This window comes from Mytilus trossulus, chromosome 1, assembly GCF_036588685.1.
Source record: "Mytilus trossulus isolate FHL-02 chromosome 1, PNRI_Mtr1.1.1.hap1, whole genome shotgun sequence".
NCBI lineage: Eukaryota > Metazoa > Mollusca > Bivalvia > Mytilida > Mytilidae > Mytilus > Mytilus trossulus.
This window is the reverse complement of record NC_086373.1, coordinates 108557023-108678918: the sequence shown is the minus strand read 5'-3', so window position 1 is coordinate 108678918 and position 121896 is coordinate 108557023. Positions and strand designations below refer to the sequence as shown.

Genomic DNA, 121896 nt, shown 5'->3' with positions numbered 1-121896 from the left:
GAATATCGGACCGTCGGACTATCGGACTGTCGGACTACTGGACTGTCGGAATTTAGGGTTGTCGGATTATAGCTACGCAAAATGCACAAGGAAATCAACTAACTACCTAACGAACAATATATCTAACTAACGAACCAACACAAACTAACTAGAGAAATAACACTAACTAACTAACCAACCAATCATCTAACAAACTAACAAACTAACAAACAAACAAACAATGACTATGCGGTATGGGCTTTGCTCATTGTTGAAGGCCGCACGAATGTTTGTGTCATTTTATTCTCTTGTGGATAGTTGTCTCATTGGCAATAATACCATTTCTTCTTTTTTGTAAACAAACAAAAAGTGAAACAAACAAAAAAAAACTAACTAACTAACTAACTAACCAACTAACCAACTAACCAACTTGACCAACCTGATTAACCTGACCAACTAACCAACCAGTCACTCATTATACCAACTAACCAACCTGACTTACCTGACCAACTAACCAACCAGTCACTCATTATACCAACTAACCAACCTGACCAACTAACCAACCAGTCACTCATTATATAAGTATATTACTGTAAGTAAGATTAAATATTGATGATTAAATGATAGCCATGATAGAGCCAAAATAATTCATTTGAAAAAGACCGCGTGAAAACTTTTTATATACCGTACTGGTTTCCGATGTTAATTATACCAGCTAAGTATCCCAAAATTGATGACGTATTTCACAGTGTGATGAATAATGGCCTCGACGGGACAGCGAGCATTCGCTCAAAAATTAAATAAGTAAGTTAAATAGATGCCCCTTCCTAAAATGGTTCCTGAACATTTTTGTTTTAATTGAAGTTAACAAAAAAATGATTACCGTGTTTACTGGATGATAATACACTACAATTTGTTACAAAATGAAGGATGCTGAAGTTGGAGTGTCAGTGTATTACAAAAGACAAGTGACCGACAAGAAGAGAAATCCAACTGCAATTCTGTTTTTTTCCAATAAAACTTGTAGAATTTTTATGCATAGATTATAAACTTAGCTATTTCCTAATTACTAACTTTCTAACAAACTAAAAATATGCACAATGCTATATGTCTATGTAAAAAATGAGTATCCAGTCATTCCATCCCTAAACCAATCCGGCCCCAAGTTGATCTGGCCAAAAGTCGGTCTGTCCTAAGTCAATCCGACCCAAGTCGATCCGGCCCAAAGTCGTTCAGGCCCCATAATAAAATATGATTAAGGTATATTGACTTTGGAAGATTTTGCTTTTAATTTTGCTTCAAGACTCAAGTACAGTTGAGACGCCTCTCTTCACTATGGAAGCAACTTCAAGACGATAACTACCATCACCACCTCCTTTTTCCTTCATGCCATCGGACACATGTACGACATTCCTGTTCCAGACCAAGAACCATACTTTTTTTTCAGATTTATGATTTAATGATGAAAACAAAGAATCCTCTTTTATAGAAAGGATTCAACAAATCAAACAACATTTCTTAATTTGAGAAGTTTTTAAAAGAACTTAAAACAAAATCAAAGTTTGTATGTCTCAGCTTGGGGATAGGCTTGTACAAATAAGATACTGAGGATGAAATAAAATTGAGAATGGAAATGGGGAATGTGTCAAAGAGACAACAACCCGACCAAATAAAAAAACAACAGCAGAAGGTCACCAACAGGTCTTCAATGTAGCGAGAAATTCCCGCACCCGGAGGCGTCCTTCCGGTTTTATTTTAAAGATCACAGTCAATTGAAAGAAAATACTTATTACTGCGGATTAATGTTGATGTCTGTTGATTGCACTAAATTCTAATATTCATCATTATTAAAATCATACCCAATAATCTTAAAAACTTGTAATGAAGTATTATAATCAACCTAGTTGTTTTATACTCATTTAAAGAAAATATTTATTAAAGGCAATTTTTTTTATGGTATGCCTTTTACATTATTCATGCTATAATAAAATTCATAAACATATAATATCTTTATTTTTAATCCTTATAATAATATTTTTATCGGCGCCAGATCGATGTGGGCCTGATGGACGTTGGGTCATATGGACATGAAAGCGTAAAAATGTTATATCATTTATCAATTTTGTTTCTAAAATTGTTTAATTTTTACTGTATATATATGTCTCCATAAAGCAATGCACAGTATAACTGACATAAACTCCGAAGTGTTGAAGGAGGCCACTACAAATTAGGAGTCAGAAGTAGAAGTAGCTTACTAACTAGTACTTTATTACTATTTTAAGAATGCAGTCATATCAAATATGGTCATTTTCATATTGCAATTTCCAACCTGGTTTGAATGGGGGAATTCTGTATTCTGTAGCTATAGGTGTGGCTGTTGACACTGGAATGACTGGACTGTCTATCTTGCATAAATTAAATTCTTGTGTATACAATTTTTCGAAGTTAAACATGTTAAAGTCTGCATACAGCTTCAAAGAAAATTTATAATTCATTGAACCTGTACCCATTATTTGGGGAGGCACTTCCTATGTACAAGGTGATAAGACGTGTCCCTGGAATAGGTCACCTTTTCAAGCTTGAAAATATATGAATAGGTGACAGGTCAGATAAACTACTGTATCCACAATATATGATTATCATTAGGTCAATAAATTTTCCATTACTTCTTTGTCAATCATCTTCTTAGTGTCCTGGCCGATTTTATCAACCAATTTATTCTCTTTTTGGCACTTTGGTATTCAACTCTTACATTACAGACCATCACACATTACATGAAACTTAAACATTATCAATTTGTTGAGACCCACTAGAACCATGAAAAGGTTTATTAGTAAATGGTAATTTTCCATGATAAGATGCCTATTTCAGATGCTATAAGTAGTAGGTCAACCGTTATTTTGTGTAATGAATGACTTTTAGTGTACATATCTGTCTGATGGTTCATATGACTGTAACTTAATTATCAAAGGTTACAAGTCCAAAGTAATAGAAAACAAGGCAAGAATAATGATACTTGTCATTTATTGTTTATAAAACTATATTAAATATGTTGTATTCTAACCTGCTGAATTTCTTGCCTTACACATGAAGATATATTCCATGAAGATAAGTTAATGAATCTTTAAATATTGTTTCAGGCAAGGTGCTGCCGAGGTTAGAAAGGCAGTATCATCAACAGTGTATGCTCCATCAGATCTTGCTAGAAGTGTCAGCGGGTTAAATCTTACTGTAAGTAAAACTAAACATTGTGTTTTGATACAGAAGGATAACTTTTGCAGTTAATTGATTCAGAGAAAACCTATTAAAACTATTACATTGAAAATGATTTTCAGTGTTCGTCATGAACTTTTTTTATAAGGCCTTTTAAAGCAAGTCTTCAAAATATGGTTTACATGAAAAGATAATAGACATGATGAAATTAATATATTCAGTAAATTGTGTGTGACTAGCTGTCTTAAAGTGTTTTCCCTGTGTTACTAGATTGCTGTCTCATTGATATTTATCAAATTAATCTCCTTTTGTTTCTTCTAAAAGTTCTAAAGTTAAAGACAAATTTGAAAGTCTCTGATACATAATGGAAAAGAAAAGGGAATAATATACATATTAGACCGTTTTCCAAATTGAATGGTTTTACACTAGTAATTTTTGGAGCCCTTTATAGCTTGCTCTTTGGTGTGAGCCATGGCTCTTTTTGAAGACCGTACTTTGACCTATAATGGTTTACTTTTACAAATTGTGATTTTGATGGAGAGTTGGTACTCATACCGCATCTTCTTGTATCTATATGTATGTTACAGGTATCCCTCAATGATGTGGTAGACGCATCTCCTTATATCTATATATATATGTTACAGGTACCCCTCAATGATGGGGAGAGTTGGCACTCATACCGCATCATATTGTATCTATATATACATTGTATGTTACAGGTACCCCTCAATGGGCACTCATGCCGCATCTTCTTGAATCTATATATATGTTACAGGTACCCCTCAATGATGTGGTAGACGCATCTTCTTATATCTATATATATATGTTACAGGTACCCCTCAATGATGGGGAGAGTTGGCACTCATACCGCATCTTCTTGTATCTATATATATGTTACAGGTGCCCCTCAATGATGTGGTAGACCCACCAGAATATGAAGAGTTTGTTCTACAGAACCAATGTACAGTAGAAAGAGATCCACATAGAGATCTTATATTATACCCTGATAATGATGACGTTGATGTCCATTTCTTGCCTAAAAGATGCAGGACTGTCAGTCATATTGTTCCAGAGATTGGGTAAGACTTTTGTTTTATTATTACAAATATGTGAACTGATCAGTAAGTAGCTATCAAAAGAAGTTAGCATTGATGATCTCCACTATAACGTGAAAATTATTAGGTATGGTTCTATGTGTTAAATGGCAGACCAGGTTTTTGCAACTCCCAGTTTTGTAATCCTAAGTTCAATAAGATCAATGAATCACTCACAGGGGTCGAATTTAAGCTTTTTTATGTACTGGTCAGTGGGACCAGTGGACTAAAAATCTACTGGTCCGGCTCCAAATTTGCTGGTCCTGCAAAAAATGACGTGCATTTGACAACATTATCAACAGAAACACCTACTATCCCAGGTATTTGATGTCGTAGGTAAATTGTTTTGTAAACAAACCGCAAAGTAATCAGTGATTTTTATCGGCAAATTTCAACTGGTCAGCCGGCCCACCAGCTGACAAAATCTACTGGTCTGACGCAAATTCTACTGGACCAGTGCTAATTTTAACCCCTGATCACTCAACATACCTGATTACTGCTATTGGCCTTAAAATCTACCTTAAAACCAAGAATTACTGTTGCATCTGAAGCTTTAAACGCAACCCTATTTAAAATATATTTTAATGTTTCAAATCTCAAATCTACTCCACATCATGAATAACTAAATGTTATCTTTTTATACAGAGCTGAGACGGATACACATGTATTTGACTTTGTGAGGAGATACACTGCTGATTATACTGTAGTCTCTAGAAGGTATGAATATAGTACATAAATCTACACAGAGAAAGCTATACGACAGTATAAGTTTTTAGGTATGTGTTTATGAGGCAGCAAACCCAAGTCACAGTAAAACAAAACAAAAATCATCTAAGATTAAGGCTAGAGGTACCAAAATTGTAAAGGTCTTAACCTCTAATGATATCCAGAGATACCAATATCTTAAAGGTTTAAATCTCTCTATAGGTACAAGAATTGATATGATTTAAGGATGTACTTAGGTGAGGTTTTGGAATTTGTGTCAAATATTCGGACTCCTTGGTTTTTTTCCATACAATACAATGTAAAATATTTTGCCCCATAACACCCATTTATTTTTTCACATAAGACTTAATAGCTTATGAAAGGTCATTTACCAAAATTTTAGAAGATTCTTAATTTTATTTCTTTGGTTTTGAGACCTAATAATACCAATGCAAATATAAGGTAAAAGTCAGAGTCAGCCTTTTCCCGCCATATTTTAAATCTCAAATATCTCAAAAAGGAGTTCCATGACCTATCAATATTTTTAAATTATTTTTATCCTTAGTTGATGCTCTACCAACTTAAAATATCAATTTTAACTTCTTAATTTATTAATTTTTACCTAACCTCACCTAAGTACATCCTTAAATCTATATAGGTACCAAAGGTACAGAAAGTAAGAATTGTATTGATTGAATCCTCTATATAGGTACCAAAGGTACAGAAAGTAAGAATTGTATTGATTGAATCCTCTATATAGGTACCAGAGGTACAGAAAGTAAGAATTGTATTGATTTAATCCTCTATATAGGTACCAAAGGTACAGAAAGTAAGAATTGTATTGATTTAATCCTCTATATAGGTACCAGAGGTACAGAAAGTAAGAATTGTATTGATTTAATCCTCTATATAGGTACCAGAGGTACAGAAAGTGAGAATTGTATTGATTTAATCCTCTATATAGGTACCAGAGGTACAGAAAGTAAGAATTGTATTGATTTAAATCTATATAGGTACCAAAGGTACAGAAAGTAAGAATTGTATTGATTTAAATCTATATAGGTACCAGAGGTACAGTTCCAGTGTGTGTAGTAAGGAGAAGTTAACAGATAGAGATGGGTTGGATCAACAGCAATATGAAGTGGATGTGGAAGATTCTATGCCACAACCAGAAAAAGTAGGACATAGATTAACTTAAAGTATTTTAAAGTTAAAGTACTAAGATTATTTGTTTCTCTCTTATTTCTTGATTTCTATTGGAAAAATCATTGTTATTATTTGAGAAGAAAGTGAAAATGTATTTCATGTCTTTTAACAAAATGTTTGTTAAGCACAACACTGATTTGAAAAATACAAAATGCTGTAAATTCATATTAGGATCATCTTCATTGCCAATCAAAAAGTTCTTCAATATCTTCATGGCAGATTTCATACGCTGGACTATGGCTGATAATTAACTTTCCAAACTGAAAGTTTGACAATTATGACCTTGATAAACAATAAACCTAGAATCAAGAAGCATATCAAATATAAGTAAGGATGTAGGGCTATGTTTACTTGTTATTTTCCATGCATTCCTGTTTGTTAATTAAAATTCTTTATAACAGCTTTATAATTATTTGGTGTATTCAAATTTTATTTCAGAGTCGATTAATACAATCTTGTTTGCACGTATGTTAACTTTTTCTTTCATCACAGTTTTTCCCTTGCACTTTTGCTGTTATTTAATTTCTAAGGAGAGTTATCATGGTTTAGGTCACCTTGGAAATGGCAATAATTCAATAGCAGTATATTTCAAAACATTTGGGTATAATTAAGGATTTTGTTTTAAATGGAAGTCTTTGCACACTTGATTTAACATAAGCTTTTCAAGTATTTAAACATTTTTTATTAATTTTTTTGTTAAATTTGAAGGATCATATGACTAACTTAGATCATTGCCAGTTCTGTTCATATAAGATATTATGGAAAGTTAGAAACCTTGAACAGCAAAAATAATTAGTGAAACAAGGTCTTCAAAATGGACAAAACTCATTGGATGACTCCTAAAAGAATGTCTATTATCTCCCAAACTGGGAAGAAAGTTTATGCAGCAAAATTTTAGCAGGTGAGCAAATCAGGCCCTAAGGAGCCTTTTGTTTTGTAGAGTTATTCTTTATAATTAAAAAAGAATTTATATATTTTAGGATGTGAGTTCCAAAAGACAATCAATCCACATGAATGACACCCCACGTGGAAGTTGGGCCAGTAGTATATTTGATCTGAAACAATCCCAAGCTGATGTATTACTACCTAACCTGTTTGAACAGATGTCCTATGAACAAGTAGACAAACAGAACGAGGATCAACGACAACAACACAGATTAGATTCATTGTTCAGCATGTATGAAATACCAGACGAGGTAAAACACTAGAATCAATCATCAAAGAAGAATTTTTTATTTTGTTTACACATTGTTTTGGGTCACAAAATCAGGGGGGGGGGGGGGGGGGGGGGATTTATGATGAAATTTTAATACAATAAATGGGTGATAATTTTATTTTGTTTAGGTTTCTGTCTCTTAAAGAGGTCTGAAACTGACATCTAGTTAGATTGCATGGGTTCTATTTACTTCCTGTTTTCACTTTCCACGATTTGCAAAAGGACATTCTGTGAATTGGCGTGTACATGATTTAATTGAGAATAAGTGTTGGAAAATGTTTCAGTAAAAGTTGGGAACCTACCTGAATAGGCTTAAGAATAATTTTTGGTAATTTATTTTTTTAATTACCTGAAATTATTTAAATAACCTATAGTAGCATTTAAGCTGTTCTAATTTCAGGAGGAAAAGATAGAAAGACGACCCCCAGCTGTGGTTCCACAAGAACATTTTGGTCACAGGATATTAGTCAAATGTCTGAATCTGAGGTAGTTTGTGCAGGACTCATTTCATTTCTCATACAATTCCACTTAACTTGAAATCCTAGAGAATGGTTCTCAGATTAAACAAACATATATTTCACTTATTAGTAGTATATTAAATGAAGAAGAAAAATACTATAGAGCTCTTCCAGAAATATCTACTATTCAGTATATTTTGAATACATGTATTATTGATGCTAGTTTTGAACAATAGACAAAAATTTGAGATTAATTATTATAATTACAGGGAATTCTTCATGCAAATGACGCAAAATTATGTGCAAATTTTTACTTTTGCAAAAGCTGTCCCATCACAAAAATCTTTGAATTTATTTTGGCAGGATATTCTAATTAACACACCATTTTCACATATGATTATTATCTAAAACTCTTTAATTCTTCAGAAAAAGTTTTTCTATTTCAGATTAGAGTTGGAATTTGAACCAATATTTGCCTGTATGGCTTTATATGATTCTAAAGAAAAAAAGAAGGTTAGTTCAATATATGATAAAACATACCTATATAGAATAACATGTCTATATTTGCTATTATATCTTCAAATTTATTACTGCAATTTCAATTTTATTGTAACTGTGTAAAAAATCTTGAATAAAATAAATACAATGTTAAACCGTTCTGTTGATTTCATGCATAATTAGAGACCATCAATCTTGAATTTGATGCCCATAAAATTATGTGCATATTCAATCAATTGAGGGTTAAGAATCTTGTTACGTCAAATATAATTATTTTCTCTGATTAACATACGTTTGTCCTGATATGTATGTAACTGTTGCCACTAGACACCATCATCATATTTTTCTTTTTAAAGGCAAAATATTGAAATTTTCTGTTGCAAAAATGATTTTTACCAGAAATTGTCATCTGGTATATTTGAAAAAAAATATTTGAAAATAAATGAATAATAACATTATTTTTTTAGCTTTCATTTTGAATGCTACATAATAATTTGATACATATGTCAGAATTCATGAAAAAGTGGCGGTTCTCAGGATTTTACCACCAAAATTTTGCATAGGACTGACACAATTTTAGTATTTTTGAATAGAATTAATAGTGAGGACCAGTAGATTTTCTTCAAGGACCACCAGGAAAAAAAAGATTTTGCAAACTCTGATATGTGATTTCAAACCAGTAATAAAGAATGTTTTTATTTTAGATATCAGAAAACTTTTACTTTGACATGAACTCAGACAATCTAAAGAATATGATATCAATGCATGTTCCCAAGCAGGACGTGTCCACCTTGAGTAGGAGTTGTGTGTTAAGTCTTACATATCCTTCACCAGATGTGTTCCTTGTCATTAGGGTAAGTTTTGTAATTTTCATGAAAACCAATATCAGACAGCTGACCTAAACATAATGGTGATCAATTGGAGCCAAAAACAAGATTAGGGTTACAAGCCATAAATATTTGTGCTAATCAATACTTATTATACGTCTGCAAAATTATTATTTTTGATTTTGTATAATGTTATGATGTTGGTGTCTGTGTCCATGTGTTTTTTTCGTCGTCCGAAGACACATTTGGTTTCCAGACACTAGCTCTCATTTAAGTGAATGGATCTCTATGAAATTTTACCAGAAGATTCAACACCACAAAATGAAAGTTGGGATTGATTTTGAGGGTAATGGTACCAACTGTTTAGAAATAAGGGACCAAAAACAAGCATTTTTGTAGTTTCCAAACAATAACTTGTGCATAAATGTGTGGATCTCTCTGACATTGTACCACAAGGTTCCATATCACAAAGGGAAGGCTGGGATTAAGTTTGGGGTTATTACTCTAAGGATGGGGGGTTAAAAAGTTGGGAAGACCCCTGCATACTTTTTTTCTTCCAAATTTTTGAAAATGTGTCGCTTGCACCAATCATTCAGTTGTCGACCTCTGCAGTCGTATCAGGCTGCTCTCATCTAAGCATTTTATTGTTTTATTTTGTATACTATGATTAAAACTCCTAATTAAGAGTTATTGTAAGAATGAGGAAGGTTATACAATTGTTTAAAAAACGGTATTACATGTACAGTTCCACCAAGGTTTCAGAATTATTTTGTACTCCCATTATGTAACAAAAGAAAATGTTTTAGTGCTATACATATTTGAAAAGATTTTCTGTGATATTTCAGCTTGAGAAAGTGTTACAGCAAGGAGACATTGGGGAATGTGCTGATCCATATCTGAAGGAAGATAAGGTTTGCTTTATTTTTGGTAGATTTAAAATAAAATATGGATATTGTATAATTTCCATAAGCAACTATAGGTCACAGTAGGAAATACAACTATAAGTAAAAGTCATATGTTATTGTCAGCTATAATTAGTCCAGGCATGACAAAATTCTAAACCTTCATACAAGAAAACATTTCAGACTGCCAAAATCCAATAAACATGTCCATTAAAAAAAAGGTACGAAAGGGCAGTCAAAAGAGGATAGAAAGTACTGGGACTGAAAGAAAAAAAGAAATGGGACAACAGTCTGCAAGACACTACAAAGATAACTATGTGTCATTACTTTGCACAAATATTTTTTGGTGATTGAATTTACTATGAACTATATATTTTAAATGTGGCAATATTTGCTTACACGTTGTTGATTAATAGGAATTATTTTACAAATTTCTATGTTAAGACAAAAGAAGAGAAACACAGAGGGAATGCCACCCAGTTTTGTGATAGACTTGGAAGATATAGGATGCCCTTCGCCTGGACAGCTATATATCTGATGAACATTGTAACTGGAGCTAGCAGTATGGAGAGAGAGGCATCAGTTGATAAATTTCAAGATCAAGATCTTTCCAGAACATCTAGCCTGGGTAATTATTTAAAAGATTTCCTTTAACCTCATACCTCTCTGAGACATGTTATATGACAGTCCTTCAGCCAACCATTGTTTTTATTTGTTAAAATTTAGATTACACATGTTGATTTTTTATTGAGAATAACCTATTTACACATGTTATTAATCAAATGAAAAGAAACTATTTACACTTGTCTTTTTTTATCCAAAGCTTGATAAGGATTCAGATCTTGTTTGCAGTCAAAAGTTTACATATTATTTTGCTATGGACTTTGAAATAAAGATTTTCATATACCCTTGCAGATAGAAATTTACATAAATTGTATGTTATGCATTTTTTAGTAGGGATCTTTGTTTAACCTTTTCAGACAGAAGAAGTAGTTCCAGTTTACCTGGTCAGTATGACAGTTTCAGGAAACGTAACCGTGAAGACAGTATTTCAAGAAGAGGCTCATTTGATAGAGGACGTACAGGGTATGAGAGACGAGGTGGCTCACCAGATGATTATGGCTCAAGTTTAGATAATTTCAAACCAGTAACATTAACTGTCTCTAGTTTCTTTAAACAGGTATGGGTTATATTAGTTTGTTAATCATAATAGTTTTTTTAACATAAAGATTTATTTACATGAGTTACAATGTAATGATTTATTTACCTATTTACATGAGTTACAATGTAATGATTTATTTACCTGAGTTACATACAATGTAACGATTTATTTACAATGTAATAATTTATTTACATGAGTTACAATGTAATAATTTATTTACATGAGTTACAATGTAATAATTTATTTACATGAGTTACAATGTAATAATTTATTTACATGAGTTACAATGTAATGATTTATTATGAAGACCACTTTGTTTTATTGTTAGTTTGTTGATATCAATAGATATTGAATTGTTTTGACCATTCCTAATTTAAAAGTTATCAGAGGATGATTTGAAACATCACTAAGACCCCATTCACACTAGGACATTTTTATCTATTTAATCTAGACCGGTTCACTTTAGATCGGTTTAAGGGCTAATGTGAACGCATTGAATCGATCTTCAATCGGTCTAAACTAAAATACCAAAAGAGGTAGTTTAGTTTGAATTGATCTAAAGTAAACCGATCTTACTTTTAATGTGAACGCATAGATCGGTTTAAACTAGTACGATTGAATCGAAAATAACATATGCGCATGTATAGTGGCAAAACTATCTCAGAGGTTAGTTGTTTAACCCATATTTCTCTGTTAAAAGACCTTTAAAACAAACTATAAACATGTTGTCTTCGTCATAGCATAGATTTGCGAAATCTGTGTCTTTTTTTTTATTATGTTGATTTTTTTTCATTGCAGGAACCCTAGTATTTCAGGCGTCGTGTTGTAACTTCGTTGCTACAGTTATTTTTTTTCAAAATTAAAGAAAACTGCAATAACACCAGTATCAAAGTTTTAACTTGTGATTCAAGAGAAACAATAAGTTTATCCATTTTTCTTTTCCAAGTGTGTGTATCAATGTATCAACACATAAATTTGATAAATCAGTTCTATTTATACACATTGTTTACAGTTTTACGGGCAAAAAGGTTAGACCGATTGCGTTTTTAATTGTAGTGTTAACGCAGTGGTTCAGATTAGACCGATAGAGATCGATATGATTAAAGATAATGTGAACGCTTACTGGTTTTATTTAGATCGATTCAAATTTGATCGATAAAACAAAAATGCTAGTGTGAACAGGGTCTAAATTAAACCTTATGCTCATTGATAAAACTTTTAACATTTAGACATTCCTTCACTTGGAGTTAGTGTGGTATAGAGACAATTTTATCTATCCGAAAGGTTAGAAATAAATTGAATGGTAGTTTATTATATGATTTCAGGAAGGGGATAAATTGAGTGATGAAGATCTGTACAAGTTTTTAGCTGATCTCAAGCGTCCATCAAGTGTACTTAAACGAGTCAAATGTCTACCTGGTAAGATAGGGATAAATTGACATTTTCATATTGATTTAGTGAGATCTGAATCTGTGTTTTATTTTGTTAGTGGAAGAAGACGTCAAGTCTTCTGAAGACTTAAGGGGCCGACCCTTGGCATTGAGTCTCTGTATTCCGCATTCATTTCGTGTATTATAATTTCAAAACAACTTAGATTCCTTACACCGATTTTTACACATGATTAGGCATCTGAATCATTTAATTTGTAAATCATGATTGTAAAACAATCACTATCGTAAATATGAATCTTTTATTTATGTAAATTATTAGATTTCATCTCATCCACATGAACGTTATTTGTTTACTTGTAACAGGATGTTTTAACTGTAGATATTTGTGTTACGCATGCGTGAATTTGGTATTGGGACAACTCGCCCTTGAAGTTACGAATTTGAAATCCTGCAGACAAGAAGATTTTGTTTTTATATAAATAAAAAGGATATATAAAGTGTTGTCTTTATTCATGGTTTTCCTTTGTCATGTGAATTAGATGCCCTTCGTTACATACATCCCGTTTTCAGGGGTCTCCTCCCGTCCTCCCGTTTAGGAGAAAAAACTCCCGTGTATGAAATATTTCATGAATGAAAATTTTCAGACGCCATATTTGATCATTTCTTACTACTGTACGGGTGTAATTGACACCTGTGTTAAATTTTACCTGAACATCAAAGAAGATGTATAAGTATATGGCTTCACTTGACAGCTTGGGTGTCAAACATACTGGTAATCAACGATGTTTTAATACCTCCGGCTAACTGCCGTTGTGTTAATCAAAACCATGTGTATTGGGAATATTGAAATACTTTTTTGTTACTTCCCTTTGTTTTAGCCTGTTTTCAGTTATTTTGCTTTTAAAAGTGTAAATTGTAAAAAGACTATAAATGATTAATATTTTAATCAAATAATCATAAAATGATGTTGATTAAATGAATTTAAATGATTTTGGACAAATAAAAAAATTAAAATTTATAAATTATTTTAGCAATCTAGACCTCCTTTCAAGGATTACATTGAAGTTTATATGATAAATTTGTTTCTTATTGATTAGAAGTTAACATACAATATGTACAACTAGACTAATAAAAGGTCTAGTAGTCAGATTTATAGATTAATACCTAGTAAAATCTTGAAATTTATATTTGTAAATGATAGTATATAATAGATTTTATTGTGTAAGCTAAGAAATAGCAAGATATTTTACATTGTATTTAAGTCTTTTTAAGCTTTCTACAAATATGACTTTCATAATGCTTAAAATCCATGCAGTACTAGTGTTAGTGTGTGTTATTTTTTAAATTAATTTACGATGTTGCAAATATACATGTGGAGCTTATTTCTTTCTTATTTGTCTAAACATTTACAAATGATAAGGAGATGGAGACATGAACAAAAATATATACAGATTTATAAATATAATGATTTATTTGTAAGCAGTGAACAATCATTTGTCAAAAACAAAACAAAACAAGAAACAGATTCTTCTTATTATTTTATTTTATTCAAATAGAGAGTCAATAAGGGAACTATAAACATTACAACTTGATGGAAATTTGAAGAAAAAACACAATTTCTACATCATTTGGTCACATTTACGACAAAATTTATGTCGATAAAAAACATGATGTTTTGACCATTCAGTACTTAATAGATGCATAGTTCTTGGGGAAAAGTTTCATCAAATAATATGAGTATATATGACTTTTTTGTGCTCATTTTTTACAGTGGGTTGTGATGATCTTCCAGTTAGGTTACCCTCATTTGGAGTGTTGTTCCCAACCTGTTAAAGGTCCATCTTTGTGCATTATTCAAAATTGGAAATTTCAACAAGCATCTAATATTCTTAATCTGGAAAATAAACCCTGGTCTCCTAGCTTCATGTATATTTTTTCTACCGATTTAATATATAAGTAGAATCATGCAAACAGACTTAAGGAAAAGTCATGTAAGTTCATCATACAAATATGACACTTTTTCTAGACAATCCAGATCTTGCAAAATACGTCGCTAAAAATGGTAACCTTTAAAAACCCATATGGGAACTTTCAAAAGTTGGCGGGTATGTAACAAGTCTTACTATTTTTATGCTCCATTTATGGGCAATATGTTTTCTAATCTGTCCATCCATCCTGCTTCTGGTTATAAAGTTTATGGTCGAGATAGTTTTTGATGAAGTTGAAATCCAATCAACTTGAAACTTAGTACACATGTGTTCCTCTTGATATGATCTTCTTAATTTTACTGCCAAATTAAAGATTTTACCTAATTTTCATAGTCAACTGAACATAGAAAATGATTGTACGGATGGGAAATCCATGTACTTATGACCTTTTCTTGTTTGAAGAAAAAAATACATTTTAACAATAATGGAACAAAGCAGCCTGGGTAAGTGGGCCTGCTTTTATGGTAATTCAAGTTACTTTTTATTCACCTTCTTCCACTTCAGAGCTATCAGCTCTTTGATTATTTTTTTCACCCTATCACATATCTCAAAGGTACTGTATCTGCTTGGAGTCTCCCTAAAATGATTTGAACTTAAAAATTGTAATAGATTAATTGATATACAAGTTTTGATAGTCAAAACAGTCACTTTTAAAAAAAGTTCTTGCTTCATAACAGTACACCTCATCTATGAATTAACCATAAACTAATGCATTGATATTTATTTTTATATGGACCATTGTTATATTTATGACAGGTACTCTGAAGTTGGACATCTCTCCTTGTCCAGAGGAACCAAGGTATTCCTTGACCCCTGAACTATGGAAGGTTGAACCATACCCTGATGACAAGAGTCGACCAATCAAAGAAATCCTTGAGTTCCCATCACATGAAGTTTATGCCCCATTCACAATTTACAGGTACAGCATTGTATATACTAATTTGTCAGTGACTTTAATATGAATTGCAATGATATGAGCATGTGGTAAAATAAAGAAAAATATTGATGTTTTGATATTCTATTCTCATATAAAAATAAAATTATAAATTTGTGATTTATGATAAAAGAAATTACAAGAGAAATATGTTATCCTGTTCTACATTCAGGTGTATTATTTCTATTTAAGGAATATGTTGTATGTCTATCCAAAAAGTCTCAATTTTGCTAATCGTCAAGGTTCTGCTAGAAATTTAGCAGTAAAAGTTCAGTTTATGGCAGGTGAAGAAGAAAACTGTGCTTTACCGGTGAGTATACATGTATATGAAGTTATCTCATAAAGACTGTTAATTGAGAATTATTTTTGGAAATTTATTGATGAAGTATTTGATTGAGAATTAGTTAATAGTAAAAAAAAGTGTAATGTCAAAAATATGAATGTATAGAAATTTGATAAAAAGATTTAGATATTTATATTTATTTGACTGATTGTAGGTAATCTTTGGTAAATCAGGAGGACCAGAGTTTGTAAGAGAGGCGTATACACCTGTAACTTATCATAACAAGTTAGTATTTCATAACCTGCACATATTGTATTTTGCTGTCCATAACCTTTTTATCATGCTATGCTTTTTTGGTCACTTTCTGATTATTGTTAGCCAATATTTCCCCTTATCTTACTTTACTGTCATTGTTTTATTGTCATCACACCTAATATCATGTTACAGTTGACTGTATTTAAGAATCGCTGATTTTTATGTTATGTTTTTTTGTCTTTATTGTTACCTGTAACATTTGCTGATAATAATCATTATATAAAGAGGAAGTGAATAAAGGAAGTCTATGTCAGGCAGATATAACTTAGTGCTTACTGATTGATCCTGAGTACATTGGTGTGTTGAGGTTTATTAAGTTTTGTATTCACAATTCATTTAGGTAATTTGAAATCTATTTAGTTCTTTTATATACATTACAGGACTCCATGTTTCTATGATGAAGTCAAAATCAAACTACCAGCCAAGCTGACAGAAGCCCACCATTTATTATTCACATTTTATCATATTAGTTGTCAGAGTAAGAAAGGTGAAGTGGGACCAGTAGAACTTCCTGTTGGGTATACAGTAAGTAATCAGTGATATGATCTTAAACATTATACAATCCTTTAGAATAAGAAAAAGAATTTTGGGCAGTAAAATTTATGACAGGGATATAGACTGTTCCACTTGACATAAATAGGGAATATCTTTCATATATTTCAAAATCTATATTCTAAATAATCATGTCCAAATATACTGGCTCGAGTTTGGGAAAATATCTTTTAATTATCCTCATGGAACAAAGGCGATTTACTGTCCGTGTCATCTTAAATGTCAAAAAGACCATGATCGAAATGTTCTGCTTTCTGTATTCTAAATATATTTGTTTACAGTGTTCGTTAAAATGTATTTGATGGAAATAACTAACTTTTATCAATTGCTTTGTCTTTACAGTGGTTACCATTGTGTAGAAATAGCAAACTTTTGACAGGAGAATTCAATCTTCATGTGTCTATAGACAGACTACCAGCTCATTACCACAACTTGTACCCAGATGTAAGTTTATATTCATGTTTTCTATACTTCACAACTGAACTATATATGAAGACGGTAATCCTTGAACAGGACCTCATAAAACTAAGAAGATGTGGTATGATTGCCAATGAAACAAATATCCACAAGAGACTAAATAACATAGAAGCAATGAGTAAAACCCATACTGCATAGCAAGCTATGAAAGGCCATGACAAGAAAGCCAATTACCTGATTTATGTACCAAAAAAAACACAAATATGATAAATGATATATTACAGGTTCCTGACTTGGGACTGGGAAATACAGAATATGGCAGGTGAAACATTGTTTGGTTTTCCAAGCATTTAATGTTTTTTGCCTTTTAAATGTTAGTTACAAAAACATCATATAAACATAATTGAATAATCTTATTTATAATTCATCCATTGTGTTTACAGCCACATTTGCCCTCAATGAAGTGGGTTGATAACCACAAAGGAGTATTTAACATAGCTATCCAGGCTGTATCATCAATTCATACACAGGTACTTATATAAATAATTATTTGACAAATTGTTAGTCCATTTATTTTTAACTGAACATAATCTGTCATATAGCAATTTTTTTGATAAATCCCAGTTGGCCTTTTTTTATTTATTTTTACAGTTTTTCATGTAGATCAAAAAGATATTTTCCTTTTCCATCGAATTAACAGACAATATGAAGATGAATTTTGTCACCTGGGTTAAGTAACGATATATTAGAGTATTTAACGACACGTTAAATTTAACCCTTACGTTAAGTTAACGACAAGTTGAACAACCGGGCCCAGCCTTGCATCATGTGAAGATAGCATCATTATTTTATGTTGGTAATGCCATAAACACTACTTGATTTGAGTTATTTGAAGAAACACATTTGGATCACACCTATATTTCTTGCTTGGTCATCAAATTTTTAGGGGATGGCACAACTGCTTATGAACATGAAAACGATTTTTCTCATCAACTTTCTTTTATTATTTAAGAACTATGAATAATTGAATCATTAATGAACGTTTTAGGATGACAATTTGGAGAAGTTCCTCAATTTGTCCAGACATGCACAAGAACAGAAACTACCAATGATGAAAACTGAACTACAATTTGAAAATGATCTGAAAATGAGCCTTATAGAGCTTCAGAAAGTCAGAGGAGAAAATCTTATACAATTTCTACCACTGGTATTGGACAAATTGATTCTGTTGAATGTCCGTCCACCTGTCTTGGGTGGTCAGTCAGGTAACTAAAGAAATATACAAAATCCTTTAAATAGTCTTTGGTGGAATATGAGTTTCTGTAATGTGTCAAGCAAATGATTTGACACTTAAATTTTTTTCCAAAAATAGTGGTAACCGTTATTATTTAAGACCTCTGACAAATCATGATGAGGATATTTTGACGAATCACTGTAAAATTTTAACCAATTTAACGCTAGCCAAAAATGACCATCTGATAGTAAAGGGCATTACCATCGTTATAAGTAGTACACCTTTTGATTCATTATTGCAATGCATTAAATGTTTGTATTTTTTTAACAAAAAAAATGAATTTATGGACAATGTTTTGAAGAAAGTTTTAATCATTAAAAATGATTTTATTTTACAGTAAATATAGGCCAGCCAGCCTTTGAGTCCATGGCCAATGTAGTAAAGAAAGTACATGAGCTTCTTGAGGATAGGAATGATCACAATGGAAGAAATGCTCTGTTAGCTTCTTATATCCATTACACATGTTCTTTGCCTCATCCAGGTCTCGTTCATCAATGTAAGTCATTACAATAGAGAACTTCTTTCACATCAGAAATTGGTAAAAAAAAAATAATTATTAAAACATAGAGTATTAAAATTTAATTGAATAAAAGAGGTGAAAATACATTAATTTGGTTAAATTTTAGATGGAACATTTTACCATATGTTAACATGAAGTTGTTGGTATCCAATGACACATCAATTGAACATCTAACCAAAAAAAGACTTTTATGTATTTCATTATAGTAGGATAATTAATTTTTGTGGAAAAAATTATGACCTTCACAAGAAGGTCATATTTTATATTTGGTTATTTTATTTTGGAGATTTAGTATGCATTTGTAATTTAAAATGACCATGTTTTCAGTTGATCTAAAACAGTGTTGTCAATCTTTACAACCAATAGTTTTATGAGTGATGGCTTGTGAATCGTTCTTAAGAAAACAAAAATGAAGCACAAAAAGAGAAATCAGTATTATTTTTTTATTTATTTCGGGTAGAATTTAAGATTTTTATGTAGACTGCTTTATTTGTTGACAGCAATGCAATGTAAGTTGACCCTAGTTCAAACCTATATGTATACCTACACATGTGCATGTACGACAGGGGGGATTTCTTACTCAATATATTAAACTTATTTTATAACTTTTTTGTTAAAACTACATTCTCAAATAAACAATGAAAAAAGAAGCTTAAATGAAAACATTTTAGTGACTTTCACATGATAGTTTCTCTTTAATTTAAATTTTAAATTTTATCAAAATGACAAGAAGAACAGAAGAACACATGATAAATCCATTTTGTGGGTTGCATATTGACATCATAGGAATGTTTTTTTTAGTTATTACACTACCTAAGTCATACACATTTCACATGAATTTTTTTGGAGATAAACAATTGAGTCATAGTGATGTTTCCTCAATATCAAAACATATTTAGATTAGCTGCTTAGATGTCCGCTATACGAAATTATTTAACAAAATATATGCATGAAATGTTTATGTCTAAATTGGCAAGGTATTGGCTTCTTAAAAATGCTGGCTTTGTGTAGTACCATTCATTAGGTGTATGCAGGGATTATCAGGTAGAGCAGCTAAAATTAAGAAATCCAACAAAGAACAATATAGTGTACCACAAGTAAACATTCCAGGTGCGTGAATTTCTCGCTACATTGAAGACCTGTTGGTGACCTTCTGCTGTTGTTTTTTTTATTTGGTCAGGTTGTTGTCTCTTTGACACATTCCCCATTTCCATTCTCAATTTTATTTGAAAACTATCTTACGGCAAGAGTTCAAAGGTCATGTGGCCACACTTAATATCACCAAGTCTAGAATGATTGTGAGACATTTAAAGATCTGACTTAAACAAACAAAAATCACACAAAGAAATAGAAACTGTTCTAGAAATTGGTGAAAGTTGCTTGGTTTGGGAATGTCTACTGAATATTTGAAAGTAATATTTTACTCAATTTTATTTTTTCTCCATTCCTAATTTGTCAAACAGCCAATAGGCCTCTGCCTACATGAATAAGGATTAATAAAAACACATTCATCTATGAAAGGTTAAACAGTGTAGTAATTTCTCTGTCAATAATACCATACATTGCCTTTATCTTCATTCAAGCTTCACAAAATCCTATAAAGATTATGCTATTTAGAGAACATGCTAGATAATGTTAGTGCACATAAAAGGAAATTAATAATTCTGTACAAGGAAGAATATTAGTCGGAGAAAGCTTATAATTTATTCATTTCTAGTGTTTTGTTTATTATATCTAATTCGAATTTAAGAAAGTTGAAAAGAGGGGATTTATACATGAAAGATGTATTATATACAAGTACTGTGCATTTCTATACAATTTGAACATGGTGATAGATGACAATTTACTAGTACCAGCAGAATAATTGGACTGATACCTTCCTAAAAAATTGCCTTTGCCCCTTTAATTTATTCCTCTGCATTTAAATCTGTCAAGCTTTCCTTTTATTACATATTTCCTATCAACAATTGTACATACATGTAATTGGCATTTTTTTTCTCACAGTTGATATAAATAACTTCATTTGTTTTCAATGATGTCTCTTTATTCTTATTATTTCTGCATATTGATCAAAGCACACCTTATGATTACTTTAATTTATTAACCAAGCTTGATCTTTCTACTTTCTGTTTCTGGAAGCTTGATTTTAATAATTTTTGTTTAAATGTACATGTTTGTTATGTGTGGTCAGTATCAGGGTTCTAAAATGATACCACTACATGTTTTCAATGTTTGATAGACTGACGACATATATTTTTTAGTGTAAACTTAACAGAAATATATTTTTCAGCTTCATCTATAAATTTTGCCAGTCTAGCCAATGCTTCTGGTTATAATACCCTGGGAAGACCTTCATCTTTACCTCTTAGTCGACAGAACTACCAAAGATCTACCAGTAACCCTGACTTAGCGGGCAGTACTCCAACGTCACCTGATGCTGAAGTGGGCAATTTCTTGGGTAAGTTTATACATCTAGAAGACTTCTAATAACCCTGACCTGGCAGGCAGTACTCCTACATCGCCTGATGCTGAAGTGGGCAATTTCTTGGGTAAGTTTATACATCTAGAGGACTTCTAATAACCCTGACCTGGCAGGCAGTACTCCTACATCGCCTGATGCTGAAGTGGGCAATTTCTTGGGTAAGTTTATACATCTAGACGACTTCTAATAACCCTGACCTGGCAGGCAGTACTCCTACATCGCCTGATGCTGAAGTGGGCAATTTCTTGGGTAAGTTTATACATCTAGAGGACTTCTAATAACCCTGACCTGGCAGGCAGTACTCCTACATCGCCTGATGCTGAAGTGGGCAATTTCTTGGGTAAGTTTATACATCTAGACGACTTCTAATAACCCTGACCTGGCAGGCAGTACTCCAACTTCACCTGATGCTGAAGTGGGCAATTTCTTGGGTAAGTTTATACATCTAGACGACTTCTAATAACCCTGACCTGGCAGGCAGTACTCCTACATCGCCTGATGCTGAAGTGGGCAATTTCTTGGGTAAGTTTATACATCTAGAGGACTTCTAATAACCCTGACCTGGCAGGCAGTACTCCTACATCGCCTGATGCTGAAGTGGGCAATTTCTTGGGTAAGTTTATACATCTAGAGGACTTCTAATAACCCTGACCTGGCAGGCAGTACTCCAACGTCACCTGATGCTGAAGTGGGCAATTTCTTGGGTAAGTTTATACATCTAGACGACTTCTAATAACCCTGACCTGGCAGGCAGTACTCCTACATCGCCTGATGCTGAAGTGGGCAATTTCTTGGGTAAGTTTATACATCTAGAGGACTTCTAATAACCCTGACCTGGCAGGCAGTACTCCTACATCGCCTGATGCTGAAGTGGGCAATTTCTTGGGTAAGTTTATACATCTAGAGGACTTCTAATAACCCTGACTTAGCTTGCAGTACTCCAACGTCACCTGATGCTGAAGTGGGCAATTTCTTGGGTAAGTATAAATAACCAAAGATTTACCAGTATTCCCTTTACATAGCAGGCAGTTCTGTTATAACTTGTGATGCTGAAGTAGGCAAGTTTCAGTATAAAAAAACATGCCTGATAGATAAATATTAATGGAAACTTAAATGATGATGTTTTCATTATCTTTTGGATTGAAATGTTTCACCATCATAAGTGTATTAAAGGATTTACTGTTATACAGAATTTTTATTTTCAATATATTTATATTTTAGGTCGTTATATGGACAGAGGAGGAAGCATGCGTGGAGAAGAGTTAGCTCAGCAAATGTTTGGAGCCAGAACTGCTGCCAAAAAGGTAGGAAAATGCATAAGTTAAGGTCTTTTTTTGTCATTTAATTGAATTAGTATTTTTATGCCCCTGTCTCAGTGGAAGGGGCATTCAGTGTTACTCTTGTCCATTTGTGTTTGTTTGTAAGTCTAGAAATTGGTTTCTGTTTTCTAACTTTAGTTTACCTCAACCAAATATAATACAACTTATACACAATGTTTTTACTACAAAACTCACATCACGATAGAATTTGGTTGGCGTCACTTTTACCATTCTTGTGTATGCCTCTTTATAAGTTATATGCAAGTAGGGACATCGTCACATTCTCCATCTATATTTAATCCTTCATTGATACAACAATAAATCTCTATAATGAGTATTGCAATGTCAATATTTTAATATTAAAGGGATGAATTATTACTATTTCACCCAACTCTGATGTTTTCATTTTTAGTATTTATAATTAAAATCATATTGCTTTTTGGTCTTTTGTTGATTTATAAATGAGGATTTTAATTTAACATCATTAACTATGTTTTTATATATTTTCAGTTTGTCCATGAAGAATTAGCCCTCCAGTGGTCAGTTTTGAGTGGACCCATCAGAGAGACTGCTATGACGTATTCCTGGTTCTTCTTTGAGCTGATGGTAAGAGTTATTTGTTAATAAAAAAGTCAAGTCTTACTAAATTGTCAGTATATAGAATAAATACAATTTTTATACCCCCGCTTTAAAAAAAGGGGGGGGTATACTGTTTTACCTCTGTCTGTCCGTCAGTCCATCCGTCAGTCCGTCCGTCAGTCAGTCCGTCCCATGAATATTGTTCGTAGCATTTTTCTCAGGCACTACAATGCAAGGATTTCTGAAATTTGGTTTCAGGGTTTATCTAAGTCAGCTATACTGTGTAATGCGTTTTCAGATTGATCACTTGACAACTTCCTGTTAACCGAACACTTGTATGATTTTACACATGATAGCCAAGTTGAAAATTTTCGTCACACTTTTCTCAGGAACTACAATACAAGGATTTGTGAAATTTGGTTTCAGGATTTATATAAGTCATCTATACCGTGTGATGCGTTTTCAGATTTATCACTCGACAACTTCGTGTTTACCGAACACTTGCATATTTTTACACTATTTATATTATCCACTTGCGGCGGGGGTATCATCAGTGAGCAGTAGCTCGCAGTTTCACTTGTTCTTTCTTGTTTTTACAATAATTGTGAGATAAGGACTTGACATAAATCTATGAAATATTACAATATTTAAACATTTGAACCTCAAAATCTTTGTTTAATGAATGATCAAATTTTGTACGTTTATTTACACGAAGCTCTTAAAATCACTGTACTTTTCAATATATTGATTTTATTATACTTGATAGATTAAGAGTATGGCTGAACATCTAGCAAAGTGTGACAAACTAGCTGCTCCCAGACAGATGAGATTTCCTGAATACTTTGAGGATGATTTGAAGAATCTAGTCAGAATGTTTGTTAGGGATATAGTCGATAAATATGATAAGGTAGGATAAATTTATATGCATGTACAGTTAGTGTAGATAGATGGACACATTTTTATCAACATTTATTATTTTATTTTGTTATTTAAATGTTTAAAACTTCAGTTGGAAATAAATGCTTTCCATGGGTAGCCTTTTAACTTTCAAACTCACAATGAAGCTTATTTCAATCTTTCAGTTGGGTTATATGGTCAATATTAATGTCTACTCAATCTCCAATAAACCTGTTATCTAAAATAAAAATGTAAGTAAAATTGTAAGCATGCTATATTTTATTTACAGAAAGGTTGTCTTATTCTTAATCTATATTTATCTGTTTTCAGGATCCACTATTAGTGAAGAGTTTGAACACAAGTCTGGCATTCTTCCTACATGACCTGTTGACCTATATGGACAGATTCTTTGTCTTCCAGCAGATACACTTCTATTGCAGAACGGTAGGTTTTATATGTATATATACATATAAAGATTCTACCACTACATCAAGGGTGATATGATATTTATCGACTCAACATTTAAATTAAATCCGAGCATTTTAAATATTTAAAATTTAACTGTGGATAAATATAGTATTACATGAGATTTGGTGGTGGAATCTGTTTCTCTAATGATTTTTAAACAATATGCAGACAAATCAATACTTCTTTTCAAATGATCTGCAAAAAGATGTGTTCTTTCTATGTGACGTCATCAGTTCATTGCTCAGGCCATAATAAATAATAGATTTGTTTGCCCAAACGCTACCTACCCAGAAATGAGCTGCCTACTCAAATTCTTTTATTGTCCTGATTTGAAAAAGTGTTTTTTTAATCAAATATACATGAAGACCAATAAACATCTGATACTTCAATTTCTTTTTTTGAAAAAAAAAAGAAAATGCCTACCTTACCTACCCACTGTCTCAACCTTTGGGTAAGGTTTGGGCAAACCAAAATATTTTTAAGTGTGGCCTCAGTATAAAATTTTTGTGTTTTTGTCTGTTTTTCTTGAACTATAAACAATACATCAACTATATTTGTTGTATGGAAGAATTGTTAGCTGTACATGTCTGCCTGACATTGTTCATCTGACCTTGACCTCATTTTCATGGTCCATTGGTCAATGTTTAGTTATCTTGGTTAATGTTAAGTTATGTGACAGTTGTAATACAGTTTTATGTTAAGGACTTTCAACATAATATCAATGATTAGTAGAGAAGGTGAGACATTTCAGCCTGTGCACTCTTGTTGTAAAATAGAATGCATTATATTTAAACAGATTTCCAATAGTACATAAGGATATCGTATGATACACATGTATGTTTCTATTGTTAAACAGAATGTATAAAAGAATAGATTGAAGGGAATGGACTATTAAGAATTAAAGGTTACAAGGATCTGTGTAACATTATATCATTATATTTTACAGCTTGGTGACAAAATGAGGAACCTAGCTGAATCTACATCACTGATTCTACTCAAGTTAGATTTCATGAGAGTTGTATGTAGTCATGAACATTACTTTCCTCTAAATTTACCGTTTGGAACCCCTCTGACTCCATCAGCCAATTCATCCAGTCCTACTCCCAGTATCTCCAGTATAACATCGTCCTCATCCTACGCCTCTACCAGTACATTGACAGACAAGGGAAGGTTCTATGAATTAACTATAGAATTCAGACAGCAACATTTCCTGCTGGGGATTGTGTTATCAGACTTGTCCGTTAATCTAGATATACAGTAAGTATTTGTCATTTGACTAATTAATTCAAGTAAATATACATTGCTAATTGGAAATTATTAAAAATTTACATCAGAATTCAAATTTGAAGATATTTGATATTGGGGCTATTGGGCTGGGGTATTCATATCTATCTATATTATATCTTTATGATTTGTACATATTTCACATTTCACTATGATAAATAATTTACTTACTTAATTATTATTGGTAAATCCACTTGCAAATTAAGATTTGATTTCTATTTTCTTTTTACAACAGTAATCCTGCTATTCATCCTAAGTCAATCAACGTGTTGAGGAATCTGTTGTTGAACCATGACTTAGATGTTAGGTATACCGACCCTGAGATGAAGGCCAGACTAGCTGCTCTGTACATGCCAGTTATAGGAATTGTTATAGATTCATTACCACAGCTATGGGACCCCAATGTTGAAGGTCGTCTCAAAAGTTTCAACTTTGAATCTGATGCAGATAAGATTAATCAGCACATTGCCATGGAGATAGCTGGTTCTAGTGTATTTGCAGGGCGAGTGCAGGAAAGTCCTTCCTATGATGGGTCAAAGGTTAGTTTCATTTGTCATGATAAGATGAAATGTGGAGCATTATGATTATAGTTTAAAAATGAAATATAAATGATGTGTTGTTTACAGACTTGGATCTGTGTGACATAACTAGATAAGTTTATATATATGATATATGTTTCAACTCATAATGCCATCCTGTAGGTTGCATTTCCTCTCTCTGATTTGCAACTTTATAACAAGTAGATATGCTTTAAATTCCTATATACTTTGATGGATAAAGAACCTTAAGATAGAATGCTAGATGAAGGCACAATTTTATCCTTGAAGGCAAATATATGTCTAAGAAAAGAGACAGTTTCAAATTTTTTATTTGTATTTACAGCCAAGAAAGTGCAATTTGAATGCAGAATCTACCAGAAATCTTCTGATCTGTTTTATGTGGGTGATTAAGAATGTTGACCAGTCCGTACTACGTCAGTGGTGGTCAGATATGGATGTGGGTGTACTACAACAAATACTGGACGTTATATATTACGTTGTATCAAACTTTGAGTATAGGGTAAGTCTTATGCATCAGAAAGTGTGGAGGTTGGACATTTATAATAAGTTAAATGGCTAACATCAAGTAAATTAGATACCAGTCAAACTAACCTATTTGTTGCATGAGTATTGGTAGAATTCATAGTATTGTTCAAGTTAAAATTGACATCTGATTGTAAAGTTTGGGTGTTCACCAGCATACAAGAGCAAAACATGAAAGTGTAGAAAGCATGTTTTATATGAAAATAGTAGGATTTGTGATCTAGTTTAGTACATTAATTTCAAATAAAACAGAAAAGTTATGTTTGAAAAAAGTTAAGCTTTCATAAATGCTCATTTCCAGAATTTCCAGAATTATTATTAGAAAGTGCCTGCTTGTTTACAGTAATAAAGAATAGAAATAACAGCATGTTTAGTTGTAACTCTAGAATATTGATTTATTTATTCAAAACTTTAAAAGTATTGCAATATATTGGATGTGACATCATAACATAATCTGATAAAATAATTTCTATTGGAAAAGATATAACTAGCTCTTCACACACAGCCTCAAAATCCACATCTGGTGCAGAAAAATTTGTATTGTAAATATCATGATAATAAAGAAAAAGGTTATTGAAATAAAACGCTTATTTTTGTGGAAGCAATTTTGCAATGTGCTTTTTTTCTCATAAATAAAAGAAAACTAGAATGATAAAAATGTTTAGAAATCTTCAGGTTCATATTTGCTAGGTTGCAGTTATAGAATTGAAAATGTAAGGATTGGTTTTGGATAGAAAAATACACACTTTTTAACAAGTTATCAGGATATGCAGGTTAAAAGTTAGTATAAAAAAAGAAGATGCGGTATGATTGCCAATGAGACAACTATCCACAAAAGACCAAAATGACACTGACATTAACAACTATAGGTCACCGTATGGCTTTAAACAATGAGCAAAGCCCATACGGCATAGTCAGCTATAAAAGGCCCTGATAAGACAATGTAAAACAATTCAAACGAGAAAACTAACGACCTTATTTATATAAAAAAATGAACGAAAAACAAATATGTGACACATAAACAAACGACAACCACTGAATTACAGGCTCCTGACTTGAGATAGGCACATCCAGAAATAATGTGGCGGGGTTAAACATGGCGGGGTTTACATTTAGTAGTATTAAGTAATTATTTGTATAGGTATTTGATAACATTTTTTTTTATGTATTTATAGATTGTCTTTTACTTCAAAATTTTTAGAACTAGCGTTATCAAAATTAATTTGAACTCGCATTAAACAAATTTGTGATTGTGAATTTGAATACATGTTTTTGAGCGAACTACAGTAAACATGATGCCATACCATATTGACTTTTCTTTCTTTGAATTTTTGGAAATTAATTCTGAAAGTATACAGCTTGGTCTACATCTCACAGGCCATACGAAAATTAACATCAATTATATTTCAAAAAATTTAAATGACACTCATACAGTAATTGTATTTACAAATAAATTCTGTATTATGTTTTATACATCTTGTGGTGTATGCTTGGGATTTTTCAACTTTTTTTGTTGTTGTTATCTGAAAAGTAACGTGGTGTGACCTCAGGTAGTAGGTGTTCCTTTTATTATTGAATTTAGATTAGATGGTTTATTAATTAGAACCCTGCTATGATAGACTAGACTGCATTTAAACTTTTGATGTATTTTTTGTCACCAAAAAGCTGAGTCGCTTTACTGTAGTATATTCATACAATCATTCATTTACTAATGAGTCAGAATAATGAGAATAATATGTAGATAGATTTCTTATTCTATACGCTACATTATTTCACATTGATTTACATTTCATAAGACACAAAATTCAATAGGTATTTGAAATTTATGCTTTACCACATTTAGCTTTTTTAGAATATTTCAATTTTATATTTAAGTTTTATTTTAGTCAATAGAAAAATGTATTCTATAAAATTTATATGTTTTTAATTGGTACATGTTTCAAAAAAACATAAAATAAAACTGAACAAATTCTGTGAGGAGTAATTATTCAAGTTACAATCTATATCTCTTCCACAGAAGCTATATAAGAAATCTTAACAATTCATTGTTCCTTACATCAAAAGAATAACCATCATTTTATAGATATTGTTTACATGATTGGGACATTTTAATTAATTATCATTTGTCTTAAGTGTTTAATTAATTTGTGGTTGTGGTATTTATACATTAACAGGATTGTGGAAACTTGCATTTATTTGGACACCAGTGGAACACCATGTACCATCAACCAACCATCTTAGCATGTCTCTCCAATGTTAACTTTGACCTTTAGAATCCAGATTCCACTTAACCTTTAACCTTATAAATCAAATTAAGGTCATACATCATCACATTTTAGTTTGTCACTAGTTTGGCATGATTTGTTGTGTGTCCTCACCTTTGCATGCAGTCGAGTGCTTCATAAGAAACAACCAACAGGGATGCATGATTTAACCAGAGGAATATTTTAGGGGAAGATGGCATGATTAATAAATGGCATAGTTAGAAAACTGTTGTAAATACTCAAGAGACTTAACAGATAAATTCAGATAGAAATATATCAATTACATGTAAAGATACTGATAAATAACTGTTAAAAGTCTGTTTCAGTGAATTCCTCGTAGACTAGATGCAGTTTAACTTATACTAATCTATGTAATCAATTAAAATTTACTTTTATATATTTACCCAAAAAATATTCTAATGCATATATCATAGTTCCATTAGTTTGAAAGTCACTTTAGAGGTACATGTATATATGAATTCAATAGTTTTATTCAAAGTACAATCCTGCATTAGCATTGCGAAAATCTGCATTAAATTTCCTAGGGAATAAGACAGCATTTAGAATTCAATGATAAGTTATCTAAATTAAACTTTTACAGATAAACATTTTGATACCTTGAATGATAGAATGTCCTTCTGTACAATTAAAAAAAAAACTGTATTGATAATTCATTGAAAGATCATTGATTTTCAATCGCACTCTCTTCTGAACGAATAAATTATAAAATCAACAAATTCATTAGGAGTCTCATAAGCATTTAATATAAGACACAATTATATAAAATTATCTGTGTATGAAATTCTCACCCTTATTATAAAAAAAGAATAACAAAAAAAGCTTCTATTCCTTGATCAACTTATCATAAGGTCTTGGTCATTTTTGATCACAGAAGAAACTTATCACTACTTGTGTCAACAGCAAAATATTGTAACTGTTGAAATAATCAATCTCTTCATTGTTAAACTAATGGAAGTTCATTAAAAAATTGAAATAAATAAAGACTCAATCTTAAAAGGTAACCTTCCAGCTATAAACAATAAATAATTTTCTATTACTGAACTAACTGTTTGATATGTCCCTAATATTGATAGCATCTAAGAACTAGATAATTTATCATACCTTACAGTAGGAAATAATCAGCTTATACATAAACACTTCCTAATGCTTTCATATAAAGCTACAATGATAGCGTGACCTTCTATGTCTCTAAGTATTTAGGTTTGACCTCTGTTGACCCATAAATATTGTACTATTGGATTCTCAGGCAAAATGGGCTCGACTTCAAAATCTGTGCTTAAATAAAACTGGTTCCACTGATACCCTGGAGGAATGGAATGATGGCACAGAGAGTTCTCGTCCAAAAAGTGCAAGTTTACCAAAATCCTACGAGCAGTTATGGGAAGGGATTCAACGCAAATCTGTGGATTTTCTCCGAGGCTCTGGATCTTTACTTAACAGGAGTTTAAGTAAAGATGATTCTATTACACAGGTATACAACCCTTTCAACTTTTAACTAATCATTTCTTAATACAATTTAATTTATTTCTTTTTATTGTTTTTATTGCAAACACATTCTTAAAAATTTTAAAAGAAGGGTGGCTAATCATGTTATACTCATTATAATTTTTTATTTTTAATATTTTTCTGTCAACAGACAAAATCCAGAGGTTTTTGCTGAACTTGTCTTTACTTTTGTTACAGTTATGCCAAAAATAATGAATAGTTTTGCTTTTTTAAAAAAGGAAATATCTTTTGCTGTTAAGTAAAACTCAAGAAATAATATATTTGGAACCATAACTATGACCCCTAATGATTAGATTTCAGTAACCCTTGATACAGGAGATTAAGTTGAAGAAAAAAAATTATGAAATCTTTTATTTTTATTTTGAGGTAAATTTTCTTCTATTAGTACTGGTAGCTCTAATTGTAAACTGAACACTGTGTTTTGAAATTATTTTAATCATGGAATTAGTAGCACTGTGTTTAATTTGATGATGATATTAGTAGCACTGAATGATAATTTTCAGTACAACCCTATGTGCATCATGGTCAAATTAATAGAATTGCACATTAGAACATTCCACATTTTTGCATCTTGTACACCTGTTGTATCAATCAGTCATCCATTCTCTCTAGTTTCATTTTAATATCCATTGATGGATTATAGATATTATATAACATTGTCCAGTGACCAGTGATTGATATGTTTGTGTTTTACATGGAATTTTTGTCTATGAGATATTGAATGTTGTGACCTCATTGAAATTGTTAATCGCGTCATTATAAATATATACTAATGTTAACATATGTTTATTTATACTTTTGTCCTACTTTTAACCCTTACCATGCAGTGTTGTAATATTACAGCCTTATCCAAAATATTGTTATTTGGCTCCAATGACTCTTCATACTTTTGGAGGTAATCTTCTTGACATTTATTTCGAAGTAAATATATGTTACCTCAATTTTATATTATTTATTGTCATGTTTCTCAGTGTTCATGTTCATTTTGAGCTATAAAAAAAAAAGAAAAGAAGTTTGAAAATTGAAATCGGATAAAACTTGAGGGGTGGGCTTTCCTTCCATGTCTGACACACAGTCAAAAGGCCTAAACACTCCACAATAAGTGTAAACCCACTATCATATATCTAATTATTGTGTTTATTATTGAAATATGCCTAGGAAAAGACTGGTTGCATGTATAATTGAAGTAATAAATCATCAAAAATCAGTAAATATTGGTCAAAATGACCTACGTTAGACTGCTATACCCAAATCAGTTTCACTCTAACCTAAGAACTGTTGTAGCTAATGTTTGCACTCTGGTCTACTCTACATGCATCCCTCGGTCCTCCAGGTCTAGCAATATGACAAAAAATCTTCAAAATTGAAGCTTTGTGCAAAAATTACCAACTCGGGATAAAGTCATGCTCATGCACCTTTTCTTCAAACTATACCATATAAGAAAGTGTGGTTTAAATGACTGAAAATCTCAGACAAATTCACATTAACATCATTTAGTCTCTAATGGTTTTGATCTTTGCTCCATATTTCAAGAGAAAGAACACTGCTGGAAGGAGGAAGAGGAGAAACATGTTAACTTCAAAACCTCTCATTAGATATTCTTCATCAGACTTAACTATATATTTACATCAGAAATTTTGCTTATGTCTGAATACTTTTTGGTTACTGTTTCATTGCACTGTAAATAGAGATGACATATTTGTGAAAATAATCTGTAAAATTTATTGGCATTCCTTGTCCTTATGCAATATCTTTTATTTCCATATTAAAAATTCATTTGATATGATTGAGGTTGGGATCATATTTTGTTGTTGACTTTTTCCAATCAAATAAGTTCTATCATTTAGTGAGACAATTGTTTGATACTCTTGTGTATCCTATATGAGCACAAGATAATTTTATAAGTTATATTTGACCAGTGTGTCCTATAAGATCACAAGATAATTTTATAAGTTATATTTGACCAGTGTATCCTATAAGATCACAAGATAATTTTATAAGTTATATTTGACCAGTGTGTCCTATAAGATCACAAGATAATTTTATAAGTTATATTTGACCAGTGTGTCCTATAAGATCACAAGATAATTTTATAAGTTATATTTGACCAGTGTGTCCTATAAGATCACAAGATAATTTTATAAGTTATATTTGATTAGGGAAAGAAAAGCTTAGCTCAGTATTCTCAGCAAACATTAAAGAAAAGTGTGGATATGAAGTCTCGGTTAGAGGAAGCTATACTTGGTAGTTCTAATGCTCGTATGGAGATGATGAGACGAAGGCAGAATTCTTCAGCATCATTGGCAGGTAAACAAGGGGAGCAAACTTTAAATAGGAACAATGGTTGGAGTTTTAATATTACTTTTGATATTACTGAAATGTTTTATTCCAGACATATGAGTCATTTAACAGAACTTGTATCAAAGACACCAAAAAAGAGTTTTCAGTGCTCTACACTTGCTTGAAGACTACTCCCTCATCAATATGAAATATTCAAGAGCAGGAAGAATTGTATACTATAAACTATGTTGGAGATTTGCAGAAACATCATGCTTTATATTTCAGGGCCTGCAGAGAGAGCACCATCTCTAGCAAACGTTTTAGGCGTAGGAGAGGCAGGAGGTAGACTTAGATGGAGGAAGGACCAACTTGCATATAAACCAACTGTAGAACAACCAGATATGTATGTATCATATGTTCTAGCTAGGTTAAATATGAAAACACTCTCATATCATTTTTAAAAAAGAGGCCTGCTTCAGCTGGCCCGTAAACAAAAATGTATACTAGCTCAGTGATAGTGGTTGTCATACAAGAGTTTATATTGTATTACATTGTATTTCAGGTCTAAGCCAAGAGATGTTGAAGCTGATGCTCATATTGAGGGGAATCTAGCTGCAGAAATCAGTATGACTTGTCTAGATACAATAGAACTCATTACACAGGTAAGTTCCTGTAGGAGATATACTCAGAAACCATATGACCTGTCTAGATACAATAGAACTCATTACACAGGTAAGTTCCAGTAGGGATATACTCTGAAATCAGTATGACCTGTCTAGATACAATAGAACTCATTAAACAGGTAAGTTCCTGTAGAGGATATACTCTTAAATCAGTATGACCTGTCTAGATACAATAGAACTCATTACACAGGTAAGTTCCTGTAGAGGATATACTCTGAAATCAGTATGACCTGTCTAGATACAATAGAACTCATTACACAGGTAAGTTCCAGTAGGGGATATACTCTGAAATCAGTATGACCTGTCTAGATACAATTGAACTCATTACACAGGTAAGTTCCTGTAGAGGATATCCTCAGAAACCATATGACCTGTCTAGATACAATAGAACTCATTACACAGGTAAGGTTTTGTAGAGGATATACTCTGAAATCAGTATGACCTGTCTATATACAATAGTTCTCAATACACAGGTAAGTTCCTGTAGAGGATATACTCTGAAATCAGTATGACCTGTCTAGATACAATAGAACTCATTACACAGGTAAGTTCCTGTAGGAGATATACTCAGAAACTGTATGACCTGTCTAGTCACAATAGTTCTCAATACACAGGTAAGTTCCTGTAGAGGATATACTCAGAAACCATATGACCTGTCTAGCCACAGTAGTTCTCAATACACAGGTAAGTCAGTGTTCTCCCCAGGATTTTTGGATAGCACCAGGGTAACGCGTGACAAAATGAATTTTACAGTATTTTGTGTCGCGTTGCGTCGCTTATTTTTTTCTTGTTACTTTTTGTCATTACCTGTTTGCCTTTGTTGTGTTTACTGTGGTACTGTGTTGTAGAACTTTGGGTCAGAAAATTATTGGTAGAAAAAGTAAATCAATAAACAGTTTGTATACTTTAATATCTTTGAAGAATAAATAAAAGAAAGCACAATTAGTCTTTAAGCTAAAGTCACTTCTTATATTTTGATCAAGCCATTTTGTCCCGATACTTGTAGTTACACTACACATTCCCCATAACAATGAACTTTCAACAAGATTTTGATACAGAACCTTCAGTAAATTCTATTTTCCATAGTTTTAGACCTGATTGTTTTAGACAATAACAACTTTGTTTTATGATTAATACATTTTTATAGACATGGAGAGTACTTTATAAGAATTCACAAGATACTAGGGTTGTGACAGTAGGCTTAAAATACCTGTTACAGTCATTACTATAAACTGTAAGAAAAATACCTATTTATTATAATATGTCTGTACATCAATAATGGTATGATTCTCAAAAATAATTTGCAAAACATTTTTGTTGGTTTGTTCTAAGAATGTTTTCATCCTTAATGTAACATTCTAATATAATTTTGCATTTAATTTGTACTTTATTTTTATTTGCAATGAAAAATTATATGTGAGGAGCATTTATTTGTAATTAGCAAAATCAGGGGAAGTAACTCCACAACTAATTCCTAAAAGGCAAATTATTTTGACTTGAGACTGGCGTAATAGGGTTCATTAACAAATGTCTGCTTGTCCCTCACAAGTCTGTTATTCAAATTATGATCTCTTAATTAATTAAAACACAAAAGAATCATGTACATCGATTAAATCCAATCATTAAGGTTAACCTCAACAGGTAAATCGATCACGTGGTGTAAACAATCTACTTGTCAATACTGTACTGGATTAAACTGGTTAGAACTGGTCAATTTTGCTGTAAAGTTGAAGTCATCTGAAACTTTACCGATTTTTTATTAATACGATTTTTTTCCCGAAAACTTTAGCACCACGGAGAAAAATTATACATCGCGGCAAGAACGATACCACCGCGGCAGATAATTATACATCGCGGGCCCGTGGTCCTTTAAGGGCCTGGGGAGAACACTGGGTAAGTTCCTGTAGAGGATATACTCTGAAATCAGTATGACCTGTCTATATACAATAGTTCTCAATACACTGGTAAGTTCCTGTAGAGGATATCCTCAGAAACCATATGACCTGTCTAGATACAATAGTTCTCAATACACAGGTAAGTTCCTGTAGAGGATATCCTCAGAAACCATATGACCTGTCTAGATACAATAGTTCTCAATACACAGGTAAGTTCCTGTAGAGGATATCCTCAGAAACCATATGACCTGTCTAGATACAATAAGAATAAGAATAAGAATAAGAATAAGAATACTTTATTAATCCAATTATGGACCCTTGCGGGTTTTAAATTTCATACAATGATTACAATGATTTGTTATAACAATGAAATAATAAAATGAAATACATGACAATAGAACTCTGAACAGTTATTGCATGCACATGGAATAGAAAGTAATATGGGAGACAATCAATCAATTTCTGTAAGGATTATTCCCCTTTAAACATATGGTGTTTTGAGTTGCATACAAATGATATGCAGCCCCAACTGATTAGATATTAGGGTATTTTTCTCCCATGTACACACAGCAACCAATTACTAGATATTTATGTATATAATTATATTTTTTGACAATTGCAGGAATATGATAAGCACCTTAGAGTTTTACTGCAGTTTGTTTATAAGCATTTACATATTAATAGAAGAAATATGCATACACATAGAGAAATGTGCACTTAAATTAAATTTTTGAATTTAAAATATATATATAGATAAACTAAAAGAGATTTAGCCATTAACAGAATTTGTGGATCTCAATTGAAAACTCTGGATAAGAAAAATGCATAACTTTTTCAGTATATGTTGATCTTCAGTGGTCATTAACCATAAAAATTTTGATTTGCAGTCCAAGTTATTGAAATTTTGACAGTGTTCATGAGCTTGTGCAAACAGTGATTCTCTACATTGATTATACAATGGACAGTTAATTAAAAAATGAAACTCATCTTCAATATCATTATGAGAACAAAAATTACAAGTCTTCTGTGACCTTTCTATAGGTTTGTTCTTATGTCGCTCTTTTTCTACTCTTAATTGGTGAGCACTTATGCGAAATTTACATAAAATTTGTCTTGCATAGAACTCATTACACAGGTAAGTTCCTGTAGGGGATATACTCTGAAAATGTTCTAATGTATGATTTGATCATTTTTAAAGACAATTTCTGTTTCTGTATCACTGAACTAGTGAGGGTGTTTTTTTATACGACCGCAAAATTTGAAAAAATTTTCTTCGTATATTGCTATCACGTTGGCGTCGTCGTCTGCGTCGTCGTCGTCTGAATACTTTTAGTTTTCGCACTCTAACTTTAGTAAAAGTGAATAGAAATCTATGAAATTTTAACACAAGGTTTATGACCACAAAAGGAAGGTTGGTATTGATTTTGGGAGTTTTGGTCCCAACATTTTAGGAATAAGCGGCCAAAAAGGGCCCAAATAAGCATTTTCTTGGTTTTCGCACTATAACTTTAGTTTAAGTAAATAGAAATCTATGAAATTTTGACACAAGGTTTATGACCACAAAAGAAAGGTTGGTATTGATTTTGGGAGTTTTGGTTTCAACAATTTATGAATTAGGGGCCAAAAAAGGGCCCAAATAAGCATTATTCTTGGTTTTCGCACAATAACTTCAGTTTAAGTAAATAGAAATCAATGAAATTTAAACACAATGTTTATTACCACAAAAGGAAGGTTGGTATTGATTTTGGGAGTTTAGGTCCCAACAGTTTAGGAATCAGGGGCCAAAAAGGGACCCAAAGAAGCATTTTTCTTGGTTTTCGCACCATAACGTAAGTATAAGTAAATAGAAATCTATGAAATTTAAACAAAAGGTTTATGATCATAAAAGGAAGGTTGGTTTTGATTTTGGGAGTTTTGGTCCCAACAGTTTAGGAATAAGGGGCCCAAAGGGTCCAAAATTAAACTTTGTTTTGATTTCATCAAAATTGAATAATTGGGGTTCTTTGATATGCCGAATTTAACTGTGTATGTAGATTCTTAACTTTTGGTCCCGTTTTCAAATTGGTCTACATTAAGGTCCAAAGGGTCCAAGTTTGATTTTGACAAAAAATGAATCGGTTGGGTTCTTTGATATGCTCAATCTAAAAATGTACTTAGATTCTTGATTATTGGCCCAGTTTTCAAGTTGGTCCAAATCGGGGTCCAAAATTAAACTTTGTTTGATTTCATCAAAAATTGAATATATGGGGTTCTTTGATATGCCAAATCTAACTGTGTATGTAGATTCTTCATTTTTGGTCCTGTTTTCAAATTGGTCTACATTAAAGTCCAAAGGGTCCAAATTTAAACTTAGTTTGATTTTAACAAAAATTGAAATCTTGGGGTTCTTTGATATGCCGAGTTCAAACATGTACTTAGATTTTTGATTATGGGCCCAGTTTTCAAGTTGGTCCAAATCAGGATCTAAAATTATTATATTTTAAAGTATTGTGCAATAGCAAGTCTTTTCAATTGCACAGTATTGTGAAATGGCAAGAAATATCTAATTGCACAATATTGTGAAATAGCCAATTTTTTTTTAAATTAGAGTTATCTTTCTTTGTCCAGAATAGTAAGCAAGAAATATCTAATTGCACAATATTGTGCCTTAGCAAGATTTTTTTTAATTGGAGTTATCTTTCTTTGTCCAGAATCAACTAAAATCTTTCAAATTGTTATATACAATATACAATGTATATTCACTTTTTACTACCAACTGATAAATTAAAATAATCTTTACCATTCAGTGATAACAAGCATTTTTTTTACATCTTAATATTTTATGATTTATTTAAATGAGTAGTTATTGTTGCAAACTCCATTAGAAATTTTAATTGAAATTAGTTTTGGAATGAGGGAAAGGGGGATGTGATTAAAAAAATTGGGTTCAATTTTTCCCATTTGAAATTTCATAAATAAAAAGAAAATTTCTTCAAACTTTTTTTGAGAGGATTAATATTCAACAGCATAGTGAATTGCTCTAAGAGAAAGCAAAAATTTTAAGTTCATTAGAACACATTCATTCTGTGTCAGAAACCTATGCTGTGTCAACTATTTAATCACAATCCAAATTTAGAGCTGAATCCAGCTTGAATGTTGTGTCCATACTTGACCCAACCGTTCAGGGTTCAACCTCTGCGGTCGTATAAAGCTATGCCCTGTGGAGCAACTGGTTTGTATTTGCAATTATGTTATAATGTTAACAAGTTAAATGATGAGGTTTTCGAATGCCTGTAATGTTTGTAGGTTTCAAAATGTTAACAATATAATTAAATTTATTTTTCTTTTGTAAGCTAATTCAAGTCAGCAAGTGATACGGCATAATGGTGGAATCTTTATTGAAGATTTGATATAAGTATATTTCAAAAAGCTGATTTAATACTTCATAAACTTTGAAAAAAATGATTCATTTTAAAAAGAATATGTAAAAGGGTATCTGATAAGGATTCTGTTTTCCACTTGACATTCTTTAACCTCAGACGTATATTTTTCAGATTGCCAGAGCAAATGGTCACATTCAGATATTGAGCAGTGCATTGAGAGTTTTGTTACATAGTTTTGGTCTAAATCAGAGTACTTTAGTCTTACAGAATATGTTCGCTTCACAGAGAGCCCTAGTCACAAGGGTGAGTTTTTACTAAGAGTATAAAAGAAGAATGAAAATCTTTTATTTAGAGACTTGTTATATAAAAAAAGAAGATGTGGTATGATTGCCAATGGGACAACTCTCCACAAGAGACCAAAATGACACAGACATTAACAACTATAGGTCACCATATGGCCTTCAACAATGAGCAAAGACCATGCCACACAGTCAGTTATAAAAGGCCCTGAAATGACAATGGAAAGCAATTCAAACGAGAAAACTAACACCTTATTTATGTACAAAAAATGAATGAAAAACAAATTTGTAAAACATATACAAAGGACAACCACTGAATCACAGGCTCCTGACTTGGGACAGGCACATACATACAGAATGTGGCGGGGTTTAACATGTTGGGGGGGATCCCAACCCTCCCCTAACCTGGGACAGGGATATTAAAGAACAACATAAGAACAAGCTAAAAAAATCAGTTGAAAAAGGCTTCACTCATCAGATGGACAAAATACAAGGGTTACTTGTACATCCGAAAAACAAAAAGATGCTAGATACAGATCTGAGAGTACTTGCAATTAACTGACAGGTAGTCTGTGTATAGATCAAGGCTCATTTTGCAGGCTGCATGAAACATTAGCCTTATTGGGCCATAGAGGTCCAAAAGGAGGCCAATAATGTTCAGATTTTTAGTTGTTTTTCTTCTCCATTCAATTGATCAAAGCCTTCATGGATTAACCCAAGTTCACTTATATGATTATTATACCTTGCCATAGAAGTATTACCCTTGACAGTTTTTTGGTCCACCTCTCAGTTTAATCATTGTAAGAATTAGAGATTTGACTTTAATTTATTTTATTTTTTTATATTTCCAGTACTTGGATCCATTGTTTGAGGAAGAAACAGAGCAGTGTGCTGATTTATGTCTTCGTCTGTTGAAACATTGTAGCTCCTGTATTGGTAGTATCAGATCTCAAGCTAGTGCCTCACTGTATATGTTGATGAGGCAGAACTTTGAATTAGGAAATGTAAGACTTAGTTCTTAATAGTCACATTGTGCTTATACTTCATAGGATTTATTTTAAAAAAAAAGAGTTCATGCACTATTATATTAAAAATAATATGAAAAACATGTGGATTTTACTTCTTAAATGTATGCCTCGTGCTTTATTTCTCATACTTCATCAGGTAAATGACATTGAAGATATCCATATAGAAATATAAATGTAGCTACTTCTTTCATTGAACAGAGCATTTAACTTTAAAGGGGATTTTTGTTGGCATAACTGTCAGGTATATTAACTTTTATTGTTCTTGAAATGTTGTTGTTTGGATATGTATGTATGCATGTTATTCTCTATCAAAATACTTTTTAGAGGACAGATAAATAATAAAAAGATTTAGATGTTGTAAATTTAACATAGTAATTTGTTTGTGTTCCAGAATTTTGCCCGAGTAAAGATGCAGGTGACCATGTCTCTGAGTTCATTGGTCGGACAAAACCAAAACTTTGATGAAGAATATCTACGCAAATCATTGAAAACAATTCTTACTTACGCTGAATCAGATTATGATCTACAGGATACAACCTTCCCTGAACAGGTTAGTGAATACATCAACCTTCTCTGAACAATTTATTATGAAACCCAAATTAAACAAATGGTACAATTGAAAACTACCTTCCCTGGACAAGTAAGTGACTACCACAACTTTCAATGAACAAGTTAGGTATTGACAATCTTGCCAGAATAGGTTAGTAGGATTGACACCAATTGTCAAAAACTCACTGAACAAGGTTGCATGATTGACATGATATTTAGGATAATATGAAAAGGAAAGTAATGATTTTGTTGTTATTTACAAAATGGATTATTTTTCTGATTAAACATTTAACTAAGTTAGGGATTATTAATTTCCTTAAAAAATACAGGAAATTTTATTGAAAATAGAATATCATTTATGGAAAGTCTGCTAACTTTGTTGAAGGTTAATGTCACAAATAGATTTGAACTTTCAACTTAAATAGCTATGGTGTTAGTTTTGCCTTTGATTTTGTATTGTTTACTTTTTTTGTAGGTTAAAGACTTGGTGTTTAATCTCCATATGATTTTGTGTTGTTTGTTTTTCATGTAGGTTAAAGTCTTGGTGTTTAATCTCCATTTGATTTAGTATTGTTTGTTTTTCTTTTAGGTTAAAGACTTGGTGTTTAATCTCCATTTGATTTAGTGTTGTTTGTTTTTCTTTTAGGTTAAAGACTTGTGTTTAATCTCTATTTGATTTTGTGTTGTTTGTTTTTCTTTTAGGTTAAAGACTTGTGTTTAATCTCCATTTGATTTAGTATTGTTTGTTTTTCATGTAGGTTAAAGACTTGGTGTTTAATCTCCATATGATTTTGTGTTGTTTGTTTTTCATGTAGGTTAAAGACTTGGTGTTTAATCTCTATTTGATTTTGTATTGTTTGTATTTCTTTTAGGTTAAAGACTTGTGTTTAATCTCTATTTGATTTTGTGTTGTTTGTTTTTCATGTAGGTTAAAGTCTTGGTGTTTAATCTCCATTTGATTTTGTGTTGTTTGTTTTTCATGTAGGTTAAAGTCTTGGTGTTTAATCTCCATTTGATTTTGTGTTGTTTGTTTTTCATGTAGGTTAAAGTCTTGGTGTTTAATCTCTATTTGATTTTGTATTGTTTGTATTTCTTTTAGGTTAAAGACTTGTGTTTAATCTCTATTTGATTTTGTGTTGTTTGTTTTTCATGTAGGTTAAAGACTTGGTGTTTAATCTCCATTTGATTTTGTGTTGTTTGTTTTTCATGTAGGTTAAAGTCTTGGTGTTTAATCTCCATTTGATTTTGTGTTGTTTGTTTTTCATGTAGGTTAAAGTCTTGGTGTTTAATCTCTATTTGATTTTGTATTGTTTGTATTTCTTTTAGGTTAAAGACTTGTGTTTAATCTCCATTTGATTTTGTGTTGTTTGTTTTTCTTTTAGGTTAAAGACTTGGTGTTTAATCTCTATTTGATTTTGTGTTGTTTGTTTTTCTTTTAGGTTAAAGACTTGGTGTTTAATCTCCATTTGATTTTGTGTTGTTTGTTTTTCTTTTAGGTTAAAGACTTGTGTTTAATCTCTATTTGATTTTGTGTTGTTTGTTTTTCTTTTAGGTTAAAGACTTGGTGTTTAATCTCCATTTGATTTAGTGTTGTTTGTTTTTCTTTTAGGTTAAAGACTTGTGTTTAATCTCCATTTGATTTTGTGTTGTTTGTTTTTCTTTTAGGTTAAAGACTTGGTGTTTAATCTCCATTTGATTTTGTGTTGTTTGTATTTCTTTTAGGTTAAAGACTTGGTGTTTAATCTCCATTTGATTTTGTGTTGTTTGTTTTTCTTTTAGGTTAAAGACTTGTGTTTAATCTCCATTTGATTTAGTGTTGTTTGTATTTCTTTTAGGTTAAAGACTTGGTGTTTAATCTCCATTTGATTTTGTGTTGTTTGTTTTTCTTTTAGGTTAAAGACTTGGTGTTTAATCTCCATTTGATTTTGTGTTGTTTGTTTTTCTTTTAGGTTAAAGACTTGTGTTTAATCTCTATTTGATTTTGTGTTGTTTGTTTTTCTTTTAGGTTAAAGACTTGGTGTTTAATCTCCATTTGATTTAGTGTTGTTTGTTTTTCTTTTAGGTTAAAGACTTGTGTTTAATCTCCATTTGATTTTGTGTTGTTTGTTTTTCTTTTAGGTTAAAGACTTGGTGTTTAATCTCCATTTGATTTTGTGTTGTTTGTATTTCTTTTAGGTTAAAGACTTGGTGTTTAATCTCCATTTGATTTTGTGTTGTTTGTTTTTCTTTTAGGTTAAAGACTTGTGTTTAATCTCCATTTGATTTAGTGTTGTTTGTATTTCTTTTAGGTTAAAGACTTGGTGTTTAATCTCCATTTGATTTTGTGTTGTTTGTTTTTCTTTTAGGTTAAAGACTTGGTGTTTAATCTCCATTTGATTTTGTGTTGTTTGTTTTTCTTTTAGGTTAAAGACTTGGTGTTTAATCTCCATTTGATTTTGTGTTGTTTGTTTTTCTTTTAGGTTAAAGACTTGGTGTTTAATCTCCATTTGATTTTGTGTTGTTTGTTTTCATGTAGGTTAAAGACTTGGTGTTTAATCTCCATTTGATTTTGTGTTGTTTGTTTTTCTTTTAGGTTAAAGACTTGGTGTTTAATCTCCATTTGATTTTGTGTTGTTTGTTTTTCTTTAGGTTAAAGACTTGGTGTTTAATCTCCATTTGATTTTGTGTTGTTTGTTTTTCTTTTAGGTTAAAGACTTGGTGTTTAATCTCCATTTGATTTTGTGTTGTTTGTTTTCATGTAGGTTAAAGACTTGGTGTTTAATCTCCATTTGATTTTGTGTTGTTTGTTTTTCTTTTAGGTTAAAGACTTGTGTTTAATCTCCATTTGATTTTGTGTTGTTTGTTTTTCTTTTAGGTTAAAGACTTGTGTTTAATCTCCATTTGATTTAGTATTGTTTGTTTTTCTTTTAGGTTAAAGACTTGTGTTTAATCTCCATTTGATTTAGTATTGTTTGTATTTCTTTTAGGTTAAAGACTTGGTGTTTAATCTCCATTTGATTTTGTGTTGTTTGTTTTTCTTTTAGGTTAAAGACTTGTGTTTAATCTCCATTTGATTTTGTGTTGTTTGTTTTTCTTTTAGGTTAAAGACTTGTGTTTAATCTCTATTTGATTTTGTGTTGTTTGTTTTTCTTTTGGGTTAAAGACTTGTGTTTAATCTCCATATGATTTTGTGTTGTTTGTTTTTCATGTAGGTTAAAGACTTGGTGTTTAATCTCCATTTGATTTTGTGTTGTTTGTTTTTCTTTTAGGTTAAAGACTTGTGTTTAATCTCCATTTGATTTTGTGTTGTTTGTTTTTCTTTTAGGTTAAAGACTTGTGTTTAATCTCCATTTGATTTAGTATTGTTTGTTTTTCTTTTAGGTTAAAGACTTGTGTTTAATCTCCATTTGATTTAGTATTGTTTGTATTTCTTTTAGGTTAAAGACTTGGTGTTTAATCTCCATTTGATTTTGTGTTGTTTGTTTTTCTTTTAGGTTAAAGACTTGTGTTTAATCTCCATTTGATTTTGTGTTGTTTGTTTTTCTTTTAGGTTAAAGACTTGTGTTTAATCTCCATTTGATTTTGTGTTGTTTGTTTTTCATGTAGGTTAAAGACTTGTGTTTAATCTCCATTTGATTTTGTGTTGTTTGTTTTTCTTTTAGGTTAAAGACTTGTGTTTAATCTCCATTTGATTTAGTATTGTTTGTATTTCTTTTAGGTTAAAGACTTGGTGTTTAATCTCCATTTGATTTTGTGTTGTTTGTTTTTCTTTTAGGTTAAAGACTTGTGTTTAATCTCCATTTGATTTTGTGTTGTTTGTTTTTCATGTAGGTTAAAGACTTGTGTTTAATCTCCATTTGATTTAGTATTGTTTGTATTTCTTTTAGGTTAAAGACTTGGTGTTTAATCTCCATTTGATTTTGTGTTGTTTGTTTTTCTTTTAGGTTAAAGACTTGTGTTTAATCTCCATTTGATTTTGTGTTGTTTGTTTTTCTTTTAGGTTAAAGACTTGTGTTTAATCTCCATTTGATTTAGTATTGTTTGTATTTCTTTTAGGTTAAAGACTTGGTGTTTAATCTCCATTTGATTTTGTGTTGTTTGTTTTTCTTTTAGGTTAAAGACTTGTGTTTAATCTCCATTTGATTTTGTGTTGTTTGTTTTTCTTTTAGGTTAAAGACTTGGTGTTTAATCTCCATTTGATTTTGTATTGTTTGTTTTTCTTTTAGGTTAAAGACTTGGTGTTTAATCTCCATTTGATTTTGTGTTGTTTGTTTTTCTTTTAGGTTAAAGACTTGTGTTTAATCTCCATTTGATTTTGTATTGTTTGTTTTTCTTTTAGGTTAAAGACTTGTGTTTAATCTCCATTTGATTTTGTGTTGTTTGTTTTTCTTTTAGGTTAAAGACTTGTGTTTAATCTCCATTTGATTTTGTGTTGTTTGTTTTTCTTTTAGGTTAAAGGCTTGTGTTTAATCTCCATTTGATTTTGTGTTGTTTGTTTTTCTTTTAGGTTAAAGACTTGGTGTTTAATCTCCATTTGATTTTGTGTTGTTTGTTTTTCTTTTAGGTTAAAGACTTGGTGTTTAATTTCCATTTGATTTTGTGTTGTTTGTTTTTCTTTTAGGTTAAAGACTTGGTGTTTAATTTCCATTTGATTTTGTGTTGTTTGTTTTTCTTTTAGGTTAAAGACTTGGTGTTTAATTTCCATTTGATTTTGTGTTGTTTGTTTTTCATGTAGGTTAAAGACTTGTGTTTAATCTCCATTTGATTTTGTATTGTTTGTATTTCTTTTAGGTTAAAGACTTGTGTTTAATCTCTATTTGATTTTGTGTTGTTTGTTTTTCTTTTAGGTTAAAGACTTGGTGTTTAATCTCCATTTGATTTTGTTTTGTTTGTATTTCTTTTAGGTTAAAGACTTGTGTTTAATCTCTATTTGATTTTGTGTTGTTTGTTTTTCTTTTAGGTTAAAGACTTGGTGTTTAATCTCCATTTGATTTTGTTTTGTTTGTATTTCTTTTAGGTTAAAGACTTGTGTTTAATCTCTATTTGATTTTGTGTTGTTTGTATTTCTTTTAGGTTAAAGACTTGTGTTTAATCTCCATTTGATTTTGTATTGTTTGTATTTCTTTTAGGTTAAAGACTTGTGTTTAATCTCTATTTGATTTTGTGTTGTTTGTTTTTCTTTTAGATTAAAGACTTGTGTTTAATCTCTATTTGATTTTGTGTTGTTTGTATTTCTTTTAGGTTAAAGACTTGTGTTTAATCTCCATTTGATTTTGTATTGTTTGTATTTCTTTTAGGTTAAAGACTTGTGTTTAATCTCTATTTGATTTTGTGTTGTTTGTTTTTCTTTTAGGTTAAAGACTTGTGTTTAATCTCTATTTGATTTTGTGTTGTTTGTATTTCTTTTAGGTTAAAGACTTGTGTTTAATCTCTATTTGATTTTGTGTTGTTTGTTTTTCTTTTAGGTTAAAGACTTGTGTTTAATCTCCATTTGATTTTGTGTTGTTTGTATTTCTTTTAGGTTAAAGACTTGGTGTTTAATCTCCATTTGATTTAGTATTGTTTGTTTTTCTTTTAGGTTAAAGACTTGTGTTTAATCTCTATTTGATTTTGTGTTGTTTGTTTTTCATGTAGGTTAAAGACTTGGTGTTTAATCTCCATTTGATTTTGTGTTGTTTGTTTTTCTTTTAGGTTAAAGACTTGTGTTTAATCTCCATTTGATTTTGTGTTGTTTGTTTTTCTTTTAGGTTAAAGACTTGTGTTTAATCTCCATTTGATTTTGTGTTGTTTGTTTTTCTTTTAGGTTAAAGACTTGTGTTTAATCTCCATTTGATTTTGTTTTGTTTGTTTTTCTTTTAGGTTAAAGACTTGTGTTTAATCTCTATTTGATTTTGTGTTGTTTGTTTTTCATGTAGGTTAAAGTCTTGGTGTTTAATCTCCATTTGATTTTGTGTTGTTTGTATTTCTTTTAGGTTAAAGTCTTGGTGTTTAATCTCCATTTGATTTTGTGTTGTTTGTATTTCTTTTAGGTTAAAGACTTGGTGTTTAATCTCCATTTGATTTTGTGTTGTTTGTTTTTCTTTTAGGTTAAAGACTTGTGTTTAATCTCCATTTGATTTTGTGTTGTTTGTTTTTCTTTTAGGTTAAAGACTTGTGTTTAATCTCCATTTGATTTTGTGTTGTTTGTTTTTCTTTTAGGTTAAAGACTTGGTGTTTAATCTCCATTTGATTTTGTGTTGTTTGTATTTCTTTTAGGTTAAAGACTTGTGTTTAATCTCCATTTGATTTTGTGTTGTTTGTTTTCATGTAGGTTAAAGACTTGGTGTTTAATCTCCATTTGATTTTGTGTTGTTTGTTTTTCTTTTAGGTTAAAGACTTGTGTTTAATCTCCATTTGATTTTGTGTTGTTTGTATTTCTTTTAGGTTAAAGACTTGTGTTTAATCTCCATTTGATTTTGTGTTGTTTGTATTTCTTTTAGGTTAAAGACTTGGTGTTTAATCTCCATTTGATTTTGTGTTGTTTGTATTTCTTTTAGGTTAAAGACTTGGTGTTTAATCTCCATTTGATTTTGTGTTGTTTGTTTTTCTTTTAGGTTAAAGACTTGTGTTTAATCTCCATTTGATTTTGTGTTGTTTGTTTTTCTTTTAGGTTAAAGACTTGTGTTTAATCTCCATTTGATTTTGTGTTGTTTGTTTTTCTTTTAGGTTAAAGACTTGTGTTTAATCTCCATTTGATTTTGTGTTGTTTGTTTTTCATGTAGGTTAAAGACTTGGTGTTTAATCTCCATTTGATTTTGTGTTGTTTGTTTTTCTTTTAGGTTAAAGACTTGTGTTTAATCTCCATTTGATTTTGTGTTGTTTGTTTTTCTTTTAGGTTAAAGACTTGTGTTTAATCTCCATTTGATTTTGTGTTGTTTGTTTTTCTTTTAGGTTAAAGACTTGTGTTTAATCTCCATTTGATTTTGTGTTGTTTGTTTTTCATGTAGGTTAAAGACTTGTGTTTAATCTCTATTTGATTTTGTGTTGTTTGTTTTTCTTTTAGGTTAAAGACTTGGTGTTTAATCTCCATTTGATTTTGTTTTGTTTGTATTTCTTTTAGGTTAAAGACTTGTGTTTAATCTCTATTTGATTTTGTGTTGTTTGTTTTTCTTTTAGGTTAAAGACTTGGTGTTTAATCTCCATTTGATTTTGTGTTGTTTGTTTTCATGTAGGTTAAAGGCTTGGTGTTTAATCTCCATATGATTTTGTGTTGTTTGTTTTTCTTTTAGGTTAAAGACTTGGTGTTTAATCTCCATATGATTTTGTGTTGTTTGTTTTCATGTAGGTTAAAGGCTTGGTGTTTAATCTCCATATGATTTTGTGTTGTTTGTTTTTCTTTTATGTTAAAGGCTTGGTGTTTAATCTCTATTTGATTTTGTGTTGTTTGTTTTTCTTTTAGGTTAAAGGCTTGGTGTTTAATCTCCATATGATTTTGTGTTGTTTGTTTTTCATGTAGGTTAAAGACTTGGTGTTTAATCTCCATATGATTTTGTGTTGTTTGTTTTTCATGTAGGTTAAAGACTTGTGTTTAATTAGGTCTTTCCACCTTTCCTGGTGGAAAGACCTATTGAATTTGTTCTGATTATTTTTTTTTTTTTTTTTTTCTTCCGCCTAATTTTTTTCTTGCGGTGTAAAAATGTTTCAAAAGATGTCGCTTAGTTTTTTTGTATATGATATCATACAGTCTATACGCATTTGAAACTCACCCTGTTTAACTGAACACTTTTCTTTGTAAGAGTTATCTCCCCAAACACTGTTTTTCTTGTTATCATATCTCCTCCGCAACCGTAAAAGAAAGCGACAAATTTATTTTTCCAAATTGCTCGTTATATCCTCAGGATGTTACCTTTTATTTTGACCGAAGCTTTACAAAAACCCCATATGAGAGTAATTTCCCCTTTTGTATTGAAATAAGTGAAATAAATTTGTAACTGGAAAACCATAAGTGATAGAGGCCTAGGGTCTTTTGATTTGAGGCCCTTGGTCAAAAAGTATGAAAATGAGGTCAAGGTCAAAGGTCAAGGTCATGTTTAAATTTTTGATTTTGGCTTGTTATCGCTTCTTTTCAGAAATCATATAAGATATCGACAAAATACTTTCACACAATTGTTAGTCGCGACATGTAGTTACACATAAATTTGAGTCGAAAGGGTACGTAAACATTTGATGCGAGTTTTCCCCCCTTTTATATCTAATATCAGTCGTATGGTAAAAAAACTCATTAACAATATAAAGGAAACACCTAAAGTCTTTTGATTTAAGGTCCTTGGTTTATGACCTTGAAATTGAGCTCAAGGTCATATGTTAATTTAACGTTCTAGATTTTGACCTTTGCTTTTACCTCATATGTATTCATGTTAAAGCTATTACACTTTTTGCATTAGGTTGCAAGCACTATGACGTTGAAAAAGGTAACCGGAAGTGACATTTTGTAAACCAGAAGTAGCTAATTTTTGTAATAAATTATTGTCAAAGTATGTAAAACCATATATTTTTGGAATCAGCGTCAAGTAAACTATAAGACAGTATCGGAAGTAACATATTTTGAACCGGAAGTAGACAATTATCTCCTTTATTTATATCTTTTTGTATAGAAACCTTATATTTTTGGAATCAGCGTACAATAAGTTGTCATTTGACGCTGAAATTGACATTTAAAACCAAATTTTAATATTTTCATATAAAAAAAATCATTACTGGTGGAAAGACCATCAATGGTTCTCTGAACAATTGGTTTTTAATATTGTTCTTACATCTCTTCTGAAAAAAAAAATCCACCACCTTGTTATCACTTAAACTCTGAAACTACAAGTCCAATCGATCCCAAAATTTACAGTCAGCAGGGCATACATGTACTAAAGGTTCATAAAACAACGTGGTGCCGATATCTCTCAAGACTTTTCCTAGAGAAAAAGAATGGCAATGCCGTAAAAATCGCTTGCTAGGTCCATAATTCTCAATGAAATCCTACAATAAAAATGTCCGCTCCTGGATTGAAAAACTTATCTGTTACAAACTGGTGCTGAAAAATATACATTTTAAGAAAATAATCCTTAAACGTGTTTTAAAGTTACACCGGATCAATTAAATCCAAATCATGCACTGCTGGTGAACTGTGATCAAAATGTCAATTTCCTATAATGACCAAAGAAATTACATTGTGTACATTCCATCTCTATAGATGTTGTCTGTCCAACGTCCCGACCTAAAGAGAAATAAAAAGACTAAGTTTTTCTTAATATAAACACGCGTCACGTGGTGTCTCCTCAATCTGGCGCGCGCTGGACCTAAAATAAAATAAAAACTTTCCAAACTAAACATGAAACTTCTCCGGTAACACAATACTAGACCCCTTACAGAAACAAACAAACAAACAAACAAAACAAACCCCCCCCCCCCCCCCCCCCCCAATCAATCTATGTTTCAAAGGGGGAAAGACCGTTTACAATTGCTTTTTGAAAGCAATTGATTTATATTCTCTATTTGATTTTGTGTTGTTTGTTTTTCTTTTAGGTTAAAGACTTGGTGTTTAATTTCCATTTGATTTTGTATTGTTTACTTTTTTTGTAGGTTAAAGACTTGGTTTTTAATCTCCATATGATATTATCTGACACAGTAAAGATGAAGGAATTCCAGGAAGATCCAGAAATGTTACTGGATCTAATGTATCGTATTGCTAAAGGATACCAGAACTCTCCTGATCTCAGACTCACATGGCTCCAGAATATGGCAAGCAAACATAGTGAGGTATGCATTAAAGACAAATTTGATTGATATATGCAGGTCAATTTCCAAAATTTTATGCCCATGATACATTGTACAAGCATTTCATGTGACATCTTATTGGCCAATCAAAAGAAGGATGCAAAACATTTGTTTGTGCTACCAAATATAAGTTGCATAAAATGAATAGGGAATAGAATGATGTTACATTTAAATCTACATGAAAATAGATACTTTTAATTTCTTGAAAGTAACTTGCTACCCCAAGTTTAGGTTGTCAGTTTCCATTTTTCTATAAGGACCATGATCTGATGTCCCATGATCACAGACAGTCCAAAGAAACGCTTGACATCTCAGCAATCTTTGACATCTGTTAATTTAACACATTAAAACAATTTCTTTTCTCTTTATTTCAGAGAAGTAATCATGCTGAAGCAGCTCATTGTTGTTGTCACGCTGCGGCTTTAATAGCAGAATATCTGAATATGATAGAGGATAAACCTTACTTACCTGTAGGCTGTGTGGATTATCAGGTAAGGGGGAGATAATCATCAAAACTATTACAGAAATTTCAAGGAAATGATACATCAAATGTGTGGTTGTTTTATTGGGAAAAGATTGTATTACAGTTGTATATGACTAATACAACCCGTTCAAAACTAAACAATGAATAATCTTTCATAATCTTTGATCAGGAGTTTTCATTGCACAAATAAACAGAGGCGGATTTAGAGGGGGCTAGGGGGCCTGCCCCCCCCCCCCCCCCTTTTCTGGAAAATTTGGTTGATTATATAGGGAATCTCTGAAGCATGACCGTAGCGGGCCCACTTGGGCAGTCAGTGGGCCCCCATTTATGAATATTTTGGATCCACCACTGAAGGTATTCAGATTTCTAATAAGGGAAAAGGATGAATATTTCAAGATTGTCAATGATTTAGAATTTCCCCCATACTCCAAGGTAACATCATGTTCTACTTTTTTCTGGAGGAAAATTAATACAGTAATGTAAATTTAATTCAAGGTCTCTTTTTCCTTATGTTGTTTGACAAAATTGATCAAAAGAACTCGGATAACACAGAAACCTTGCAATATATACCCATAATCAGAAAAGTTTTATTTATGTAATGGTACATGTTATGTTTCAGAAAATAACATTAAATGTATTGGAGGAAAGCGCTGTGTCTGATGATGTTGTCTCCCCTGATGAGGAAGGGATCTGTACTGGCAAGTACTTCACAGAGAGTGGACTTGTTGGTCTTATGGAACAGGCTGCTAGTTCATTTACAATGGTAAAGTCTATCCCACTCAGTTGACAGGATTTAGTAAATTCCATTACTATGTAGAAATTTTGTGCACAATTTAAAAATGAAACATGAAATAACAATTACTTTTTTTCAGGGCAAATGTATGTAGAATAAAAGAAAAACAGATCAGAAATAATTGCTGAAATTCAATAACCATGAAAATAAAATAAAACAAGGATACATATATTTGTAATTGTATATTCTTGAGATGTAAAAATATGTCATTGATTTGTGAGCAAGGATGTCAAATAATTTGTAGATATGTGAAAAGAAATCATAAGTTGTAGACATTTGAAAAAATAAGTAATATTCTGATTTGTAGGCTGGTATGTATGAAGCAGTTAACTTGGTATATAAAATACTGATTCCTATTTCTGATTTGTAGGCTGGTATGTATGAAGCAGTTAACTTGGTATATAAAATACTGATTCCTATTCATGAAGCTCATAATGAATGTAAGAAGCTGGCACAGATCCATCAAAAATTACATGATGCTTTCCAGAATGTTACTCTACAGGTAAAACTACACACAATAGAAATACTAATTGTTTATTTATGTCTCACCATTAATATTATAAAACATAACATGATATACAAATACATAAGACAATATCAAATACCAATGCCATGCTGAAAAAAATAAAAAGAGACCAGATTAAAAAAGTAATGAATAAAAAATTAATGATAATAAAAATCAATTTACAGCGAAATTTGAAATTATGAAATAAGAGAATTACATGGTTCATCATTGAATAAAAAATTAAAAAATATGAAATAGCCTTAATTTTTAAAATTTGATATTTAATCTGTTTTCAGGAAGGGAAGAGAATATTTGGTACCTACTTTAGAGTTGGATTTTATGGTCACAAGTTTGGAGATCTTGATGGTGAAGAATTCATTTACAAAGAACCAGCTATAACCAAATTACCAGAGATATCACATAGACTTGAGGTATGGTGTTTAAATGTTTAGAAGTAGTATAAGAAACTAGTAAGGTTCACTTTATTTGTGACTCCGAAAACTTCTATTGTTAAATTTGTATATGTTTGAAATTGGTTTTACATCAATTATTTCAAAAAAATAGATTTATGTTAACAAAAAGTACAGAATTACTTTTTACATATTGAACACAAATATCTCACTTCACATGTTTTGCCACTCCTAATTTCAGAATGTTCATACTCAGTTTTTACATTGTTGAAGATTAAACCATACTTTTCTGATGTGAAGCTAAATATAATATTATCATTTATTTTCTAGAGTTTCTATGGTGACAGATTTGGGGAGGAGTTTATACACATAGTAAAAGACTCCAACACAGTAGAGAGAGATAAATTAGATCAAAACAAGGTACTGTTCATTCAGAGGTGGGAATAGAATTCCCAAAATAATCTTTTGAAAAAAAACATTGATCTAGAACTAAAATCTATGTAACAAATACATCATGCCTTAATTTACCCTTGTATAATCTGGATCATAACTATAGTGTTTGAGTGTATTTATGATACACACGAATCACTCCTTAATTGATTATTATTCAATAGTAATTATTAAAAAGAAGATGTGGTATGATTGCCAATGTAACAACATTTCACAAGAGACCAAATGACACAGAAATTACCAACTTTAGGTCATTGTTCAGCCTTCAAGAATGAGCAAAGACTACCGCATAGTCAGCTATATTGTTGATTTTACAAAAACATACTGGTTTACATTTTCACTAATATGTAGTAGGTTATCAGTTACATGTAAAATTACACATCTTTTTATCATTTTCCCCTCATGTTTCTCACCATCCACATGTTTCAATTATACTTACATGCACAAATATTTTTAATTTTATCGTCCTGTATTATTTGAGTTATAGTTCAATAAATTTTGTTTTTGCGTTCAGGCTTACATTCAGATAACCTATGTGGAACCATACTTTGACTTGTATGAGAAGAGAAATAAAACAACATACTTTGAACAGAACTACAACATCAGTAAGTTTGTAGAATTTATTGTTGATTAAGAAATGTTTATAATGATAAAATATATGTCACTAAAAATACTATTTTTGGTGTCAATACATATTATGCAATATTATAGTACTGTGTTTTCTACAACAAACTACTTTGTACACAATAGAAAAAGGTCCATCTCACATTATGGAAAAAAATATGAATTCCATTTAATGTTCTTTTTATTTTTCTCTTATATCCAAGAAAATTGATACAGATGAATAAAAGTGATTCACAGTACTCTTGATTATTATTGTTGAGAAGACAATTGGACAGACAACGTCTCAAAGTTACCTTTGAATCCGTCCAATCAGCGATATCACCTACGCTTGTGGTATAGTAACAAGCAAAAATCAAGTTGTATAGCTGTTGTTTGTTATTTGAGTCAGATAATAAGAAATCATCCTATTATTTAGGATCCTGGTCATGGCACCATTAATGTTAAGACAATTTCTTATTATCTGACTCTTAATAACAAACAACAGCTATTCAGTTTGACATTTACTTGTTAATATAACTAATGCTAAGGTGGCATCACCAGTGTGATGTGGTAATTTAGTATGATGACAGTCCAGCGGTTTTGTCAACAATTATAATAACCTTCAAAGTATACCATGGTAAAAAAATAACCATTTTGTTTTTTAAGATAAATTTGTGGATTTTAAACCTGCTATTTTGTGTAATATATTCTCAAGTTACATTATTTTGTTTCAGAGAGATTTATGTATGCCACACCTTTTACCCTGGATGGTAGAGCTCATGGAGAACTGGTAGAACAGTACAAGAGGAAAACCATACTGACAACACTTCAGACCTTCCCATACATTAAAACAAGATTAACTGTTATCAGCAGGGAACAGGTATATTATTTAAAATGTCTGTAGTAAAAGTAAAATGTCTGTAGTAAAGTAAAATGTCTGTAATAAAAGTAAACTGTAGCATATTTTATAAGCATATGAATAGCTGAATGCAAACTGAAAGATTGTTTAAATAAAAAATGGTTTCATTACATAAAGTCCACAATTATGTCCTCTGATGCCAATTACTTGAAAAAATATTGAGGCCAACTTCCAAGTGCACGATTTCCTGGCTGCTCTTAAGACACATTGGTGGCATTGGCTTGGTCAGGTTGTTGTCTCTTACATATTCCCTATTGCCATTCTCAATTGTATCATCATTGTTATTACAGGTTATATTATTACCAATTGAAGCTGCTATTGAAGACATACAGAAAAAGACCAAAGAATTGGATGTCGCTACAAAGGGACATGACACAAAAATACTTCAAATGGTGTTACAAGGCTGTATTGGTACCACTGTTAATCAGGTAGAATATTTATCCTTAGAACAAGAAATTATGTTCAGGTAGAAAAGATTGCATGTCTATCTTCAGGACTTCTGTGAACTTACTGGACATGAATAAAAAAACACCCTTGTAGATTTTGAGAAAGAGCAGTCTAACGCTGCTACAAGGCAGCACTCGCACCTGCAAAGTGGAAAGGGGTAAATATAAGTTGCAAAACTTGTTTCCCAATTCACTTTAAAGAAATATGTTTCAACTAAAACTAAAAAACGAAACTTAACTTTATACTTGATAAGCTTAAAATTGATTAAAAAAGTCTAATTGAACTCCAATACCTTAGAACTTCTCGGATTGATTGAAATATCTGTTCAATTATCACTAATTTTATATTCTCTTGTCATTCTCTTTAGTTTTTTGTTTTATTCAAGTTAAATATATTTACCTTCCATTTTATCAGCTAACATATACAAACCTGTGAAACAAAAAGGATATTTAAAAACCTTGGTATTGTAGAAATATTTATGTGTTGAAAACTTTGGAATACCACTTTTTGGTCTCTTCCTTTGCATAAAATAGAAAAGGTTAAACATGATGAAAAATAGATGCTGAGTGTATGCGATTCATCTATAATACTAAAATTACGAGGTCCAATTTGTCAGCCGTCATCACGTGAAAACGACGAATCAAAGAATTCAACTGTATATACAACTTATATACTACAAAGGTGTAGATTAAAAATTACACCACTCAAGGCCCTTTTGTTTCCCCCGTAATTAATATTGCCAATAATTAAGAAGCTCCGGGTCGAGTCCGATACCGATACCAATAGTATAATCACCTGTTACTTATTACCTTATCTGTACGTTCCGCATCTGACAGGGGCACCACCAAACAGTGTATGCAGGATTTATATGCTATATACACGGGTCATAATCACAGGGTTGGCACTACTAAATTGTCAAATTGTTACCTATTGTAGTATTTTAATTAGTAAGACTTTCTAAGATAACAATACGAATACTAAAAATCTGGACTAAAAATAAGGCGTATAGGTACAGTTTTCAATTTGTTAGCGGGCATGAGTGACGTAAAACAGCAAATCAAAGAATTCAACTTGATTTATAACTAATATAGGACAAAAAAGTCAATGCTGTTGATTTAATAAAAAATACTCCATTCCTGGATCTTTTGTTTTCCAAATAATTAGTATTTATCATGACCAATAATTGATAAGTTCCAGTTCGACGGGTTCAAATAGAAAGATTTGAAAGCAGAGAAAACTGTGTATCTTATAATCGGCATGATTTTATCAGATGATAATACTAATACTAAAGTAAGGCTTGCGCATAGTTATATACTTTATTTCAGTCACGGACCCGCGATGTCATGGGTGTGTGCTAGTATAGTTTAATAAAATGAATGCATTCATAGTTTAGAATTTTGAAAAAAATAGACCATATGTAATTAAATGTTAAATGTTAAAAATTTCAATCTTTTGTCTTTACAGGGACCAGTAGAAGTTGCTATTGTTTTCCTGAAAGAAGTGATCCAGAAACCTGACCAAATCACTAAACACCATAATAAACTCAGACTTTGTTTCAAAGATTTTCTTAAAAAGTAAGAATATTATTTAAATGTTTGTACATTAGTGATGTTCACTTTTGATTCTCCGAAAAAATTATATTCTTATACTACATTTAAAACAGTGTCTTACTATTATTTGAAAGGAAATTGATTGAGAGAATAGAATATAAAAATGAAAACAAAATAAAGTGTAGAAGGGGTAATCAAATTGCCAAAAAAATAAATCATACAATGAAAATTGATAAGTATATTGATGCAGTTCAAGAATATTAGTAATTAGTTTAAAACTTAATAACTACAATAATTGAATGAACTCTGATGATTGTTAAAATCCAAATCTTTTCTTTGACTGCATTTATAGAAAATATTTTTTAGTGGGATAACAGTGTCTGAAGATTATTATATCAGAAATTTATTCATACAATGAAAATTAATGTAAAAAAATAGCAGGTCAGACAAATGATAAATAATGAAACATTTACTGACTTGTAAAATGTGTATTTCTTCACAGAGGGTATGATGCTCTTCATAAGAATAAAAACTTGATCAAACATGATCAGAAAGAATATCAGAGAGAACTAGAGAGGAATTATCATGAAATCAAAGAAAAACTCAATCCACTAATATCATCTAAGGCTACTACAATGAAAAGATCTAAGCATCATAGAAGGTAGCTATTATTGTATTTTTATATCGACTGAGAGTTTAAACAATTTTTATCATTAACTTAGTGTTTGTTTTTTAACTTCCATTGGTTGATATGACACACGTCTTGTTGATAAAATTCATTCTATACTGTTGTCAGATAGTTCATTTTGATATAAGGTTGAAATGTAGCTTTGACTGTTATGAATATTTATATAGTAACAAAATGTCCCATAAATGAAAGTTATGAATAAATTGAACAGCCATTGTAAAAGATCTGCAAATTCTCCAAATTACACAAAAGTATTAGAGAAAAAGATTACCAATGAATTGCCTTGATCTCCGGCACTAGGAACATTTTACAGGGTTAAACTTGTATTTTAGGACCTCAGCCTTCCTCCTTTTAATCTTTATCAGTAGAGAAAATAAAAGAACATATAAAATATTCAGGACAGGAAAAGCACTAAAATAACAATATAAAAAATAAACAAGTATTAAAAAAATACCATGTCATAAAATGCTCAAAGTATTATAGCTGACTATGTTGTATGGGCTTTGCTCATTGTTGAAGGCCATATCATATGGTGACTATAGATGTTAATTTCTGTGTCATTAGTTGTTTGGTCTCTTGTGAGGAGTTTTCTGATGGCAATCATACTACATCTTCTTGTTTTTTTAAATGCAAAAAATCAGCACTTACATAAAAAATGCACAAGTACAAAAAAAAACTTTCAAAGCCTGAACATGATAGTTTTACTTCTTGGTTTGTAAAAGTTGTGAAGATTTGTAAATCACAATATGTGTTTCTTTTCCAGAACAAACAGAGAATCTCCAACAAAACAGAAGTCAATAGTATAACAGTATTAATAAGATTGAGGATGGGCCAGTGCAAACACATAGGGACTTTTATTGACTAGTCAGAACAGTCCTAGTTAGTTAGTCATTTATATAGTAAATTGATCTGAGTTATCCATTTGAAAAGTAAATCCATCTTTAAAGTATCAGATCTGACACATTTTATATAATTTATGTAATACATGTATTACATTATTGAAATGACACAAGTTATTAGCATATTGAAATATATCTTGAATTGTTGTATAGAGCATTTGTTAAAGCATTTATCCTGCTGGTTAATCTGTCAACTGTCTCTCAAAAATATGCTTTTCTTAATTTTCATGTTCAAATAATTATTGAAACATTTCATTTTATATCATTGTATACACATTTTCTCTGTCATAACAATTCCATTGACTGTTATAGAGATTTGATAATTAGTATTGAAAATTACATTTATTCATTATAAAGCATTTTACTCTGGAAAACAAGTGTCATTTTGTATTCATATAAAGCATGCTTCCCCATTTCCATTCTCAATTTTATTCCATAATTGTTGAAAAAATCATTTTTTTTTAACACATTTTTGTATTTTAAAAAAAATAATTATCATACAAGAACAAACTCTGGTAATGATTTTATTCAGAATTATTGTCAAATTGTTAGTTTAATCTAACTTTTTACTAATAAACACTTGAGGCTTGAAATCCTTTTGATAAACAATTTCCCATAATGATTGTCATCAAGGTTTTTATATTGAATCTTTATTACTTGGGTTAATACTGTCAGATCTAAAAACTGTGTTTTTCTTCTTTTGCCCAATATTTGTTTTATAGTTCTATGTCATATGTTAGTGACCTTTGATAGTTATATATGTACACACAAAATCATGGTGCAAATTTGATATAACTATCAGTATCAGGTATTGTTATTTACAATGGACAGGAAAATAGAACTTCAATTTAAAAAAAATATAAAAAACACAAGGTTGAAACTTTTTACACTGGTAGCTACAAAAATAAAAACAAAATTACTTATGAAGTTAGCTCTACAAATTCAGCTTTATAACTCTGCTTATAAACCTGATTAGGAGGACGTGTATGGTTGATGCATAGTAACTTTTTAATAAGTCCCACTCCTTACCTTGCCTTGTTGATGACCCTTTTTATTTAAATCCTGGATCTACATCTTAGAACTATAATATTTATCATTATATTTTCATATCTAAAGCTTGCTCTTCATCCCTCTATAGTACAAGATATTTCTAACTTCATCAGCCATAAACATTTATTATGAAGAATTTACATGTCAGTCATGTTATGCTGTCATGATGTATTATTTTAGCTAGTGATCAAAATTAATTATTTGTTATATTTGTTGATATTTTGTTATTTACTGTGATTTTAGAAAAGTGCAATAAACTTTGTAGATAGATCTGTTTTATACTGCTTGTAGAATGAACTTGCCATGCTTCAATAAAAATTATTAAAAAATCTTGTATGTTTTAATCAGAAATACCTGAAATATCTTTTTATCTTCTTTCCAAGAAAGAATTGGTTCAAAGCTCTAACAACCAGAACAACACTAGATATAATATTCAAATCATTTATCAAAATGACATGTGACAGTCAATATCTGGAGCAATAAGAGTAAATCTTGAAAAGTTTGTCTCATTGAAATCATACCACATCTCCTTATCTTTAAATAGGAACCATTTCTTGGTAGGTCTTTCATAAAACAATTTGGAACTTCTTAATCATTGTGGAAATCATAAAATAGTAAACAAATCAAACAAAGTTCTTAAAACTCTTTCTAATTTCCTAACAATTATTCTCAAATAATTGACAACTGCAAAATGCTGTAATTAATCATGTAAATGCCCATATCAAAATCTACAAGCCATGCATAGTCCGTCAAGTCACAACATATACATTACAATGTGGCCTTAAATAGTCAAGTCACAACAATTCCATTACAATGTGGCATTGAAAAGTTAGTCTAGTCACAACATATCCATTACAATGTGGTATTGAAAAGTTGGTCAAGTCACAACATATACATTACAATGTGGCATTGAAAAGTTAGTGAAGTCACAACATATACATTACAATGTGGCATTGAAAAGTTAGTGAAGTCACAACATATACATTACAATGTGCCCTTAAATAGTCAAGTCACAACATATACATTACAATGTGGCATTGAAAAATCAGTCAATTCACATCATATCCATTACAATGTGGCATAAACTAGTTGTCAAGTCACAACATCCATTATATTGTGGCATAATATACTCAAGTCACGACATATCCATTACAATATTGCATAAAATAGTCAAGTCATAACACATCCATTACAATGTGGCATAAAATAGTCAAGTCACAACACATCCATTACAATGTGGCATAAAATAGTTAGTCAAATCACATCACATCCATTACAATGTGGCATAAAATAGTCAGTCAAGTCACAATATGGAATGAAATATTCAGTCAAATCACAACATATCCATTACAATATGGCATAAAATAGTCGGTCAAGTCACAACATATCCATTACAATGTGGCATAAAATAATCAAATCACAACACATCCATTACAATGTGGCATAAAATAGTAAGTCATGACACAACACATCCATTACAATGTGGCATAAAAGTGTCAAGTCATAACACATCCATTACAATATTGCATAAAATAGTCCATCCAGTACACATCCATTAAAATGTGGCATAAAATAGCTAGTAAAGTCACAACACATCCATTACAATATGGCATAAAATAATCATATCACAACACATCCATTAAAATGTGGCATAAAATAGTAAGTCATGGCACAAGACATCCATTACAATGTGGTATAAAAGTGTCAAGTCGCAACACATCCATTACAATATGGCATAAAATAATCATATCACAACACATCCATTAAAATGTGGCATAAAATAGTAAGTCATGGCACAAGACATCCATTACAATGTGGTATAAAATAGACAGTCAAGTCACAACATCCATTACAATGTGACATAAATATAATCAAGTCACAACACATCCATTACAATGTGGCATAAAATAGTAAGTCATGTCACAATATATTGGTTACAATGTGGCATAAATTAGTCAGTCAAGTCACAACACATCCATTACAATGTGGCATAAAATAGTCAGTCAAGTTACAACATCCATTACAATGTGACATAAATATAATCAAGTTACAACACATCCATTACAATGTTGCATATAAAAGTCAGTCCAGTCACAATACATCCATTACAATGTGGCATAAAATAGACAGTCAAGTCACAATATTTCGGTTACAATGTTGAATACGATAGTCAGTCAAGTCTTACATGTCCTTTACAATATGGCATAAAATAGCCAGTCAAGTCACAACATATCAGTTACAATGTTGAATACGATGGTCAGTCAAGTCTAACATGTCCTTTACAATATGGCATAAAATAGCCAGTCAAGTCACAACATATCAGTTACAATGTTGAATACGATAGTCAGTCAAGTCTTACATGTCCTTTACAATATGGCATAAAATAGCCAGTCAAGTCACAACATATCAGTTACAATGTTGCATACGATAGTCAGTCAAGTCTTACATGTCCTTTACAATATGGCACAAAATAGCCAGTCAAGTCACAACATATCAGTTACAATGTTGAATACGATAGTCAGTCAAGTCTTACATGTCCTTTACAATATGGCATAAAATAGCCAGTCAAGTCACAACATATCAGTTACAATGTTGAATACGATAGTCAGTCAAGTCTTACATGTCCTTTACAATATGGCATAAAATAGTCAAGTCAGAACATATCCATAATTTTGCTTTAAATAGTCAATCAAGTCACAATGCAACCATTACAATGTTGCATATATAAAAGTCAGTCCAGTCACAATGCATCCATTACAATGTGGCATAAAACAGACAATCCAATAACAACACATCCATTACAATATGGCAATTCCAAAGTCAATCAAGTCACAACAGATTCATTACAAAATTATGACATAGAAAGAGTCATGTCACAACACAACCATTAAAATGTTAAAATGGAGCATAAACATAGTCAATCAAGTCACAACATTTAAATTACAATTTGGCATAAAAAAAAAGTCAGTCCAACTACAACACATCCATTACAATGTGGCATAAAAAAAGTCAGCTAACTACATCACATCCATTACAATGTGGAATAAAATAGTAAGTCATGGCACAACACATCCATTACAATCAGGCATAACATAATCCGTTAAGTCACAACACAACCATTACAATATTGCATAAAAACTGTCAATCACGTCACAACATTTAATTACAATATGATATAAAATAGTCAGTCAAGTAACAACATTCATTACAATGTGGCATTTATTAGTCTGACAAGTCACAACAAATTCATTGCATTATGGCATAAAATATATATGATAGAGAATAAATAAAACAAAAAAGTAGTTAGTCAAAGTGACATTCTTGTTGCAACAGGTGTGACTCAACTCAAACTAATCAACACCATTGTCAGGGACAACTCGACCAAAGTGCAGAAAACAGTAGCGCATCTGGAGTACTAAATTATAATCCTGATACCTTTGATAACTATTCACTAATAGGGGGAAATCCTGAAACCAGAGAGGGCTTTAGTTCTTCTCTTCTTCCTTTGTTACAGAAAACGGCCATCAACGTACTGATGTTTACTTTCAGGCGCATGCCTGGTAAATGTTTCAAAATACATTTATGTGGATATTTTTTTTGTCAAAACATAGATTAACAAAATATTTCTTGTTCAAAGTTGGTTTTGGTGATATATTTTCGTATTTTCAATTTTTACAATTTTTGTTTGTTTTTAATTCATACAATTTTTTTTGTTGTTTTAAATATTACATTTTATTTTTGGGTATAAGATATAAACTAGAGTATCTGTTTATTTCAGATGAGGGTAAGTATCAAGGAACACATCGTGCGTGAGTGCACCCTTGAAGTTTTCTGTAAAAAGATAAATCCATTTTTTCCGTATTTCAATTTTAAATGGACTTTTTTCTGCGGGGAAACATTACATTCACTCTGGTTAAAGTTTTTAAAATTTTAATAACTTTCTTAAACTATCCTGGGTTTGAACCAAACTTGGACAGAAGCTTGTTTATGATCATAAGATAGTATCCAGAAGTAAATTTTGTAAAAGATGACTCAATTTTTTCTGTATTTTACTTTTGAATGGACTTAGATTTTCTTCCAGTTAACATTACATACAGTCTGCAGTTAAGGTTTTCAAAACATTTATTAGATTCATCAACTATCCTAGATTTTTACCAAACTTGGACAGAAGCTTCTTACAATCATAAGATAGTATCAAGAGGAATATTTTTATTGATTTTTTTCCTCATTTTTGTTGAGCCTGCGATTTACTGCAAAAGTAGGCAAGACACTGGATTCCGTGGAACCCTTACACATTTTTAGTAATATCAGAGGATAGTTTGTTCCTGTCTTTGATGGTTTGACAGAAAAAAGCTGTCTTTATTGCACTGAATTTGTCTGTATGATTCTTTATTGGGGGATCTCGTAGTAGACTGACTCTGTTGTAATACATTATGCGATGGAATGGCTATATAATTATTTTCATTTACAATTTTGTGGAACATGATAAGCCTTGTTCGTAGTCGGCGTTCTTGTAAGGTTTGCCATTTTGTCTATTGCACACGTACCTTGCCGCTCGTCTCTGTACTTTTTCTAGTAATTTTATATTTTCGTTTGTAAATGGATCCCATATGTAGTACAACAGTATTCTATTTTAACTTTGGTCTTTATATAAGTGTTTGGTACGCTCTTTCTTTAAATGTTTGTGATTGGGCTTTAAGGTTTCTTCTGATGAAACCTAAGGATGTATTTGCTTTTGCTTTTGCTAGTTGTCTCCTAAACAAACATGTGTTCTTGTTCAGTTAAAATGGACATCAAACTTGATTTCAAAACATATATCATATATAAAATGAATTAAATTGAAAAATAACAACATACAAGACTAAATAAATGTCAGTCTCTTCTGGCCTCGGACAGTCACAAAAATGTGACGGGTTGAACACACAGTTTTTTAATATAATAATTTTTCTCATTGGTCTCATTGAAGTCTTTAGTCTTTAGTAAGTGTCCCAAATGACACTGTAAACACTTGTGTACGTTTCCTCTTTTGTAGTTTCTTCACATATATGTAATGTTCACTCATGTAATTAATTGAAATGGTGGCTGCTGCTTAAAAAAATTTGACTTAATTTTGATTTAGAATTATAGTGTTTTTTGCTGTATAGTGTTTTTGAATCTACCAGACTCCGTTAAATAATTTTCCAGATGGCACAATATCTCATTTCGATTGTCTCTATTAATGTCTTCTTCATCGATTCCTAGTAAGGTGTCTAAATCCATATGTATATTTCCTGTTATAAAGTAAATAGATGTTCTCATCCTCTCTCTAGCCTCCTCATAGTTAGAACAATGTAAAAGGTAGTGTTCTACAATTTCTGGCTCTCCACAGGAACAGTTTTTGTCTGTTGATGGTATGATTTTGGATTTATAATCATTTAGATCACAATAACCTGTTCTCAAACTAGTAATAATTGAAAACGACCATTTGGATGGTAAATCTTTTGGTATTTTTTGACAAACTTTTTGATGATAGTTATAATAATTTCTGCCACGTTGACTTGATTCCCATTGGTTCTGCCATTTTCTTAAAACACTTTCTCTTGCTGCACGTTTTATATCCTGCCTGGTTACTTCTGATGGTTCTTCTATTTTTTCAGCTTCTTTAGCTCCTTTTTTGGCCAGTGAATCAGCAATGTCATTTCCTTGGATATCAGCATGACCAGGTGTCCATTCAAAATTTAATGTAATTCCATTCATCTTTAATACTTTCATGTTTTTCTTAATTTCTCTTATGACTTTGATGTAATTTTCTGATTTCCAGTTTAAAGTTAAAATTCCAACTGAGGACTGACTATCTGAAAAAAGTGTAATTGAGTCTGTGTTTTGTCTGTTTTCTGATATTAAAAAGTGGTCAACAACAAGTTTAATGGCGATCAGTTCTCCGAGTAGTATTGATCCTTTCTTGGATACAGCTTTACAAATTTCAATTTGTGGTTGATTATTTGATGGAAAAATGACAACACCTGCTCCTACAGGGCCAGGACTACCAAGACAGGACCCATCAGTAAATGCTATACATGAATTTGCTGGAAGATGACTTAGTTTTTCCATTATTATGTGTTTTCCAACATTTTTTTGGTCTGTTGATCTTGATTTGGAATTTCCAAGGTTTTTCCAATAATCTGGAGGAGATTTATATCTTTGTAACCCATTAAACTGAAATTCTGCTTCTATACCATATACATCAACACCTGTACATACATTCATGTCTTCTGCCCGAAGAATCATTTTTCCCACTGGAGATACATATTTTTCAGGGATGTCAATTGTTTTCCAATCATCCAGGATTTTTTTTTAATGGAATGGAGATATCATATGAGTTAATTTTTGCAAGTGTACGAGTTGCAATTTCTTCTCTACGCAGATGTATTGGTAGGATTCCAGAAACTACTTCCAAAGTCTCTACACTTGATGTTGGGGTAACATTAAGGCATATAGCTAATCCCTTTCGTTGAATTTTGTTCAGTTTGTCTGTTATATTGGTTTCACAGGTCTGCCAAACACTACTTGCATATTTTAAGGTGGAAAGGACAATACTTTGGTAAATTTGAAGTAGAATTTTTGTAGAGACTTTTGCAACTCCTTTGATCATTCTAAGTAGGCTAATTGCTTTATGTGCCTTTTGTTCCACATTTTCGATGTGTTTGAGAAATGATAGTTTTTCATCTAACGTGACTCCTAATATTTTTGGATTACAGTTATATTTTAGCAATTTACCTTCTAGTTGTAAATTCATTTTCTTTATTGGACCATTCCTTGAAAATATACAATATTCTGTTTTCTCAATACTCAAATTAATTCTCCATTTTTTGGTCCAATCCTAGATTATGTTAAGATACTTTTGTACCAGTTTCTCCATGTCATTCAAGTTCTTTCTATTTATCCATATAGTACCATCATCAGCAAATTTACACTTTTTACATGATAGGTTAGCAAAAATGTCTTTGATAAAGATATTAAAAAGAAGTGGAGCTATAACTGATCCTTGTGGGAGACCTATTTTGGTTTCAAACCAGCTTCCTTTATGGTTGTTAATCACACACCTTGCTTGTCTTTCCTTTAAAAAATTGTTAATCCAATTCCAGATGTTACCTTTAACACCATTATCATAAAGTTTTGTGAGAAGTCCTTCCCTCCATACACTGTCGTATGCTTTTTCAAGATCAATAAAGACTGCTAATATAAATTCGTTGTTATTAAAGGCATTAAAGATGTTTTGAGTTAAACTTAACAAGGCATTTTCAGTAGAGCGATAGTGGCGAAACCCTTCTTGTTCTGGATCCAATATGGAGTTGGTCTCTATATAACCTTCTAGTCTAGATGTTACTACTCTTTCCATAACTTTAATACCCAGTATACTTATGAGCCACATCGAACATTTTTATATGTTCCCGCCAAAAAAACTTCTACCTTATTCCTATTATTTCATGCATATTTTCAAAATACTCCGTTATTTTATTAAAATTCCTTAATGTGTGTTTTCAAAGTGTATTACTTGATTTTTTTCTGTTGAAATAGTGAATAAAAATCATTAAAAAAATTTCAGGAAAAAATAATCTGTTAAGAATGTGGTATCAAAAGGAGGCTGTAATCATGGAGGCTTGTGTCCCCTTTGACAGGTGATAGTGTGACAGCCTCTTACGTTGAATGCAAACTAGACATACTGCTATATCGCATACAAGAAAGACACAATAACTGTGATAGTTTACATTATTAAAATTCAAGACTTCTCACTGTCAATCTCATTAAAAGGACGGAAGTCATCCGAAATTGTTGACATTTTTTAGCTCGACGGGAGCTTGTCGGACAAGTTTCTATTAATCATTGGACATCTATAACAAACTTTAATCAAACGATGTATGAAAATATATAACGAATCTCTAATTAGTGTTAAACATTGATATTGTGCGTAAACGAAATGCTTGTTTATCAACATAAATCATCGTAAACTTAGTGTAAACATTTACTTCCGGTCATTTTTAAATTGACATCAGTTACCGCTGAAGAATGGCTACACTTGACCCGGAATATAAGATAAGACTAAGTAAAGTGGAGGAGAGGCTGAGAAATCCAAACTCAGAGTTGAATATTAACAGCTTATTGGTATGTATTTAATCAATTACCCACATGACAGAGTCTGTCATATAAGCTAAAATCATGTTGCTGTTACCTATCTATTTCGCAACAAACCTTATTGCTATTTGAAGATCTGTTTTGCTTGACCCGTGAATTTAAGATGGTTGAACTTTTGACTTCATACAACAATCACTTTTCCATTGTGCGTTCAGATATTTTATATTGTGATATCAAAATTTTATCGGAACATGTGCAATGTCCAGAAATGGCGGACAAATAGCGATAAGGTGTATTGTACATGTAAGATGCATCTTTATTTCGTATGAGATGATTTCGATTGTCACAATTTGAGAAAGAGATACCTTCTTAATGGCCCATGTTTGAGGTCTAAATTTATGTCTGTCATGATACTATGTGATAAAATGTATTTTTAAAATTGTTATACAGACCCATACGCGGGAGGTAAAGGGGGGTTCTGGACAAGGAAACACTTGAAATAAAAAATGCAAGAACATTGCACAGAAAATAAAAAATGGAGAAAAACAAAGCATGAGAAATATAATCATTAATATTAATGAAAAAGGTATTGGTAGGCTATTATTCAGTCGATCTAGGACATCATCCAGTCATTATTAATAGAAATGAAGACCCTATGGTCAACTTTTATCGATCTAGGAGATCATCCAATCATTATTAATAGAAATGAAGACTCTGTGGTCAACTTTTATCGTCAGTTAGTTGCGTTTGATTTGAAAAGAATATTATTCATAGTTATTTCATGGACTTTTCAAATAAAGTTTATTGCATACCATACACATACAAGATCCAGGCCAACTTCAAAATAAGTCTGGTACACCTTTGAATCAAATGCAGAACAAGCAAGAGAAATAAAGGGTACCAACATGAAACACAGAAAACACAAAAGGGGAAAAACTAAGCATGTAGATCGAACCAAACGCGAGAAAATGATTATTAAAATGTTTAAAAAGGAAAATGTGAAATCAAAAGGCTGAAAGCGTTGCACAAAAATAACCCTTTACCACCCCCCACTACAGCACTAGATGTTGTAAAAGTTTTCTGATTTGCTTTACTTTCTGTTACATGTGGCCTTGTTTAACTCATAACTACAATCTAGTAAGGATCTCTAATCATAAAATTGAGAATGGAAATGGGAAGTGTGTCAAAGAGACAACAACCCAACCATATAGAGCAGACATCAGCAGAAGTCCACCAATGGGTCTTCTATGTTATATACTTGGTTTAAATGCTTATTTTTATTTAGTTCATTCAATTCCAAAAATGACTGCAGGTATTTTAAATTTTCTTTCCTTAAAATTGTCAGCTACTTTTTGTTTGTCATGAACAACATGGTGGTTAAGTGGAATTTGAGTTTGCGCTTGCTTTTTGATAGGTCACTGTTGCACTATTTTAATATTTTTCTATCCAGGCCATGGTGATTTATGACCTTCTCACACCCTTCGTAATTTTTTTGTACCGCTTGAATTTAGTAAAGCCAACATTTTTTTTTATAAACAAAAGTTATATCTAGAAGGTTATGATATTTGATCCATTTTTAAAAGAAAGACAGATGATACAAAAGGTCAAGAAGTGAAAAGGAGTATTTTCCAGAATGCCTACATATAGTGACTAAATTACTTCCCTTGAGTAGTAGATAATCAGCCATTGTTTTAAAAAAAATAAAAATATTATGATGTTGAAATTAAACTAAAATTACCATGATTACAATAAGAAAGCACTATTTATGATATTTTACAAGTATTTTTAAATATTTTTGAGGTTGCATTGTCATATACATTGTAATTTTTTTGATAACATACAATTTTTAAGGGACTTATGAAAGTCTTTTTGGTGTTCAAGAAAAATTTTCAAATTATTTTTTGACAAAGTAAAGAAACAGAGGCATGTAGATAATTACCCTGTAAAACAGATTATTTTGGTTAGCCATACATGTTAATATGTATAACAAGCTTACAGACACTAATGCTGTTTTATTGTACATATTTCTGCATTGAATAATAATGTTACAGGCACTTATGGTGTTTTAATATATTATATGAATTTCAGGATGGCTTGGCAGCACTTGTGGCAGATCTGGACTATCCAGCAATTAGAAGAAACAAATGTGCAGATCAGTTCTTACATAGGTGTAAGTGATTTAAAAATATACATGTACACTTAACCTAATTTTCACATGTTGACAAAAGAATCATTCCAGGTATTTAAAAATGTAATATAAATCTACCAATTGAAAAGTTATATGATATAAAAATGTTGTCAATGCATCTTTGTATAGTTTTGTTGTAAATGTACATTATGTAATCCTTTCATTTACCTTAGTAAGGATCTGGATAGTTTTACAGTTATACAAGTATTTTTTTTTGTATGACAAGTCAATATTTTGGGGGAACTTTGACCAGACAAAGTAGCTAGAATTGGCTATAAGTAATTATGATTTTATGTATAGAGACATTTTGATCAAGTTAATGGTATTTATGCATAGATCAATTCCATTTCTAAAACTATATCAGGAAGTTAAAGAATGATATTTTATGAACAATGAATTGAAAGTGAATCAGAAACAAGAATGTAAGCTCTTGCGAAACCTTTCAAAGAGGTATTAATTCCCTTTTTGAAAAGAAATTAAAAAAAAGTATTTTATCTGTTTCAAAAAGTTAAAAACTAGCTACAAAGTATTGACTTGTTGAAGTAAATTTATCCATTAAACATGGTTGCCTATTGTATTGACCTGAAGAATATATTTAATCATACCTTTATTGTTAGAGCAGATATTTTACATTTTGTACATGCAAGACAAAAACATAGAATGTCATGTTTCTTGTTACCTGATCAACCCTTTTAATTCACCACCATTTCTTCAATTACTTTTGTCAACCCTAAAAATAAAAAAGGCCATTTCTGACCTATTTCAAAATTTGAGTTAGAAAAAAAAAGGATGTGTTTTGCTGATATTACTTTTGACAGAAACAGAACTTCTTGTAAGAAATAACAAAACACTTCACTAAGCCTGTTTGTGAATTGTTTATTTCCAAAGATATTAAAAATTTCATGAAGTCAAGTTACGATTGAATTTCTTAGGAATCTGTGACCAAAAAATACATGTACAATGTATGTGCACTAAATCATGGTACTGAATGAAAATTAGAAAAAAAAAGAGTGTCAAAACTACATTACAGTTACAAAGGAGAGAACCATTGCTATATTTATACACGATAATGCATATTTTAAACACTTTTTCCTTATGTTTACAGATAACAAGCCTGTAGAATTTGTGAACAGTTGTCGTATGCAACATAAAGACTTTGAAGTTGTAAAAGTAATTGGTAGAGGAGCCTTTGGAGAAGTCCAACTGGTATGTATTGTGTAATTCATTGATAAATCATTTTTATATGAAATTTGAACTCATCGAATTTTATTCAGTTGTCTTTTCTATTCAATACATATTAAGACCATCAGGAGTCACAAAAAATACTTGACAGCATAACAGACCACACCTAAGAACAAAACAACCAGACTTGGTTCAGGCTCAAAATATGTTGATATTAAACCAGTTTTAACATGCCGATAAAGTGAGGTCTCTTTATATAAGTTATTGAAATTGGCAGTAAATTGTGTGTCCAGCAAGTGTTTCTAATTGGTACATCATAATTTGTCACAATATTAAAGCATTTCATGCACTGACAAAAGTGTAAACGTAATATTGTGCATTGGCTATTTGAGCTCATTGTACATATGGCATGTTGTCGTATGCAACATAAAGACTTTGAAGTTGTAAAAGTAATTGGTAGAGGAGCCTTTGGAGAAGTCCAACTGGTATGTAATAACTTATTTAAAAAATGTTGAAGAATTTGCATTAATTGTTTAATTTGTTTTACTTTTAGAAATTTGGATTAATTGAGAAATATATGTTCATTTTCTTCTTCATAGGTACGACATAGATCAACAAGAAAAGTATATGCCTTAAAGTTGCTGAGTAAATTTGAAATGGTAAGATCAAAGAGTATTATTTTGATGAAATAATGTTAATGTGAACTTGTTTAGGAACATGCTCTGTCAAATGACCTTGACCTGAGTATCATGGTTCTGACAGTGACTGCTTTTCTAAAAAAAAAAAAGGATCTTTTTTCCTCAAATTAATCTTTAACTTATGAGCCATAAGAGAACTATATTTTATGTATGGCGTCATTGCAATATGTAATGATGTTTGTCCGACAGGGGTCACTTGACCTTGATCAATAATCAAAGTAACTGTAGTATTCAGTATTTTGAATGAGTATATGGTTAATACTGTACTTCCCTTTGTATTGAAAAAGTATGAACAGTTCTTCTTGTATTTGATGACCCCACATGCTCATTTGATTACAATAGTTTTAAGATTATTTATACTCGAGTTTATCTTAAAGACTTTCAAAATAAATTTTATCAAACCAGACTTTGTCTTGTAGTTATTTAATAATATTTGTCATTACAGATTAAGAGGTCTGATTCTGCGTTTTTCTGGGAGGAAAGAGAAATAATGGCCAATGCTAACAGTAAATGGATAGTACAGGTAAATTATTTTGAAACTTTGGCTCAAACCATTTGATATATTGATATAGAAATAATGTAGACTATGTTGACATTTTACAAATGTAGTGTTATTATCATTATTATTTTTTTTTTTTTTTTGCTCTTTTAGCTAACTTTTATGACTGAACTTTTTACAAGTGAATTATAGACTAATTTGAATTGATTTATTTCTAGCTACATTATGCTTTCCAAGATTCCAAGTATTTATATATGGTGATGGACTATATGCCTGGTGGAGACTTGGTCAATCTTATGAGTAATTACGACGTCCCTGAGAAATGGGCCAAATTCTACTGTGCTGAAGTAGTACTGGCTTTAGATGCTATACATTCTATGGGATTTGTACATAGGTAAATCTGATTTACAGACAACTATAAGATGTTTATAACAGTAGAATTTAAGGCTAATGATTTTGAAAATCTTGAAATACAAAGCAGTAATCTTCATTCTAATGCAGCACTGTACAAAAAACTTGGCCTTTTGTTTAAGTCTGGAACTGAAAAGGTTAAAATTCTTTCAAATTTGAATAAAAAATGTATTGTAATTTAAAAAACAAAACAGGATACTATTGATAATTCTTTACATATCATTCTGGTTAGATGGTGTGTATACATCAATAAATGTATGACAATGGTTGCATTGAGATACAGGGAATTCCCAGTCTAATAAAGTAGGATAATTTCACATGTTAAGAAACTTCTCAATTAGTCAATCAAACAAAGTGAGAACATAAAAAAAGATATAATTCCTTGCATTTCATACTTTCTTTACATTATGGTTAAATTAATGTACTAAAGAGTGTAAATAATCCCCTTATATGCCTGTTGGAATGGTTTACAATGTAATACGTTCTGCAAGTTAGCTATATAAACACAAATTTCTAATTTCCAAGCAAATGATATATTTTTTTACTGTTTCAGGGATGTTAAACCAGACAACATGTTAATTGATCAAGCTGGACATTTAAAGTTAGCTGATTTTGGTACTTGTATGAGAATGGATAAGGTAGGTGTTCCTCAATAAAACTATATATACTTTAATCAATTTTCAAGATAAGTCAGTAAGACACAATATACTATAAGAAAATTGAAGTTTTTGTTCACTATGATAATTTTATTAGTACGTGTATTAAGAATTCATAGATTTTTGCTGTTCAAAAACATATTTTATTAAGCATGAAAGCATAACGCCTAGAATCTGATGAGTTTAAGGTTTAATTATTTAATTAAAACAGGATGGAATGGTGAGGGCTGATACTGCTGTAGGAACTCCAGATTATATATCTCCTGAAGTTCTCCAATCACAAGGCAGACCAGGGCACTATGGCAGAGAATGTGATTGGTGGTCTGTTGGAGTCTTCCTGTATGAAATGTTGGTTGGTAAGTAGCCTCAACTTATATTATTTATCATGGATAACATGGATAATTTTATGCCTACGCCGTATGTGGGGGCATCAATTCTGTCCCATGAACACATTACCAGTTTTTGTCGAGCCTGCGACTTTTGTTGCAGAAAGCTCGACATAGGGATAGTTATCCGGCGGCGGCGGTGTTAGCTCACTTCTTAAAAGCTTTATATTTTAGAGGGTGGGAGACCTGGATGCTTCATACTTTTTATATGGATGCCTCATGTTATGAAGTTTCCGTCAGTCACATGTCCAATGTCCTTGACCTCATTTTCATGGTTCAGTGACAACTTGAAAAAAAAGTTAAGATTTTTTGTAATGTTAAATTCTCTCTTATTACAAGTAATTGGATAACAATATTTTGTATGTGCGTACCTTGCAAGGTCCTCTTGACTGTCAGACAGTTTTCACTTGACCTCGACCTCATTTCATGGATCAGTGAACAAGGTTAAGTTTTGGTGTTCAAGTCCATATCTGAGATACTATAAGCAATAGGTCTAGTATATTCGGTGTATGGAAGCACTGTAAGGTGTACATGTCTAACTGGCAGGTGTCATCTGACCTTGACCTCCTTTTCATGGTTTCAGTGATTATAGTTAAGTCTTTGTGTTTTGATCTGTTTTTCTTATACTGTATGCAATAGGTCTTCTATATTTTGTGTATGGAATGGTTGTAAGGTGTACAGGTCTACCTGGCAGGTGTCACATGACCTTGACCTCATTTTAATGGTTCAGTGGTCAAAGTTAAGTTTTTGAGTTTTGGCCATTTTCTCTAATACTATATGCAATAAGTCAACTATATTTGGTATATAGAAATATTTCATGATCTAAATGTCAGTCCCGCAGGTTTTATTTGACCTTGACCTAATTTTTTACGGTTCATTGCTCAGTGTAAAGCTTTTGTGTTTTGGTCTGTTTTTCTTAAACTATAAGCAATAAGTCAATTTTATTTGTTGTATGGAAGAATTGTAAGCTGTACATGCCTACCTGGCATGGTTCATCTGACCTTGACCTCATTTTCATGGTTCAAAGATCAATGTTCAGTCTTCGTGGTGTATGTTAAGTTTATGTGACAGTTGTAATAAAGCTTTATTATTAGGACTATCAACATAATATCAATAATTAGTAAAGAAGGTGAGACATTTCAGTGTGTGCACTCTTGTCTTATGAAATGATTTGTGTCAAGAAAAAAAACATACTGAATATATGAAATTGAGGTGCAATCTTTGGCTGTTGCATGTTGTCAACAAATTCATTAATATATGTTTCTCTTTTTCAGGTGATACTCCATTTTATGCAGAATCGTTAGTAGGAACATACAGTAAAATTATGGACCATAAAAACTCACTTACTTTCCCATCAGAAATAGAAATGAGTCATGATGCAAAAGATTTAATTTGTGCTTTCTTAATGGATAGGTAAGCTTGATATATATATATCTGTGTATGTGTATATGTGAAGTTAATTGTTTATGTGTATCTTTTACTGTTAAATACTTAAGGGAAAAGTACTGTGTGTTCATAAGGGTAAAGCTCAAATTATATCCATATCTTTTACCACAAAATATTGTGGCAATGTGCTACAGAGAGTTCAGTTTAAACACATTTTATTGTTCAAAATGTCAAATAGATGAGTAACAAGTTTACAACCTTATAACATCTTCTCCAAGTGTCCTGCCAGAAAATCTCATGAACATTACAATTGTATGAATATTAAAATAAAGTCTGCTTATAAAAGGTTCAATCTGGTCTCACTGTCCTAAAATTATTATGGAACTGTTTTGTAGAACTGAAAGACTGGGAAGAAATGGAGTAGAAGAAATAAAAGCCCATAGATTTTTCAAAAATGATCAGTGGAACTGGCAAAGTATACGAGATGGTAAGATATATATCTAAAGGGTTTCTAAGGTTCCTTAATAATTTGTCTGTAAGATAAGAGGTCAGCTTAAGTTGTTTATCATGTGTTTATTGTTTCAATCACTTCAGCTGGATGTTAAGTTAATCGATGCTTGAAGATATATAAGACTCGAACACAAAATTCAATCAGTAAAGAAGGCAAGACGTTTTTTAGCATGTTCACCCTTATTTACAATGAATGAATAGGAAATTGCTTTCAGCAAATGTGATTTATGTTAATAAATAAATTATGCAATTTAACGTTATATGATTTATTCGAGTTGATTGTATTAGTGATTTTAACTATGCATTAAAGATAAGATTACACCTAAATCCCTTTGTTTTATTACAGCTGTACCACCAGTCGTACCAGAACTTAGTAGTGATATAGATACTAGTAACTTTGAAGACATAGATAAAGATGACGGACCAGAGGGTTCATTTGAAATACCCAAAGCTTTTGCTGGAAATCACCTACCTTTTATAGGATTTACTTATAATAGAGATTACCAGTAAGTTATTACCTCCCTTTATAGGATTTACCTATAATAGAGATTACCAGTAAGTTATTACCTCCCTTTTATAGGATTTACTTATAATAGAGTTTACCAGTGAGTTATTACCTCCCTTTATAGGATTTACTTATAATAGAGTTTACCAGTAAGTTGTTACCTCCCTTTATAGGATTTACTTATAATAGAGATTACCAGTAAGTTATTATCCCCCTTTTATAGGCTACTTATAATAGAGATTACCAGTAAGTTATTACCTCCCTTTATAGGATTTACTTATTATAGAGTTTACCAGTAAGTTATTACCTCCCCTTTATAGGATTTACTTACAATAGAGATTACCAGTAAGTTATTATCTCCCTTTTATAGGATTTACTTATAATAGAGATTACCAGTAAGTTATTACCTCCCTTTTATAGGATTTACTTATAATAGAGATTACCAGTAAGTTATTACCTCCCTTTTATAGGATTTACTTGTAATAGAGTTTTCTATTAAGTTATTACCTCCCTTTATATGATTTACTTACAATAGAGATAACCAGTAAGTTATTACCTCATGCAAGGTGATTTAGAAAGCATTAAAATAACTGAAGGTAATATGGGAGTCTTTGGATCGTAAAAAATGCAGAATACAATATGTCTAAATTTTCAATCAAGGCAAACATTTTGATGCAGGAATACATCCCTAGTGTATGAAGTAGAAATAACTCTAAAGCATTATTCAGCATTCCATATTTTTGTCCAGACAAGAATGTTTCATAACTAAGGATTTAAATTGTTTTGCAGATTTTCAATGGACAGTTCAGGTGGCGGTGGAAAGGTATGTATAATAAAGCCAAACTTTCTACTGTTCAGTATATAGATATAAGAAGATGTGGTATGAGTGCCAATGAGACAACTCTCCATCCAAGTCAGATTTTGTCAATATTTATTAAGCCTTGATTTTGATATAAGTTATCTTCAATTAAGTTATTACCAGTGCAAGGAACCAAGTAGATATTGAATAATTCTTTACTTCATAGATATAGCATTTGTTCTGAATCCTCCAGGATGAGCACATTTATAAAGATATTGGCTCATCTGTTTCCATGAATTAAATTGTCATTGGTTTGTTGTCTCATTGACATATACTCCACATCTAAAAAAAAAATCACAACAAAATAATGTAATATCTATGTTTTCTTTTATTTTCAGTCCACCATGGATGTAAGTATATTTAATATGCTCTTGTATTGATTTTTCAAAATTTTATTCCACAGCTTATAATTGACAGTGTGATCTTTTTATGAAATTCCTTTGAATGTTTTTATAAAAGTATATGGTATGAAATCGCAAATCACCATTTTGCACACAGCATGAAATATGAAAAATCCAGCTTTTATTTAATTTAGTTTTGCATGTAATTTTACAAGTTTAATTTGTTTTGGTGGTCAGTTGAAAAGCAATGAATGGATTTGAAAACCAACCTGGATATGACCTTGTTATGTAATATTTTAGTCAATGTCTTCTGGGGTGAGTATATTGTCATACATTGGTTGTGTGATTTAGACAGTAGCTACTCTGTTAAAGTTTAGATGTTTACTCTTAATATTAACGTCTAAACAGATATGCTCATTGGCAAAATTCCTCAACCTGGTCCATAATTTCCTTCTGATGACTGGTTTATTTTCAAATGGTGTTGGATTTAAAGAACAGTACATATTTTGGCAATCTAATTGGTCCTGAAGCATTAACTTAAAGGACTGAAGATAAATGTTTGAATAGAATTACATGAGAAAGAAGAAAAAAAATGAATTAAATCATATCTCGTTTGATTTTGTTGATTTCTGCATTAATCAGTTTTGTAAGTTTTGATTTCTACAGTGATCAGTTTTGAAAAGAGCTTTTGTAAAACAAGAACTGAATGACAAGATCAAAGGAAATATGGATTAGGTTGGGGCATACTCATAAAAAATAATTTATCCAACTAAAATCAGTGATTCAGTTATTTAATTAAAACATTTGCATGATTTCAATTTACCATATAATTTATGTATTTAAGACCATGCTGAATATTAATTCTACATGCATGTAAATCTCTTATAACATTGGTTCACAATCACTGAGCTGTTCAATTTATCAGTTACATGAAAATGTGGGACCATTGCAGGTTTTAAAGTACAATGATTACAATAATTTATTTTATGACGATGAAAAAATAAAATTATATCTTTGCATTTGAACTTATAAAGCAAGTAGCTTTTATTTCCATTTAAGTCTTTCACCCTTTCATCTTTGTAGCCTCAAACACTTGCTTGTTTATTGGTTGTCCAATTATAGGTTTCATAGTCTCTTCAAAAAAATTAAGCTGATAGATCTTTCCAGTTGCGAGTTATGTAAAATATACAGCCATTTAAGTTGAGTCTCAACTAAACAATCACGAACCAGACATTAAACTTTTTTTTTTAACAGAACTATGGTTGAATTTTTTTTTGGACTAACCAGTTACTATACATTACTCTATGTGCAGCATGACATTTTATTTCTGGGAGACTATTTTATGACAATAGTAAAAGTGACAAGTAGATACAATTGTCTGAATTGTGGGATTATCTTCCATTTATGGTTTATTTGTTTATGGTATATTCCTCCTTATTTCTGTGTACATATTATCCTTGATTATATATATACAGTCTATATTCCTGTTACCTTATAAACCACCTGTAGATAGTTTTATAGACTTCTTCAATTAATCCTTCTTTTAAAAATGTGTGTATCTGCCTGCTGATCATGAGAACCAAATTACACAAAGCAATAATAAGACTTGAGTGTGTGTAAGTTGTCTAAATTTGTAAAGAAGTTACATACATGTAAGTAAGTCTTGCACATGCTTTCCAAATCGCTTTGTTTTTACCTCTTCCTCTTATTTTTAGAAATACATAAACATTTTAATCTCATGATTTTATATTAGAATGAATATGTAAATGTTCCGGACCATATGAGTATCTGGACCATACGCGTATGGTCATGACCATATGGGTATATACTCATATGGTCCGACCATACGCGTATGGTCAGACCGTACGCGTATGGTCGGGGTAATCAACACGTATACTTTTAAACTCTTCATTTGGTGTGACCCTTCTGGTTGTTACGTCACTAAGATGTAATTTTATTATATATTAAAACAACTTATAAAAAAAAACCAGTTTCACACAGTTAATAATACATACTATTTGTAAGTACAATTATAAGAAGATGTCAAAATCAAATGAACATATTGTTAAAGGAATTTTATTGTTTAAAGTAGGTTACATCACCGGCAAGGATCATGATATTTATTAAAAGATCATGATATATTTTAAGACATTTTTGATAAGTAAAATATTAAAAGTGTAATTTCTATATTTCTATTCTAATCTTAATTATAAGACCGGTAAAATAGCATTTACGAGCTATGAAACAGCCACTGCCTTTATTTGATTTGATCTTTAATATTCATTTTACGATATTGGAGATCTAGAGTTGGACATTTTCGATCTAATAGAAGCAATCGCATAAAAGCTACATGTATGGTACCGTGTGAAGGTCATTCGAAATATACAAAAGTATACACGAATACAATTAGCGATGAAAACTAAGATCAACTGACTGTGGCATCAATATTTAATGTTTATGTAGCTTTTGAAATGTAAAACTAATACTTTTTTTTTGTAAACACACATTTGTTTTTAAGATAAAGTTTATTGTTTTATTTCTATTGTATTTTTGAAAAAAATACCCATATGGTCCAAATACTCATATGGTCCGGCCCGTTAATAACCAAACGAGTATAATACTCATATGGTCGGACCATATGAGTATACGCATATGGTCATGACCATACGCGTATGGTCCAAATACTCATATGGTCCGGAACATAAACATGAATCTTTTAACATTTAGCTAAATTTTAATTTATTTTATGCTTTTAATATAAATATTCCAACTTCTTAGAGTAGTCATCATTTGCTTCGAAAAGAGTCACAAGGTCTCAAAAGTACATTTGAATAAAAGTTTTTAATATTGAGTTTATGTTTTAGAATGATGAAGACAAAAGAAAGTTAGAGGATCAGATAAGGTCATTGAAATCTGGGAAAGAAGAAATTGAAAGAAAATACATGTAAGACATTGATATGTTTATTGCTAATACATTGAAGTAATGCATCAGTAATTTGATAACACAGTTATTGTTATAGATTTGATTGAATGTTGATGGCTTAAACTGCTGTGGCAATTAAAAAAAATCAAGAAGAAAAGAAAATTTACATAGAAAATTATAACAAGTTGGGTTGGTTATTGTGAGAAATAGACCAAAAGAGCTACTGAAAAATTAGGAATGTATGATCGCAACAAGAGTTAAAAAAAACCACTTTAAAAATTTAAAAGGTTTGGTAAGAAAAGGATATATACACCTTTGATAGCTGCTAAATGTTTTCCCATTCTTAACATGCAGATCTTGACTCTTGACAATATGTTTTGAATTATAGGCAGGCAGTTCAGAGTTTAGATAGGCTGAATTCAGAGGAGGGAAAAATAAGACTAGAAAGAAGTGAACTTGAAAGAAAAGTAGCTCTTATTCAACATGACCTTAAAGAGGTATCAGTGTGACTATTAATAGTTTATTTACATTTCAAACCATGTGATGATTTGTTTAGTAAAACTACATTTTTTATTATATATATCCTGCAAACAAGTTTTCCGTGTAATTAAGGAATGACTTATATTTTTTCTGTCTATGAGGAAATAATATAAAAAATGTGATGCACACTGAATAACCTGAGTAGCTAAAAAAATCAGCTTTTGTCAGAATCCTTATTTGAAATTAGAATGTTTAAAAGATATAAATCCTGTTCAAAATATACAATTTTAAAATTTATGAATATCATGTTTAAAAGTTACTTTTGCAATTTAGAGGAAACTGTATTTGAAGCTTGGCAGAGGTCTATCGGTAGTTTTACTGTTGCAAATTAAGTTTACCAGGCGACGCATAGACAGTAAAACTACCAATGGACATTTGCAAAGCTACAAATACAATATAGTTTTCTCTATTCAAATGTAAAATATACAAATCATTTAATGAAAATTCTATGAAATAATGTTAAGTTTTTTTGCTTATTATTATTGTAATTAAATGTCAATACTTTCCGGAATTTAAAATTTTGGCTTTCTAAGTTACAAACAGAATGATAGAGAATTTTACGCTTATTATCATCCTATCAAAACCATTGATACAAAATGATTGCATCAGGAAAACAAATTGTGTCATTAAACTAACATGTTTAAAAATGCAAGCTATTGCATCACAAACAAAGGAAGGTTATTCACACAGATATTGATTTTCAATGACAAGATTGCAGACTATTTTTATACTGTATCTTGGTTGACCAACTTTATCAAGGAACATGAATGTCAAGCTGTGAAAAAAACTAGATCACTTATTTTAAATATTTCCTTGTTCAGTATAAGAACTAATAAATACAACAAAGTGCATAATAAAGTTTGTTGTGTAATTAATTTGTTGTTGGAAATCATAAAACAATCTTATTACTTTTAGACACAAAGAAAATTGGACAATGAATTTGAGAATAAAAGAAAACTGGAAATGATGATAAGGGAGAAAGAAAAATTACTAGACAGTGAGATGAGTGCAAGGAAAGAACTATCCAGTAATAAAATGCACAATCATGAAAAAGTAGCCTCTCTAGAGAAATCGGTAAGTCTAATTCTCTTTGCATTTTTTGTCTTAAGACATGCACTATGGAATAACTATTGTCGTGTCATTTAGTAAAATTTGAGAAGCAAATTCACAACATCAGTCACATGAATTTATTATGATATATGAGTGATTCAAATATGAAAGATGATTTGATAATTAATGGTACTAGCATCAGCGTTCTAATTTTAATTATTTTTGTTAAAAAATAAATGACATAAGCAAGTGAAATTCATAGTGTGAATTTTGATATTTTACAGATTGCTGACCTGAATGAGAAGTTACAGTTGGAATCAGAAATGACGGCTAGATTTAAAAAATCCTATTCAGAATTACAACAGGTACTAATGTTAATGACCTTAGGGATGTTAATGACCTTGGGGATGTTTACAACAAGTGTGGGAGGTCATGGGTTAGAACATCTGCCAATGACCTTGGGGATGTTTACAACAAGTGTGGGAGGTCATGGGTTAGAACATCTGCCAATGACCTTGGGGTGGTTACAACACATGTGGGAGGTCATGGGTTAGAACATCTGCCAATGACCTTGGGGATGTTTACAACATGTGTGGGAGGTCATGGGTTAGAACATCTGCCAATGACCTTGGGGTGTTTACAACAAGTGTGGGAGGTCATGGGTTAGAACATCTGCCAATGACCTTGGGGATGTTTACAACATGTGTAGGAGGTCATGGGTTAGAACATCTGCCAGGTCAAACCAAATCTTTGGCTGAAAATTACAGTCTTTTAAATTTAATGTATTTTTCATTTCCATTTCAAAGATATTTTATATCCTAAAGATATGAGCTTTTCAGATTATTTTTATCCTAAAGATAAGAGCATTTGTCATTGTGTTGTTGAATTTTCATAGCTCTGAATATAAACTGTTCTTTTTTTTATTTTTATAAACCAGCAGCAGATTAATTTTTTTGGCTATTACTTTTAAAGTTTAATCATCAGATAGATTGCAGAAATTTTACCCAAATTGAAGATTTGCATGAAGAAAAATAAACCTGGACAGAAATTTCTTTTAGAAATATATTTGTTTTTGATTTCATATGCTAACATTATTAAATAAAATCTTGTATTTTCAGAGATATAATTTATCAGAAAAAAATTACAGCGATCTGAATTACAAGTACAGTGAAATTCAAAATATTAAACTGTCTTTGGAGAAAGAGGTGATGACATTACAAGATAGCTTGGCCCATGAAATGAGCAATAGAAGCCATGCATCAGAAGAAACATTTGAACTTCAAGGTTAGTTTTATATAAAAGTAATATTTAAAATTCGAGTAACCTGCCTTCTTCCATTATTGTAGTTGAACCAATTATCAGTAATGACAAAGGCAATATTTACCCTTCACCATTACTTTAATTGTCTGTTTATTTTTAGAAAAAGTAAGAAAGTTACAAACGGAAAAACAAAAAGTAGAAGAAAAAGAAAGAATTACGAATAAAGAAATCCAGCGACTACAGGATAGTATAGTTAAATTAGAAAAGGTGAGTTCATTGTTGTTTTTTTATTATATTTTCTGAAAATTGACGACACCGAAATGTACTTGAAGTGTTACCATGTCAGTTTGTATGTTCATCAGTACTGCAACCTAAACTTGGTTTCTGTTCTGTAACTTTGCCTGAACCGTATGTTATGTTGTACACCATTCTTTCTATCAATAATAATTACCTCAAAACACTAATCAAGTTCGAATTTGGGAGGCACCACTTCTACTGTTCTGGAATTATGCCCCTTTATATATATTGAAAATTTCAGCTTGACGTTCACTTACTTTGTCTCAACACACAATGCTTATTACCACAAAACTCAGATCAAGTTCTTTATAACATTATATAAAAGAGGAGTATCATCTGTGTCCCTTAACACTCTCTTCATTTATCTTATTTAAAATGATGGGCTTGACAAACAACATCTGTATTTTTGTCTGTCCACTATCAAAATGGTTTTTAATTTTTTTTTAAAGCAGAAATTTCTAAAACACCTGAAATGATTAAAAGAAAATAAAATTTTATTTATTTTAGAGTAAAAATAATATGGAATTAGAATTGGACACATATAAAAAGAGGTTTACTGATGAAAAGAATGCTCATCAAACAACAATAGATCGATTTAATGCTGATAAGAAAACCATCAAAGAAACCACGGAAACTACAACATTGAGTGCTATTAAAGGTTTGTTTATTTAGAAATACTAAGTTCTCAGTTCTGTAGATAAACTTTCATAAAATCAACACCAATTAGAATCTTTGATAATGAATGCAAATTAAATTAAATTGCTATAGAACTAAGGGTCAAAATATGGCAATTTGGTAAATTTTTCTTTCATCTCTTGTCATCTTATAAATTTTGTTTTATATTCAAAAGAAAAGATAAAAATTTTGGAATAATTCTGAAATTTTAGTTGAGTAAAATTCAAAATTGAAAGTATACTTGTACTTGAGATTTTTTTTGGTAAATTATATATATTATCGATAATTTGTATACATGTTAGTAAAACAGTATCTGCAATTCAAATTTCTAGATATTCAGATAAAGTTGGAACAGGAGAAAACTGCACGACAATCAGCTGAGACAAGATTGTTGGAAGTAGAAAAATATAAAGCTGACTTGTCTGTAGATATCAAACAGTGTGAACAACAACTCTCTACGCTACAGAATGAATATAGAAATGAGAGGGACAAGGTGAGATAACTGTTAAATGTCTAGGGTCATCCCACCATTTGGTCTATGAATTTAGAAAAGCCTTACCTGTTTGATGATGCCACACTCCAGTAGACTTTTGTTTCAATTCTATTTTTAGAAGTCTGTGAAGATATATCGGTGATCTGTTATTCTAACACTACATTTATTTAAGGAACGTCTGTAATATTTTTTCTGTCTATAAAGAAATAACATAAAAAATAACGTGCGTAGCGGGTTATTTAACAGTGTGCACCGAATTTTTTATGTTATTTCTAATAGACAGAAAAAATATTACAGTCATTTCATATAATTTAATTCTAAATTCCGTAGAAAACCATGAAAAAACGTTGATGACGTCACGATCAAATGACTAAATTATGTCTATGGGCTCATAACAAAATAACGTCAGCCAATCAGAAGGCGTGTTACATCCAAAATTAAATTATTTAACATTAAAGGAAGAAAGATGCATTGCATAGTAAATTTTGCTGGAACCAAACATATTCTGAAAATCAATTTCAGGTTATTTCTATGTTTTAAAATTTTACAACACATTTTAACAAATGATAAGATAGTTCATGAAAAATGTTAAGAGCCTTTGAGCAAGATGGCATGTCTTCTTGAAACATCTAAAAAATGGTAAAAGATAAAAGACAGAGGTTTCATCATTATAGTTATTAGATATCTTGTTTTTGTTTTGCAGTCAAAAAATCTATCATTACAAGTTGAGCAAGAAATACAGAGAAGAAATTTAATGCAGTCTGACTTTAAAGCACAGGCTGTGGAATTAGCTCGATATAAAACAATAGAAAAACAGCTTAATAAGGTATGGTTGTATAGAACAAGGCTGATTAATAAGTTTTATAGAACATAATAATTAGAAAAACAGAAAATCTTGAGTAAGAATTTATAAAGATAGGAATAACTTACTACTTTTAAAACAACTAGATATATTTTAGTTATATGTGGAACAATTAAAGTAAAAGCACTTTGCTAAGGCACTTTTATTTAAAAACAGATGTTCAATTGTCATACCTTTATTTCAATGAAAGATACAGGTAAGGTCAAACATATTGATTCTACATTTTTATTGAGATTTTCAAAGGAAGAATATGTTCTTAAGTTGGTGAAGCATGGCGATCAGCCGGTGGACAGCTGACAAACAGTTGGTGCATTAACTTAAAAATGCTTTAATGAAATTTTTACAATTTAGATATGTTGTTTCCTGTGACGAAATAAAGCCGCAGTGTTCTCCCCAGAAATTGCATTTACCATCATGGTAAACAGTGAAATTAGAATTACCCTCTTGCTTCTTAAAATTATAGCATCACATCCATAACATTATCTATAAGAAAACCAATTCAAATAGCATCACATTACCCATATGCTAAAAGACCCTTGGGAGAAAAAAGTAAAATCACAAAAATACTGAACTCAGAGGAAAATCAATTTGGAAAGTCCATAATCACATGGCAAAATCAAAAAACAAAACGCATCAAAAACGAATGGACAAGAACTGTCATATTCCTGACTTGGTACAGGCATTTTCAAATGTAGAAAATGGTGGAGAACACTGAAAGGTCAAGTTTAATTTTCAAGAATATTGCTTTTATCGTTGTTGACTTGTAGACCTTATAAAAGTAGCGAAAAAGTGATAATTATAGCATTGTTCATGCATTAACTTGAAAATACTTTCATGATATCTTTTTAAATTTAGATATGTTGTTTCTTGTTACTAAAAATAAGGTAACAATTTTTATGATTTGAATTTAATTGTTGTTGAGTTTAGACCTTTAAGTCACTAAAATTGGTACTTAATTTAACTTTGGCCTTTCTATTTCTGAACCCTACAAAACTTCATTTATTTATGGGTGTCAAGATTAATCGGGTTTGCTGTCACTCTGACAGCCTCTTGTTCTATCTAGTATTTGAAAAAAATAGTGTTCAGGAAAACAGAAAAATATTATTTTGATTTTGTTTTCAGGAAATATCTGACTTGAAAGAAGCGTCAAGAAGTTCAGATTTAGAAATCAGAAAGTTAAGAGAGTAAGTTTAGCTCTATAATTTTATTATAAACAGTAAATGATATTCCAGATAGTTTCATTTCCTCAGAAATATAGATTGTTGCTTTTGATTTTGTCAAAATCTTCATCCAAAGATTCTGGATTTATTATAGCTAGTATGCCAAGTTTAAGAAGCCAAAAATCTTCAGTTAAATTGTCTTGTCATTTTGCAAATTATCAAATTCAAATTTGAAGTTTTTTTTGGAAAGATTAGAACTTGTTCTAAATCTTTACTTAGGCACTGGCCTCCCCAACAACAGGACAGGTTACCTACTGTTACTAAATGTATTCACTCTGAAATATAGTTCCCTATGGTTCTCATGTATGTGCACATAATGAATTATTGAAGCAGTTCATTCAATAATGTCATTATGGTGTGTTGATGTGCAGGCTTTTAAAAAAACCATTTTGATTAGGTAACTGGGTATTGATTCAACTAGTATGATTGACAACTGTCATTATCACTAAACAATCAGACACAAGGTGGACCTTTATTTTTTTATGCAACCAACCACGCTGTATTTTTTCACATTACACAGGTGTTCATTGTACATACTCTCCCTGAGTTTTCCTTGAAGTCTACCTGCCATTTAGATGTCACTTCTGTAAATCTTTTTGAAGAGGGGGCCCCAAAAGTCAGAGCAAAGTAACATTGATGTGTTTTTTTTTTAAATTTGTATCTGTTTGAAATGCTTTTCAAAAATGCTGTTAATCAGTAATAAGTTGCATAAAAAGTTTAAAAACTAGAACATATCATGTAATTGTCATTTGTCAGGACAATTTAAATTTTTCTTGTCATTTGTAGAATTTATATCAGGATAACATTAAAAACGAAATAATACCATTTTATTTTCCAGGGACCTTTCAGTTAATGAATTACAAATGAAAGAACTACAGGACCAGTTAGAGGCTGAACAGTATTTCTCAGTAAGTTTTGACATTTCAATCTTAAATGAATTTTAACAAAGCATTTTGTTCATGGATTCCATCTATTATGGTGTGAGATTTTCAATTGAATAGCCAGAAATTTAATCCATTTGAAATAAGCATGGCATTTGTCATTTAAATTCTTGGTTTTAATAAAACATCAATATCAGTGCTCAATGAATCAAAACACTTTAACTGTAGCTACAGTTTTATAGATTGGCAATACATTGATTAAGATTAATTTGGGTTATAAAGAATGTAATTATTATAGTTCTAGGAATTTTATTAAAACTACTATTTGATAAGGAGGAATTTATTGATTAATGACATATATAACTTCTTCTTCCAGTCATTATACAGAACACAAGTAAAAGAATTAAAGGATGATGTAGAAGAGAAAAATAAAAGTTATGAAGATATACAAACAGATCTGATAGCATTAGAGGAGGAAAAGTAAGCTGTCAATCTTATTTTCATACATAAGAAAAATCTTTTTTTTCTTTTCTTTTAAATATTCATTGCAGTATGATTGTAATTTATTAATTTTATTTTCTCCATTTAAAACTTTTATCTTTGGTTATAAATAAAAAAAAAAAAAAAAACACTTTTAATTGTATAACAAAATAAAAAGGTTAAAAAAAATGAAGTCAAAATTTTATATTTGGTTTTGGTAATTTTAGGGACTCACTCGTCCAGCAGTTACAGCTAGCTCTTGCCAAAGCTGAATCAGAACATATAGCCTTAACAATAGCCGAAGAACAACTAGCAGATGTAGAGAAAGAAAAAACTGTGTTACGATTAGAAATCAAAGAATTAGTATCTCGACATAAAAATGAACTGAACAAGAAAGAAAATATGATAGCTGCAGTGAGTATTCAGCTTTTTTAAGGATTAGATATTCAAGTACCATATCATTGACTAAGAAGTGGTTTAGATCAGATAATCATTTATTTCTCTTTTGGAAAACAAAAGAATTAATTAATCGAAACATTAGAAACAAAAGAATTAATTGAAGGAAACATTAGAAACAACTGAATAAGTTTTGTGACCTAAAATTGATTTGGACAAGTAAGTATGATAGCTATGATATGTGGTCATAATATATTAAAGTTTCTTTGAAATTGGTTATATTTGTAGCATCTTGTTCCAACAGTTTTATTATTTTGTTTTAGATGTGTACAACAAAATTGCTTTGAAGTTATAAACTATTTGATATGAATTGTATGAGATATCTTATCATACGTAATAGTGCTTAGAATGGAATATACTTCAAAGAGAGCTTTTGTAGTTGATATTCATTTAAATAGTAGTTCAAAATACACAAACAGAAGGAAGTTTTGAATAATGATAAGTTGTTTATTGAAGAATAAGCCCACTGCTATTTATATAATTTATTGATTGTTTAGTCTGAAGATAACTGCAGAGAATATTCAAAGAAAGTTGAACAGATACAGATGGAGAAAGATGATATCGTAAACAGAATGAAAAGTTTGCAGGATGGTGAGTTATATCTATAATTATTGCAGTGTTCGAACAAGATATGAAAGAATTAGCTTTTTACAATAACCAAAATCGAACCAAGAAAATAATCAGCATCTAATGAAAAACTAACTTGGATTAAGGTGGTTTCTTCTGTTATTTATAAAGAAGATTGTAAGATTTATTATGTTTCAAATAAAGTAATGTTTGTGATACTTTCCAACCAACCAATTTTGAAGCTAGACCTGGAAAAGGGTATCATACAAGTTACCAGGGCTCTTGGTCATAAAACTTTACTCAGTAGTCTGAGTACTAGATTTGTGCTTGAAACACTCAATCCAGTAATAAACATGATCATCATACAGACTCAGTAATTTGATTGGTCAATTTCTGAGTCTGTATGATGATCATGCTAAAAAGTTTAATGACTGCAAGGCTAGGACTGAATTTCTAGTAAAAATAAAATATGAGTAGGGGATTTTATACATACTTAACTTTGATATAATTGACATCTTATTATGACTAAAAACATTTGATATTGTGAAAAAACTATTTTAGATTACCAGAATATGCAACAGAAAAGTGTGCCGGATAATGAACTTGATAAAATAAAGAAAAGTCTAGAAGAAGAAAGAATGAAAAAGATTCAGGTACACATTTATATTTTATTGAAGAAAAGAATAAAAGAAGTGTAGATATGATGAGAAAGTGTTTAATGGCATTATTGAGATGTAATTGGCAGACATTTAGATTTTAAAAAAGACGACAAGATTTGATAATATTGGAAATGTGTTCTATACATTATTGGAAATTTTTGAAAAAAAATGGTAATTTTAAAGAAAAGATTTGGGCATGTTTTTGGGTATGTTTAAATGTTGATAATATACCTTTCTATGAATTAAATGTTTTAGGCTGTAAATAAGTTAGCAGAAATAATGAATAGGAAAGAATTCAGAACCCAGGGTAAAAATGCTAAAAATGCTAACTCTGACCAGAGTGTGAAGAAAAAAGACCGAGAACTGAGGAAACTACAGCAAGAGTTATTAATGGTAAGACTAACTAACAAATATCTTTTATCCTAATTTTCTTTGTTGTGTAGCTGTCTCATTGAACTATACCCATAACTTCTTTTGTTCAGGAACAATTAGTGTTGGATTCAATAGATCGTTATTAGTTGTACTAGCCAGCATTAAATAAATGGTAGCTATCTGCCAATTTGGAATAGTAGGCTCAGTATGTAGAGCAGGGGCGGATCCAGGATTTTGGAAAGGGGGGGCGAAGATTTTAAATTTCGCCGAGCGGAGCGAGGCGAAAAAATTTTGGGACCTTTTTTCGGCTAAAAAACCTAAAATAAGTGTAATATGCACAATTTAAACGGTTCCTGGCTTGGGGCATGTATATTTCATAACTGCTGTATTAAAAGTGTAAGGGTTGGACATTTTTTTATGGACATGGACATTCGATTACAATACTACCAACACGAGTTACAAAATGTAAAAAAGACAAACAAGCAGTTTTTATCAAATTGTTTCACCCAACACAACTTGGAGAACCGAAGTGAGGGGTTCCAAATCCCCCAAAGATTACGAAAGTGTCTGAAATGACAACGAATTTAGAATGATGGTCGACAAATGGAGACATAAAGGTCACACCCAGTAGGCAGGTTACAAAGTATTCAATATACATAAGTCCGGCGAAACAGATATTCAAGTCAGACACGCAAACCCCGGCCACAAAAAAACTACGCCCGTTTTTTCATCATGTTTATTTCATGCTAAATAATTTTGTTGGAAATTTTCGTTTTTAATAGCAAAAAACTGGACAAGGCTATTGTTTTCAATCCAGATACGGTTCAGAATTATTGTTTAAGGCAAGAATCAGAGTCAATTTTTCTCTCTCAAATATCTAAGACTGTCTCCTCAAATCAAATGGTTCGTACCTGAGACTTGAAGTTTTTCTAGAGTTTATACTAAAATTGAGAATGGAAATGGGGAATGTGTCAAAGAGACAACAACCCGACCACAGAAAAAACAACAGCAGAAGGTCACGAACAGGTGTTCAATGTAGCGAGAAATTTCCGCACCTGGAGGCGTCCTTCAGCTGGTCCCTTAACAAATATAGTTCGGTGATAATGAACGTTATACTAATTTCCAAATTGTACACAAGAAACTAAAAATAAAATAATACAAGACTAACAAAGGCCAGAGGCTCCTGACTTGGAACAAGCGCAAAAATGCGGCGGGGTGACAGGGATTCATTATTCAACTTTGTTATTTATAAAATAAGGTGGTGCATTTGGGGTTAAAAAGGTAAATAATATTGTGGAACTTTCTTTTTCTTGAGAGTGCAATAGTCTATAGAGTATTTACTAAATATTACTTTCTGTTTGGTGTAATAGTGAAATAGAAGTCAATACGTGTTTGCTCAATCCTGTGTTGCTTTGAAGGTTTCCTGATTGTCATGACATCCTCAGCCTAAGCAATGTTTATTACTGTAATTTTAATTTCAAAATGACCGTGTGCCGTTTTTTCAACGCACTGGTCAACTCCACCATAGCAAATTACATGACTTTGACAATCAGTAAATACCACCGAAAAATTTCTTTATAAGTAAAGAATTGTCGTATAAAAATTAAATACTTAGGAAATGGCAAAGTTCACAAAGTCTAGTCTGATAAATAATTTTACAAAAAAAAAAAAAAAAAAAAGTCTGAGCAAAGGGGGGGCGTACGCCCTCTACGCCCCCCCCTGAATCCGCCACTGTAGAGTTGAAATATTTCTGCTTATAACACATGCCATGTACTTCTCACAACTTTGAGTTTGGTTGTGTTTTATATTGATTTCTTATTCTAAAATATTTCAGGAAAAAGAAAAATATAATAAAATGGTAGAAAAACATGGGCGAGATTTGTCTGAAACCCAAGCAGCTTTATATGATGAAGGACAACAAAAAGCTCATTTACAGATGGAATTAGATTCTAAAGATAGTGAAATAGAACAGCTAAGACAGAAACTTGCCTATGGTAATATTGATTCCACTTCAATGAACAGTTTAACAATGGAAGATGGAGGAGATGGGTCTGGTAAGTTGTCTCCCTTTGAAAGATAAGTAAGTTTCATTATATTACACCTACTAAAATATTTAAAAAAAAAATCAGCAGCCCTGACTGGAATCACTTGAGCTGCAATTGCTATGTAGAGGCAGTGATACAGTTAGTCCTACCCAGACGCTATTGCCCAATTCAAGAAAGTCAATATTGGCAAAAAGACATTCCAGAAGATAAAATCTGGATAATACCTCTCAGAATACTGACATCATCCAATCAAAATAAGCATTACAAGTGAAATGTAATACTGACATCATCCAATCAAAATAAGCATTACAAGTGAAATGTAATACTGACATCATCCAATCAAAATAAGCATTACAAGTGAAATGCATCAGAATCAGGCAGAATGATGTTTATCGTGGAAAAATGGGACAAAGAAAAAGTAAACATTTCTTCAGCTGTCTTAATAAAAAAGAAGATGTGGTATGAATGCCAATGAGACAACTATTTACAAATATCTTAACACTTTTATAAAAGTTTTCATTTATAATTGGAAAAAAAATATATAATAAAACAATTTTATTGATGGAATTTGATTTTTGAATTTCAGATGTGATATTAGAGGGTTGGTTAGCAGTACCTAATAAATCTAATATTAAGAAATATGGTTGGAAAAAACAATTTGTGGTAGTTAGCAGTCGGAAAGTGCTGTTTTATAATACAGAAAATGATAAACAGAATTCTGATCCAGTCTTAGTATTAGATATAGAGTAAGTACATGTTCTTTTTCTTACAGTTATATAAGTCTGGTTCATATAACTTTGAAACTGCATGTGTTGTATATTAGAATATTTTGTAGTGAGTTTGTGCTAAAGAGAAAGGCAAATGATTCTTTGTGATGCTTGCACACTTCTATAGGTAAAAAGGTTGTGCTGTTTTAATTTTTGAGATCACTGAGTTGAGAGGTTTCCTATGTTGTCTTAATTATTGAATTTTGCTTTTGTAGAAAATTATTCCATGTGCGATCAGTGACACAGGGTGATGTATATAGGGCAGAAGCTAAGGATGTACCAAGGATCTTTCAGGTTAGTCGTATGTTTAATATTTTAGAATTTGAACATTGTGACTTAGGTTTTTTCACACACGTAAGAATGGACCACACCATATTATATAATAAATTTTTAAGAGGACAAATTTAAAATAGCTATTTTCTTTTAAAACAGTTAACCTTAATAATTTTTGCTTTGTTTTTATCTCCCTTTTTAAATGTGAAAAATGTTTTAAACTCAAACCATATCATAATTAATGCCAAATTACAACAGTTTTCAATCAAATTAAATCACTTTACATGAACATTATATATTTGGTATAAAGGGTAAGAATGGAAAACTGGGAAAATGATGATTTCTTCATACAGAGAAATGTTAACACTTGGTCTGTATATACTGACTATGTTAATTCATAGTATATGGTGTAATGTGATGCCCTATTTTATAATAAATATAACTTGTTTGCATCAGTCTCCAAACAGATAAGATGTACCAAGAATATTTGTATTATGTTTGCAGGTGTTGTATGCATCAGAAGGGGAAAACAGACGCCAGTCTGAAGTTCATGAAATTGCCCAACAAGTAAGCTTACAACAATCCTATCCCTCTGTGCATAATATATAAATTTCAATTAAATTTCTTCTAATTTATGTGTTGCCTCAACAAAGTGGCAGAGGTGAGACTTAAAGGTGCTGCCATGGAGAAAAGGGAACTTCTTAAAATATATATAAGTTATTTGATATACATTTGTGTTAGCAAAGGAACATCTAATTTCCATGATTATATTCTGCCTGCACCCTTATTCAAGTTCCATTGACTTTGAAAGATGTGCTAAGATTACGGGTTGCAAGTTAAATTAAAAACATTCTCAATATACAATCAAAATCACATACAGGCATTATCTGTTTTAACGAATTGCAAGTATACAAAGATATATATGTTTTATTTCCAGTATTATTTTTTTTTAAAGAAACTATTGCCAATAAAAAGGAGGTATAAGGATTATGAAATATTTGAAGAGAATCTTCAAAACACCAAAACAATCATCTAGAGGTCAGATGGGCACATCCCCAACCAACCTCATATGGCAACTTTTTTTCTTTTTTTATATATTAAAAAACAGTGATAACAGACTAAATATCTGATAGAAAATTTCTGAAGTTGTACATGACATCCAAATCTATTAATTCTCAAAAGGGTGAAGTACAACTACACTTATGGACCAAAGAAAATAAATCACGTCTAAACATTTCCTCAGTATTGTCCATTACAAACTGAGAATAGCCGTTACTCGCAATGCTAACAAGAGCTTTGATTTCCATTTTCTCAATTTCTGTGGAATCATTATTATTCATTGGATAACAATTTTTGTGGATTTCGTGAGTACAGATGAACCATGAAATCAAATGTTTACAGACTTCAGAAAAAGCACGAAATTAGATATCCACGAATTTGTAAGTTTTCCTTAATCCATGAAAATTGGTACCCACAAAAATAAATGAATCCACAGTAATCTGCTCTGTGTATATATTTGCTAGGATAATGATATGTATTGTGTCTGCACTAATAACTGAGATTTAATGTTTACAGGACAAGTCTGCTGTGATTAACTATAAAGGCCATGAGTTAATTCCCTTACATTATAGAACTCCTACAACATGTGATGCTTGTAATAAACCAGTGTGGCATCTTGTTCATCCACCTCAGGCTCTGGAATGTAGACGTACGTTATTTTCTTTATCAAATTATATATTGTCCATCCACCTCAAGCTCTGAAATGTAGACGTACGTTATTTACTTTGTCAACTTATATATTGTTCATCCACCTCAAGCTCTGGAATGTAGACGTACATTATTTACTTTGTCAACTTATATATTGTCCATCCACCTCAAGCTCTGGAATGTAGACGTACTTTATTTTCTCTTTAAAACAATATTGTAAATTTTCCATCCACCTCAAGCTCTAGAGTGAACACACATATTATTTTATTTGTCAAATTATATGGTCCATCCCTCTCGAGATCTGAAATGTAGACGTTCATAATTTCTTATATTATATTAAATTATATGTGTATTTTTTTTCCTTTGTAGATTGTCATACAAAAGTACATAAAGATCATTTTGATAAAAACGAAGAGTTCATCGGTTATTGTAAAGGTACGTCATTATTACAGAAAAGAGTCATAAATGTTTGAACAATGAATAATATTTCCTTTTTATTTCTGAATTTTGATTTTCCCAGTTATAATTAATTGACAAAATAAACATTGTAAGATAATAAGTTGAAGAGGAAAAACCTAATGAAATTTGTATTTAATTATATTTATGATATAGATTTTTCTTTTTCTTTACAGTAAATTATGACCAAAATATACAAGCAAAGGAAATGTTGCTGCTAGCTGAAAGTACAGAAAAACAAAAACAGTGGATACAGCATTTAAGTAAAAAGATAACAAAGAAAGGCATTGTTAGTTCAGGAAATTTAAGGTTAGTCCTAGGTTTTTATGTAAATATCAAATTTATTGTTAGGAAAGATTATGTCTTGGTAAGGTGACATGGTTTCCTACAGACTGTGACATCGTGAACTAGCTAGACAAAAACTGGCTCAACATGTTTGTCTAGTACATAGCAGTATTCATATCTACATTTCATTAACATGTGCTCGCCATGCATAAACATTTAATTTGCCACTGGACATTAAACATTCAAGTATGGACAATTCCATCCAAAAAGCACAATGAGTTTACTTCTGGAGCCAGAGTTAGATTTTTTTTGTCATAATCTTTCTAGCTGTTAAAAAATTTCAGCTGCATCCAAGAATCATTACATTTTTGTGCACCACACCTCATCAATTTTTGGACAAATTTCTTATATTTTTTTAACTTGTTCATATTCTGAAATGCAAAATCTTAACAGCTTTGCATTAAGGTTCAGAGGAATGTGGAATTATTATTATTGTATCGTTGGATACAAATTTTCCTGGATTTCATGGGTACAAGTGAATCACAAATTTGCTTTCTATGCGGAGATTGGTAAAAATACTAAAATCAAGAAATAAATTATCAATTGGTAAAATCAAGAAATAAATTATCCTGGAAAATGCAAGTTTTCCTCAAGCTACTAAAATTGATACCCATGAAAATAAATGAATCCACAGTAGATGGTAGAAATTTATTTGACTAGTAGGATTTGACATCAATTTGATCACAGAATAAGAATAAATCATTGTATAAGGCTCCAAATTTGAAGAAATTCTGTCCTTTTTTATATGACTGCAAAATTTAAAATAGATAATTTTTGGTTGTATATTGGTATCACATTGTCGTCTTTGTCAGCATCATCATCGTCGTCCAAAGACAATGGTTTCCAGATGATAATAAAATTGAGAATGGAAATGGGGAATGTGTCAAAGAGACAACAACCCGACCAAATAAAAAACAACAGCAGAAGGTCACCAACAGGTCTTCAATGTAGCGAGAAATTCCCGCACCCGGAGGCGTCCTTCAGCTGGCCTCTAAACAAATATATACTAGTTCAGTGATAATGAACGCCATACTAATTTCCAAATTGTACACAAGAAACTAAAATTAAAATAATACAAGACTAACAAAGGCCAGAGGCTCCTGACTTGGGACAGGCGCAAAAATACGGCGGGGTTAAACATGTTTGTGAGATCTCAACCCTCCCCCTATACCTCTAACCAATGTAGAAAAGTAAACGCATAACAATACGCACATTAAAATTCAGTTCAAGAGAAGTCCGAGTCTGATGTCAGAAGATGTAACCAAAGAAAATAAACAAAACACTTTAGTTTTGGTGAATCGAAATCAATAAAATTTTAACACAATGTTTATAACCAATGTATTGTCCAAAAGGTTTAAGAATTAGGGGCCCAAAGAGGCCCAGAACAAGCATTTATTTAGTTTCAGGACAACAAGTGGTGTATTAGTATTTCAATTGCTCTGTAATTGTACCACAATGTTTAATACCACAAGTAGAAGGTTTGGATTTATTTTAAGGGTTATTGGGCAAACATTCTAGGATTTAAGGGCCAAAAAGGGGCCAAAACCAAGAATTTTTCTAGTTTTGTGACAATAACTTGTGTGTGACTGTATGGATCTCTGCCATTATACAACAAGTTTCCATATAACAAAGGGAAGGATTGGAATGATTAATAGGGGTTATGGTCCAAAAGGTTCAGAAATTAGAGGCAAAAAATGGAGCCCAAATAAGCATTTTTACTCCCATTAGAATTTTGAATTGAGATTATTTTTGAAATAATGGAAAGGGGCAGGTGAAAAAAGCGGGGGGTGTAAATAAGAGGAAAACAAAAAATTCTTCAAATGTTATTTTTTTTTAGGAGATTAAAATTCAAAAGGCATTGTGTATTGCTCGAAGACAAACAAATAATTTTAAGTTCATTAGACCACATTCATTCTGTGTCAGAAACCTATACTGTGTCAATTATCTAATCACAATCCAAATTCAGACCTGTATCAAACTAGAATGTTGTGTCCATACTTGCTCCAACTGTTCAGTGTTCGACCTCTGGGGTGGTATAAAGCTGTGCCCTGTGGAGCATCTGGTTATCTTTAAAAAAGACATTTTATTTCAGTGAAAGTAAGAGTAGATCCCTTAACAGAAGGCACAGTAAACAAGGTAGGTGGCAGCACTGTGGACATTATTCCCTATTTATTTCCCTGTAGTATCCTTTATATCAGAATATTTCATGGGGAGTCCTTGTTATGTCTATACTAATCTTTACATTTTGTTTAATTACAGCACTCTAAGAGGGACAAAGCAGTATTCCTCGTTTGGACCACAAGGTCGTCAAGGTAGTGGTCCCAGAAATGCAGTCACATTACCTCCTAACTCACGTCCAGTGTGATCACTGAGATGGCAGTCAACCAAACAATATCTACACAAACAGTGGTGCCTCCTCAACCTCTACCTTCTTCCATGGACAAATCACCCATCTTCCAATAGTGCTTTGTGACAAATGTGCTTTGTATTTTCAGCATTCGTAATTTCCATATAATATTCTCTATTTATAATTCCTTAGTGGTGCTTTTTATACATTATATTTTGGGTTATTAGGTGATAAAGTTTGGGACTAATATTATTAATGCAATGCAATCACTGTCTCCCATGAATTATCTCCCTTTATTAACTAGTCATTGATTGGTGTTCATAATGATCTGTTCTATTTTATAGAAACAAATGTCTCTGGTTAAAACTATTGTATTTTAATTGATTGGAAAGAAAACATGCAAGATTATTCAGATATCTGTTATTTACGGTGAACAAAATTAGGGAAATTTCTGTTATCTTTCCATAAAAAAGGGTAATTTGTATTAAATGATAGAAACCATTATTACTTAATTGAATCAAAACTTGATGTTCAGCTTGTTACTGTAGTCATAGCTTAGGAAAGCCAGTATACACCATGTTATTGCCACAGATATCATTTGTATATTTAATAGACTTGCATACTGTATTACTTTTATTATTAATTGTTGAATGTAATTTATTATGGGTTTCTTGGGGACACAAACCATATATACTTTTATTCACCAATTAGTTAAGTGTTTTTTTAAGAAATAGATTTTAAATGGTACTTAAAATTACTAAATGGTAATATTTTTTTCTAATGATTCTACAGTATTTAAAAAGTCGGTTTGTTACATAACTTTCCATTAGATGATTTTAAGTCATATTATTATTGATTTGTTATTAAAGAAATGTCCATGTATTGCATAGTTAGTACAAGTTATAGTGCAGTAGTACCTGGAGTGTAGAAAGTGCTAGTTTAGCAGATCTGTTTCATGATGAATGTTGATCAGAATCTCTTGTTATTAATGATATTTATATAATATGACCAATGTAAGTGTTCATATGTTAACTTATATGATGTAAATCCATTATATCATTATTTCAATGATGAAAACATAATTCAATGATATCAGTTGGGGACTGTTCTGGTCATATCTGAACCATATAGTTACTCTTAATTTTAGCTAGGATAGAGATCAATTGCATCAATATATTGCAATCAACATATAAATAACTGCTTCATAACTTGATTAAAGCCATGAAAATATTTGTTTTTAAACCACAATGTTTACATTACTATTGATGATATTTCATATAGATGACTGATGTACTGTTTCTGATACTTTCTCAGAGTAAAAACCATACAGATTTAGGGTTATAGACCTCTCTTAACCTAAAAATCAAGTTAAATTAATTGATGAAATAGTGCTATTTAGTTCTCATTAAGTGCTTACCATGATACAAACCTACAGTAGTGCTAATTGTTATACTTTTTATACTCTCAGATATTGTTGAATTATATTGTTTGTCATTGGATTGTAAACTATGTAAATAGATATGTGTATATATTGTACATGTATATATAGTGTGTACATTTAGCAATATAAATGGTGCTGATTTGTTACAATCATGTAAGACAAATGCTCAGTTAAGGTTGTAATGAAAAGTGATAGCGTAAACACCTTCATTTTATTCTCATCTTATTGCTTGGCTTTTCGCATAAATAAATTATGATACAAAAAATAATTTGATAATGACTTACAATTACGATTATGTTCAACACCACTAATGGGAGAAATAATTTGATCACTTGCACAAAAAACGGTAATATACAAAACATCTTATACCTAAAGGACAGAACTTTTTCATATATTTATCTTTGTAGCAATGCTAGTTCTAAGAAGAAAGAAAACAAGTTTTATAAGGATATGTAGCTCAGTCAAATATATCATAGGTAGAAATTTTCTGATTATATTTGCTATTATTTAATCATGAAAAGGGGCATTAGAACAATTATTTAAAGTTATGTTATGGTAGGTTTCAGTTTTTAGAGAAAATTTCACACTCAGGACGGGTCTGTTTCTCCCTTAAATACTTTAGTAGTATTACAATGGTTTTAGTACCAGTTTAAAATTTGGCAATATATGAAATACTGAGATTTTACAGGTTACTAAATTAGTTTCATTAAACCAAATTTACCTCTTATGTTTCTTTGTTAAGTGTTATTTTTGGCATGTTTGTTTTTGTCTTAGAGGTATACTTTATTTAGTTGAAATTCCATTTTATTCTTAACCACCACTTGGAAATAATGTGTGTATGTAATTGGATAGAATGAAGTTCTGTTCAATTCTTCACTTGGGTTGGTCTTATTAACTGAAAGAAAGAAATGTCACTGTTGTAACTGTTAATCTTCTAGTTATGACTTTGCAGTTGGATCATTTTTGTCATTTCATCTTTTGTATACCAAACTTTCATTTTATGCTATTAAACCAAATTGATCAATCAATACAATATGTTATCAGACTTATACTGGAATCCTTTAGAAAGTTAGATATTTAAATTGTGCACATAAATAATTTTCACTAAAACATTCTATAGTCACACTTTGTAGATATTGCAGCATATCCAATTTTCAGGAATTCCAAATAATACATGCAAGCTTTTTAATTAATTTTTTTTATTATGTATTCAAATGCAAAATTGCAAAGCAAACTAGCCACATACATAGAATTTAACAGAGGTATAGGAGTTTGTGCATCTTCAATCATGATAACTTCATACACTTATGTTACTTGTGACTAACATATCATCAACTGTAACAATTCTCTTACCTTAGTATTATGTTTAACTTTGCTCATTGTCATCACTTCAAGGTCATTCCAGTAAACACTTGCTTACAAAGTCATCGCCATGGAGACCAAACTGCTGCTGATTTCTCATTGTTTTATGTACATTATCAAACTGTTATTTGTGAAACTGTTGAACCTGCTTTAATATTTTGTTTAAGTTGGAAATGAAATTGCTTATTATTTCACCAATAAAAAAAATCAAAGTAGTGAATATAAACATAATACTATATATGTATGTATAATAGGTGTTGCGAATTTAGATTTAAAAGACAAGTACATTTATTATAATTGAATATTTTGAGTTAGTTATCCCAGTATCAGCATTATGATCATGGGGAAAATGAGCGTTTTGATTAAAATTTGACACGGTGATTTCATTTTCAGTGAAGACAACTACCCAGTACATTGAACATTCCTGTTAGTACCAAGTGCTACCATTGTGCTATGCATGCTGTATGATTATTCCTTGTATATACTGATGTACATATTTATGTAAGCTTAATGGCTTCTAATTGCATCAACCATATTTTTTATACTTGTGACACACATTGTATATTCTGACAAACATGTTTTGCATATCACATGCAACATCAATAAAATTTAATGCTAATGATATTTGCTTGTTTTATTTATATTATGGCCTACTGGAGGAAATAGCCTTGATGCATGAATTTAGCCTCTTACCTAAAGCAGGGGACAAGAAGCTTTTTTTCATTCATCCATCTGTCATGCCCCAAGTTTAAGTTTTTGGTCAAACTTGTTTTTGATAAAATTAAAGTCCAATCAACTTGAAACTAGTACACATGTTTCCTATGATATGATATTTCTAATTTAAATGCCAAATTAATTTTTTTTAGCATAAAATGATAGTGTGAGTTGGAAATCCCTGTACTATGGACACATTCTTGTTTTGCTTAATATTTGAGATTTAGTTCATAAGTCTATGCCTCCTTTCTGTTGAATTACTCATTAAGCACATATTGCATCTGAAGTTATCTAGTAATTCATCTATATGTAGTTATTTGGTCTTTACTGAATAATTGATTAAAAGGTGTTTATAAAAGTTGTCATTAGAAAAAAAAACAAGTGTTAGATTTGAGTTATTGAGTTTTTGGGTTTGTAAGATAAAATAAATAGTATCTTGATAGCTGTCATAATTTTGCAATATTGTTTTGTAAATGAATTAAGATATTAGGCATATTTAAAGCTAAGGACATTGATTTGTTCTTCAAACAAAATATTCGGAAAAGGTAATTTATATATATTGAGATGAAAATAAGTCCAGTTCTACGTATTAAGAGGAAAATAATGGACCAAAGAAACAGACTAAGAACACTTTACATGCCATGCAAATGTATTCTTAAAAAAAATCATTACAATCATGGATTTATGTGGAAATGTTAATGATTAAACTTATGACTAATGACTTTAATTTATTTTAAAGTTAAATACACAAAGAAATGATTTTGAAAACAACTATTTTTTTGTTGTCAATATAATGGGACTCTATGTAAATGTCGTACACAAGAGGATTAGCTAGCTATAAAACCAGGTTTATGCCCACATTTTCAAAATAAAGAAATGCCTGTACCAAGTCAGGAATATGACAGTTGTTTTGTATAAGTTTGAGTTTTTTTTTTGGCCATTTGATAACTTAACATTCCGTTTAGAATTTGTCCTGGGAGTTTTATTTTGTTATTCTAGTTTTCACAATGGGATAAAGAAATTTGAGATGCCATCCAATACTATAATTACAGTGCTATGTCATTTTGTTTTGGTACTTTTATTTGCATATATAGTTGAGGAGTTCACATAAAAGTATTTGTTATAACTTAGAAGGGACCTTCTAGGAATTTGGTCAAATTGTGAATACATGTATATGCTTAATTGTGAGATGCTTTGTAATTTACGGGGGTTATCAAAGGTACCAGGATTATAATTTAATATGCCAGACTTATATATAAAAGTAAGTCACAATTTTAACCTATTCCCTAATATGAATGCCTTTAGCCATGTGTTAATTCGCATTGCTATTACATGTGTCTCAGTATTTATACGTCCAACATTCATGGTTTAAGTTATGATGTTTCTTTTGTTAAGTCTGTATTGATATAGTGTAACTTCTTTGTCCTTAGTGTTCTTGTGTTTGTTTGTACTGCATTCCTGTTACATAATGTTGTCATTTTAGCGGTATTTTTTATCATTGCCATATAAGCGGGAGGTTTAGCTAGTCAGGTTTAACCAACCATTTTGTCTCAAAATGTCCTGTACCAAGTCAGGAACATGGCAGTTATCAATTTATCCGCTTCTATGTATGTTGGCGCTTGTTTTTGTAGCAGTTAAGAGTTCCAGTTGTTCCGATGTTTTTTGGGTGTTTGACCCGGATTTGTTTCCGCTTAATTGATTTATGACTTGAACAGTGGTAAACTACTGTGCCTTAATTTACTTGGGTTAACAATTCTAGATTTCTGTCGAGGTCGAGGAAATGCAATCGCGTTTCCCAAAGGGCACAATAGTAGAATTAGAAGAACACAGCGTTCTTAAAGTTCATGTTCTGAAATACCTCGATAAATAAAGAAGAAAAACTATTTTGGAACATTTTCAACCCGCAAAATTTAAGGTTTCATTTTTTTGTTTAACATTTTGACATCCTTCTAATCTTCCAATTATAGTCCTGATAGTCTTGAAATACGTCAAGTTTGTTTTTCAGGGAAGACTTCCATATTCAATTCGAAAAATGCAATTTACCATTGGAATATGTATAGACGGTACGCACAGTATTGGTGAACCCTACTAGTTCTGCGTTTTTTCTTCCTAATTTGAGCATGTCTTTTAAAATAAATGAAAACTGGTATGATATGTTATGTCTAAAAGACTATAGTTTTATAGCAATATCTTTAAAATAATAAAATTATAACATAAAATTAAATCAAATAACACTCAAGGGAAAAAAAACGTCAAAAAATATGAGCGTAACTTGTAACATGGAAATCGAGTTTTTTTAGTAATTTGAATCAGAAAATCTTATTTTTGCACGCAAATTAGCAAGAAATGCTATGCGAAATTTTAGCACAATTCGCTACGACGTCTCATCCGACGTTTTGGGCATTTTTTCAAATATTCGAGTTAGAAGATGCATTGAAATGTTCAAAAGATGATGTAACAAGTCATATGAAATAGGGGAAAAAATTACAATGGATTCTACGGTAAGAAATTTTATGGAATGCAATAATATGTAAACGAAAAAAAAACATATATTCTCAATGTGCTTTTAATACCGTTTACAAATAGTACAAAAATATGGTTTGGAAGTGGAATTTTCTAATCGAATTTTAACTTTATGCTTGTCTAGTCCATTTTGTTACCGTGTGCTAAATGCACAAATTATGTACGTTTTTGTAAAGATGTTGTACATTCGAACGTAAATATAAATCAATTGTGTATCTTATTCTTGAGTTTATGTATTGTTTTTGTAATGTGTTTTTAAAAGTCTTTCTCATATAAAAGGAATTTTGAATAAATAATGAAAGACAAAGAAATAATAATAAAATCGAAATGTCTAGTCTGATTTGTTACCGTGCAATCTTGTAACGTTTTTCCGTGATTTTCAACGTAACGTTTATTTTACGGTGTTTATTTTGTCATTTTAATTTTTTATGCATAAACTACGTTCTTGTAGGCCAAAACAAATTTAACCAACACTGAAAGAATAAGATTAAATAAAGAAAGAAAGGAAAAAAGAAGAAGAGAACAAAAAGCGGGATGCTAAGATTTAGATGCAAACGTTAACACAGGCTTCAATAACGTTTTCTCAACGTTCCGTCGATGAACGTTTTCTGACGTTACAAACGTATCACCAATACTGTGCGTAACGTCATAGTTCTTAAGGTTCGTCAACTGATGGACACTGAACAAATGGTACATTGATGAATTCCTTCTTTCACATTTCTCCGGTTGAGATTTGAATATTTAGTAAGACTAACAATAACTTCATTTTAGGTGCACAAGGGATACAAGTGTCAATAGAATGGTACGTTCATACAAAAAATTGCGTTATGCTTCTCAGTTGTATGGCATGAAAATACGGATTTTTTGTGTTATTTAAATTTGCTGTTACGAAATATTAGAAATTATTATAAAATAAGGAATGTATCTCCCTCGTGCAAAGCTCTGATTCCTTTCGCGGATTTGGCTTAACATTTTGGACCGTTTGGATTATAGCTCTTCATCATTTATATAAGCTTTGGATTTCAAATATTTTGGCCACGAGCATCACTGAAGAGACATGTATTGTCGAAATGCGCATCTGGTGCAAGGAAATTGGTACCGTAAATTGTATCCTGATAAACGAAACATATCTGATAATATCTAGGATTTCTCGCTCAGCGAGCTCAAAGAACATGCAGATATGTCTCTTTAGTTTAAGCCTGTTTAAACTTGATCAATCATGGTATTTATCATAGAATATCTTATGAAAACATTACTTGTCTTTCGTTTGCGTGACAATTTGTAACAACTCACTTTTTGACCTGTCCACAATATATGCCATGTCCATGATGTGACTGTATTACGGTATTTTTGTCTGATTCTCTTTGACACCATTATTGCTTTGTTAACTGACAAAGCCTTATTAAGTGTTGGTGATTTAAATCGACAAAACCGTCAATATATGTTGACAGCATATACATCATAGTGAATTCACAACGGATTTCAAAACGTCTTTAATCATATCTTGTGATATATGCCAGAAAGCAATTACATTGCATGTCTGCAGCAAATGCACAGAGAGACATCCAAACAGTTAAGGTCATCGCCCAACTATTCACTATAGATTCGGAATATTTTAAAGAATTCAGATAATAATCATTTGTCAAAGAATATTGAATTCTTTTAAATAGAATATGTGTCTGACTAACTGCAATTGCAATTCATGTCAACAAGTAGCAAATAAACTGTTGGCACTAAAAGAAAAGTCAATATGGATAGGGAAACAGATATAGACCTAAAACAAGGGGCATCCCTTATTATTATTAAAAAAAAACCAAAGAGCCAAAAAAAACCAAAACAAACAAGGGATAACTTTAAATACACACAAATATAACAAAAACAACAACAACAAAAACAACTTGAGTATACATATTGGTTTAACTTACAAATGAATGAGGTTGTTAAATTTGTTATATGCCTATTTGTGCTTCTTTGTTACATATTGTTTGATTTTATAGTGATTAAGATTATATCTCAATTTTGACTGCTGTAGTCCATAGTTTTGACATTTTCACCTATTATGTCTGTTTGTTTTGTTCACGCATCGTTGTCAATATAATGGATTTGATGCGACTGTCATACAAGTGAGAGGTTTAAACTGCTTTAAAACCAGGTTCAATCCACCATTTCTACCCCAAAAAATGCCTGCACCAGGTGAGGAATATGACAGCTGTTGTCCACTCGTTTGACGACTCGTTTGACCTTTTGATTTGCCATTTAATAAGGGACTTTCCGTTTTTGAATTTTCCTCGAAGTTCAGTATTTTTGTGAATTTACTTTTTTTCTTTTGACATTTTCTTTACTTTGAAAACTAAAAATACAAAAGTATATTGTGTCCCACTATGCCTCTTTTAACAAAAGGAAGATATATTTCGATCATACAAATGAATTAGAAATTGAGGGCACTACATAAACAATATTTCTGCTTTATTACTGGACAGCACTCAACAAAATAAACAAAAAAACGGAGGAAATCGCATGATCACCAACAGGATTATTTTCTTTTGCTCCCCCATGAGGTCGGTCCATTACCAAATATATATAACATATCCTTATTGTCTAATATAAAACTATTGTGTATACTACACGTCTGTGGAGCTGGCTGGATGTCAACGATAATGAATTATAAAAAATCTTTAAAAAAATTAAAAAAAAGAATATCAAAATGTACCTAAAGAGCTGACAAAAATGTATGATTTACACCAAGATTGTTATTCTAATGCATCAATACACTAAACAGAAACTGCATGCATCTCAATAATTAGTAGCCTACATATGTTTGTTGCATACGTTAATTGTTGACTATATCAATTAATGTTATAATGACGCAATTGGCACGAGAAATAAACAGCATAATTACATTCTTAATCCATAGAGCTTTAGAATGTTGATTTAATTTGAGTCAGTGAATTTAATAAAACTGTTTTCGATGGAAACTTTATTGACATTATTTCCATGGCAACAAACAAATGTCCTTTAAGCGATATTTCCTTATCAAATAAATGCATCATACAGCAAGTGCATCTGTGTAAAATGTCACATTTATTTTCGATTAATATTGAAATAATCAAAGGTTCTGACGGATTATTTATCCTGAAATTGTTTTCTAAAATATAGAATTATTCTGTCGAGATTCTATATATGGAACACTGAATTTCATTATAGTTATAAACATACCGCTCTATCAACAGATATTAGAAGATGTGGTAGGAGTGCCATTGAGACAACTCTCAATCAGAAATATATTTTTGTTGTAGACCCAAAGATACATCTAGTGTTATCTGTTCAATCAATATCTTTTATTAGGGAATTAACTGTTAAATTGTTCCTTTTAAAAGTTTTGGATTCTCATAAATTCTATGTATAACTTTTGGACTAGTTTGAATCTCGGTCTATTTCTGTAATTTATTCTTACATACTTTTGATTTTTTAACCCTGTATGCGTACATTGCCTATGTAAATTTTAAAATTGTTTGTATGCACATTGCACTACAAATTTATGTGACGTATATAATTTTTCTGACGACAGACACTCAAATCAATCCATGTGTTCGTAGATAGTAGATGTTTTTGTGTCATGTTAAATTGTTCCTTTTAAAATTGTTATACGATGATGACTGATGTACCCATATTTTGACTATTTTATTAATTGTGACTGTTTATTTAACGCATCATGTAAATGTAGCGGAATTTGATGAGACTGTTATTAAAGTGAGAGGGTTAGCGCTATAGAACCAGGTTTAATCCACCATTTTCTACATTTGAAAATGCCTGTACCAAGTCAGGAATATGCCAGTTCTTGTTCATTCGTTTTTGATGCGTTTTGATTTTTGATTTTGCCATGTGATTATGGACTTTCCAAATTGATTTTCCTCTGAGTTCAGTATTTTTGTGATTTTACTTTTTTCTCGGACTTCAGTACTTTTGTGATTTTACTTTTATTGTTACCACCCCCATTTACAGTAAACAGTGACCTTCAGAAGTATTATATGAGGTAAATTCCATTTGTTGTGTCACTCAAATGTGGATTTTTAAAATAATACAAAGATCTACAATCACATTTTTTACAGTTTTGCAGTAATATGGAAACTTCTGATTTTCAACTCTTCTTTACTTAATTTAAAAATAGAATACACCGTCTCGTTAATCAGAGCCTTTTCTACAAGAGAGGGAAAATACCAAAGGAACTTTCAAACTTAGAAGTCGAAAATAAACTGATAACTCTTAAGCTCAAAAAGAAAAAAAAGACCAACAGACAAACAATAGAACACAACACACAACATACAAAAATAAAAACTAAACAACATGAACTCCATCAAAACTGGGTGATCTCAGGTGCTCCGGAAGGGTAAGCATATCCTGCTACACATGTGGCATCATTCGTGTTGCTCATGTTAATACAAACACGGCAATAAGTCTTATTTGATAGGCGAAAAGGACCGGATAGTAGTACCGATATTAGGAATATATCCACTCTCATCTGTGAAACGGATATTCCAAAACGGTCAAGCTCAGTTAAACATACGAATGAATGAACAAGGTAAGATCCATTAAGTTATCTTAAAATGTTCATACAAAGTCAGAACTATGGCAGTTGTTATCACATAGTCCGTCTCTATGTATGTTGACGTTTGTTTATAGTGTTTCCCTCAGAATGGTTGGTGGTACGGATTTGTTTAAGTTAAAACGATTTATGACTAACGGTATACTACACTTGCCTTTATTTGACAGTTTTTGTATCTACTAGGAATTCATGATAAGAAATACAAATCCTGAAATATCGTATACATTGGGAGATAAATACACCGTATAGAGGCGCTTCTTTAAGGAAATCGAACGTTCACAATTTGGAAGCTGAAATCATCACTTTTTAAAATCTTGATACGAGGCTGTATCTGTTGTATCCTTTATCTCAATTTCAATGGGATAGAGGCTAGTTCAAAATATTCACCAACTTTTGTATTATTTAGTGATAGATAGAAGATCAATTATAGAAGATCAATTATATAGCGGAAAGTAAAGTTGAGGGATACTGTAAACTTCTTTTCATTCTTACTAAGAAGTTACTATATGATTGATTGATTGATTTTTGGTTGCTTTACGCCGCATTAACACAACAAGGTTATATCCGGTTATATCGCGGCGATGTTCCAATATAAAGTCAGTCAGTCGCCAAGAAAAGAGGAACAGTACAAACATTAAAAAAAATGAGAGTTTTCGAAATAAATGTTTCAGTTTAGGTCTTGAAATGTCTTACTTTGTGAAATGCGACACTTATTACAAAAACAAAAACGGTATACAAATGGGTATTAATTGCAAACCAATTCATGTAGACTGGTTTTTGTTTTTATACTTACATGAAATGGAATTAATAGAAAACCTTTTCAAAGATAATAAACAATAATTTGGAAAGTTCTTTAATTATTTTTACTTTCAGATATATTGTCATTCAATAACCCATATACCAGTGAGTGCTTGCAGCTCATATATCCCAGTGAACTTAGAATTGAAGAAACTACTGAAACTAGAAGTTCTGATTTTATTTAGCTTCTAATCTTGATATTTTCTTTGGTAATAAGTTTACATATACAATGTAAACGTGCGTTATGCTTGTGCATTTTCATTCAATATGTGCTTATTTAGAAGTTGTATTTGGGGGGGGGGGGGGGAGGGCGTTTATATTTTCGTGTGATGAACAGTTCATTATTCTATTGTGCTGTTTTTTGTACTGTCCTAAATTTATTTAAGGTCATTGTTGTTATTCTGTGTTTAACATGACGTAATGTTCTATTATATTATTTATTTGTGTATTTCTCTGTCATGAGAGTTATTGCATTTATTTGTTATGTATTTCTGTCATGAATTTTGTCATTTTAGTGGTGTATTTAAAAAAGTGCTAGGTTCAGTTAGCCACATTTTTTTCTTTCTTTAAATGTCCTGATATGGCAGTTGTTATCTTATAGTTCGTTTCTATGTAAGTTGCTTTGCCGTTTGTTTTTGTTGCACTTCATTGTTTCTGTTTTTCTCTTATAGTTGATATGTTTCCTCTGGGTTTAGTTTGTAACATGGATTAGTTTTCTTCCAATCAAGTCTTGTGTCAGGAGTAAATACAACATTTAATCCTTGTATTTATGATATGATAAGTTTATTAAAGACTTTTGAACAACTGTATACTACTGTTACATGTATTTGTTACACCAAAAACCGTCCAAACAGTGTTATGTTGAAGTCTAATTGATATCGAAAACTTATTAATATCACAGTCACCATTATGAGTGGATTGACCGAAACAATATTTTTATTTCGTAACAAACTAGCGTTTGCTATTACAGTCTTAATTGTTTAGATACCAGAATAGTCGTCTACATTTTATTCCTGGATGTATTACTTTCCGGAGTGGGGATTCGGATGGAGAAGGATACATACATAGCAGGGAATATGACGTAAAAAGGTGTTAAACATGTCTACGAAAGCTCGATCTTCTTCTCACTAACAACAATAAAGTGTTGTAGTTTTTTTTTGTTTTTTTTTTTACTATTACTTTTACTGTGTAGTCTGTTTTCGGTGATATCCAATTGACTTGGTTCTGTATTTTACATTTCGTCATTATTGTTAAATGATAAAATGTTTTGTATGCCTGTCTTTCGGTTTTGCTAGTGTGTTTCTGTGTTACATATGACGTGGCTCTGTACTTTGTGTTATTGCGCTTTGATAAATTTGTTTACTGTGGATTCACTTATTTTCATGGGTACCAATTTTCGTGAATTAAGTAAAACGTACATGTTCGTGGATACTTATTTTCGTGGATTTGCCGAATTTTCATTAAAGCCTATATGCAATTTGTCATTCACGAAACATTTCATTTCGTGGTTTACCTTTACCAATCACAGTACTTAGCACTTAGGTGTTGAAATGAATATCAATTATGTAGCAAATTTTATAAATGTCCTGTTTACAAAACTTAGAATTTTTCGAATTACTAAGGATTTTATTGTCCCAGGAATATATTACCTTAGCCGTATTTGGCACATTTTTTTGGAATTTAGGATCCCCAATGGCTTTATAACTATTTTGATATGAGCGTCACTGATGAGTCTTATGTAGAAACGCGCGTTTGGCGTACTAAATTACAATCCTGGTACTTTTGATAACTATTTACCTATCATAACCACACATCACTGTCGATATAATGGAATTGTATGCGACTGTCACACAAGTGAGAGGTTTAGCTAGTTTTAATCAAGTTTTAATCCACCATGTTCTACATAAAAAAATGCCCGTACCAAGTCATAATATGAGTTGTTATCTATTCGTTTGATGTGTTTTATTATTTTTATTTTGCCATTTGTGTAGGGACTTTCCGTTTCAAATTTTTCTTAAGAGTTCAGTATTTTAGATTATACTTTTCACTAACGACAGTGATGAACATCACAACAAAGAGAAAAATGCATGTTGAAATGGATTAAACTCATCTGATGGCCACTTAACACAAAAGAAACTAACACAAATACACAGTTTCAACTCAAGAGTTATTATTGAAATCTGTCTTAAAACCCCATTTCTATCGAAACATAAACCGTGTTATCCCAGAGGGAAATATCAAAAAGTTCATCTCCTTCGCATTAACTATAAAGACGTCATTAGCAGTCTGAGAAAATCAGAATTAACTATCTAGTGGTTAGAGGACATGAGCAGAGCATCGAACCAAAACATCGGATGTTCTAAATACTCAGTGTTTGTTCTTGCCTATATGATTTCGTAATATGAATAAAAGATGTTGGAATATGCGTCGCCAAGCAAAAGACATAAATGATTATATAAATAACATTGTTTTTTTAAATAAATGTGACCCTACAATATGCCATGCACTTAAAGAGTCTGAAATACAGGTGGCAATTTAATCATTTGGGTTTCAACTTGAAATTTAAACGAAAGTCATATTATCCAACTATAAATTTAATACCGGTAATGAAGACGGCCTTCCTAGGTGAACAAAATGTGAATGTGAAGAAATCAATTATTAGTATTTTCTGTCAAATAATTAATCAGTTATATACGGATAGACGATATTTAATCTGTACTTCAAAAAAAAAACATACGAATAGCGAAAATAATTTTGTTTGCTTCTTATCACAATGGACTACACAAATTGACAGTGAGTGTGCGTTTATATCTTAACTCTATGATAAAAGATATGATTTAAATTTTCTAGTTGTTTAAAATCCACGTTATGCATTTGCATTTTAACAGAACCTGTATATTATATATATATATATTCGAGTTGCTATGATATATTAGGGCTTGCAGTTTCTTTTTTAGATTTTTCTTCATAAAGATTTTGGGCCACATGTGCACCCATTCGTCAACCAACACATGATGATGATGGCGGCCATATAACTTTCAAATGAACATCAGTTATACCCATTTTTTTATAGTATCTAAAAATCAGCAATCATCTTTTAAGGAACTCTTTTGGGGGAAAGCAGCCACCGCTTGGATTTCATATCATCTGGAAATATTGTTACGCTGCCTCTCTGGCGTTAGAGTCGGGCACCAGAGATAACAGGGTTACATTAAAAGGAATCTATTAGAGGTCGAGAAAGGTGTCTTAATTTAAACCACCGATCTAAACCCGAAATAGGACGAAGGAATTATATACCAATAAAGGTGTATTAATGCGCTATTGTAGTCCTGTTTTCATAAGTATTATTAAAATAAAATAGAATAATAATGAAGTTCAACATTTTATTAATGAGATAAAATACTGGAACGAGTCTGGACTCTCGGTGCTGTTACTGGTCAGTGCCCCCGGGTATGGTTGGTCTTACAATTATTCACGAGAGTGAATACTACTCATAAACTATATCTTTATAGCTTTTCTTTAACACAAATCCTTAATACCAAGGTTTCAATCATATATATTGACTCTTATTAAACAAGATCAAAAGCCTTGTTCTTCATCAAACTGTTATATTAAAAACCTATAAATACATATCTGTTCTTCAATTAACTATCTTTGTTACTATCTCAATAGTCACGGTTATATTTTCATTAATTTATATTATACACATCTGAATCTCCAAATCTGGTGACAAAAATATTTAGTCACCGTCACCCGCAAGTATAGTCACCGTCACCGATATTATATAGTCACCGTCACCGACAGCTATAGTCACCGTCACCGATATTATAGTCACCGTCACCGAGATTTAATCACCAGGACTTAGATCTGTCACCGTCACCTTTAATAAACTATAATAATATAATATATTTCACAATACTAACTTTTAAACTCATTACATCCGACATAATTGTATTTTAGTTTATCTATCTATTTCATACGACTCTTTCCACAAGTTTGAGCTATCTCCCTTGACGCAGTCAACCACACGTATTTATATCCTTAATTGACCAATGAGAATTGAGCTTATATAAAGACGTCCAATCACGAGCCATCACTCTTCTTAGGGAAATTCCCTTAACGGTGACAAAATAGTAAACAATGCCATGTTCTTCACGAATAAATATAGTTTAAGTATTTAAAATGCAACTAAAAGCTTGGAAAACTTTTGTAATGGATACAAACAGATACAAACTACTGTATATAGCAATCGAAAGTCAACAAATAACGAGCATTATAACCAATACACATCAAACATGTAAGTATCACCTAGATCGGTGACCAACATTGAAAATCGGAACGAGAGTTATTTACAGTCTTTAACTGTTCCGAGAAATTAGCAATCATACACAAAAGAAACCCAAACATAACGAATTATAAGATGTAAAATTATGCCGACATGAATCACCATTTAATTATTATTTACAGCTGTAAACAAAAATCTATGGCCTACTTTCATTTTCCAACAGTACGAGAATAAACATCATCTGTCTCAAAAACAATGATACTCAGTTTTAAATCATACAAATTAATAGTTTTATATATACAAAAATAAGCCTTTCCTGACTTATCAAACACATTCGATAACCATCTTCTGATCATGGATCATAACAACAACATACATGCATATTAGAAACTGAATAACTACGGGGAGCCGGCATAACATTGCCCCCTTCCTTAAGGATTTGGTCCCCAAATATATGAGCTTAGTAAGCTTATTGATACAGCTTAGGAAAAACTCATCAAAGTAGCTATTTTTTTTTTCAGCTGACAGTATGCCTGTACTATGTGGATTTAACAACAAAGATATCATTTCATTCCCAAGATAAATTTTACTAAACATATTAGCAACAAACATCAAACTACAACAAATTTAACAACAAAGTCTAAAAACTACTGAGTCTGCAAGCACATAAGTCATTTAATCTCTCCTGTACTATGGAAACAAGCCCTGACAGTTTGTAAAACTTTGCCTCCTGTAATAACTCATACAGATATATGTGTTCTCTAGGTAGATATCTTTTTTCTACGTTGCAATTGTTCCTTAAATAATTAAGAATTATCTTAAAGTGAGCTGGATCTCGGTCAAAGAAATACACGTTGTTTGATGGTCGGAATGGACTTAACGGTTGCAGCATTAATGCAAATACACATGAAGGATCTGCTCTGAGTGTGTTTTTACTTGTTTCTATCTTCATCCCTCCAACATTGAGGGTAAGTGTGTTTTCTTGTGTGTCCTGTAGGGACTGTAAGAAGGTCTCTACCAATTCTGTTTTCGCAGAAAATTCAACATTCCTGATTGGATCGATTTCGGTCTCTACAGGTTCTTCTACAACGTTCTCCGTATTTTGTGGTCTACTGTCTGGAGTTGGTTTCTTTACTGTCCTTGAGGAGTTAGAAGAGCTAGACGACGTTCCTGACGATGTTGTTGAGGAGGAGGAACTCTTGTTATAGTTATTTGCTTTCTCTAACGTCTTCACTTCAGTTTCTGATACATGCAGCTCGACTTCTTCCTCTAACAATTGGCTGCTTGTATTTCCCTCTACTTTATCTGCCTCTGGCTCTACCGATATGGTTATGGTTTCCCCATTCTCACTCATAAGATCTTGTAGTACGTCTTTAATTTTCTTCAGCCTTTGTTCTTTTGTCTCTGATGGTTTACAAATCTTTGCAGGAGTTGGCCCGGAGAGGTTGCCATTTTCTTTGTTGTCTTCTATGTCAGATCTATCAGTTCTTTTTCTCGATGTTTCCCTCAATGAGCTTCCTCTCTTCTTCCACTCCACTCCTTTATTAGTACCAGTGGTTCTGTAGCTGGTTTCGCCCATCTCTGATTTGGCATATCTATTACGTCTGGGTGCCAGTTCGATCTCATTCCCATTACCATCTACTAATTTGATTTTCTTTGGCATTTCCTCAGTTCTAAACTTTTCAAAATCTTCTTCCGCCTCTTTTCCCCTACGTCCGGAGCTGTTCTGAAAGCATATCATCTGGCTTTCTAGAACCTTGCATCCATGGCTTGAATTCCGTCTTTGGAATAATTTCTTGCATTCTGGACACTTCCAGGCAAAGTCTGAGTGTCTTTCTAGTATGTGTCTCTCCAGGAACCACCTCTTATCAAATGTCATATCTTCACAGATAACACACATCCATTTACTCTATAAAAGAATAAAATAACAATCATAAGAGAGAGATATATAATCATGGACTGATCATTATAATAATTTATATTTTCACAACTCAACAACGTATACAAAGAGTAGTAAAACTAATTTAATTACCAGTAACGGTCATACCTATATATGGTAGGACACTTTTTGTATTCAATACTTAATCATATGTATTAAATATATATATATAAAAAAAAAATAACCAACATGCATACAATACAACTTTGATCATCAGAACCAAGTTAAACTAAATTTGATAATTATCAACTATGAAAACCAGGTTGGACTTTGATCTCCCAAATAAGGTTTGAGTTTATCATGGTGAACCACTTTCGGTTTCATTCTTGGACCCAGCTGAATTCTATATAAGACGTCATTCAGTCGATGGGTAACAACAAATGGACCATGCCAAGGTCTCTGAAATTTCGGATTTACACCAACTTTCCGTTGATATTGGTAATACCAGACTGGATCACCAGGATTGAACAGCTTTAAGTGAATGTTATGATCATAGTTTCTCTTCATAACATCACTAGCAACATTTAAATTGGTTCTCGCAAATTCATGAACAGTCAACAATGTATGTTCAAGATCATTTACAAAGTCAGAAATAGAACTTTTAGGAGTGTCAGGAGATTTACCAAACAATAAATCTACCGGTAGATTGATTTCACGTCCATACATCATTTTACAAGGTGACACACCAGTACTTTCGTGTTCAGCTGATCGATATGCCATCATTAGAATGGGCACAAATTTGTCCCAATCCTTTTGGTGGTTCGATACAAATGAAGACAACATATTTTCCAGGGTTCTCATAAACCTCTCAGCCATTCCATCAGACTGGGGTCTCATAACCGTGGTTCTTGTTTTGTCAATATCTATCAACTTGCAAAGTTCTTTAAACAAATGGGATTCGAAATTAGCCCCTTGGTCCGTATGTATTTGTAAGGGGACTCCAAAGATCGAGATAAAATTGTCTACTAATGCTCGAGCTACCACCTCTGCTTCCTGAGATTTTAGTGGAATGGCATGTACAAACTTAGTGAAGTAATCCCCAATTACGAGTAAATAATTATTTCCCTGAATTGACCTAGGCAAAGGCCCCATTATGTCCATAGCAACCCTTTCTAGAGGAGCACCGACATTATATTGTCTCATAGGTGCTTTTGGTTTCCTATTTGGTCGCTTTCGTGAAGCGCATACATCACATTTGTTACACCAATTCTCAACATACTTTCGTATTCCAAACCAAAAGAATCTTTGTCTAACCTTACTTAAGGTTTTCTTGATACCTAAATGACCACCAGTGACACTATTGTGTAACTGCTTGAGCACACTTTCTTTCAAATTTTCTGGAATTACTTTTTGCCAGGTGACCTTGTCCCCTTTTTCACTTTCCCATTTTCGACATAGAATACCGTCTCTTATCTCAAATGATTCAATTCTATTCCAGAAGTATTTGATAATCGGACTGAATTTTGATATTTCTGGCCAAATGGGTTTAAAATTGTTTACTAGCCAATCCCTAATTATCTTTAACACCGGGTCATCTTCTTGTTCATTTTCTAAATCAAAACCTATCTCAACAAATTGTTCATCGTGCATCGGAGATGACGAGCTCGGTTTTTGTTGGTCCAAATGATTGGGTGTCATACTTCGAGTTTTAACTACTCCTACCCGTTGGTTAATTATGTTTTCAGGGGTCTTTGATTTGCAAACATCCACTGATGTTTCTCCTGCAAATCCTCTTTTCCCTTTTATTTTTACGGACCTTTTCAAATTGGGAACATTTAAAGTTTCAGAACTACTTGATTTACGAGCATCATATGATGCCTTTAAAGCAAATCCACTTTCATCCTTCACTTTATCAGATATGTTCACACTTTCATTTTCATGTTTTGTACAGGGTTTAGAAGCGTTTAAATCGTCTGATCTATAACTAGCATAAAGTTCTGCTGCTTCATGTTTCTTACTAGTCTCTAGACGTTGACTACCTTCAACTTTAACGGCGCCTGTTAAAGTATTCGTATCATCAACCACAACTGACTTTACTACCACTTCTTTAGTTGAAATCTCGTTATTTATTTCAACCTCTCCTAAACCCACATTTGAAAATTTATTCTCAACTTTCGAGCAATATGAACAATCATCTGGACAAGGTTTACGACTCAATGCATCAGCATTTGAATGAATACGACCAGGGCGATGTATTATTTGAAAATCATATGCACCAAGTGTTTCCAACCAGCGGGCAAGCTGACCCTCAGGATTTTTAAAATTTACTAACCATCTAAGAGACCCATGATCTGTACGAACAGTAAAAGATCGACCATAAAGATAGTGATGAAAATTTTTAACTGCACGGACGATAGCAAGCAATTCTTTTCTGGTGACACAATAATTCCTTTCACTTTTAGAAAACGTTTTACTAAAATATCCAATCACTCGTTCTACCCCATCTTGGATTTGAGATAAAACAGCCCCCATTCCTACATTGCTAGCATCTGTATCAAGAATAAAACCACCATCATCCATTGGATAACCTAAGATAGGTGCAGATATTAACAACTTTTTCAGATGCTCAAACGAGCAATTACAAGCTTCTGTCCATTCAAATTTCTTACACTTCTCGGTTAATTGATGAAGGGGCTTTGCAATAGTAGAGAAATTTTCTACAAATCGACGATAATATGAACAAAGTCCGATAAAGCTACGTACATCTTTTACATTCTTGGGAGTGGGCCAATCTTGCACGGCCTTAATTTTTTCATCGTCAGTACTTATCCCTTCATGACTAACTTTATGTCCCAAAAAGGTTACTTCCTTTTGAAGAAGGAAGCACTTCTTAGGATGTAATTTTAAATTAGCTGATCTTAGCCTATCACAAACTTCACTTAAATTTTTGAGATGCTCATCAAAAGTTTTGGAGAACACAATAATGTCATCAAGATACACTAAGCATATCCTCCAAGTTAAACCAGAAAATATTTTCTCGACTAACCGCTCAAAAGTCGCGGGAGCCCCACATAGTCCAAAACATAGCACTTTAAATTGCCATAAACCACTACCAGGTATTGCAAAAGCTGTTTTCTCCCGATCTTTCTCATCTAAACCACATTGCCAGTAACCACTGCGCATGTCCAGAGTTGAGAACCACTTACTGCCGCTTAAAGCATCCAGAGTGTCCTCTATACGAGGAATCGGTTGGCTATCTTTTTCAGTAATATCATTAATTTTCCTAAAATCTATACAGAATCGAATACTCTGGTCTTTCTTTTTCGTGACCATGACCACTGGGGAACACCAAGCACTACTTGAAGGTTCTATGATACCCCTTGATGCCATGTCTTGTATCTCTTTCTCTGCCACCTCTCTCTTTGCCAAAGGAAGTCTATAAGGTTTAAGTTTGATGGGTTTTGCATTGCCCGTATTTATTTTATGGTTAACGATTTCAGTGTGCCCAATATCAGATGGAGATTTTGAAAAAACATCTTGATAAGAACATAAAAACTCCCTTAACTTTTTGACTTCAATATTATCCAAATCTTTGGAACTTTTCTCAAATACACCCTTTAAATGATCAGGAATGTCCACTTTAGTGTTACTATCTGCACAATTGACCCGACTTACAGTACTCACTTCATACGTTTCTAAGTCAACAGGTTCAAAAGTACCCACAATTGTGTTTTTATAAACCTTGACCGGCTCTGAGCTAAAATTAGCAACCCTTAAAGGTATGATATTTGAATTTGGCTGAACTACTACTCTGGCTAACAACAAACCAGTTTTCTCAATAAACGACCTGTTTGTCTCCACAAGACCTACTTCATTAAATATAACCGGGCCACATGGAACTCCTTTTATTATCATTTCACTATCAGGCGGAATATCGACTGTTTCCGCAATTGAGATTCGACAACATGAGCTATCACCTTTATTTGTAAAACAGGTTATAAACTCATCCTTAATTCTCAGGCAACCTTTGCTAAAAAGAACATCAATACTATTAGTCATCAAAAAATCCATACCAAGTATAGCCATATCTTTGATTTCAGCTAACAAAAACTCGTGTTTGAAAACATGTTTTCCTAATTTTATTTCTAAATTAACTTTTCCAATAAACTCTGAAACCTCTCCAGTTGCTGTTAATAAATTCATTCTGACTGGCATGACTTGAGGTCTATTCTCAAGTACAAGGCTATCAAAGAAATCTTTTCTCAAAATGGAGACACTCGCCCCAGAATCAACCAACATATTTACAGACATAGAATTTATACTAGCAACTACAAAGTATCCATTATCTTTTCCCCAAGAAACATTTGAAATAACTGTGTTGGGTCTTTTTATCGTGGTCGAGCCGCGACCCCCGCACTCGACGCTTGGTAGTTTTCCGAGCTGTGATAATTTTGGTTATTATTTCTATTCCCAAAATTATTTGATCCTCTTTGCTGACGTGAACCATTATTGTTATTATTGGTATAACGTTGACTATTAGTATTATTTTTCTTTATAGCCCCTACATCATTTTGTAGATTTCGTATGCCTAGTTTTATTTCTTTTATTTCACTAGCCAATTTACTATCGTCACTGTCACATGCATCAGCAGTTCTCACTGATCGCCCTTTTTGTCTATCTGCTAGTCTTAAAGCTTCAAGACGAACAGCAATATTTTCAGCTTCATATATTGTTTTTGGACCTACTTCTCTCAATCTTAGACGAATGTCAGTTTCAGTTATAGCGTCAATAAAGTAATCAAGCGCAAGGGTATCCCTGACAATAGGGGAAGTACCAGGATATGCTCGCCTTGTAAGTTTTTTAATTGCCTGTGCCAGTTCAGGCAAACTTTCGTTCCTTAATCTAACTCTAGTCTGTAGCTCAGCTCTAAAAACTTCTGAGCGATTTATAGAACCAAATCTGCTTTTAAGCATTGTCACTAAACATTCAAAGTCATGCCTTTCACCCTCTGTCATTTCATTTAAAAGAGCACGAGCGCTACCTGTTAGACAACTTGCCAACAATAAGGCTTTAGACCTTAAGTCCCAATCATTAAGTTCTGCCAAAAGATAAAATTGTGTGAGATACTCTTCTAGATCGTCTGATCCGTCATACAGCTGAGGTTTAATTTTACATTTTATTTCAGGTTTAGCCCTGATGTTCTCAGTGAAATGGCTATTATTCAAATCTTGTTTATTATGTTTGGCTTCTCCACTCGCACTTATAGACGAACTATCATACCCCCTTCCCAAAATTGGAGTGGTTTTATTTGTTAAATGATGGTCAAATTTTGCCAACATACTGTCCATTTTCTCAGAAAAATCTGAAAGACATTTATCTACCATAAATTTCATTTCAACTTTAGCGTCAGCAATCCTTCTATCTGCTGCTACATTGTTTTCACTACTAGAAGCTATCACTTCATTCGATAGTGTTTCATTTACCTCATGTCTACTCCCAGTATTGGGACCGAACGTAACGATATTTGAATCGTCCATTTCTATTTTTATAACAACTTTAGATTTTGATATACAAACAATATTAGACTCTAATATATTGAGAGTGGTATCCCACCGCTGCCACCAATTGTTACGCTGCCTCTCTGGCGTTAGAGTCGGGCACCAGAGATAACAGGGTTACATTAAAAGGAATCTATTAGAGGTCGAGAAAGGTGTCTTAATTTAAACCACCGATCTAAACCCGAAATAGGACGAAGGAATTATATACCAATAAAGGTGTATTAATGCGCTATTGTAGTCCTGTTTTCATAAGTATTATTAAAATAAAATAGAATAATAATGAAGTTCAACATTTTATTAATGAGATAAAATACTGGAACGAGTCTGGACTCTCGGTGCTGTTACTGGTCAGTGCCCCCGGGTATGGTTGGTCTTACAATTATTCACGAGAGTGAATACTACTCATAAACTATATCTTTATAGCTTTTCTTTAACACAAATCCTTAATACCAAGGTTTCAATCATATATATTGACTCTTATTAAACAAGATCAAAAGCCTTGTTCTTCATCAAACTGTTATATTAAAAACCTATAAATACATATCTGTTCTTCAATTAACTATCTTTGTTACTATCTCAATAGTCACGGTTATATTTTCATTAATTTATATTATACACATCTGAATCTCCAAATCTGGTGACAAAAATATTTAGTCACCGTCACCCGCAAGTATAGTCACCGTCACCGATATTATATAGTCACCGTCACCGACAGCTATAGTCACCGTCACCGATATTATAGTCACCGTCACCGAGATTTAATCACCAGGACTTAGATCTGTCACCGTCACC

The 121896-nt window shown here is 31.5% G+C and overlaps 4 protein-coding genes across 8 annotated transcripts in view; 2 read left to right on the top strand and 2 right to left on the bottom strand.

The window, feature by feature from the left end:
• Window positions 1–717: 717 nt before the first annotated feature.
• Window positions 718–59860, top strand: LOC134696927 (dedicator of cytokinesis protein 7-like). Of its 3 annotated transcripts, XM_063558897.1 has the most exons (48): window positions 718–783; window positions 3120–3210; window positions 4093–4271; window positions 4932–5003; window positions 6054–6168; window positions 7178–7393; window positions 7814–7899; window positions 8318–8384; window positions 9074–9223; window positions 10042–10107; window positions 10543–10726; window positions 11079–11278; window positions 12586–12679; window positions 15396–15558; window positions 15766–15883; window positions 16071–16141; window positions 16552–16696; window positions 17066–17167; window positions 17584–17670; window positions 18189–18405; window positions 18772–18930; window positions 21245–21412; window positions 22658–22740; window positions 23266–23361; window positions 24101–24241; window positions 24562–24675; window positions 25646–25956; window positions 26219–26522; window positions 26866–27042; window positions 30597–30821; window positions 33016–33163; window positions 33422–33539; window positions 33699–33798; window positions 39248–39379; window positions 40227–40379; window positions 40795–40953; window positions 50541–50717; window positions 51110–51226; window positions 51839–51982; window positions 52383–52514; window positions 52814–52948; window positions 53258–53347; window positions 53892–53982; window positions 54715–54860; window positions 55190–55327; window positions 56811–56920; window positions 57399–57557; window positions 58348–59860. In XM_063558897.1, exons 1-48 carry the CDS (start codon window positions 740–742, stop codon window positions 58388–58390), a joined length of 6537 nt encoding a protein of 2178 aa, XP_063414967.1. In that variant the 5' UTR covers window positions 718–739; the 3' UTR covers window positions 58391–59860. The 3 variants fall into 3 exon arrangements, with proteins under 3 accessions (XP_063414967.1, XP_063414973.1, XP_063414981.1); XM_063558903.1 differs by lacking the exon at window positions 30597–30821 and having other exon boundaries at window positions 58348–59859; XM_063558911.1 differs by lacking the exons at window positions 52814–52948; window positions 53258–53347; window positions 53892–53982; ... (3 more) ...; window positions 57399–57557; window positions 58348–59860 and having other exon boundaries at window positions 52320–52412.
• Window positions 59861–64654: 4794 nt separating this feature from the next.
• LOC134705737 (uncharacterized) lies at window positions 64655–65800 on the bottom strand. The gene has a single exon (XM_063564458.1). It carries the CDS (start codon window positions 65798–65800, stop codon window positions 64655–64657), a length of 1146 nt encoding a protein of 381 aa, XP_063420528.1.
• Window positions 65801–67148: 1348 nt separating this feature from the next.
• LOC134696905 (rho-associated protein kinase 1-like) lies at window positions 67149–101368 on the top strand. Of its 3 annotated transcripts, XM_063558875.1 has the most exons (38): window positions 67149–67675; window positions 69734–69815; window positions 70939–71039; window positions 71615–71674; window positions 72159–72236; window positions 72431–72606; window positions 73177–73261; window positions 73491–73635; window positions 74940–75078; window positions 75447–75538; window positions 75908–76067; window positions 76856–76889; window positions 77264–77275; window positions 77567–77581; window positions 80131–80210; window positions 80578–80686; window positions 81645–81803; window positions 82064–82144; window positions 82898–83063; window positions 83200–83306; window positions 83844–83994; window positions 84344–84504; window positions 85208–85330; window positions 86489–86550; window positions 87425–87494; window positions 87844–87947; window positions 88175–88361; window positions 88901–88994; window positions 89532–89623; window positions 89885–90022; window positions 91836–92055; window positions 92633–92792; window positions 93029–93107; window positions 93591–93653; window positions 94662–94794; window positions 95163–95228; window positions 95426–95558; window positions 97854–101368. In XM_063558875.1, exons 1-38 carry the CDS (start codon window positions 67580–67582, stop codon window positions 97957–97959), a joined length of 4119 nt encoding a protein of 1372 aa, XP_063414945.1. In that variant the 5' UTR covers window positions 67149–67579; the 3' UTR covers window positions 97960–101368. The 3 variants fall into 3 exon arrangements, with proteins under 3 accessions (XP_063414945.1, XP_063414953.1, XP_063414959.1); XM_063558883.1 differs by lacking the exon at window positions 77567–77581; XM_063558889.1 differs by lacking the exons at window positions 67149–67675; window positions 69734–69815; window positions 70939–71039 and adding an exon at window positions 71433–71500.
• Window positions 101369–114307: 12939 nt separating this feature from the next.
• LOC134705718 (uncharacterized) overlaps window positions 114308–121896 on the bottom strand; it is an 8337-nt gene continuing 748 nt past the window's right edge. The window contains exon 2 of the mRNA XM_063564442.1: window positions 114308–115576. Coding sequence (XP_063420512.1) covers window positions 114308–115576 — 1269 coding nt within the window. The remainder of the gene's footprint in view (window positions 115577–121896) is intronic.

Coding starts and splice junctions, on each gene's coding strand:
- LOC134705737 (XM_063564458.1), bottom strand. CDS start 65,800: ATGATTCTTCGGGCAGAAGACATGAATGTATGTACAGGTGTTGATGTA.
- LOC134696905 (XM_063558875.1), top strand. CDS start 67,580: ATGGCTACACTTGACCCGGAATATAAGATAAGACTAAGTAAAGTGGAG. Junction 76,068..76,855: donor ACTTATAATAGAGATTACCA/GTAAGTTATTAC, acceptor ATTGTTTTGCAG/ATTTTCAATGGACAGTTCAG. Junction 81,804..82,063: donor TAGCCTCTCTAGAGAAATCG/GTAAGTCTAATT, acceptor GATATTTTACAG/ATTGCTGACCTGAATGAGAA.
- LOC134696927 (XM_063558897.1), top strand. CDS start 740: ATGGCCTCGACGGGACAGCGAGCATTCGCTCAAAAATTAAATAA. Junction 7,900..8,317: donor GTCAAATGTCTGAATCTGAG/GTAGTTTGTGCA, acceptor TTTCTATTTCAG/ATTAGAGTTGGAATTTGAAC. Junction 27,043..30,596: donor TATCAAACTTTGAGTATAGG/GTAAGTCTTATG, acceptor TTGGATTCTCAG/GCAAAATGGGCTCGACTTCA.